This window comes from Dreissena polymorpha, chromosome 4, assembly GCF_020536995.1.
Source record: "Dreissena polymorpha isolate Duluth1 chromosome 4, UMN_Dpol_1.0, whole genome shotgun sequence".
Lineage (NCBI taxonomy): Eukaryota > Metazoa > Mollusca > Bivalvia > Myida > Dreissenidae > Dreissena > Dreissena polymorpha.
The window spans coordinates 86549078-86693256 of record NC_068358.1 but is presented as its reverse complement, the minus strand read 5'-3'; the positions used below and the strand labels follow the sequence as shown (position 1 = coordinate 86693256).

The 144179-nt window shown below is 34.7% G+C and overlaps 3 protein-coding genes across 6 annotated transcripts in view; 2 read left to right on the top strand and 1 right to left on the bottom strand.

Annotated features, from left to right (window-relative positions):
• The window catches only part of LOC127876680 (death-associated protein kinase 1-like), a 137377-nt gene extending 107517 nt beyond the window's left edge, over positions 1 to 29860 (bottom strand). For both annotated transcript variants that reach the window (XM_052422062.1, XM_052422063.1), the window contains exon 1: positions 29653 to 29860. In XM_052422062.1, coding sequence (XP_052278022.1) covers positions 29653 to 29714 — 62 coding nt within the window. In that variant the 5' untranslated portion in view covers positions 29715 to 29860. The remainder of the gene's footprint in view (positions 1 to 29652) is intronic.
• LOC127876681 (uncharacterized) lies at positions 11693 to 12904 on the top strand. Of its 2 annotated transcripts, none has more exons than XM_052422064.1 (2): positions 11693 to 11858; positions 12463 to 12904. In XM_052422064.1, the coding sequence occupies exons 1-2, from the start codon at positions 11831 to 11833 to the stop codon at positions 12762 to 12764; spliced, it is 330 nt and encodes a 109-aa protein (XP_052278024.1). In that variant the 5' UTR covers positions 11693 to 11830; the 3' UTR covers positions 12765 to 12904. The 2 variants fall into 2 exon arrangements, with proteins under 2 accessions (XP_052278024.1, XP_052278025.1); XM_052422065.1 differs by having other exon boundaries at positions 11696 to 11842.
• A 17184-nt stretch (positions 29861 to 47044) lies between the features above and the next one.
• LOC127879451 (furin-like protease kpc-1) lies at positions 47045 to 143139 on the top strand. Of its 2 annotated transcripts, none has more exons than XM_052426289.1 (22): positions 47045 to 47422; positions 52152 to 52256; positions 78775 to 78966; positions 83188 to 83322; positions 85479 to 85555; positions 89590 to 89678; positions 99703 to 99875; positions 105445 to 105657; positions 116879 to 116979; positions 117829 to 117926; positions 119200 to 119332; positions 120051 to 120251; positions 121201 to 121328; positions 123685 to 123809; positions 128515 to 128600; positions 129193 to 129380; positions 132325 to 132459; positions 133722 to 133815; positions 134171 to 134280; positions 134871 to 134968; positions 138122 to 138296; positions 138810 to 143139. In XM_052426289.1, the coding sequence occupies exons 1-22, from the start codon at positions 47255 to 47257 to the stop codon at positions 139025 to 139027; spliced, it is 3042 nt and encodes a 1013-aa protein (XP_052282249.1). In that variant the 5' UTR covers positions 47045 to 47254; the 3' UTR covers positions 139028 to 143139. The 2 variants fall into 2 exon arrangements, with proteins under 2 accessions (XP_052282249.1, XP_052282248.1); XM_052426288.1 differs by lacking the exon at positions 105445 to 105657 and adding an exon at positions 104579 to 104791.
• Positions 143140 to 144179: the final 1040 nt, after the last annotated feature.

Below are 144179 nucleotides of genomic sequence, written 5' to 3'. Positions count from 1 at the left end.
TCGTTTAGAACAGACTTCCTTAAATGGACAAAAACCTTTAAAGTGGAAAGTATCGTTACTAATTATTCTGAGCAGACTGCAATGGGTGCTTACATGTATCTGGGACATCCATGAATTAACCGTTGTTTCAAAGAGCTTGGCAGGAATGTTTGATTTTGACACTGCGGCTTCCTCTAAGTCATCAAAAGATTATTATACATGTTAAAACATCCATTTTTTTTTTGTGAGACATCTCTCAACTTGTGTATGCATAACTGAAACTTCAAATACTGTTTTTGTCTCTGATATGCCATGGTGTGATAACTTTTACTGGTTGCGGGAAGAGTCGTGTTAAATTCCAGGGGTTCTGATTAGAACTTGATTTCAACTCTGGATGAATTATGATAGCTAATCAGAATCACATCATATTCCGATGTTTATTTCTCATATCATATATGCTATAAATTCAGTGTCTGTTTCAAACGGATTTAAGCATGATTTACCTTTCATACACAAGTGTTTATTATTTATTTCTTTAAAAGCGCAAACGTAAACAATCAGTTGAGAATTAGAACAGAGTTATGGCCCTTGCTCAGTGACCATACATGTATGAAATGAACCTGAAGACATTATTTAGAGATTAATGCACTTCACTAGTTCAACAGCTGTCCATAAGGGCCTACCTAATGTGATGTGCCATATTTACAACTTGCAAATGTACCTCGCATATACAAAAAAGATTTTTTTCTTTAATATTTTTTTTTAGTGAATAGGGTACATCAGATCTTTTAAGATGGATTAATTGCTAAAGTGGAAATACTCTTTACCGACTATGTGTTTTCCTTTAATACCTAAATGTTTGTTTTTTCAAGAAAGATATATTAATATTATGGAAAATGAGATTAAAGAAATAATCACAGAATATTTAATACAATCTAGATTTTACTACACTTACAAATCCTCATTAAAATGAAACACAATTCAGCAACCCAAAGAGAGTCAGTGACCTTCTGGTGAAAGGAAACATCAAATTTCATCACATTGACATAAACACAGATAAGTACCAGGGTTTTGTCTGATAATTATGTTTATGAGAAGCCTTGAAGAAACAAATGGAGTGAATTGGATTCTTTGTTTTTTGCCCCATCTACATCAGTTGGAATTGATTCAGCTGGCAGGTGGGAAAGAGTCATGTCAGACAGTCTGGTTAGAAGATATGTAGGGTTAGCTGTATGCTAGGTCAGAATGGCAGCTTCTGTTTGTGAAATGATATGTAGGGTTAGCTGTATTCCAGGTCAGAATGGCAGCGTCTGTTTGTAAAATGACACAGAAATACCCTCAGAGCTACAGATAAGCTGCGTATTTGCGTAAATACGCAATCAAAAATAGGTAGATACGCAATTATTTCAAAATCTGTGCGTACCGGTACGCAAAATAAATCGCCGATACTCAATTCAAGCCGCCTTCTATGCGTAAAGAAAAATCTAGTTTTGTTTTGGCCGTTTTGACTCGAGTCTTAATTGAAAAGCGCTTGTTTTATCTGGTAACAAATTTACCAATCGTTCAGATGATAACACATGCGAGTCAAATAAAATGGCGTCTCGAGGCAGACGAAAAGTTCCGAAAAAAACAACAAAAAAACATATATATTCATTTGCCGTGGTAAATAAATCTAATAAAAATCTAAAACAATTGCAAAGGGCCTAGTTAATGACATTATTAACTCCATGTTTTGTTCCATGGACATCTGCGGTAGTATTTTAGATGAACTTGTTGATGGGATGCACATGGGGCTGGAACGGTGTTGGGATAGTATAATAAAGTGTATGTAGACCGAAAATGCCAAAATATAATTTTATATAATAATAGTAACAAGGGTTTTAACTAAAAAAAAAAAAAAAATTCTGACAGCCATCAATCAGATATGTTTAAGTTCTCCAAAATTAGATTTTCAGTGCCTTGTGCTCAAAGTTGTTATTGTTTATTGATAGAGCTATGTCTTAGCTACGTCTACCGTAAATCCACGAATATAATACGCACCTTTGTACCTGCCGATTTTTTCTTCAAGTAGGGGGTGCGTATAATATTCGAGTTTAGAGCAGAACAAAATTTTTCCTGTGCAAATTTTCAACTTAATCGTTGTTATTCGCTTTGCGGCAGCCATTTTGAACTACACCATTACATCAAAGGGGTGCATCAGGGCTTGCGCTATCGTTCGCCATTTGAGCCATTTGCGAAAATATTGAGAATATGGCTCAATAAAAATCTTATTTGGGAAAATGCGAAAATCTAGTAAAATTTTATTGAAAACATCCGCCATTTATATCGGACTGGTTTTCTATATTTGTCTCTTTGTTTTAATGAAAGTGTTCGCAATTCGAACAGTAAACGAAACCCGGTCTGTACCCGATTATGAGACATCGCTTGACCTTATTGTTATTGAAATGCGCATGGTAGCTGGTCAATGAACATTAAGCTCGCTTACACATGAAATGACGTTGTCGAATGAAACGTGGGAACGGGAGGAGCTATCGGATAATATTGGGTCATTCATGCGCAGACACTGTATACTTTGAATACAGAGTTAATATCGTCGTCTGCCTTCAAAATAGCGACTGGACGCTAAGTCGTATGAAGAGATTAGCAAATGAAAAAAAAACCTGACAATACCCGTAAATAAATATTTCTTAGCTGACCACTATTTATCTTTCTACCGCATATTTACCATATCTGAAGTAAAGAGTGGTAATTAAATAATTAGTTTTATGATGCTAATAGAGTCTATTACACCTTTCTGCCTATTGCCGAATTAAATTGAAAGGTGATAATTAATTTGTTTTTTACTCCTTACTTCTTATTACTTTATTATTATTATAATTATTATCGTCCTGAATATTGTCAAATCGAATTAAATGTGAAAACAAAAGACAGCGTCTCTGCTTCTTTCTTTTGCAATTATGACTGCTTGACCCTGATGTCAGCAAGCGGCCCGTGTGTTATTGGTAACAATCACTGGTAATATAAACAATTGACAGAGATATTTATTATGCAACTGTCATGACAACAGCACTATAACACATCCAAATCAATATACTGGGGTATTACTGTGAAACAGATAGTTGACAACACCAAATTGATTTGCTATTTTTACAACACAAAAATATATTGACAATTTTTTTCGGAAATGGCCGATTTCGGACACTGATTTTTTAGTGCGTATTTTACTCGGATTTTCAATTTTTACCAATAAATTTTTACCAAACGCGGGGGTGCGTATTATACACGAAGGCGTATTATATTCGTGGATTTACGGTAAATGCCAAAGTGGTTTATTTGTATTATTTTTTTGGCAATGCAACCGTACTCGGATTGATGGCTGTCAGAAAATAAAAAAAAATGAGTTGAAACCCATGTTACTATTATTATATTTAATTTTGGTTTTGGGCATTTTCGGTCAAAATACACTATAATATACTATCCAAACACCGTTCCAGCCCCCTATGATGGGTTGTGTTGTGTTTCCAAAACGAAAGTACTGGCCCATATTGGAACAAAAACAAGTAGAAACACATTCGATGAGTGGGTTGAGAAATTCCATTGTTGAATCTGGTAGCAGAAAGATGGCACAACCTATACTGCAATTGAATACATAACAGTGACTTTATGTAGGTACGGTTTTGAGAAGCTAAATTCATGTTTTATTGCAATTACGCAATTCACTTGTTTGTTTTGGTACAAATACCCAATTATTTTTTTATATGAGCGGGTATCATATTTTTGGATACCCAATCACGTTTTACATTACCCAATTCATTCTTATTTTGAAGGGTATTACCCAATTACCCCAAAAGCTAATCTGTAGCTCTGAATACCCTGTATGTCTTTACGTATTTTGATGCATTAGTAGTCCTTCAAAAAGTTAATCCATTAATGCCTAGCGTCTAGAAAAAAAGCCTTGGCAAACAGCTTAGACCCAGATGAGACGCCACATGATGCTGCGTCTCATCAGGGTCTGTGCTGTTTGCTTTAAGGAATTTCTGTAAGAAATATTCTAAATATAGAAATAAATATACTAGACATCCCCAATTTTGGAAATAATTTATCCAATTTAGAAGGATGGGAGAGTCCACTAGGCATAAATGGGTTAAATATAACTTAAGACCTTTCATACTTGATTCAAGTTTTAAAGGCTTCAATTCTAACAATTAGATACTGATGAGCAGCAAACAGCATAAAACCTGAACAGACTGCGAGTTACTCACAAGCTGTTCTGGTATTATGCTGTTTGCATTTTGCCATTTTAAATTTGCTTCTGAATGGGAAAGGGATAACTGCATTATCTGAGAATCAGTAAGTATGGTTGATCTTTCTTATTAAGATTGTTGACTTTTATTATTCATATCATACTGATTAAATGTGAGTAATTATAATTATGTAAAGCAGTTGGCAAACAGTATGAATTATTATTAAATTAAACAGTTTGGCATTTGGGCTTCATAATATATATGATATTGAAATTGGCCTTTGAATAAAGCTGATATGTTCATGAATATAGTGAATTTTATATACGCCAGTGATGCATTTAATCCTATGTACATGCACCATATTCTGCTCCATCTCAGAGAAAAAAGTAAAAAATCTTGATTTTGATGCATTTAAAAGTGATTTTATCCTCAGCTGTCAGTCTTAAAGTGTTCGCTTATTCCATATTAACAAAAAACATATGCTTTTTCACTGATATACCTGAAGAAGAATTGTACACCTTGGTTGATTGTTATGCCTAATGAAATGGGAACAATAATATGATATTTACCACATGATGTGAATATGTATCAAGTGTTATTTACGTTAGGATTTGAATTTGTATGATATGATGTTACTTTAAATACGTTCTTGCCCCCAGTACAGAAAAATTAACAAAGTCCATTTTTAATAGATAGGTCATTTACGGCTATTTTACAGTTTTGACACGCACATGTTATCATGACAGAGGTTTTAAACTCAGAGAAAATATATGGCGTACATGTCTTACATGTCTCACAAGAGTACTGTTTGTTATTCAAGGTATGTTTCAAGCCAAATTACAACACAGATACACATTTTTCAATGTTTTGCATAAGCCATACAAGGTATTGACTGTGGTTAGATTTTCCTCTGTTTAAAGATAAAGTTAACCAGTTCTGGTTAGATTACCAGAATTTATGTTGTTGCTTTCTTTTTTTTTTTAATTCTAGACAATAACAAGAGATGTGTTCGTCAGAAACACAATACCCCCTATTGCACCTCTTTGAAAAAAAAAAAATGACCTTTGACCTTGAAGGATGACCTTGACACTGAACTTCCACCACTCAAAATGTGCAGCTTCATGAGAACACCGCTTTGAAATTTATTTATTTTTTTACCTTGAAGGATGACCTTGATCTTGAACTTCCACCACTCAAAATGTGCAGCTTCATGAGATGCACATGCATGCCAAATATCAAGTTGCTATCTTGAATATTGAAAAAGTTATGGCCAATGTTAGTTTTTTTCAGACGGACGGACAGACTGACTGACGGACAGTTCAACTGCTATATGCCACATAAAAACACAATTTTATCGCATTGTTTAAATACATTTTTATAAGATGCAACTGTTCTACTATAATAGTGTTTTTAATGCAGGCCTAATCAGCGTGGCGCCCCGCCATGCCCCTTTTTTCTGAGCGCCACGCTGCCCCTTTCAAAGCCAATTAGGGCCACGTGCCCTTTTATCTATATCCATATGTATCAAGTCTTATCTGCTGTTGCAAACGGGTTTCATCTTGGTGTCCCCAAGACCCGCATATTAATGCATGACTGCGTATGATGCAATAAGAGGGTCTATTACCCGAAAAGTGCTGTAAAAATCAATTATCATCCCGTAGCAGTTAATTGGGCGAGTTGGTATAGGCTCCAAATACGACATGCTAACTCCTCCTACGGCATTTTTGTGATGACTATTTCATTTTTATTGGCTACGCGGCATTTTCAATGGAAACCAATCAGAAAAAGGAGAATGTTCTTAAGAAAACGGCATGGGTTTTGTGTCCCTGAATTAATTAAAGTCAGGTTACTAAAAGACTAAATGCCATTTGGCGTGCATCATCCTCTTATCCATATATATACTCATACCAAGTTTCAATGAAATCCGCCAAAGCACTTCCAAGATATGGCTCCAGACACAAAAGTGCCGGCCGGACTGACGGAAAGACGGACAACGCCAAAACAATATCCCTCCGCCTATGGCTTGGGATAATAATTAACCTAAATCAACGACGTTATATATTGTTATTCAAACTAAATTGATCCGAAATCTTTTGTTAATATCAGAATATTCATAAGACACAAGGGCCGTTACGGCATAGATTGTTATTACTTAGGGATTAGCCTAGTTTCGGATACTGTCTATTACAAGTTAAATCCTTGCCAATTTGAAAGAACTTAACATGTATTAGCATTTTTTTGTATTTAATGACTACCTGGTCCATGAGTGGCAAACCTGCATATACAATTACCACCATTAATTTGACTCTCATTGTCACGAGGAACACGCAGATATTTAACGCTGTTTGAAACTTTCTTTGTTCAAATTACAATGTATCATTAGTTAATGAATACAGACAAGATTAACAGTTAAACAGTGGCATTTATTAAAGGCATTACGCAACACGTGTTATTTAGTTCATTCAGGGACGAATACAAACACGTGTGTTTGAATGCTTCCCTGGTTCATTTAACCTTTTCATTTGAAAACTATGAGAGCATAATTGGATATGAATGTGACGTCATTGCGCAAATCCGATGCACGCTTGTCATAAACAGAGCTGCCATTATCAGTTACATTTTTGTGTTTTGCATTCGATTTGAATTTTTTCCAAAAAATAGAATAATTAATGCACATGTCAACACAATAGCTGTGTATTTTAAGAACACAGATTGCTTGAATTTTTCAGGAAAATGACATTTAACATGTATAAATCCAAGTTTTAAGCTGTGATTACAAGTTTCAAAACAAGAGCACCGCCTAGCGGGTGCAGACCGCTCATCTATTTTCTTTTTAAAGGTGTAAGGACTCTCATTTTCAATCACAAAGGAGGGAGGGGTGGAGTGAAGAGGGGTTTATAGTGTGGGGGTGTGGACATTTATTACATTATTTTCCAAAAATGCGAAAAAAATGCGAAAAAAAAATTCGGGGGGGGGGGGGGGGGGGGGGGGGGGGGGAGTGGGTTGGGGAGGATTATTGGGTTGCGAAGGTTGGACGGTATTTAAAACTTTAAATAATAAAAATAATTTTTTGTGTTTTTTTAACCGTTTCACAAAAAAAAAAAATTGGGGGGAGGGGGGGGTGGGGTGGGGGTGGGTATAGTGTGAGGGTGTGGTGGTAATTTGTGAGATGATCTTAAAAAAAAAAAATTTAGGGAGGGGGAGGGGGGGGGGGATTCGGGTGGGGGGAGGGGGGGGGGATTCGGGAGGGGGAGGGGGGGTGGGGGGGGATTCATGGGTGCGATGGTTGGACGGTATTTCAAACATAAAATAATAAACATAAATTTTTGTGTTTTTTAACCGGTTCAAAAAAAATAAAAATTGGGGGGGGGTGGGGTGGGGGGGGTGGGGTATAGTGTGAGAGTGTGGTGGTCATTTGTGAGATGAGCTAAAATAAAAAAAATAGGGGGGGGGGGGAGGGGGGAGGGGGGGGGCACGGGGGATGGTTTGGGTGGAGTCTATTGTGGTATGTCAGGTAAGAGTAGTTTTGTCAAAGTATCAATCAAATCTAATCATAAGTAAAGAAGTTATGGCAATTTTAGCAAAATTTAATAATTTGTCCTTGAGAGTCAAGGTCATTCAAAGGTCAAGGTAAAATTCAACTTGCCAGGTACAGTAACCTCATGATAGCATGAAAGTATTTGAAGTTTGAAAGCAATAGCCTTGATACTTAAAAAGTAAAGTGGATCGAAACACAAAATTTAACCATATATTCAAAGTTACTAAGTCAAAAAAGGGCCATAATTCCGTAAAAATGACAACCAGAGTTATGCAACTTGTCCTTTTACTGTACCCTTATGATAGTTTGCGAGTGTTCCAAGTATGAAAGCAATATCTATGATACTTTAGGGGTAAAGTGGACCAAAACACAAAACTTAACCAAATTTTCAATTTTCTAAGTATAAAGGGCCCATAATTCCATCCAAATGCCATTCAGAGTTACATAACTTTGCCTGCACAGTCCCCTTATGATAGTTAGTAAGTGTTGCAAGTATGAAAGCAATAGCTTTGATACTTAAGGAATAAAATGGACCTAAACACAAAACTTAACCAAAATGTTCAATTTTCTAAGTATAAAAAGGGCACATAATTCTGTCAAAATGCATGCCAGAGTTATCTAACTTTGCCTGCCCAGTCCCCTCATGATAGAAAGTAAGTGTACCAAGTTTGAATGCAATAGCATTGATACTTTCTGAGAAAAGTGGGCCTAAACGCAAAACTTAACCAAAATTTTCAATTTTCTAAGTATAAAAAGGGCACATAATTCTGTCAAAATGCACGCCAGAGTTATCTAACTTTGCCTGCCCAGTCCCCTCATGATAGTAAGTGTACCAAGTTTGAATGCAATAGCATTGATACTTTCTGAGAAAAGTGGACCTAAACGCAAAACTTAACCGGACGCCGACGCCAACGCCGACGCCAAGGTGATGACAATAGCTCATAATTTTTTTTCAAAAAATAGATGAGCTAAAAATGAAAACACTCAATGTGCCCTTTGTAAGAAAATCGCAGTGCGAAATGCCTTTTTTGACGATGCTGGAACAGCAGCGTCCAAGGTTTGATAACCAGTAAAAAAAATCTTCACAATTGCGACCTATGTAAAAGACCGAGCCAGTCCGATTGAGATAACTCGATTTTTCAGTTACTTCCCTTGGCATTCGCCACTGCGTAGGAGATTGCTCGTTGATTTTCATTGATAACATTCTCCTAGCAGAGTTGTCGTTCGTGTTATTAAAGGTAAATATTAATAGAACAGCACATCCTGGGGAAACAAATTCAATAAGTGTATCAGAACGTTAATTTCAAATTAGTAATTTTACATCCTTTTTGTTTTTAACGACCAATGAAACAACTATATATTTTCTCTATTTTGTTTGATATTCGTTCTCATTTAGTAAATAAATTGCGAATAAAAACATGTAAAATTAACTTTTTACGTGATCACAAAACTAAAGAATGCGAACGATTTCGAACCTGCAAATTGTAAACGCTGCACTGCTATGATATATATAGATAAAACAACATTTCTTTGCGTAATAATTATTGTCCGTCCCACTAGCGCAGTGGTAAGGACGTTCGCTTTATCACCTTTACGACACCGGTTCGATTCCCGCTCCCGGCGCAATTTTATATTTTGTATGTTTTGTGGTCACCATTCCTGACAGTTGTTTTTTTCCGGAAAATCTCATCCCCCCCCCCCCCCCGCAGCATTTGACCATATAAAAAATTAAAAAGTATTTCAGTACAAAACAAATAGCTGAAAATTGCAGCTATCATTCAAAATTCGTCCCAACTGTCGTCAATCTAATCTTATTAGGTAGGAGTGCTGGACACACACCGGGTCCCAACATTATGCAGCCTCAGCGCGGAGGTAACTCATTACCTTGGAAAAACACAAATACACACACTGGGTGCAGCCTAGGCGCGTATAGACTCAAACAAGGCAACAAACTCAAGTGCGGGTACAATCATTTAAAATTTACATATTTAATACAATATTCTAACAGAAATTACACAACCACCTAAGTGTACATACTATGTTTGATATTTCGTTCGATTGTTAGATTTCAGCATATACATGTATAAGGTCATTTCGCTATTAGTTAACTTATCCATATGTTCGTGGGCGAACTCGGATAGTCAAGTGCTCATACGATTGAGCTCACATGGTCCGGCTATGTGCTCATACCTACTTTCGAGATTCATCATGAATGTATTGCCATAATACTTAATGAACAAGAATGTGACCCGCCTCCCAGTTTCGCTCAATGGGTCAAGTTACCAACGGGTACTACTTCCCCGTACCCCTAAATTTTTGTTCGTACCAAAAATGTTTTGTACGCAAATTTTTTTCGTACCAAATTTTTTTTCGTACCCAAAATTTTCGTGCCCAAATTTTTTATCGTACCCAAATGTTCGTATCAACATACACAATTGTGGTGATATAGATAAACTTAAATTGATGTTTTATATCCATCCTCTTCAAAAGCATCGTCACACCAGTACTGCCAGTACTTTGATTTAAGTCATGCGCCATGCCACTTTGCCCTTCTAGATTAAACACTATATCATTGTACATTATAAACAATCTTAATTTAACAATTTGTATAATAGGTTTGCCACGAACTTTTACCTCTTTTTCTAGCAGCTGCAACTCATAATTTTGAGACATTTGTACCTCAATCTTGCACAACTTGAGCGGCCAACAACAGATTTGCAAAAATAAGACAAATGCCCTAATATAAATAAACAAATCAATTTCAAGACTCTAAATATTTACACTAACAATATAAGTTTACAGCATAGATATATTGCTATGAAAATTTACTTTCGCAAGTGGCTTCTACTATGGAAAATCACTTCCCCCCCCCCCCAAAAAAAAATGTGTTAATGTGTAAGGAAGTTCATAGATCATCAACATGTAAATGAGGGCGGGGGGGGGGGGAGCAAAAAAGAGGGCTCAAGTCTCTACGTTTCTCACCAGAGGGTTGGAGGAACTGAAAGGTTTTAATCAGCGTTTGTTATGTTTAGAGAATGATTTTAGAACTTGGCCAAAATATAATTAGAAAAATATTCTAAGAAAGTTTTATGATGATCTGGCACAAATGCCTAGATTGTTTGCATATGTACTCAGGTGAGCTAAAAAAAAAATTCTGAAAAGAAACTGAAAACACTTTTCATTTATACACCACCTGCCAGGATCCGAATTTAGAACAATAAATAATGCAAGAATCTTTCAATCATCTTTATAACTGAGCAATAAATATGATTTTAGAGTATCATGTACAGACTTTCAGGAATCTTGTTTTATCAGTAAATGGGAATAAAAAAAATATTAGGTTATTTTCCGCAGAATTCTTATTTCAGCTAGAAAACTAGATTATATTAAACAGTAGCTGCAAAACAAGGATGATTTAACTTAAAACATACAGTGGAAATGTTTAACCAGTGAAGCAAGAGGTTTTATCTTTGAGCAGCTCTTTCTACCTGCAACCTCTTTTATTGAATTGGGGCTTATCAGCCAGTTGGTTTACAGTTTTACTTTTTCTCCAAGAAGCAGATGCTTGGATTGATAACTTTTACATCAACAGTCTGCCCTACTACAACCATTACAATCTCCATTCACTTCTGTGAGTAGGTGAGCTGTCTTCAGGAAATATCAGAGAGAGATAAGCATGTCAATGTTGGATATGGCGCACCAAAGGGGTCGAAACTTTAACTTCTGCTCGAGCAGAAAAAAATGCTGCTCTAGCAGCATTTAAATGCTGCTCGAGCAGCATATTGCTGCTCGAGCAGCAATTTACTGGTCGAGCAGCATTTAAATGCTGCTCGAGCAGCAAAATTCCTGCTCGAGCAGCAATATGCTGCTCGAGCAGCATTTATTTTTAGAATAAGCCATTGAACCCGTCAGCCAATCAAATTTGAGCTTACAAACGGACGACATTAGCTATCTCTACGGAAACGAAATAGACCGGTGTAGCGTCAATATTGTCAGATCGTGAGATCTGACGTTTTCACAGTACCTCCGTGATATTGCTCCGATCAGTCGCCGTGAAAAATGTCGGGTTATGGAGGTTTTGGTAAATGACAAGTTCGGTAAATTGATTTATATAGTAAAAGCCGTGGAGGTTTCGGTAAATTTATTTTATATAGGAGGTATACCTATAACGAGGTGTTAATGACACATATTATCGGCTTACAATAACATTAGGGGCATTTATTTGCAAACTGTGGATTAATTGTGATGTACATTAATTGAGTTGTTTGGCACTAATTAAATTATCTGTTTAAATGTACGGACTTGATTTTATCAAATTAGAGATGTTTGCAAAGTGTTATTATTAATTATCCAGGCTTGCAACCTATTAATATTCTAATCGATGGAGGTAAATTATATATTAAAAGTTTATCTTTAGGTCATGATCGTTTTGTATTTTATATATGTTTTTAAACAATTAGTTGATAAAAACGCACGAACAACGACTTGGAAGGTAACTATAATACAATTAGCATTATTAATTTATAAGTAAGAAACAATTCACAGTTTCACATTGGATATTATTCGTATATTAATATTATACTTTCATAGTATACAAAATCGGTAGTAAGCATTTGTTTCATACGACTGTTATTAAAAACTGATAAAAAATGACATAATCATGTTATTAAGTACAAACATATGTTTTTATTATAATTACAGGATGGCATAGACGCATCAACGCACGAGCGTGTTCAGCCAACCTTGGTCTTTACAAGTTGGCCAACCTTCTCAGAGAGGAATCTGAGACAGTTGATCTACATATATGGCTGGTGAGCCAGCACCTTCTCACGAAGATCAGACGGAAGAAGTATGTTACGATACACGGCAGACTACATCAAGCATGGGATGACTACGAAGAGGAGAAGCTGACAACCACTGAACTTCTGAGGATCATCAGCCACATCAATGCCCTGGGACCATCCACAGCGGTCCACCACATGCTCGACGACGACGAGTCTTGAACGATGAACGACTGATATGGTTGAAATGTAACATTAAATTGAACAGTGTCGTACATGTATCTCATTTGTATTAGAAATGTAATTAAATTAAATCAGCATGCGGAAAATCTGAATGATAATAATGTGTCGTATTAATATTGTAGTGTGTCAAAAATGTATGTTATTAATATGTGATTACTCCCTCATTTTTTAAATGACATGAAATATTTAAATATATATATTGTATCCATGTTTTACTTGTTGCTTATTTATAATATATGGCAAATAAAACGGATTACAAAGTAAATCAGTTATTATTTTTTTATTGAACCGATTTGTTTAGGCAAAAAATGATATCAGTTATTTTGGCCGTAAAACCCATTGTTCCAGTACAGTAGCCAGGTGCCTGTGTATTAAGTTGATAAGATAATGATCATCACAGCAGCTTGCTATTACACAGTGTATTCATTCTGCTGGCGTTGTGTTAGATGTCATTTTTATCAGTTTTCAATTATGTGTATCTCTTCGCTTAACTCATTTATTACTTTTTATTAATTACGTACACGTATTAAATTTTATATATTGTTTTTTCTTGTGTTTTTCTCAACCAGAAAGAAATAATAAAACATATAAATAAATATAAAATTCAACATGAAATCATTTTTATTCAATCATATTTTACAAGAAACTTTTAAAAATAGCATTAAACTTAATTGAAGAGCTTACATTGATTCCGCCATAAATCATTACTTCTTATTACTATTATGTTATTTAAATAAAAGCGCCAATTAAAAAAAACAGTATTGCGTTATTTAAATCGTAAAATTAACCAAAACAGAATTCGTTTTTCAGAGGTAGCTCATTCATTTCCCTTAATTCTTTACCTTAGGCATAGCATTAATTACTCAACTCAAAATTAATCCACAGATTGCAAATAAATGCCCCTAATGTTATTGTAAGCCGCTAATAGGTGTCATTAACACCTCGTTGTAGGTATACCTCTTCTATAAAATCAATTTACCGAAACCTCCACGGCTTTTACTATATAAATCAATTTACCGAACTTGTCATTTACCGAAACCTCCAGCACCCAAAAATGTCAGATTGATGAAAAATAATATTTAACGCATTGTTGTTTCAATTCAACTTAATTTCGCGTTTTTACAGCTTGCAGTTATTTTCGGACATCTTTTTTTCGGACGTTGAACCTAAACACATTGTTCACAACAAAGATATCAAAACAGTAGTTCTAAAACCATGCAAACATTTGAATTTTAAAACGATTTTCGTTTCAAATGTTATATATATCGATGATGTACATGCATTACGTTGTAAAGAAATATGGTAATGCCTACTTTACAGTCATGAGTGTTGCACTTTTTTAATACAAATATAATTATAACATTGATTTAAGAAAATATTTTCAGATTATATATATATATATATATTATTTCAGCTTAAAAAAGTTAAAAACTGATTATGAACCAAATTCAGTTCCAGAAATATATAATCCCAATCGGTGTTTTTATCATTATTTTAGCTAATTCACATGTACACTCAATTCAGGAAAACTATTTTATTATATTTCACACAATCATAGTTACCACTATCATCATTTATTTAATATGTCAATAAGCTTGATTGGCAATTGTCGCTTTGGCTTGGGTAATGCTTTAAAGTACCCCGTGTACTCTTAAGTATACTTTAATGTACCCCGGGTACGCTAAATATACTTAAACGTACCGTTGGTCTGTCTGTCAGTGCAGTCACTCACAAACTTGTCAGTGCTCTATCTCAGAAACTCAATATAAGTATTCAACATGAAACTTTATGGGTGTATAAATATAGCTGAGGAGAGGTGCCATGTACAAGAACCATAACCCGTCGCTTTCTGAAATAAGAGTTATTGCGCTTTGTTGTTTTTCTATGATGTAACTAGGGCTATATCTCAGATACTATACAAGATTTTAACATGAAACTTCATGGGTGTATAATTATCAATGCACGAGAACCATAACCGTATACTTTCTTACATAACGGTTATTGCCCTTTCTTGTTATTGTTATTTTATGATGTAACTTTTCAGGGCTATATCTCATTTATAGAACCATGCATAAGAACCACAACCCTTCACTTTCTTAAATAAGAGTTATTGCCCTTTGTTGTTTTTGTATGATGTAACTTTTCAGGGCTTTATCTCAGAAACTATAAATACAAGATTTCAACATAAAATTTAATGGGTGTATAATTGTCAATGAGAATAAGTGCCATGCACAAGAAACATAACCCTAGTACATATGTACATGTCTGATGTTACTTTACAGGACTATATCACAGATACTATACACGATTTAAAGATGAAATTTAATGGATGTTAAGATATCAATGAGGAGAGGTGTCATGCACAAAATCTATAACCCTACACTTTCTTAAATAAGAGTTATTGCCAATTGTTTTTTTATGTTGTTACTATTAAATAAGTGAGATAAGGGTACAACCCTTCAAATAAACTTTTCTGTTAGTTCTGCACCCATCAATACTCAAAATTTATTTGGCTGGGATATCAATTTAAAGAAATTGCTTATTATTAGTCTAAACGTTGAAATAGACCTAATATTTTAAGTAGCAATGAGAATATAAGACACAACAGACTCATCAGTCATCAGTATTATGTTAGCATATCTTTAGTCGGTTACTGAACTAGGGCAAATAAAGTTGAAGTTTATCAGGTGGTCTAAAAGTCCTCACCGCCTAGCAGATAAGTCTACAAAGTATTTTAAAGCCGGTTCATGAACATGAAATGATAAGTCATTTACGCCATCGGGATTATTTATTTTAAGTCAATATGTTTTTGGAATCTTAAGGCACTCATTGAAAAATACACCACTACATAAATAAATATCTAGGTCAAATGTGATTCTGTCAAGCAATGATTATCATATCAATTATTATCTCCAGAGTTATTATTTTTTTCTTGCACTTATCATAATCTAACCATCTGCATTATTTTTGCCAAACAGGTGGTTTTGCAATCTGAGCACCACAATCATCAATATTTTTGTGTGGATATTACAATGTTATACAAATTTAGGATTATAAAATCTTAAGTTTTATCGTGCTGTACTTGTTTAGGAGATGTGTAATACCAACTGGCTACTTCTGTTTTCAGAACTAAAAGGCACAGAAGGATTTTATTAATATTTTGTCGAGTTCTCAGATTAATCGAGCCCAAAGCACTTCCTGCTACACAAACATATTTTCGAGCAACAACACATATTGATAATATCCATTTTAATGCAGTGCGGGTCTTTACAGTGGAGTGATCGAGTCGCACAGATATGTTTGCCGCACTCCAGGAATCAGAAGTCTGCTTCTCACAACTAGTCTCGATAAACTGAATCATGGGCCTGTCACAACATTGTGGGATGCTTTTTCATGACCAAACATTTGGCAGTCTGGAAATAAAGTAAAAGTCATTCATACTTAACTTAAAGTAGTGACCTGAAAATCAATAGGGGTCATCTGCGGGTCACGATCAATGTACCTATGAAGTGTCATGATCCTAGGCAAAAGCATTCTTGAGTTATCATCCGAAAATCATTTTACTATTTCGGGTCACTGTGACTTTGACCTTTGACCTTGTGACCTCAAAATCAATAAGGGTCATCTGCAAGTCATGATCAATCTACCTATGAAGTTTCATGATCCTAGGTGTATGCGTTCTTGTGTTATCATCCCAAAACCATTTTACTATTTCGGGTCACTGTGACCTTGACCTTTGACCTAGTGACCTCAAAATCAATAGGGGTCATCTGCGAGTCATGATCAATCTACCCATGAAGTTTCATGATCCTAGGCGTATGCGTTCTTGAGTTATCATCCGGAAACCATTTTACTATTTCGGGTCACCGTGACCTTGACCTTTGACCTAGTGACCTCAAAATCAATTGGGGTCATCTGCAAGTCATGATCAATCTACCCATGAAGTTTCATGATCTTAGGCGTATGCGTTCTTGAGTTATCATTCAAAAACCATTTTACTATTTCTGGTCACTGTGACCTTGACCTTTGACCTAGTGACCTCAAAATCAATAAGGGTCATCTGCGAGTCATGATCAATGTACCTATGAAGTTTCATGATCCTAGAACCAAGCGTTCTTGAGTTATCGTCTGACAACCACCTGGTGGACGGACCGACAGACCGACATGAGCAAAGCAATATACCCCCTCTTCTTCGAAGGGGGGCATAAAAACAACAACAGTTGTTTGCAATAAGAAAAGCATATATATTCACTAGATTAAGTGTTCACAAAAAATACTATTTCTGAAAATAAAATTGCAAGAACGATAGTTTGACAGTGAAAAGTATTCATGTTTTATGCATCATAAATATACAATCACATTAAGACACTGAAAAACAACTTTTCATACAAAACAATATAATGGAGCAAAGAGAATGCTTTTTTTCATTATATGACACATTAATAAATTAAAATATGAGTAATCTTCTTGTTTAACCTTTTTTTCAGGGTTATTTGACAAAAGACTCTATAACACAGTTTGATCCTCAGGGTATGATATTACATATGAAATATCATGTCCTTTATAAATTAAAAGAATGCTCTAAAGGCTCTAAAAACCAATGCACCAACAGAAAGGTACGATGATTATATTCTACATTCTCCCATTATTTTGTTGAATAAAAGTTAATGCAGATCTTTACTAAGCAAACTAGAGCTTTGTCACAGACGTGACAAATACCCCCACGTGCCGAATTGACACAGACTATTTTGCATGCTGTCTTCACAAAACAAGAGAATCAAATTTATGGCTATTTTTAAGAATGATAATGCCATTATCATTTATGGCCATTTCGACCTTTGAACTCTTGAATTCTTTAGCATGACATGCAGTCCAAATGTATGGCCATTTTTTTTACTTTTGAACTCCAAGTGTGACGAAGACCTTGGAGTTATCAACATAATTCTTTCGCATGACACATCGTCCAATGACTGTGAACAAATGTTACATGTATTTTTAAAATCTCACAATAAATGACATAGTTATGGCCCAGACAAGATCATTTATGGCCAATTTTGACCTTTGAACTCACAGTGTGACCTTGAAAATGCAGATATAGACGTAATTCTTTTGCACGACACACCGTCCAATGATGGTGAACAAATGTGCCAAATGATTTTAAAATCTCACAATGAATGACATAGTTATTGCCCAGACAAGCTCATTTATGGCCATTTTTAATCTTTGAACTCAAAGTGTGACCTTGACCTTCGAGATATTGAAGTAATTCTTTCACGCAACACACCGCCCCATGATGGTGAACAAATTTGCTAAATGATTTTAAAATCTCACAATAAATGATAAAGTTATGGCCCGGACAAGCATTTGACCCTTGAACTCCAAGTGTGACCTTGATCTTGGAGATATCGATGTACTTTTTTCACGCAACACACCGTTCCATGATGGGGAACAAATGTACCAATTTTTTTTTAAATCTAACGATAAATGACATAGTTATGGTCCGGACAAACTTTCGGTTTAAAACACACTAAGTGACCCCGTGACCTAGTTTTTGACCCAGCATGACCCATATTCAAACTTGGCCTAAACATCATCAAGATACAACTTGTGACCAAGTTTGGTGAAGATCGGATGAAATTTCGAGACAGACCGACCGACAGTACGACAAAGTGACTCCTATATAGAAATATAATGCTTATTTATTACCATCAATGCAAACACTCCACAGCTGTTTCCGTGGCGCTGTTTGTTGCAAGGTGGCGCTTTGAACTCTGAACTGATTTTTTCCAAGCCATCTTTCACAATTTGCGCTCGTTGACACATGAACTGGCTGCAACAAATATTTTGTTGGTAAAAATCAACAAAAATCATGTGCCTATATACTTAAGCGGTACTTTATCTATACCAAATTGTTTTGGTAATCAGTTTTCAAACATATATATATATATATATGTGAATCTATTAACACATTATTTGAAACACATAAGTGTGAGAGATAGGACACAATAATAAATAAGAATGAACTAAGAAAGCAAGCTTAAATTTATATATAGCCTATCATTTTTAAAGTTTTAAAGGTTTTCAATGGGTACAAATAGGGTATTTATCTGGACATTGGAAACATTGAAATACATGAAAATATCATCAAACAACTTAAATGTATTTCATTGTTAAAATATGTTTTTCTTGATTTTTCTCCAAACTTTACACAAAAATGGGTGATTTAAAAAATATTAAACTAGAAATGGCGCGTCAGAGGCCGACGTGTATCCCCACGCCGCATGTTTGACCCAGGGGTGCCCCAGGGTTGGTAATGGGGCTATGCATAGTTGAAATTGAACGCATTGTCATAAGAGAAGTTCGGTATCAATTAGATGTGAATCGTTGAAGAAATGAAGAAATTATAGTAAAAGGCAATTTTGGGTGGGTGTGGCCTATGTGGGCGGGGTGCCCCAGGGTTGGTAATGGGGCCATGCATAGTTGAGATTAACCATAATGTCATAAGAGAGGTTCAGTATCAATTTGAAGTGAATCGGTGTAGAAATGAAGAAATTATAGTAAAAGGCAATTTTGGGTGGGCGTGGTCTATTTTGGCGTGGCCAATGTGGGCGGGGCACCCCAAGGTTGGTAATGGGGCCATGCATAGTTGAGATTATCCGTATTGCCATAAGAGAGATTCAGTATCAATTTGAAGACATTCGGTGTAGTACAACATGTATGGTGCACTCAAAATGTGCAGCTCCATGAGATACACATGCATGCCAAATATCAAGTTGCTATCTTGAATATTGCAAAAGTTATGACCAAGGTTAATGTTTTGGGACACACACACACACAAACACACACACACACACACATACAATGACAGACAAGCCAAAAACAATATACCCCCTTTGTTTCGATCCGGGGGCATAAAAATGAGTAAAAATCTCTGACCCGGCCCCACCTCAACCCACATAACTTTTGACACAGGGGTCAGATCAAAATTCCAAATAGTGCAGGGTCGCACAGATGCTCATAGCTACCATGTGTGTAAGTTTCAAGGTTCTAGTGCTTAAAGTGTAGGAGGAGAAAGTGGCCAGGACGGACGGACGACGAAGATAACCACAATATCCCCACTTTTTCTCCGAAAAGCGTGTGGATAATGAAGCCTAAATGAAAAGTTTTCTCAAATTTTAGATGTTAAGTTATGGCAACAGTTTTGTTTGTATTGCATAGGGAAAGGGTTCAAGTTTTATAAATGAGTAGGGCCGTTCTGTCAGATGTGATCACTTTTTCACAACAAAAGATGTTAACCAAATGTTTTGATTTTTTTTTTATAAATGTACATGTCTTTTGCACTTAATAAAATCCCATTAAAACATGTTATCAATATTTTGTGTGTTTTGCCAACATGCAGTATGTTCTTAAGAAAAATTTAAATACAAAATAAGAAGTGTTCTAAAAAAAATTATGGAAAAAATTGAAATTTTCATGTTTTTAACACATATTTTTCAAAACTATACTCTTAAAAGTTTTTTTCCTGGCCTCAAAGCAGTGTATCTTTAAGTAAAAACTCAGATTTATCAAAATATAGGATGGCCTTCAAATATATGTGAAGTTTCTTTTTTATGATACATGTTTATATTTTTTTATAATTTTTGACCTCGTTTTCTATAATATGTGTCTTGTTCTGATAAAACTGCACCGGCTTATCAGGGACGACACTTTCCGCTATAACTTGAATTTCGGTAAGAAGGGACTTCCTTCAAATTTAAAATACTGTAAAAGCGGAAAGTCTCGTCCCTGATTAGCCTGTGCAGTCTGCACAGGCTAATCAGGGACTAGACTTTCCGCACATGAATTAAGCCCAGTTTTCTCATAACAACACACATATAATTCACTGTTCTTAACTTCTATATTTAGACCTTGCTCTCTATATATTAAACATTATATTCTCTATATATTGGACCTTGTTCTTTATAAATTAGACCTTGTTCTTTTTATACTTTATACATTAAACACGATGTCCTCTTACTTGACCTTCCTCTGTAATACAATATATCCTCTATATATTTTAATAATGTGTCATTAAAAATGAATGAAATAATAATAAGTGCTGTACCTTTGTTTATCGAAGGTTTTAACATGGTTTTTAGTTTAGATGTGTAGGAATTGTACCACAAGGGTGACAGTCTGCGTGGTTTAATTATAAGTGTCTGAAAGACTTTGTCATCAATCATATTTCACATTTGACCATGTTCAACTTTTATTTTGGCTTTTTTTTCAGTTGCTTTTGAATGCTTTATTAAATCGAAATTTAATCATTAATTCTGCTATAATGTAAGTTTGTTTTCACTTTCTGGAGGTTTATAAGAAAAACATTTATTTTGTGTCCCAAGTGTACATGTACAACATTTGTTAACCAACTTCAGGCTAACATTGAAGATTATTGGAGAAACATTTTGATTAAAATTGACATTAATTTGAGAAGAGGAAATGCATTTTTGTAATAATGTTATGGTAAAGTCAAATATACTTCCCAAGTTCCCACACATTATCATTTATATGCTTATATTTTTCTTCTGAAGACAAAATATGGAGACATACCCATATAATAAGAGTAGTTCACCCCCAGAGTGAAGAAACCACCTTTTTCTCTTGGAGATTACACCCTTCTGTGTACTTCTTTCCAGAAAATTGGTGCCTTTGTTTATTTTTTAAAAGCTATCACCTGTCCATCAAACATGATAAAAATTTAGTACACTTGGGACAATGCGATATTTGTCTTGCAAAAAAAGTTGAAGAAAATGATGTAAAACATTGAAAATTCTATCTTATGAAAAATTTAAAATAACTTTCTTGCAAAATGTACACTTGGGACAGGGACAAATTCTGACCACATTTAGTATTCAGCTGTTCAAAATTTACATGAACAAATAATTGTATAAATACCTGTACAAATGTGTAGAAAAAACATGTGACAGGTTAAAAGGACACTTTTTGCCTATAAATATTGAAGCACTTAGATAGATTTATTTCAACATAAAATGCATAGATTTACATGGCAGCATGTTATATACACACAATAAGTAATAAAAAACAACCTGCATGTATAAACAAAGCCATGTCAATCAACATTATACGTTAAGGATTGCACAATAAAGGGTTTGCAATTAAACCCTTATTTCCATTGTGGTCCTTAAGTTATAATATTGTATGACATAGGAGACAACGTTTTATATCACAGTATATAGTAATATCACAGTGAATAATAATGAAAGACATGTGACATATTTAAGTTACACTAACCTAAATGCATAGAATATATTCTGATAAGTTCTAGACTAGACAATTATTAAGAAGTTATCACAATTTAAGTGTTTAAAAATTAACATAAAATTATTTGCCAAGCTAAAGAATAATCATACAGCAACTAGATAAGACACAATAATTCTATCTATATTGACATTCAAGTTAAATCAACAGTAAGACATCTTAAAGAGATGCACATTAAAAATCTATCTGGCTTAAAAAATGCTCCCTAACACTGTGTTTAAAAGATGGAATACTTTTGGCATCTCTGATATGCTGAGGAAGAGAGTTCCAGAGAGTACACCCATTGAAAGCAAATGACTTTTTGCCAGAACCCTTGACCCTTGGAATGGCAAACCTATTGCAATCATGCATGTTTAGATCAGTATTAGGAGAGTCTGACTGTGTTCTAACTCTGAACCTAGTTTTCTTATTGTGAATATTACTGACTGGAGTAAAATTATCTTCCATATATAGCGGAGCCAACTTAGAGCTTATTTTAAAAACATGACAAAGTGTGATCTGGTTTACTCGACTTTCAATAGGCAACCAGTTAAGTCTAGTAAAATGTTCTTTACCAATGTGAGACCTAGGATGTAAATTTAATATCTAGGGCTGAACGGAAGACTGTTGTAACTCATATTAAATAAAGAAGGAGATACTGCAGTTTTCCGTTCAGCCCTCGAATTATGAACCTGATAAGTTTATTTTGGGTGACCTGTAACTTGTTTTTTAACATTTTATGATGCCACCTCTTAATATACGTGAAGAGAGTTGAAAATTGTGGCACAAAATTGACAAGAACATCATTGCTTTGAACACTTGCTACAAGAGATATCAACCTAAGTTAGAAGCATTGTTTTATTTTTCTTAAAGCATATGCATTTTTATATTCATTTAATGATGGCAATACCTAATATTTCTGAAAGTTTTATTGAAGTATAGAATTGAAAATTGCCTTTTACATAAAATGTCACGCAAAACCAGTACACTTGGGGCAATTTTAAGGATATTTTTCAATATATTTTGTTAAAGAAGCAAGTTATTGAGAAGAATTTTCCCATTTAAGTTAATCACATGGAAACACTTCTGTAAGATAGAAAAAGAGCTCAAACATGCTTAATGGTAAGAAAATAAATGCATGTTTTATTTAGGCTTCATTATTTTTTAAATCACCCATAGGATATGATGTGGCACATGTCTTTAAGGAATATAAAAAAAATCAATCATTTTACCCGGAAGTTGGCGCTGTAATAAATTTGCTATTCTGTGTGTTCTTTTACCAAGCTTGATAAGGAATTTTTGAAAAAGCGCCATGGAGATTTTCTTTCACCATAAAAAATAATAGTTCACGGATTCAAACCATAATTCTTGATTAATATGTTGCTACAGTGGATTCCTGTTCTTAGCATACCATGTCAGCAAAAATTATGCTAATAACAGGAATATGCTATTAACAGGAACACACACTTTAGCATAAATATAGCAACTGGGGGCATACAATAAGTCAAATCTGTTAATAATTGATTGCCAAAGTGGAATTTAAATTCAACATTGTATATGATTGATGTTTAAGATAACTATTTATCAAATGGAATTGTATTCTAAGGTATTTGCATTTGCATTTGAGCATATTTTTGCAGATTTAAAGCATATTTTCTTGGCATTCTGAGAATGTTCTATGCTATAAAGACTTTAAGTGAATTCTGAATATTGGGGTTAAAAATTATGCTATTAATAGAAGAAAAATACATTAAAATTTAAGAATTAATCTGTGCTTTGACATTCTATATCAGAGCTCCAGATAAAAATTTGGTCAAATTCTTATTTACTCCCTATTATAAAAATTAATTCTTATTTTACCCCCTATTTATAAAATTAATTCTTAACACTATATTACCAAATAATTTTTATGCATTGTTTTTGACACATCAGCAATCCAACATTTTGGTTTATAGTCTTGGAAAAGCCTGGCTTTCTTTTCCGTTTCTTGCTTTCCCATAATCGGACAGCTCAAAAGACCCCACATCTATCTTGCTCATCTTGCTTTTTTTGCCTTCCACGCTTCGATACACCGCTTCGGTCGGCCATTTTGATTTTTTATTTAAAACAGTAACTGTCACTTCGGCTTAGGTCATAATGGCATTTTGGTCGCCGTTAAAGTCATATCAAAAATATATATTTAACATTTAATTTTAATGACATTTTGAATATGTATATTGTTTATTACTTGTGAATAAAAATTACGATAAGTGTAATTAAAAAAGTACAATAAACAGTAATGACTCGCCTGTAATACCAGGAGAACAGAATCGAGACTGTTTGGCCTTTCGACCGTTCTTAAGTGTGGCCCTTCCTTACAGCAAAGTGACGTTGACTTAAAGCTGTAGTTTTAATTGAGCGCCTCGACGAGTCAGACCTGGGATGAAATGTTTACCATATATAATTTGCTACTGGAAGTTTTACGCACGTTCGAAAATGTCGAATTCGTGTTTTATTTTTTCAATGCATAACTTTATGCAAAGATTTTAAAGCTAAATCGTTATTTAAGAAGTTTTATTCGTTTTTACGCCTTTACGCATGTTATCTGGAGCACTGCTATATATATTTTTTTCCCTGCAAATTGCGTTTAGTTCCTCACTTCTGGTTAAAAACAAACCTGTTACCCTCCGATTGACTGTAAATTTTAACAGCAAACTCCAATACATATTCCTGTTTGTATTCTTGTATGAAAATGTCCACAACATATGGGCGTAGTTACATGGGGACTGAATATTCAAATACATGTAGGTTAAGAAGTACAGTAAATGACATGACAAAATGCTGTTAGGACATATCATCATCCTTAATTCTAAACCAGCTATACATGACATTATTCTTAAGAGGGGCATTTCAGAATAAAGATAAAAAGATACAAACGATTCGCAATGGAAAAATTATTTCCTGCAAATATTTTTTATCGAAATTATTTCCGTCAAGACATGTTGTACAATAGCATGCCATGGTTAAAATGAGTGTGTAATACAATGCCTAATCTCTTTCTGCAAAGTTTGGGAAGTCTGCTTTAGGGACATTATAATGGAAGGACAGATGAAAGGTAACTCATTATAGTGCCACCAATGTAATTATTATGCATTTTTTTCGCAGTTCAGAGCTGAAAATAACATCCCAGAACTTAATTATGCACTGCCAAGTTATTCAATAAATAGTAAATTGTAAACATTTCAATTATGAAAAATTAAACAACTTGTAATTCAGACACAACTCACATTTTACCTGTTATTAGCTTTGAACAAGCTAATAGGCCTCGGTGAAAAATAATTTACATTGAAATTGAGAAAAGTCCTCGAGAACTCAGTGCCCCAGATAATTATTTGGGAAATAGGGTTTTCAACCATTGATTTAGAAAAATAGGGTGATTCCATTCTTCATATAGAGTGAAATGAGTAATAAAAATGCATACCTTTAAATAATTGCTGATTTACTTCCGTTGACGCTGCACACTTGTATTGATTCAATAGAACTGTAAACTTACTATCATCATAAATTTTAATAAACTGATGTTTCGTAATATCTTTAATCCTTGAAACTGTCCATGATATAAACTTTAAAAAATGTCGACAATTTCTAACCAATGACATGCCTTTTTATACTTTTGACAGATTTGTTAAGTCACAGACTTTCCATCATGTTTTTTGGATGTCAACTCAACTGCTGTATGCACAGTTTCTAACAAAATCGATAACACGAATGATTCGGCACTTATTGGATCTTGCTTTCTTGATTCGAAAAAGTTTGCGATCAGCTGATATTTTGGCGCAACAATCTCGGATGTCTTTCGACCTCTCTTAGCTGGTTGCGTTTTCAATACTCATGATATTGTATTTCTTTGCATTTTTAAATATTTTAATAGGGTGAAAGACGCAGATACGCAGCTGATCTGGGGCACTGAGAACTGGTTAACAGACATGATATTTTGGATAATTGTAAAAGTTAGGACAGCAGATATACATGTATGGGGAGAACAAGAAACGTAAACAATGTTAACCAGAAAGGCACAATCACAGGCAATCGGCACCTGTGTCGGAAGCAATTATTAAGAATCATTAAGAAAGTAAATCGATAGAAACAGAGAACCTACCCTTGCGCACCCATTGAGCAATTCTTATCAGTCATCGTCGTGATTTTCGCAAAAGTTTTAACAGCCGTTAGACATTTATGATCGATTTTCTTATTAAGCGAATGGCAACAATTTTTTGATCGACTAGTTTGCAGCCAAAATATAAAGCACTTACCGCGTGTCAATGTTAAACTTTAAACAGGTCGTCACATGAACTTGCAGAAGATGTGAAAAAGGCACCATCATGGCGGCAGCCATTTTTTTTCCAAACAAACCAGTTTTGCACCAAATGGCAAATATAACAAGAGTTCTGATTGGCTAATGCCATAATCTAAAAATAAATGCTGGTCGAGCAGGATTTTTCTGCTCGAGCAGAAAAAATGCTGGTCGAGCAGTAAATTTGCTGCTCGAGCAGTATTTTGCTGGTCGAGCAGCATTTAAATGCTGCTGGAGCAGCATTTTTTTCTGCTCGAGCAGAAGTTAAAGTTTCGACCCCTTTGGTATCCCATAGTTGGAGACAACTGGAACTCTGTTCAAAGTTGGAATTCTTTGTGAACCCTTTCCATGCTGGGAAATTTGTTGTCTGCTAAAATGTTTTCTGCTGAATTTTTAAAATTAGCATTTTTTTCAAAGAATACTAAAAGAATAGCAAACAGTTTGGATCCATCTGGCTCTGAAAGAGTTAAGCCTATTTTGAACTGCATACAATTTATTTAAAATACTTTTTTTTAAGTGTGTGTGTGTGTGAGTGTTTGTGTGTGCGTGTTTTTTTCCAAATTATTTGTATAAATAATATGAGAATCTGTCAGTGTGTAAATTAAAATACTACTGATCAAAATATGCTATAAAATTTATAATCCTGTCCTATTCCATTAAAGCGGGTATATACGATCTTGTCAAATATTTATTAATTAATATAAAATGTGTAAAAAACTTATTATACATATATTTCAATATAAACTAAAATAAAAGTTAAGAAGAACATGTGTCGAAAAATGCTAAATAAGCCAGATATTTAATTCTGAAATCGAAAAAGGCTGTACAGCCGAATTCGCCAGCATGTATATCATGCATATACGATGTGAATCTAAATTTAGTTTAACGGTTCATTTGAAATTCCTGCAGCGATATCGATTCATACGACACACGAACACTTACTAAAAAGACGAATGCATCGGTTATTGTAGGAAAATAATTACGAATTATCTTCGTCACAATCGGCTCGGGGCGCTAATTTGTATTTGCTGCATTTTAGGAAATTCGTCTTAAATGTATCATTTTTCTTGCATATTGTGTGTTATTATAACATATTTGTATCAATATTTTACAATTCAGCACATATAAAAATCGTATATACCCGCTTTAAAAGTTTTTACATAATATCAGTATATTTGGACTTGAACAAACACATTCTCATTACAAAACAAGGATACTAAGCTAAAAAAATTATGACCAAATGTGTTAAAACTTCTTTAATGATTTAATCAATAAACATATATTTTTATATTTTAATTAATATCAGATTGTATTGATTTAAAAACAAATGACATTAATTAGCATTAATGTTATTTTCAGAGCAACTACATACATTTCAATTTGAGCATAGTTATTGTTTTCTTTATAAATCATATGTTTCATTTTAACATCAAATTAATAAACTGAATTCATGAACTTAAAAGAACTGAACTTTTTTAAGGTATGGTGCACAGTCATAAACTATATCCTCATAAAGATACATGAAGATACATATTCTTATTTATTTGTTCAAGTGTGATAGCAAGACTGTTGGAAAGGCTTTATACATGTGGACCTTCACAGGTTTCTTAATTATTCTGGTATTTGTTAACATACGGAATGGAAAATAATTAAAACAAACAATTTAATGGCCTTCATTCAACTTTCTAATTGAAATACCATTTAAAGACTCCAGCAATTAATTGATCAAAATATTAAATGTACATGCAGTGCTCCAGCTAGGCCTTAATTTGAGGGTGCCCCGTCCTGCCCTCCCGAACCTCAGCTTGCCCTTCCTAGGCCCCCCCCTGCCCTTAAAATTTTTTTTTTTTTTTTTTTTTTTGTACATATGATAATTAATTAATCTCTTATTACATTACAAGAAATTAATTTATTTCTCATTGTAGACATTATATTTAAATAGTTTAATAATAATGGGAATAATATATTCTAACAATTATTAATAACATTTAAATTAACATATGCAACAGTAGGCATTCCAGAAAAGCCCGAGCGCTCAAAAGTGCCCTTTTGACAAAATACTGCGCATTGAAAGTGCCTTTTGACAAAAAAGCCCCCCTGCCCTTTTTAAATCCTAGCTGGAGCACTGTACATGTATATACAACCATTTAATTGTAAAAGCCAACACCCCTTCTTATAATTTGTCTTTCATAATGTCAATTTCTTATCATCGAGATAAATGATATTATCCTCAGCGTAATTTTAATTTTGAAGGTCTTATTCCTCATCCTGGAATTGTTAGTAAATGTTCACACCCTCAGAGATGATTTTTTTATCAAAGGGCGCATCAGACCTTATATAACCTGGGTTTAAACCAAATCAAAATAAATAAGCTATGAACTCAGAACTATTTGGCTGTCTGTTCAGTTAGCAATATGTTTGCTGCACCTGTTTTTCACCTAAACAACCCCGGTTCAACCCCTGTTCCCTGTAGCATGTGACTTTGTTTGGTTGTCACCATATCAAATAGGTGGGGTTTTCTCAAGGTACTCCAGCTATCCCCCACAATGCAAGACCACACCATAATTGACAATCATTAACAAATAACAAATAAATTACTGGAAACTGAAGCTCTAATTTAAAATTGTTCAAATTATTTGTAAGCCTTGTTTGTTAATATGATAGGGGTGCTGGGGTACACTCCAGGTCTTCATATACGTCATGTAATGCAGCCTCAGGACCTCATAAACTAACAAACATGCACAAAAACAGCAGGCTTTTTCCTGTTTCTGAATTTCCTAACAAATTACATTCATGTTCACTTTTGGATAAATAACTTCCAAAATTCTGCATCACTTTCATACCAAGAAAAGGACTGGATCCTATATAAACTATTAAGAGGACAAAAATAACAATGACAACCAACACTTAACCTTACGTTATAACTTATTATTTTCTTGGAAATTATGTTCAATTCTTTTTTAAGGGGGGGGGGGTACATATGCCACTTGTGCTCAAAGACAAATATAGTTAAGTAATTAAATGAATTACTAGACTTGAGTAGGCGATTCAAATAAATAGAAACATTATTAAATAATGGGTGATTGCTATTTGGCTGCAAAATATTAAACTGCCAGAAAGTGTAATCTAACCTTCAACATTAAGCACAACACAACCATATTAAATCGCATCGAAATAGAGGTCCTTTCATTCAAATATCACATATATTTTTATTTTATAAAAATGAAAATAGCTTACTTCCCGATTTCGTCACCGATTTCATACTTGATGTCGACACTTTCCTTTTTAAATTCCATCATCGATTGACCATTTTATTGTTCGTTAAAAGTGTATCAATGTCATTTCTAGAAATGCAATAAGTAGTATCATGGTAATAACTGTTTTTGGTCGCTACACATTTTCCTGTTTCACTTCCTACATCAATATATTCAGTTGTGGCTAGATTCGCAAAGGTATCCAAATGAGCGTCTGTAAACAGTAACAGTGAGTCAAAACGGGTCGTAGCAAACGGAACGGTGTCCAGTCATTACACCCCCTGGACGTTACACCCCTGGTCATTACACCCACCAAGCCTGGTCATTACACCCACCAAGCCTGGACATTACACCCACTCTTGAGATTAGTGAGTAGGTTGTACGGTGCGGCTGAATATAAAGTATAGAAATTGTCTAGAATCGTGAAATCTCACTAGTAGGAAGTGTATATACTGTTTAAAGTGAAATGGGATTTCTTGGCAATATTATTTTAGTTTTGTTATTTCTGTCTGTATATTCCTGAAAAAAAGTATTAATGATTTAGATGCATATTATTACATTTTGGTGAAATAAAAAGAAATGTATAAATTTAAGATTGTGTTTTGTTTATTCTTAATATTTTTTTTATTTATCATTTTTTGAAATTTATTTTCAAAGTTTTTTCTGTCTGATTATTCTTGAAAAAATTATTTATGATTTAGATGCATATTATAACATTATGGTAACATAAAAATAAATGTATATGAATTAAGATTGTGTTTTGTTTATTCTAAATAATTATTGTATTTATCATTATTTTATTGTGTTTTCAAAGTTTTTTCTGTCTGTATATTCTTGAAAAAATTATTTATGATGTAGATGCATATTATTACATTATGGTGAAATAAAAATAAATGTATATGAATTAAGATTGTGTTTTGTTTATTCTAAATATTTATTTAATTTATCTTTATTTTTATTTCTTCAAGTTTTTTTGTCTGTATATTCTTGAAAAAAGTATTTATTATTTAGATGCATATTGTTACAATCATTAAATAATTTGAGCAACCATTAATCTCATCAGTGTCATCTTACATGACAAATCCAATTAGTGGTTCATAAGTTGATAACACCTTTCTAATCTAATCAATATCTTGGTGGGTGTAATGTCCAGGCTTAGTGGGTGTAATGACCAGGCTTGGTGGGTGTAATGACCAGGGGTGTAACGTCCAGGGGGTGTAACGACTGGAACCCAACGGAACATGGTTTAAAAAAATTGACCGTAAGTTAATTCATGTCGGGATATAACTAATAATGATAACAATAATAATAATAATTATAATAGTAATAATAATAGTAATAATAATAATAATAATGATGGAAAAGAAGAAGAAGAAGATGATGATGATAATGATGATGATGGCGGTGACGACGGTCTATATAATTCGCCTTATATCACTTGTTGTTATACTGATATTGTTGGATAATCCCAATCGACAAGCCGTGATCTTGAATACGTGAAATTTATACGATTACAGACATGACTTCACCATCTTCAGCGACGGTGAAAATATATCGTTTCTTTTAACACCAACATTCCCAATTACATGTGAACTCATATTAAGCTAATTATCAATTCACGGCCTCGTCCATGATTTTGTTTTAATGCCGTTTACGCTTTGAAAGAAAGTAACCATGAATAATGCATCCTAAAATCATTCTTATAGGAGTCTTTATGTTGTTACAGGGAGAAAACACTAAATTACAGATGCAGACGCATTGTTGATAAGTCAAAAGTTACCTCCCTTAAGCTCTACATAAATAATGCATCTCAGGAGTAAGAAGAAATACGGTGAGAAAAATATTACGTTACTTTATCAAGGTGCCTGTACCACGTGACTTTTTCAGCTATGTGTGGGACAATCGGATGTCAACAAACCATCGCTTCAGGTACGTTTCTGATAATTTCTTCATTAATTCAAAACCATTTTCAAAAAAACAAAGACGAGAGCCCGGTCATTGTCAAAATACACAACTGTGTTAAGTTTGCGCAAAATTAATTTAGTATTTTTTTCCAAAAAGTGCAACCGCGTGTTTGAAAACACACAAAGTGAAATGCTATGTGTGGTGTATTTGTTATTCAATCAACAAAACCGTTCATTATAATATTGTTGAAGGTTTAAAAAATAGGGCGGACATTGTAATTCTTCATAGAGAAGCTACATATATTGTATGTTTGCGCATATACATCTGATACGGAGTCGGTGTATAAAAAGTCAATAATGCTATGTGTGGGACACATTTTTGAAATGCTATGTGTGGTATGCAAGAATTTTCCCGTCAGTTCTGCATTTAATCTGAACACAGTTTTGTAAGAATCTAAAACATATACTTCAGTCTGTACTGAAAATATATCGAATTAACCAAATGTTACATGATGGAAAACTGAAGTAATTGTGAAATGTTTAAACAATTTATGTTTAATTGAACATAAATTTTAAATAAAATACACTGCGTAATTGTTATCCAACCAATGGTCTTTTTTAACAAACACTATATGTTGATAACAAATTATCATCGCTAAAAAGTCTTGGCTTTGGGGTTTATTTTACCAACAAACATATTTAATTGTATTAATACTTCATGAACTCAATTTCAAATGAAATCTGAATAACTGAAAATAGTGTAAGATGTTTAATGAAAATACTCATTCGACCCGGTCATGAAAGGGGCTGCAAGATCTTGTTACCACCGCACCAAGTAATAAACAATACATGTTGTTCAATTTGTTGAATTATCAAATGTGTATTTAATGTTTACTTTGATTGTTTTCTTTCACTGCAATACTTGCACCATCTGGTAACAAAACAAACAGTCTTTTAAACTTTTGAACATTAACTATATATGACAACTTTTCATTGATCAAGATATCAGTACGTCTGTTGAAGGTGCTTCCAAAAATACTTTAATCTTCCTGAAAAGAACAAAATACACATGAAATAAACTGTAAAACTTAAAAAAAAAAAAATAATTGTCATGCGTGATATATAAGATAGCTCAATAGGATGTAGATACGAATACATGATTTTACAGAAAAATAAGTTATTGATCCTTTTGTCTATTAGTTTAAATAATGCTGTATTATTTCTTTATGCTTATTTAATAACTCTCGTTACGGTCTAATATGTTTACACATTCCTGATAAAAAGCACACAACCATTAGTTCAATAACACTTTTTGTAATTTTGTTACAATTATATTCACATGACGCCTTGCACAAACAATCCTTACGATTTTGTGTAATAAACAAGTGCCTTAGTTGGAAGTAACAATTCACAGAAAATTTAACATTTTGTAACAATCAATTTTATAGAAACTCACAAGAAAAGGTTTGCCGCAACAGAAATATTTTCCTTCCCTTGCGTGGGTGGCTTTGTGTTTGGAGATTCCCGACTGTGTTTTGACCTCTCTACCACACTGTTCCCAAACACACGACATTCTACAAGTAAAAAATATGAATATAAATTATCGACAATCATGATAATTTTGAGTAACATCAACGTCGTGATTATCATATTTTAAACACGCAAAACAGTACCAACAATGTTATATTGACCAACTTTTGTTATTTAGACAGACTTAAAATATTATTGATGTTTATGTCAATCTTTCGATTCTCTAGTTTAGTTTGTATACCACACATAGCATTTCAAAAAACGTGTCCCACACATAGCATTATTGCATTTTAAAGCACACACTCTGAATCAGAAGTATTTGTGCAAACATACAATGTATGTAGCTTCTCTATAAAGAATTACGATGTCCGCCCTATTTTTTAAACCTTTGACAATATTATAATGAACGTTTTTGTTGATTGAATAAAAAATATACCGCACATAGCATTTCAATTCGTGTCTTTTCAAACGCGCGGTTGCACTTTTTGAAAAAAATACTAAATTAATTTTGCGCAAACTTAACACAGTTGTGTATTTTGACAATGACCGGGCTCTCGTCTTTGTTTTTTTGAAAATTGTTTTGAATTAATGAAGACATTATAAAAAGTCACGTGGTACAGGCACCTTGTTTATTTAGAAGTATATGTGATCAAGTTGCCTGTACCACGCGACTTTTTCGACAATATTATAATGAACGTTTTTGTTGATTGAATAAAAAATAAACCACACATAGCATTTCAATTCGTGTCTTTTCAAACGCGCGTTTGCACTTTTTGGAAAAAATACTAAATTAATTTTGCGCAAACTTAAACAGTTGTGTTTTTTGACAATGACCGGGCTCTCGTCTTTGTTTTTTTTTTGAAAATGGTTTTGAATTAATGAAGAAATTATAAAAAAAAGTCACGTGGTACAGGCACCTTGTTTATTTAGAAGTAAATGTGATCAAGGTGCCTGTACCACGTGACTTTTTCGGCTATGTGTGGGACAATCGGATGTCAACAAACCATCGCTTCATGTAACGTTATTGATAATTTCTTCATTAATTCAAAACCATTTTCAAAAAAACAAAGACGAGAGCCCGGTCATTCTCAAAATACACAACTGTGTTAAGTTTGCGCAAAATTAATTTAGTGTTTTTTCCAAAAAGTGCAACCGCGCGTTTGAAAAGACACGAATTGAAATGCTATGTGTGGTATATTTTTTATTCAATCAACAAAAACGTTCATTATAATATTGTCGAAGGTTTAAAAAATAGGGCGGACATTGTAATTCTTCATAGAGAAGCTACATACATTGTATGTTTGCACAAATACTTCTGATTCGCAGTGTGTGCTTAAAAATGCAATAATGCTATGTGTGGGACACGTTTTTGAAATGCTATGTGGTATACAAACTAAACTAGAGAATCGAAAGATTGACATAAACATCAATAATATTTCAAGTCTGTCTAAATAACAAAAGTTGGTCAATAAAACATTGTTGGTACTGTTTTGCGTGCTTAAAATATGATTATCACGACGTTGATGTTACTCAAAATTATCATGATTGTCGATAATTTATATTCATATTTTTTACTTGTAGAATGTCGTTTGTTTGGGAACAGTGTGGTAGAGAGGTCAAAACACAGTCGGGAATCTCCAAACACAAAGCCACCCACGCACGGGAAGGAAAATATTTCTGTTGCGGCAAACCTTTTCTTGTGAGTTTCTATAAAATTGATTGTTACAAAATGTTAAATTTTCTGTGAATTGTTACTTCCAACTAAGGCACTTGTTTAATACACAAAATCGTAAGGATTGTTTGTACAAGGTGTCATGTGAATATAATTGTAATAAAATTACAAAAAGTGTTATTGAACTTATGGTTGTGTGCTTTTTATCAGGAATGTGTAAACATATTAGACCGTAACGAGAGTTATTAAATAAGCAGAAAGAGATAATTCAGCATTATTTAAACAAATAGACAAAAGGATCAATTACTTATTTTTCTGTAAAATCATGTATTCGTATATAAATCCTATTGAGCTATCTTATATATCACGCATGACAATTATTAATTATTTTTTTAGGTTTTACAGTTTATTTCATGTGTATTTTGTTCTTTTCAGGGAGATTAAAGTATTTTTTGAATCACCTTCAAGAGACGTTCTGATATCTTGATCAATGAAAATTTGTCATATATAGTTAATGTTCAAAAGTTTAAAAGACTGTGTGTTTTGTTACCAGATGGTGCAAGTATTGCAGTGAAAGAAACAATCAAAGTAAACATTAAATACACATTTGACAACTCAACAAATTGAACAACATGTATTGTTTATTACTTGGTGCGGTGGTAACAAGATCTTGCAGCCCCTTTCATGACCGGGTCGAATGAGTATTTTCATTAAACATCTTACACTATTTTCAGTTATTCAGATTTCATTTGAAATTGAGTTCATGAAGTATTAATACAATTAAATATGTTTGTTGGTATAATAAACCCCCAAAGCCAAGACTTTTTGCGATGATCATGTGTTACGTGTTAATTAGATCATTTATATGTTTGTATAGCAAGATTTGTTACTTTGCGAATACTGATGTACTTCTTTATGTACTTGGTGCTTTAATTGACGATGCTGCGAAGCATCGTCTAAGTTATCATATCATGAAAAAATTCTTCACAATGGCAACCTATGTAAAAGACCGAGCCAGTCCGATTGAGATAGCTCGATTTTTCTAATCGGCATACCTCGCTGATTATCATTGATAAAGCTATAGGAAGCTCAGCAATAAATAGGACAGCATATTCTGGGAACAGATTTAACAATAGATTGAAAACGTTAATTTTAAATCAGTTATATTCAATCCAGTATATGTTTATAGATCAATGAAACAACTATGCATTTTCTGTATTGTATTTGACATTTGTCGTGATTCAGTAAATAAATTGCGAATCAAAACGTGTATAATTAACTTTCAACGCGATCATGAGTGTAAAGAAAACGAATTATTTCGAACCTGCCATTTGTAAACGTAGCGACTATGGTATATAAACAGCATAATAGCCGTATCATGTCAGTGATACTCGCTCTTCTGCATGCTTTCTCATTTTGCATATTTAACAAACTTTTCAAACATAAATTACAGAGCCACATCAGTGCACATACTATGTTTGACAATTCATTCGTTTGTTGGATATTGTTTGCTGTTTTAAACACATATTAGATCATATCGAGGAGATTTAGTTAACCTTACCATGTGTTCATGGGCGAACTCACGTATTCAAGTGCTCTTACGACTATGTGCTCATACCCACTTTCGATCGGGAATCATCATGATATTATTGCCGTACTTAACGAACAAACATGCATAAGCTTATTGAATTAGAGAAAAAGAACAATAATCAAAAGAGAAAAAGTATATGTTCATGCACATGGGATTGTGAAATCACGTCCGTACACATAGCATCATTAACTTAGGAAAGGAAACAACGAAATATAAAGTTTGGTATGATATACATGTGAAATAAAAGAGCATGGTGTAATTAAAGAGCATGTCAAGTTTTGAATGTATATGCTGAAACGTAATGTAATAACCCACAAACGTTTTACTGTAACAGACAGTTTTTTAAGATAAGTGGTACAGAAAAAACACGTCGAATACCTTTTTAAAGATATTTCTTGTTATATTTGATCGAAAATGTAACCCGCCTCCCAGTTTCGCTGAAAGGATCAAGTTCCCCACGGGTTCTACTACCCCGTACCCCCAATTTTTTTTTCGTACCCTACATTTTTCGTACCCAATTTTTTTCGTACCCAATTTTTTTTCCTACCCAAATTTGTGCTCGTAATCAAAAACATTTTCGAACCCAATTTGTTTCTTACCCAAATTTTTTTCGTAACCAAATCTTTTTACGTACTTTGTTTTTTTGAATAATTTTTGTACCCAAAATTTTCGTACCAATTTTTTTTCTACCCAAAATTTTCGTACCCACATACACAATTGAGGTGATGTAGATAAACTTAAATAGATGCTTTTATATCAATCCTCTTCAAAAGCATCGTCACACCAGTACTGTCAGTACTTTGATTTCGAATGTAACATGTGCATGCTGGTTATAAAGCAATGTTATTATAAATGAAGTGTTTATTTTGATATACTTAAGATATTCCTATGAGGATGATATTGAAAACTAAATGAACTTAATAGACCTCAAACAATCATTATTGGATTTATATTGTTATTTGTTATGAAACAATTGTTTTATTAACATATATGCTCATATTTTATATTTATCTTATCAATTTCATTAATAACATAGATACAAAACACATAAATATACACAAATATCAATGCATACACTTTGTTTTGATTATGCCAAAATACATATTAAATGGTATGTTTGCAAAGTTAGTTGAAATAGCTTTCCGTAAAACTCACAGAATGAAGCTGGGTCCGTTTTTGTCACTGTGGTTTTGATAATTAACTTGCCGCATAACACCTTCCGTGTGGTTTGATGGTGTTCATCTAATTCTAACACAGCTTCGCGCCTTAAAGCGTTACAAATCCTTCGACTAATCCTTGTCAAGTCTGAAAAACAACATAAGTAAAACCCATACTAAAGCAAGTGCTTTTACTTTCTTTGTCATTCATTTATAAAAAAGGACCGAATTTAATAATCAGGCAGAAATATTAATCATGATATTTATTTAATGACAATAAGAAAAAAAAAGTTCAACATAACGTGTTTGTTAAAAAAGACCATTGGTTGGATAACAATTACGCAGTGTATTTTATTTAAAATTTATGTTCAATTAAACATCAATTGTTTAAACATTACACAATTACTTCAGTATTTCATCATGTAACATTTGGTTAATTTGATATATTTTCAGTACAGACTGAAGTATATGTTTTAGATTCTTACAAGACTGTGTTCAGATAAAATGCAGAACTGACGGGAAAATTCTTGCATACCACACATAGCATTTCAAAAATATGTCCTACACATAGCATTAATGCATTTTTATACACAGACTCCGAATAAGATGTTTATGCGCAAACATACAATATATGTAGCTTCTCTATGAAGAATTACAATGTCCGCCTTCTTTTTTAAACCTTCAACAATATTATAATGAACGTTTTTGTTGATTGAATAACAAATATACTACACATAGCATTTTACTTTGTGTGTTTTCAAACGCGCGGTTGCACTTTTTGGAAAAAATACTAAATTTATTTTGCGCAAACTTAACACAGTTGTGTATTTTGACAATGACCGGGCTCTCGTCTTTTTTTTTTGAAAATGGTTTTGAATTAATGAAGAAATTATCAGAAACATACCTGAAACGATGGTTTGTTGACATCCGATTGTCCCACACATAGCCGAAAAAGTCACGTGGTACAGGCACCTTGTGTGATGTTAATAGTACATATGACCATCATCGAACAGAGAACTTTTTTAAATCTCATCAAGTCCTCGCAAAGCAACGAACATGCGAACACACTCTCTGAAAATACATAATAAATTGTGCTGATATGTTCATGGATTACAATGAAACAAAGTTTGTGTCAAATCAAAGAAAGACAAAGCTTGTGAACAATTAAGAAGTCTTATTTTCCGCTCATTCATCATGAAACCTGCTCAGAATATTAGTAATAATGATAAATCGGCGAAGTTAGAAAATGGTTCCTTTAAGTTCAAATTCATGACACTGAACATTTCAGCGAAACTGGAATTTGCATCAGGACGTTCTCTGTAACATGATAAGAAATAATTTCCAAACTTTAATGCCATATTTATAATGGCTTAAATCTCTCCGGTCGGCTCTTGTTAGTGTGATCGTAGCTTAAGTTATTTACTCATACGAAAATGAAAGGCCACAATTGTAACGCGCACCGAAAAAAAAACGGACGGATACCTGGTTTCGCTTTGATATATGTACATAAAACGGTTGATTAGGTCGCGATTCCCAAATACGTTCGTTATCATTATAACGTTCTTACTTTATTTCAAGTAAACTCCGATGGGAACATCACTGTGTTTTTTACAGATACGTCCTTCACACAGGGGTATTTTGTGCTTTCAGACAATGCGCAACCTTAACACATTATCTGCGTTTCCACTTCGTTTTACAAGTGCTCGCCATATACCTATAAGATAACAGCAAGAGACCAAACGCGTCTATCTGCGTTCCAACAACGACCCCACAGAAATGCACGATACTGTTGTCGTATTCGAGTCACTTTAAGAACGCATCATGGACCTTTGTCCAGTACAAAGGGGTATACTAAGTGATAAATTAATACCACCGTATCCATACATGGTGAAATAAACAACACAGTTTAAATGTATACTACTTTGTTTAAATATATCCGGAATTCAGCTTTCTCTATCGGATCGGATTCGTGTTATTTGGTGTTAAAACGTTATTCAAATAGCGTACAAAACGTACCAATATTGCTCTAGGTAAACAATTAATTTACATGGGGCATGTCCCCGGACCCTACTTACCTTTCTTGGCATAAATATATAACTGGCTTAGCGAATGGATTTTATTTTAAAACCAAACTAGTGTATTATTTTTTAAAGTAATACACTTTTTGCGTAGTTCATGACTAAAAAATTCCTACGAAAAAGATTTGGTTTGTTGAAATTATTTGCTCATAAACAGACCCTGGCACAGCGCACTAACTTGATTATATATTATTTAAAATATTAAAATTCAAAAATGAAAATAAACAACAGCGAAATAAAAGTCACGTTTGTCGTAAAGATTATGATTTCATCTCTTTGTATTATTAATTATCGCTAAGTGTGAATCTAGAAATGGAAATCTGTACTTGGAAAATTACATGTATTTGTGGTAAGGTCTTTGTAAGAAATCGTTTTAATATATAGCTCAAAATGCGGATGATCTATATTCAGCATATCTTCAATTTATATCTACTGGTTTTGCTTAAGCTTGGATTTAGATTCAATCGCCATATGTTGATCCCATCTACAGCAGAATACAAATAAATCGTTAATAAGTGGTTACTTTCAATCGGGAACTTTGTAATTTCTTTTAGTATTTTACCATTGCATTCAGTAAATAAATTACCCTCAAGTCAAGAAAACAGATCATTTGGGTATTGAAACAACCCATGGTTGATGGTGATTACATTTCGAGGATTTAAAAGTGATCACGGAAACGTATACATTTAAATATTAATATCCGTAGCAAAAACCGGTACGTCCAAACAAAAACTATTATTAACCCATTTATGTTACTTACATGTATATAGTTATATACTACGATATTTTACACTCTGCGACTAAAACATTGAGCAAACGTTAGATATTATAGCAGCGAATAAAGATATATTTAAACGAGTTAACACAAGTGGGATAAATGCAGCAAAAGCATTACTGATAATTTCATTTTAAACTTCACTACGAATTAATCATTAAATGAACGTTGGTTATTAAAGCAGTAAATAAAGACATATTCCGGATATAAGTATATGCTATTAGAACGGTAGAAGTACTAAATCGAAAAAAATTAATTGGAGAAACCAAAATGATTTCTGTTTAGTCTCGTTAACGAGCATGACAAAATAGGAAGAAGAAAAGCAAAACGTGTAACATGTGACTATAACAGTAATTTCAATAATATTGTATTGAATACGACTACACATGACTGAATTTCATTTTGAACATAATTATTCAAGTTTTATTGCTGACGCTTTGGACGAAATAATCAAGGAAATAGATTTGCGAACAAACCCCTCCACATTCAACCCGAATGAAGGAAGTTTTACTAAGATCCTAGCCAGTGATGCCGGCAGTACATCCAAACGATTTGCTTTTCAAACTGTTTATTCAAATGTGGTGCGCGGTTTAATGCTGAGGCTTCTGACCATGACCTACAACTCGTTTTAATGGATTTACCGCGTGAGACCATAGAGAAACGGTGCCTTATGCTCCACCCGAGTTCGTACAGTTAAGATCCAAAGCAAATTTCAGAGTACGCAAACATAATGAAGGTTCCGGAACGCACTAAGCGATTCTGTATGGAATCTTGAAACGTTCATTTGAAGTGATAGTCTGATTGATTCGGCTAAATCTCGAACATTTTTCCGACCACTTTTGCGTCTTTTCTTTGAAAATGAGTTATACGGGATCTGTTGTATGAGACATTGTCAGACAGGAATTAAAGAGTTGAGTTTCAGCAAGAATGGACCAGCCTATACAGAAGACATGCTCGATCGGTGCTTTGGACTATGGTTCCGCGCTTACCTTTCCACAATGGCCCCTGTAGCTGATGAATGAAATGCACAAACACGGATTTGATAAGAAAATAATAGAAGGCGTTGTGAAAAAAAACTTTAAAAGGGACAAATGCCATCAGACTTAGTTATTTTTTAATTTCTCTTTTCGAAAAAACTAAGTGTATTCGTTGCATCTGAATCAGAAAAGATGCTTATGTCGATGAGGTATATCTTTAAAAGCAAACTAAACAAGCATCTGCGTGAATTAAAAATATACCAGTGCAAAACTATTTGTTCGCCTGAATGAGAAAATAAACTGACTTTAAATGGACCAAAGGTTATCCGAAGGAGCGTCTTGTCCTCCTGTAAAATAAATAAATAGGATAATTATCTGGTAACCCACGTGCTTATATTTCTGAATATCATCTTTTAGAAAACAAAACTGAAAATCTACTTAATTGTATGTCGAGGACATAGTTGATTTTATTTTCCGGTTATCGGACCAGTTCAGATTCCAATTGGTTTATTTTTAACTATAGCCTTGTAAAGCATTTAGGTCTTTGCTAACTTAAACAGATGTATCATTGTAGACGTAGCGAGGTATAACTCTTACTTTTTTCATCAAGTCATATTAAAAAGGCGACAACATAACCGTTACTGCTGACATGTACGGAATACCGTTAGGGCCATCGTGGTTACACATTAAAATCCAGAGTGCGAAAATGCGATAGTGCAATAGTACGATGGCGACAATGCAATAGTACGATGACGACAGTGCGACAATACGATGGCGACAGTGTAATAGTACGATGGCGACACTGCGATAATAAGATGACGACAGTACGACAGTACGATAACGCGATAGTACGATGGCGACAATGCGATAATACGATGATGACAGTGCGACAATACGATGGCGACAATGCGATAGTACGATGGCGACAATGCGATAGTACGATGGCGACAATACGACATTGCGATAGTGCGATGGAGAAATGCGATATTACGATGACGACAGTGCGACAATACGATGGCGACAGTGCGATGATTGTACGATGGCGACAATGCGATAATACGATGACGAGAGTACGAAAACGCGATAGTACGATGGCGACAATGCGATGATATGATGGCAACAGTACGATATGACTATCAAATTTACGCCATCGTACTATCGCACTGTCGCCATCGTATTGTCGCACTGTCGCATTGTCGTCATAGTTTTGTCCTAAGATACTCTAGGGTAAACAATGGACTGTCGAGCTAAAATAATATGACGGTAATTCTGACGTTCAATAGACTTCGTGACTAATATAGGAAAAAGTTTCTAAAAGTGCATCTACTATTGTACCCATAATTGCAAAGCACAAATCAAAGCCACAGTGAGACAAAGTGTGACGTGCAAGAACGTTGACCAATATTTGATTCTGCAAGACCCTTTACTTGTTAACATTTGTTTGCCGAATTGTCTTTATCATTTATATAAACATGTAGTGCATTTATTGTTTAACGCACATGGAGGTTCATTCAAAAATGTAATTATAATGTCGTGTAATAAAAAATAAAGACTTGATTATATTTCAATCGACCAACATCACGTGGTAATTGCGGTAGTTATCTTTATCTCCTTATCTTTGTATTCATCCATGTCCCTATGAATCAATGCCTCCATTAAGGCGTCCATCAATTCATCCGTCCGTCAATCCATAAATTCATTCATACATCCGTCCATCCATTTATCCATCCATCCATTCATCTATCCACCCATTATCCATTCAGGCATCCAAAAGGTCAATACCTTCATTGAACAGAATATCAGACAGACAGATTTTTTATTCAAGACTTATACAAAGTACATCGTCTATATATATATACAATCGCACATATATTTTGTCACGTGATTTTATACAAAAAATAAATAAGCAGAAAAAAATATGTTAGATACAAAAAAAACAACACAGAAAGCAAAACTCGTGGTTTTTAAAAAAAGATTGTTACAAATGCAGTTGGTTATATATTACATACATTATAAGTATACAGGAGATGAATATATTATGACATATCATTTATCAGTCTTGATCGTATCGCGCGTTTTTGACAAACAGTGATAGATTAATAAGTTCCATTTTATCCTCCGTTTTTAACAAATTCAAATATTTATAAACAGATGGTTTGATAAAATAATTGTTTAATTGTTTTGATGTATTTTTTCTAAAATCATTATACATAGGGCATACACAAACAAAATGATATTCATCCTCAATGTCATTTAAAACACAGAACATGCAGTATCTTACAGATCTTTCCTCTACATTTCTAGCGTATCTACCCGTTTGAATTTTCAAAGGGTCTACAGATAAACGTAATCTACTAACATATGCTCTTAATGATTAAGGTAAAATATTTATATATGGTTCATATACTAGAGATGTTTCAAACTGCTTATACATATCCATCATAGAGCTTTCGTTCACATCATTATACCATTTAAGTTTAAAAGAGCCAACAATTCTACACTTAAATACAAACAAAAATGATTTCATATCAAAAGCATGCACCTTTTCGAATACATCTGAAAAACCATAATCATTTAACATCTTTTTAACATTATATATACCCAATTTGTGCAACCCTTTTCACAATATCTAACGGCTTTGTTGTATACATATTTTAAAATGATGTTGTCGCTTGACTGCAGCTTAAACCAATATTTCAGTATACGTACATATCTATGTATATAAAGCGGATATCTCCCAAGTTCGCCATACACCATATTATTACATGTATTAAGTCTAACTTTTAATAGACGTTTTAAGAATTTAAGATGCAGCCTTTCTAATTCTTTTGACTAAGTATATCCCCAAACTTCTGCTCCATAATTGATAATAGAGCCAACAAAGGCATCAAACAATTGACAAAGAGTACTAGGCTTCAAATCACAGTCCTGACATTTACAAAGTAAAACATTGATGGCCTTAAGCCCTTTACCAACTAAAAATTCTTGATTTAGATTAAAACTACCAGTATAATTTAGAACAACTCCTAAAAAGTTAAAATCACTTACAACTTCTATTGGCTGACTATTTAAGGTCCACTATATCTTTACTAAAGAAGTGTCCTTACTTATATCATATGCATCGCTTACCCATAATGCATTCCTTCTCTTACATCTTACTATATTGGCAAAAGAGTTAAACAGTTGTTATGACAAACGAGATAATTTAAATTCGATATTGTAAAGTTTATTTTCATAGATAAAAAAGTAAATGTCATTATTTAATTGATATTTCACATGTAATTTGATACACATAGGTTTGTTGATGAGTCAACATTTCAATGACCTTAATCTTAAATGACCTTAAAGAAATGGCTAAATTCAATACTGTATTATTATGGCACATTGGTTTTAAATATGTATTTAAACACACTTACAAAGATGTGTGCCCAAATGTAAATATGTCCAAGTGAAAACTAAACAAATAATAAACAAATACTTTTTATTGTGTTAAGGTATAACTTATGTAAGTGATGTATTGCGTTGACATTAAAAACCCATTCTTCTTGGTTTTGACATCGCATTAAATTTCATGTTTTCATTGCAAGTTTGTAAAATTTAAATTGTGAACAACTACCTTTACATAAAGTGCATCCGCTTAGCGACCGGGAGGTCACCTGTTCGATCACCACTGTGATAGCGTTCTTTAGATCTCCCCGATATACACCAAGTACTGGTTATAGTCCCCGGAAACGGACTAGACAGCGTGTCAAATAAGCCTTATGGTTACCATTTCATTTCTGTAACTTATATCAACAAAATCATTTTTAAAAAAAAATTGATGACAAGTGTTATAAAATTTGCCAATTCTGTTTACATAATCGAAAACAGCAAATTTTAAAATAAATACGATCTTCCATCCAAATTATTAAGTAAAGCTTTAAATTGCATCTCTTGTTAAAATAATAACGCCATAGGGTGACAAGCGAAGCATGATCGTATTTTGTCACCACAGAATACATATTTTACTCTTACTGGCGTATGAAGGTCATCTGGTTTAGCATATTTAAAGTTTAAATAATGTTCATGATATAAATATCGTATTAAATCATATTATAATATTTAAATTGTTATTGGCTTTATGATTTATGTTAGTGCGAAAAAATATCATGTTGCGCGGCTGAAGATTTTGTAGTTTTGCTTGTTGCAACCTTATTGCTGCTTCTTCCTGCATTGGCGACAATGATCTGAATGTTACAAATGTTCAACAGTGGAACTTTAATTTTATTATGCTATATCTCCTAAACCTATTTTATATCAAAGACAATATACAGTTGATAGTCATTTTGGTTTTAGTTCGTCGTTCCTCAGAAAGTTGAAACTCGGGTGCTCTGATTTGTATTCGACCATTGAGTACATTACTGGCGGTTAAATACATTCTCTTTTAGTGCTATTTCATTCGAATTGTAATGCTATAAGGATAATTTTTCATTGAAATTTTATATAAATAGTTTTTGGCCAAGTGTGAGGGTTGGAGATCCTGAACACCTGCTTAAACCCCAGGTGCTTTTGTATTGACCGTTCTATGACGGTGACCCCCGTTTTATGTATGTTTGATTGTATTGAGTGTACGTTTACACGTGTCTTGTTTGTTTAAGATTTATTATTTAACATAAATTGAGTTCCGCACTGTGTCATAAGGTTTCTCTCCTGCTGGTGCAGCTGAAGATTTACGTTATGTGTATATGTTCTTAACTTAGTTCGATAACCAGCCAGATCTGCTGAAGCGAAGGCCTTAAATAAAACAAACTATTATTGTTCTCTTTTTCTAACTGAAAGCATTTAAATTTCAGTCGGCATATAATCACCAACACGTTGAAGATTCAGCCAGATCGTCTGATAACATTTAAATGATGTCCCATAAATAATAAAAGGGGGAAAATAAACTTTATTCGCTATATAACGCAAATACTAGTAGTTTACCTCGTATCAGTAAGAACAATCTGAAAAAAATTATTTGGACATAATATTTCGACCGAATACAATACCAAGTCCTATCGTATGAGGACCTTCTGAATAATGCCATTTTATTTATAATATAATGGCATTCCTTCCTTTAGTTTTATCGTATTGTTATGAAACTTGGTCACAGTGCTGTGTGGCCTAAAATATCTGCATGGTACGATAATCATCCAGATCTCTTTATGCACTTGTCAATAATGACCTTTGAAAAATTATTTTCTGTGTTATTATTTTAATCGCAAACCAATACATCATTCTTATATCACTGTTTTCTAGACGTTTATTTGGATGTTTATGGTGTGCAAAGTTTGTAATCTTGTTTAACTATGGTAACAGCAAAACAATATTATTTTAAACGACCGCGTCACTTATAAGTCCATTTTTAAGATCTCCAATTAGTAGTATTATGTGGGATTTAAAAAAATATTTGGCAGGTGATTAGTAACGAGCATCATTATTAGAAACGAACATAATTATTTTCAAAATATTTCAAGAAATTATCCACAAAAAAGCAAAGTAATGTTAAAACTATTGTGATTAACATTTTAATGTCTACATAGTTGCCAATTTGAAATCCATGCCCTTGGCATGATAGGATTGTATACGGTGACCGGGTACCACGCTAAAGAACACACACAACTAAAACCGTTGTAAAATGTGACCGTTTTGGATCCAGTTAAGAGTTATCGAACGTGTTTCAGCTCTTGAGATTGGTGGTACGTCAAACTAATTTAGAAAGCGGACGTGTTGATAGTTTTACCAGATAAACACGGATAAACACACGATTTAATATCAACAACGCCTGGTTTGGATAGTGTTTTTGTAGCTTTAATTTTATAACAATGGAGTAAAAGACAACCTTACGCTTTATACCATTCATTTATAAAAAATATTTTAATAATGATGGCACCTTCTTCCTGGATTTTGTTGTTTACCTTGTTTTGTGTCGGGTCCGTAGGTTTAAGTCTCGGAAATACTTATACCAATAAATTTGCTGTCCATATACCTGGTGGTGAGCGTCATGCCAGAGAAGTTGCTGAAACACATGGATATGTTAATATAGGACATGTAAGTTCTCATGTGATTTTAATTGGTTTATGGACGTTTCGTGCCACTACCAGTTCGTGCCACTGATATTTGTGTTGAAAAGGGGTAGACGTTTCGTCCCACTGATAATATGTAGGCGGATAGGTGTGAATAATGCCGTATAGGTGTGAATGATATTGAGGTGTATATACATGTAGAAAATTACAACAATGTTGACAATTATGATTATAAATAACAAACAACAGGGATTTCAATAGACGCAGAATCCTGCGTTTTGACCCGAGCAAATTTAAAATGACTCGTTTTTGACGCAACCCTTTTTTCTGCTGTGCGTCATTTTGACGCATCGAAAATTAGACCTGTGCGTCAGTCAGTTAACATATCGAGTTCCATGGTAATAAATCCTGATGTGCTTCTCATTGAAATTAATGTATCAGAATTTGAAACACATTCTATAATCGAGAGAATACCCCGGGCGTTGTTTATCTTATCTCATCTCTTCCAATACACATGTCACCGTCTAAATAGTGCGTGCGCACTAACTGGGTAATTAGCAGCCGTGATTGACCATCCGATAATTGCAGAGTTTTTTGCAGACTTTGCAGACGGCAAGGTTAAAGAAAGTCGGCAAAAATAAAGAAAAAAGAAAATTGATCAAAGGTCTATTAATTACGTAGATCTACTATTCAGTCCAGCGAGTTTTGTCAGTTTGTTAATCTACCGATAATTACGAGTAACACCCATAGGCTTATATAAACTGGAATACCAGTTAATTTTTTTTATACTAACAAGTCATAATACTACACATAAACATTGAGAAAACACATTACTTTGATTATATATAAATTATCTGAGTAGAATTAAATTTCTCCGTCATGACTTTCGACATTGTAAATCGCTGACGTATTGTAAATTAAATTATAACCCGCATTTAATTCAAAGCTGGCAATCCAAATTACAAGTAATGGTGATTCAATAATAGAGAAAGCATTAACTGGATTTAACAAACATTTGATAAGGTTTGTTAAACCAGAAAACAAGAATGAAAATTTGGATTATTAAATTTAAACTACTACATGTAAGGCATTCTTAATTGTACATATTTCGGACATGTATAGTATTCGGATAAACAGTAATAGATATACTAGATGTTCCATGCATTTAGATTGTGTTTTGTTACAAAAGCTATCATAGGGATAATGATAATATAATGACAATAAATATGTGATGAAAAGGTGCTACCATATATCATAAATAACTTAAATGTATTAAAAACTTAAATGTGTTATGATGAAGTAGATTTTAATGATCATCTATTGTTTTTACAAATAATCATAGTATGGTGATAGAAATAATAAAAGTTGTGAAATGAAAAACTTAATGTGGATATTGTTCGCACAAATTATTTATGTTTTGTCATTATCTTTGTGTACCATTAAAAAATGTTGTGTTATGTATCATGGTATTGTTATTTAATAAAGCAGTATAACTGTTTAAGATATTGCGTTACTCTTAACACATATGTTAATAAAAAAAACATGAATAATACAAACAAAAACACAATAAACGCGCTTCGAAATTGACCCCAGCATTTTTCAATTTGACTCCTCAAAATTTCAGTCCAGGGGTCATTGACTCCTGGTTTTTAAAATCTATTGAAATCCCTGAAACAAATAAAATGATTTATCGTTAGTATACTAATATTTGTAAATAGTGTATTATATGCGATAAGCATAAAGCATAAAGTGTTGTTATTTTTTATGAATCATGTGTATGCGCTTGTAATAATAAAATAAAATGATTTATTGTTAGTTTAAAAACATGTGTGCATAGTTCATTATGTTTAATAAATATAAAACATGAAATGCTGTTATTTTCTATGCTTCAATGTATGTATTATATACATAAATAATAATATATAACATGAATGAACAATAATGCAATTTAAAATAAAGTTGGTCTTTTTCTTTTAAGAAAAGCTTATGCTTTACTATCGACTCACAAACTTTCAATTAGCCGTATGTGTATTTACGTAATTAGCAAACAATTAATTACCGACTCGGGCCTTTAATTTACCGACACGGGCCTTTAATGGTCAATTAGTAACCAATTAGTAAACAACTCACCGCTTTAATTATGATACAAACTGTGTAATTCATTGAAGGAGTAAATAAAGTCAGTTGAACACACAGTATATAATACCGCCAGACGGTACGAACGAACAACGACTTTAAAGGTATTTTTTTACATATATAGATTAATAAAGCAATATATTATTTTCAATTGATAGTTATAATTTAAATATTATCTTATAAAAACTAATATATCATATTTTCATTGGATAGTTATAATTTAAATATTATTAAATACAAACTAATATACATCATAGTTCACAACATATTTCTTTTTTCCAGGTTGGCATGTCAGAATCAACGGTCGAGCAGGGCGTCCCGACCTAGGGTTTTACGTGCTTGTCCCCCTGTTGCGCCGTGAGGCAGAAACAGTGGATCTGACAATCCGCCTTGTGTCGGAGCACGCCCTGACTCGGGTACACCGGAAAATTTTCAAAGAAGTGCACGGGCGGCTCTTCGAGATCTGGGAGAAGTACGAAGACGATGACATGACAACTACTCAACTGCTGAGAGCGTGCAGCCATATCATCGGGCTGGGACCGAGCACAACCCAGGATGACATCCACGATAAGGACTTCTGAAATGCAATACATTGTATATATGATTTGTGTATGTGTATGATAGGATAGTATGCTGTTGTATTTGTGTTTCTATATTTGTGCACTTTTGTATATGTGTATTAAAACAATGTTTGAATATATTTATGTTATCAATCTAGATATTGTTAAAATGTATGCATGCATTCACTTCTGATGTTGTTAATGTCAATTTATTGCAAATGTTTGTATACATTTATGTAATCTCTGCCAACACAAGATAATCCTACCAGATTTGGTAGGATGCAATTTTTTTGTTTAAAATGTATGTTTGCATTCACTTCTGATGTTTTAATATATTTATGTTATGTATTGTTTATGTATTATATGAAGCAATTAAATTGACTCTTAAACAATCTTGAAAAAAAAAACATAGTTGTTTTCCCATTGAACAGATGTTACAATCAAAGGTGCGAAAGTTTCCTGTTATGATTTCACACCTATACGGTATTATTCACACCTATCCGCCTGTATATTATCAGTGGGACGAAACGTCCAATGCCCTCCTACACAAATATCAGTGGCACGAACTGGTAGTGGCACGAAATGTCCAGCACCCATTTTAATTTTATGTGCAAACATAAGAATCGGATAAGAGTTTAAAGTAGTAAGTAAGCAATATGCATAATAGCATTAGATATGAAAGATAACATAGCAGTCATGCTTCCTGAAGTGCTTCTTTTCAACTTCGCCACTCTAAAGGCATGGTCGGTTTTCATGGTAGTGCAGTGTGCACAGTCAATTTTTGAGCTCCTACCACCCTAGTCCACTTTTTTTTAGCCAATCTTGAATTCTTGATGATACTTGGTCAGAAACTTTATGTTGACAATGAAGTAGTATATTTTTATTTTTGAAGTTGCTATTTTTTTCTTAAGAGCAATAAGACCTCTTTAAATCTGGTCAAGTGGGGTCAAAAATAATGTCCCCAGGTTTCAATTGGTAACTCAGGTGAGTGCTTCAGGGCCCAGGGCTCTTGGAAAGGCTTAATCAAGCGTATTTGTAACTGGGTTTTTCAAAAACAATGCTTGTAAAGCTACCTCGTATTTCAATTCAAGCCAACACAATTTAGTTCCTCACACCTGTTTCAGGGACTACCCTAGGCCTTCACAAAAAGGGAGAAGTGACTTCTCCTTTTTTCCGAAACAGGGAGAAGTTTGGAAAATCAGGGAGACGTTTGTGCGAACAATATCAAAACATGTTCATTTCACAACTTTTATTATTTCTATCATTATACTATGTTTATTTGTAACAAACAATAAATTCTCATTGAAATCTACTTCATCATTAACACATTTAAGTAATTTAAGGTATGCACCTTTTCATCACATTTATCATCATTTTATAACCATCATCCCTATGACTGCTTTTGTAACAAAACACAATCGTAATGCATAGAACATCTAGTATATCTATTACTGCTTATCCGAATACTATACATGTCCGAAACATGTACACTTAAGAATGCCTTACCTGTTTAACTTTAATAATCCAAATTTTCCTTGCTGTTATCTGGTTTAACAAACCTTATCAAATGTTGTTAAATCCAGTTAATCCTTTCTCCATTATTTTATCACCATAACTTGTAATTTATATCGCCAGCTTTGAGCTGAACGCGGCTTGAATGTTACAATACATCCGCCATTTGCAATGACGAAGGTCATGACGTAGCAATTTAATTGTACTCTGATAATTTATATCTAATCACGGAAATGTGTTTTCTCAATGTTTATGTGTAGAATTATGACTAGTTAGTATAAAAAATGAACTGTGATTCCAGTTTAAATAAAACGGATGTTTAATACTTAAATTATCGGTGGATTAACAAACTGACAAAAATCGCTGGACTTAAGAGTGGATCTACGTAATTAATAGACCTTTGATCAATTTTGTTTTTCTTTAACTATTTTTGCTGACTTTCTTTAACCGTGCCGTCTTCGAAAAAACTTGCAATTATCGGATGGTCAATTATCACGTTATCAAAATCTGGAAAATAAAACCTACAGTTTTGTCTCCTTATTTCAGATTGGTTCACTGAAGGACCACTATCTATTTGAACATCCCCATGTGCATAGACGCTCAGCCTTACACAGTACAGAACACCATGAAAAGCTGTCCTCACATCCACATGTAAGTACAGGTTGACAATAACAACCACACCCATTCCTATGTATTGCTACTGTGCAATAGCAAATTCCTTTGAAAATGCTTGATAGTATGTACCGGTAGATTCAAGTGTATGTGAGTTGTACACAATGTGTTAGTGGCTTTAGTTTGGAATGGCCACAATTGTTTCTTTCGTTCAAATTTGGATACTGTAGGAGGAACCATTCAGCATTCCCAATCGAAAAACAGGTTTTTTATCACTGTCTGCGCCTCCGGAAAACGTAGGCACTCCCAAAGCAAACGGACCCGATCCCAAACCGAAACTATAAAAAAAATCCCAATTTCCAAAAAAAAGATTTTATTTTTATTTTTTTTAAGAATGAAGTGTCTTATAACTTGTGAGACTAGCTAGTGTTTGTTTAGGTCAAAAATATCTGCTAAAAGGTTTTAACTGTTCAGTTCTTATCTCAGAGTGTAACTGTAACTGAAAAACAAAACTGCAGTACTTGAATAAACGTTGAACATGCCCAATATTGCATCTGTTTATATAAAGAAGACAAAATAAAAACAAATTTATTTGTTAAACCACTGAATTATTTAAGCATGATAAATTCACAATTTTTTCCCAAGTGAGCTGTTTCATCGAAGCAAAAATTCCCAAAATGGCCAATTTTGTCGATAAAAAATTACCAATTGGTCAGACTCCTTTTCCCAAAATAGGCAGAAAACCCACTGCCAAATTCAATTTTTTTTAAATTAAGTCTTGACATGTAATTCATATGAAATCCAGCTCTATCAGTTGAACCTCAGTAAATAAATAAGAAAAATTAATTTCCCAATTTTAGTAAAAACAGCACAATTTTTCCGAGTGTAAAGGTACCCAGCCCCATTTCCAAAATGATTATAAAAAACACGCTGGTAACATTGATTATGTTTTATTATTATTTTTAGCGAGGCTGTTTTCGGAGAAAACCCGAGCTATTGTCATAGCCAGCTCGTCGTCCGCTGTAGGCGTCGTGCTAAAACCTGAACATTGGCGATAACTTTTTAAATATTGAAGATAGCACCTTGATATTTGGCATGCATGTGTATCTCATGGAGCTGCACATTTTGAGTGGTAAAATTTCAAGGTGAACATCATCCTTCAAGGTCTAGGGTCGAAAAAACAAAGTCAAGGGAAGTAATAAGCTTTAAATGGACATAGTTATCTGACCTGCCCACGTATATATTTTTGTTAAATAAATCAAAGCGGCGCAGTAGGCGGCATTGTGTTTCTGACAAACACATTGTGGTAAAAGGTCAAGGTCATCCTTTACGGTCTATGGTAAAAAATACAGATTTAAGGGAAGTAATAATCTTTAAAAAGGGAGAAAATTATTCAATATTGAACATAGCCACTTTATATATTTGGCATGCATGTGTATCTCATGGAGCTGCACATTTTGAGTGGTGAATCTACAGTCACAGTATAGTGGCTTTTTATTATTTGCTACTAAAAATAGAGATTTGTTATAGACAATTATTTTCAAGGGAAGTAATTTATATAATTATAAATCTCATATTATATATTTCCTTACCAAGAATTGATGTTCTTTTCACAGTTACTAAACAGATTTATTATTTTGATTATTTATAACCCAAATGATTGATTTTTCAAAGTTTTTTTTAAATGATATAATTATAATTTCTTTGATGTTCATGACATACCTGTGGGCTTATGTCCATAGATATATAAAAAAGAAAAAAAAAGAAAAAAAAACTCTGGTTATGATCTCTTTTAAACAGTGAACCACAGGCCTTGGTTGTCAGTGATGTCTGACATGGTCATAATTGACTGTGAGACCCTCCCCCCCCCCCCCCCCCCCAGTTGGATTGGACAAAATTCAAGGGAAGTAATTACCTTTAAAGGGAGATGATTTCTATACCTGCCAAATGATAAATAGAAATTTTATGTCAATGCAGCACAGTAGGGGGCATTGTGTTTCTGACAAACACATCTCTTGTTGGGTCACTTGGGCAAAGGTCAAGGTCACTGTTACCTCTAAAAAAAAATATATTCTGACAAGCTTTCGCAGCCGAGCGTGGCACCCTTTATGCGGTGCTCTTGTTATTAAATATTTTTGTAGAAAGTTCTAATTTTTTGTACGCATCATGTGCAGGCCATTTGAAGTAAAATATACTGCTATTCAGAAAAAAGACTCCTGCTTTAGTACTTTTGACATTTTGACCTAGTTGAATTTAAGTAGGCCAAGATTTTTCTTACATGTATATAAAGACCCTATGCTAGCACCAGGTAATATTGCAAGGGTAGTGTGTGTTGTTAAAAGTTAATTTCAGGAAATGTATTTGGCCTTCAACTGGGAAGTATTATGGTATTGGTCCTTGAATAAGAAGCAATTGTATGATTTGCTAAACAATTCTGTATATTATTTCCTTGAAATGTCAGGAATTACCATGTTGTTGAAATAGATTGACAATGAGGATTTTTTACTGGAATTCCTCATTTCTATTTTGAGATGCAAGAGATATATCATAGTTCTAAGAATTTGTAGGTACATGTATGGCAGGCTTCCTGAAAAGTCCCAAAAAGTGCCTGTCAACCGGACAGGCTGATGGAAAAGTTAGCCTGTCCAGACAAAAATTCACCTGACGGAACAGCGTGAGTTTATAACTGAAGAATTAATATATATATCATCATATTTATTGCAATGTGAAGCCTGTGTATAAGTACACTCGATAAAGTAAAACAAAACACTTGCGTGTTAAAGTGATTACAGTGTATGATTGATAACAGCTTTAAATTCTAGTTAGACTCAAAACAAAATAACATAACAAGATTTGGTGTTGTCATTAGAGAACTTAATTGTAATTGGATAGATGGTAATATGTCGGACCATTGAAATTGAAGTTTTCGAAATAACAACATTTCAAAGGGAGAGCACTCTTAAGAATTAGTGACACGTTAGTGTTCTTTATGACAAAAAGGCTTGAAATTCATGAAAAGAGTGATTCTAATGGGGTGTTTTCTTTCTTTTGGCAAGTATTAGACTTTCAGTATTTAGTCATAATTTTTTTGGCCTGTCACAAGGACCGGCGATATTAGAAACTTCACCGGACCGTGAAGAATTTTGCCGGACAAGACCGGCGGTCCGGCCTTTTCAGGAAGCCTGGTATGGTAAACTTACTTTTGCATTCAAAATATCGTTTAATTCACAAAGCAAAATTCTGTTTGGTCACTAAAAATATGTTACTATGAAAAGTTGTTTGGGTACCGTACTTATGCAATAAAAACTTGTTTTTTATTCTACATGTTGTAGTTTTCAAAAAGCTTTTACATAGTGTTGACTAGAAGTGCTACATAGTAGTAGTAGTAATAGTAGTAGTAGCAGTAGCAGCAGCAGAATTAGAGAAAATAATAAAAGAGAAAACATTCATGATACATGTATACCAGTATTATGAAAACATCATACTAGTAACGACAGTACTGATACATGAAGTGTTGAGCAATTGGATACATAGCTACAGGGGATTGTTTACTTTCCATTTGATTGCTTAAGCAGTCTTTATCTTGTCTTTCAGGTTTGAACAAAACAGTACAACTTCTCTTTGCATTCTTTGCTTGCAAATTGTGACCCTTATTGAAGATGAAAAGAGTTGGTACATGTACTCATGTTATCAGTAGCTGGCTCAAACTGGGTTGCAATGAAAATGTTGCATTTCTTAAGTTATTGTAATTACAACTTATTGGAGTTGTAATTCATAATTTTGTTATTAAAATCAAAGTTTAAAACTACATAATGAAACATATGTAATTAAAATATAATAATAATATATATGTATTTCAAAGTAAGTTGTTTTGTAATACTCTCCTTGCTAAAACAAAAAATACATAAATAATATGATATTATTGCAATTATTTTATGATAATTAGATTATTGTTAATTTATAAGTACAAAAACTATTTGTTTATTGAATTGGGAACAAAACAAAACAAACAGCCATCAACACCATTAAACATTTTTAAAAAAGTATGAAATTAAAATGTTATAATTACATTTAGTTGCTAATTTTAAAACAGTTTTCTCTGATAATTGAAATGCATGCCAACTGATACATATATGATGTTTGTGAAATGGATTCTTTAAAAAAAAAGACGAGTGTCCAAAAACCTGTTAAATTCATTTTGTTCTGTTTTCTTCAAAATCAACCCCAAGACAATAAACTGAGTGGACAGATTTAGCAACAGTGATGAAGTTTATAGTTTCAGCATCATTAAAATGTGACATCTGTCACGTGGAGTTACTTGACATGTGCCCAGACATATAATAGGCAATTAATATTTAATTACTGCACTTCACAGTTAATTGTTTCAGTTACTCTATGTGACAGATATATGTAAAAAAACGAATAACAGTTCTTATTGTTTACATGGTTAATTTTTTTGTAAGAAACCTGCTTTGACAGTCTGTGAACTTCCACCCTTGATGTTAATAGGCAGCAGAAGGTTTATTAATAATAAATGAAATGTTTATGCACCTGTATGTATTTTACTCTGTCATAAGCAGTGTGTGGTAAAGAAGACATAATACAATGTACAGAATCCTGCTGTTTGCTGAGACAGACGGTCACATTTTTTCATGTTTGACTCAAGCATATAGTCTGCCTTGCTTGATTTTCATTCACTTGTAGTTATTACAGTTACTGCAAATCAGAAAGACGTCTCACAGTCAGTTGCGTGTTTAGCAAGGAATAAAAATGCCCATACAGTACAGTCCATGCGTTTTCCCCAATTTTCCTCGCTACTTTGCGGCCACGGTTATGGAGGGAGATTAAGAACGTCATGCGCTACGCAGAGTTTGCATGATTGGGGTCTCTGAGGTTAACAAACGGCAAATTGATAATCTGATGCGGCCTACCTTGGCGTTGGGCAACGCGGAGGAAACTCTGTGTTGAACAAGATAACGATCAATTTAACTTTGTTGGACTTCCTGATTTTCAAATAAAATTACATTTATTACAAGTACATATATAAATACAATTTTTCTGAAATATGCCTTCCGCAAACTACATAGTAAATAACCAAAATAATAAATATTCTGCCCTTTGGGAATTAGCAAAAAATGACTTCACAAACTGGAAATCTGAAATTTGAAATTCGGCAATCCGGTACAAAGATGGCTACAATCACAGATTGATTGCTTTATCCATCCATATAACCGATTTTAATTGCTTAAAAGTTAAATGACCTTCGACAGCTAATTGGTGTTAATCTGTTGTGTAATGTCAATAAAGGTGTGAAAAACTTGCGAGTCATTGTTAATTACATGGATTCCCTATTAGAGCAGTACATGTAAGAAAAATAAAGGAAATAATCCAGACGATTTATTTACATGCTAACGCAGTGTAACTGTTAACTTTCACTTTCATTTTCACCCGTTATCAGAAAGTCCCGTAATTAAAAATTGTTTCAATACTGTGGCTAATAAACTGAATCGTATCAATAACTGTAAACATACCCCTTTACTAATGTTTTCGTTTATCCAATAATCCAATAAAATTACATCACTTACGAAAAAATAATCTTCAACATTTATAACGATAAATAATCGTTTAAGAATTTAATAAACACAACCATATGCCTGCGCCATTTTTCAGAAGTGTAAAGAGTACAGTGAATTTTGGGACACAGCTTCCATTTGACAAGCGAATTTAAATTTAGATTGAATGCAATACAATCATCTACAAAAAATGTTTTATTGCGTCATACCCAGTATGTAAAAAATGAGCTTCCCGGGACTTTCTGATAATGGGTAAAATGAAAGTAAATATCTGTTGCTTCATTAATGTGTAGTTATTCTAAAAAAACTTATTTTTGATAGCCTTTTAGATTTTCATTCAGTCAATGCTCCTTTAACATTTACTTCAGCAGAAACTCATTACCTGCATCTTGCCAATGGACTTTCCACGCCATTGACGTTCTTGTTAGCTTTCCTGAGCACAAAGTGGTCATGGTGAGGTTTTGTGGTAACATTATGTCCCGCATTGTGTGTTTTTGTCTAACTTTGAGCTCATTTCCAATGGCGACATTTTAAACCAATCTTGATGAAACATCAGAATGTTTATCTTGGAAACATCTTGGCTGAGTTAGAATCTGGGTCGCATGCTTCAAAAAGCTAGGTCAAATCTTAGAAAAACCTTGTTGCCACTATAGAATCCACATTTATGACTCAATATTAAAATTGGACAGAAAAATTTTCTTGGCAATATCTAGGCCAAGTTTGATTCCAGGTTATGTTCTTATAATAACTAGGTTACGAGGTCAAATCTAAACAAATAAATTCAGACTTCTCAAGGGAAACAATTATGACTCAAGCTTGATGAAACTTGGTCAACATGCTTATCTTGACAATATCTAGGTTTGATTCTGGTCCAGATACATCCAAAAACTAGGTCAAATCTTATAAAACTTGTTACCAAGGTAGAAGTCTTATTTGTGACTATGATCTTAATTGAACTTTATCAGAATGTTTATCTTGACAATATCAATGCCATTATTGGTGAGGTGATGAAAGAAACTATATCTCCAGGTCAAGTCGTCAGCAATTTGTGTCAGTAAATATATGAGAGCACTCAAAAGCTGTGATGGCCCTTTTATTTAAATAAACTACTTAAGCACTATGTTAAATTATAATTATACACTAATTATTTAAAATCCATTTAAAAAACATCTAACATGCATATGTCAATAGTTTTACCAGATTACTTTATTAATCATTTGGACCCTCACACTTTCCACCTACATGTAGGTACATTATGAGACTTGTGCTTTTAAAAATCAACTAAAATTCCTGATGTATCACCAGATATCCATGTAGGATTTTAGGTTGGATAGAATTTAATGTCTTAAAACAAATCTATGAAGACATTAAATGGGGAAACTTGATGCTAAAAATGGCTTCTGCTGCATCTGACAGTTTACATAATGTCATTAGCATAGGTGCGTTTACGCACCTATGCTTATGGTATATACCACATTTCAAAAATCCACATCGATTGGTTACCCTTTATGAAGCCTTACCTGATCAAAAATCAGACGAAATATCTACCGTAATCGGTTGTGTATAACGCGCATTTGTGTATAACGCGCATCAACTTTTTGAAGCAAAAAATCGGGAAAAAAAGTTTTTGATGCAAAAAAACTGGGAAAAATTCGGTTCCATACTCCATGGGCTAACAGAAAATCGTTTTATTTACATTGCCGGTCTCGCGCGTTATTTCGAGCGTCTATGCGATATAGATGGTAAGGTTACATTACACAAATATATTTGTGTTTGACAATTTGCAAAATATTCTTTCCAGAATATGCGCGGTCCTGAAAAGGACCTTTGTTGTTGTCTTTGATCGTCTTTATAAGGGTCGTCCGTCTATGTCCGAAACGTCAATATTGTGACTGACAATTAAAAAATTCTGACAATTCAAAGACAATTTCAAGATTCTTTCTCTGTCGATCGCAGTGCTATTCAAGATACGGTAAGTCTAATGACAATTTTTATAATGATTAAAAATGGCAAATGTGCAGTTTTTATTCATGTTGAAGAGTGTTGTTTATTGCTCATTCAGTTGCTCAGTATAATTGACAGGTGACTTTAACGACTCAAACTTCTCAACACCATTACTGACATTACACGCGATAATTAAACAGTGGAGGTGTGATGCCGTCTGCCGGTTCGCATGTTTTGATAATAGCCCAGCTACACAAAACTTGACAGGTGACTCAAATCTTGACAAGACGTATGAAAACGTGTGAACAAACACAACATCAATTTTATTAACACATTTGAAAAGCAATAAAAATAATCATCAATATCGGGAAAGGCCTTGCCGACATACTATTGTAAATCGACAAGTGCCCCAATTAAATTGTGTAACCCTAGTACAGTAGGGTATAATATTGTGGGAATAAACAATAAAATTTAAATAAAAATGGCTTCCTTGTTTTTCATTATCTCCTTCAAATTTATTTGATTTCGATGCTCTGTACGTACCTGAAAAAGATAGAAAATATTAATTTTAACTTTATAACGTTTGTTAATCTATATTCAGATCGTAAATATAATACAATTATTAACATAGTGACAGTTGAATCGACTGGGAACAGAATGGTCCGAGTTACCGTAACTGGGTAACTGACAGGGAAAAAATGTTTTGGCATGCCTGTTGTTGTGCATAACGCGCATCAAGTTTTTTATATCAAATTTGGGGGTAAAAAAGTGCGCCTTATACACAACCGATTACGGTATTTAATTTAGTATATGGTCATTCTTACAATTTTTTTTTGGAAACGTTTTTCTAACGTTTTCTTCCAAGAATATTGCTGACACCGTTTTTAGTGAATTTTTCTAAGACCGATTTATGTCAAAAAATCTTCTTATAACCTAAAACAAATTTCGTTCGTAAAACAATTCTATCTGCACTATAAATCTCAATCTCCTACGCAGTGGCCTCCCTTATACTAGAAGTTACTGACCGGGCGAAGCAAGGGAAGTAACTGCTGTGAGGAGTTTCTATAAAAATCTGCATTCAGAAATCTGTATTCAGAACTCAATCTGTTGTGCACGTCTGCATCTAACGCTTACCACAAGTTTTACGACAAATTCTTGACGCAGACGAATAGGGTAGCGTCTATTTTCATTTGTGAAAACAATAGTTCTATACAGATCTGTCCGTGCTTAAATTTTGAAAGGCTTGGGTAATTATTTTTCATAAGCGTTGCAAACACTGATGTAAATGGAAAGATTATCTATTTAAATAGTCGGTAATTGTTTGAAATTATTGATTTGAGAAATTCGCGGATGGCGATATCGAACTACATTATACCACGTGACGCCATTCTTCCCTGTATCTTGCACCTATGCTTTTAACGCCATCGGCGCTCTCGTGTTTCTCTTTGGTTCCATTAGTTGACTTTTCATGGTTGTCAAGACAGTATGTCTATAGAAGGAAACATTTATTGTAATTATTATCACTGGGGCCTTATTTGTGCAAATGTAACTGTATTCTCAGATCTATTGACATTAACTATGTTACAAAAAACACTGGTTGGATGCAGTCTGAAAGAAAATTTGTTTTAACATAATAAGTTATTTTGACATCCTCCTGTTTTCTTGTTATTATCATAGTTGCGCCTCTATTAAATACACGATTAATCTTTCCAATGACGCACAATAGTAAAATTGATGGCCATTTTCGGTCATATTTGCAATTTTTCTTGGCTTGAAATATTTTTATCTCCATTTTTTTTTTGCATTAAAAAAACAACAGGGTACCTGTTTTTCATGGGGACACGCTGTACATGGAAAAATTCGGTTAGATAGGTTTAGAAAAGTCGCAATAAAATTGTTTGATTTTCAGATTTGTTGGGTAAACTAATGGCATAAGCGAATTTTTTTGCAGGTTTAATAAGAAGCTGGTTTATTGCAGTCACTTACTGAAGTGAATTAAGCTTAGTGAATTGGTTTATATGATTATCAAACCTGACTAATAAGCTTAGCGTTTGAGATCACAGTGGTCAGTTTTCTACTTGGTCATGCTCAATTCAAAACTAAGTTTACAATATTGATTTTTAATCTTAAGAGTAATTATTATTTTGTTTTGATTTGATTGCAACTGGTCAGGTTTCAATTCACAAATAATTTTCGGTGTAAATTCTGTGTATAAGAAGCATTTCATTAGATCCCATGAAAAGGCTTGTTTACATAGGAATCAATAGAATGTTATTTTTTACTTCTTATATGTCAATTTTAGATAAGAATTATCGTAAGGGTACTCCTGAGCCGGTTTGTAGTGGTGGTGAATTCCTTCTTGGCAAGGGTCCAGCAAGCATCAGTCTACATGATACGATGAGTCTCTGCAGCTGGTTGCTCAAATAATTTGAAAATGTATGATATTAAGATTCCTTTTAAAAGTAATTGAGCGGCACTCTGTGAAAAAAGGAGTTTCTGCACAGGCTTATCAGGGATGACTTTTTGGCCTAAACTGGGTGTTTGCTAAGAAGAGACTATCTTTAAAGGCAAAAAATACCATAAAAGCATAAAGTGTTGTCCCTGATTAGCCTGTGCGGATTGGGAAGACACTTTACACACATGCATTAAACCCCTTTTTCACAAAGCACAGCCCAATATTATTTGGTTCTGAGGTTGACAGACTGTTACCTAAACTGGCTGTTTCATTTTTGTGCTGCTGGGCCCTGTGTGTTTTCTTTGGAAATAAAAAGGTTTTGAGCTTTTTTACTCAATATTTTGATTTGAAGTTCAAATTAAACAAGGCAGGTTTCTGTGCTGCCATCAAATTGTCAAGTTCACACTTGCAGGAATGCATTCAAAATGGGGTTTAAGAGTCCCAACAAGGATAAAACTGATCATTTTACCGCAGAACTCAACAAGACTCAGGCATTTGTGAATTTAACAAGTAATATGTCGGTTGGTAAAGAAGTCACTGTGTTGAAGAATACATAAAAACCTATGTGCACTTACCTTCAAAGCCACTGACATGATTCTGTCGTTATTACTGCCCTGCCCCAAGTCAGTCAAGTGCAGTAGGTTTGACCACTGGTCACTTCATCTAGATGTGTATATCAGCAAGCAAATGGCCAACGCTATTTTCAGGTCCTTTCCTACAATGCAATTAAAGCAAAAAACAACAGAAAACTGCTTTGCGATGAAAAAATTATTTCTTGGCCCCTTTAGCGAACCATCAGGAAAACAGCATGGATTTTATATATTTTCAAGTGAATGAATTATTTTAGAAAAATTAAATAATATCTAAGTGACTGAATATAAAGGATCTGTAAACTGCATTTCAAAGAAAGTGGTGTATTTCAAAATAGGCAGATACACAACACTGAGGCAGATACACAACACTGAGACGGTCATAATGGTCAATACAATGGACCAGCATGAACTTAATTTATCACAATTATTAAATGTTATGCGTTCAAAAAGTTATTTAATAGTGATGCTAATATAATGTAGTATTATATATAAATATACTACATATATATATAGTAACCTGTACAGATAGATACCAATTGATGTAGCGTTGGTATTGAAAATCAACGTTTTGTGCTTAAAAGGTCTTGGATCATGTGTCCAGTAGCTGATTGTGCATTCATTTTCCCATGTCTAACTTTCTTAAGAACATTTTGTGCAACCTTATAAAACAATAAATTATGTAGACAATAATTTACAATACATTAATGTATTCTTTGTATTGAATTAAAGTTTAATTAAAATGTACACCAATATAAATGATGTGATTGACATAAAATTGCAACAAATTATTAAAAGAGGTAAAATTTAGTTGTTTCAACCATTTTTTTTATTCACCTGTAAAAAAAAACTGGACATCTATACATGCATCCCGAGGTCCATGTTGAGCTTTGTCTGTAATTGACATATCATTAAACCGATTCTAAACATAAAACAAATTTGAATTTTATTATGTATCAAAAAGTCAAGCCTATGTGCATTTCCCAGGCGAAATGAAGGCCACTTTTTGTTAAATGGCACCACAGTCTTTGGCCATGGTCATCATGACCATGGTTAAATACCATGGTTGACCATGGCAAAATATCATGGTCAACCATGGTAAAATACCATGGTTGACCATGGCCAAATACCATGGTCATGATGACCATGGCTAAAGACAGTGGTGCCATTTAACAAAACGTGGTTGGCCATGGTCTACCATGGTAGACCATATTCATATGGCCTTCCGTTTTATAAAACGACACCACGGTCTTAAGTGGTCATGGTTATGACAGTAAAAGGCTGATGATAACTGCTGGAATTTCTGCAGGAGTTTCTTGGAGAATTCCAGGAAAAAGGTCAGGCTTGATAGTTCTTTTTTTTTTACAAAAAAATAGAAATAAAAGGCAGTTTGACTTTAATAATTAAAATGTTGGCATTGAACACTTGAGTGAAAAGGCTCTTACTTTAAGGGATGTGTCCAGGGCCATTGAATTACTGAAAGAACTTAAAGATAAAATTCAACATTGTAATAAAATCATTAGAATTGACACTTCATTGGCATGTTGGCGAACATTTAATGAGTATGAAATGATTGGTTATGCTTCTGATTCTGTTGATGACAAAAACATTCATAAAGCATAGGAAAAAGTGATACAATGTAGCAAAAATTGGGAAACATACCGTAAGTGAACACAGTGCCAAAGAAGTTGAAATGGAAACAATTGCTGATCAGTTTAGCCAGTAATTTATTAAAGACTTACATTTCCAAATATAACATAAACCATGTGGCTTCATTCAGCTTGTTTCCGTTTCAACTTCCTGTGCACACAATATTCTTCCTTTGTAAAAACAGCAATGCAATGTACATGTTTGTGTTCTTGATATCATCTAAAAACAGTTCTTGAACGAAGATGTCCTTAAAACTTTTTAAAACTGTTCTTTTAATTCTCCCAAAAACAATTTACATTATTGTATATTTTATGTAAATGAACATTAAACACCATGGGAACACTAAAATGAAAATAAAAGTAAGTTTGCCGATCATGGTTCATGTTTTAATTTACCTTGGCCAACTATAGTCTGTCTTTTGTCACCATTGACGACCATGGTCCGTGTTTTTTGTGACCATGTCCAACCATGCTCTGTCTTTTTTTTGTCACCATTGCTGACCATGGTTTACTATAGTCACCATTGCCAACCATGGTCCATGTTTTTTGTGACCATGGCCAACCATGTTCCTGATCATATTCCACTACGGTTTTTGATGGCTGACAATCAAATGCCAATGTCAACCATCAAAAACCATGGTGACCATGGTCTACCATGGTCATCGTTTCGCCTGGGTTAATATTGCTGTTTTTTTTTATGGAAACGCACTTTTGAATTTTAAATCCAGTACATATGATGTAATATTAGTAAGATTTTTTCAAAGCATAAATAAATGTTGATGGATAAAAAAAAATTAGGGATGTCAACGAATCTCCGAATATCCGAATATTCGGTCCCGGGCCGAATATTCGGATACTGTTTTCCGAATCGAATATTCGGAAGAAAAAAATAAAAAATCGAGTAATTTCAAAGACTTTGTATTCGTAAAATTTGCTTCAAACATTGTCAAAAAAAGTTGTTCCCCGTGTCATAATGTTTATTCCGGTTGGCGCGATAATGCGTCGCTATGGTGATGACAGTATACCGGTCATAAATCCCGCTAACAAAGCCTGACACTTTGTGTCAAAATTATGATAGGTGCAAATCGCGTCTGCAATCAAAACACCGACCTGCACTTGATCCAATGACTCGAATTACATTTAAAATTATCAAAGATTAAATGAGTAAAGGAAAAGCTAACTTTGTGTAAAAAACAAATAAGACCGTATGGCAATTAAAACACCGACCCGTCTTGATCTAATAACTCGAATTACATTTAAAATGATCAAAGATTAAATGAGTAAAGAAAGAGCCGACTTGGTGTGAAAAACAAAACAGATCGTATGGTTATTATCACGTTGTCCAATCAAAAAAGCTTTTAGAAAATAATTTACTCAACCTCTAATGAGTATTTGCGTATCGTATGGTTCAAACATTAATTAATTACTCAATATTCAATCAGGTATTATACTTAAAGAAATGTTTTTGGTATTGCACCCTCATTTATTTGAAATATTATAATTGTTACACGCATAAAGTAAATATCTGTCCAAGCAAAATGCCACATACGCCTTCCGCTGCTTGGAAGTATTTCACGACATCATCCGATAAGAAGTCGCCGATCCAAGTGTCTTTTAAACGTGGCAACTTTAAAAGACTGACTGTTTAGTCTGTTTAACAGGTTTAAAGTGTGTTGTTGCTATGTACATAATTCGTTTAAGTTCAGCTTTAATTATATGTAGATATAACTGTTTTGTCATGTAATTATTTTGTCGTCATGTAATATTATGTTTCTCGTTCTATTGTTGATGTACGATATTAATAGTTTAAAAACAGTTTATTGTCATTCAATTTTAACAATAAAAACTTAAAAAGTAATCAACAAAATCAGCTTCGAATTAGCGACGGCAACGCTGTGTCAATATTTAGTCACTTCCGGTGAACTTCCGGTAAAAACGAAAGTAGAATTCATGGAGTAATGGTATGGTAAACAAAGTTGACTTTTTTCCAACAGATGTTGACCGAATATCCGAATATTCGTTCGGAAGGGTGACCGAATATTCGAATACCGAAATCGGTATTCGTTGCCATCCCTAAAAAAAATAGATGAAAGTTTTGAAGAAGAGGAACTAGAAAACCAATCAAATAGGTGTTTGATTCAATCGCACATAATTTCCTACTGTACAGTCACAAACTCACTTGATTACACAATATATAATGTACTGTTGGGAAATTCCCAATATTCTGTGCAGAACATACAAAACATGTACACAACTGTTGGTTCTGATGGAAATTCCAAAAAACATGTGGGTATATGAGTAAACATGGTCTTGTCAAATTTTTTGAAGTCAACAACATTTGACTTATGGTATCATATAAGATAGGTTATATTTTTTATTTAACATTCCTCAATTATATTCATGTTTTGTTGAAAGATTGTTGAAATGCGTACATTAAAATCATATTTACTTGCTTAAAATTATTCAGTTTCCATACAAATTGATCGCATATCAGCAAGCCAACTTTGACTGTATAGCTTGTTTACCATACAATCCTTGTTTATATTCATATGATTAGTTATTCACTTAAAATGTTTCACAATAAACAGGATGTTTGCATAATTGACATAAAAACTGATGAGTACATGTACATTAATGATGTAATAAACATGGCCGGTTTGCCTTATTTAATTTTACAATAAACGTAAATAAAAATAAAAGAAAGTTCAGTAGGGAAATTAATTTGGTGGATCACTTTGTAAAAATAAACATTAAACCATGTTAAAATAATTTAAAGTGATTATTTGTTTTCATTATTGAGGCATTTTTTAGCCAGATGTTTAATGTTTGAAGTGTAATGATAGTAACTTAGTTTATCAAAAATAATTATTGCAGGGTCGATTTTACAGATACATGTAGGTCATGGTAGGAGAATCAAACAATATAATTTTTACTTATAACCCTTTTATGATCAATAACCTTTTTAGAATAACCTATGTGTAAATTCTATTAATATAATCTTCATCAGACCATATTTTTTAAATTTGCTACTTACCAAATGGGCCATATCTAGACATGTAAATGAACTTGTTAATAATGTAGTGTCATAGTGGCAATTATTATTCCCTTTCACAAGTGGTTCAGTGGCCTATTTTGGCATGTGTGCAGTACTTCATGTAATTTTTACAACCTCATTGATTATTTATTTAACCTATTCATGAAGCCACATGAAATCTGTTTACTTTCAAGGTTTCATTAATATTCTTAGAGTTTTAAAGCCTTTGTTTTTTCGCCTGTGTGACTGATAACTTTGAAAGTTTTAAAGCCTTTGTTTTTTCGCCTGTGTGACTGATAACTTTGAAACTGTCACCACTGCATGGTTACCTGTATCAGAGGGGGTAATCACGTGACAAACAAGATGGCAACGTCCTTGCTGAGGCAGGTATTTTTTGTCGTTTTATACCCTTAATTACTTGTATTATTATTTTTTACTCCGCTCACTTTCCAGCCATATTAGGAAGACAGTTACTGGCTTTTATTTTATATAAATATTTGCTCTATATCTCGACTTTATTCGGTACAAAATTTCTTAGCGGGATGACCTAATTAGAGCTCCACTAAGAAAATTTGCGGGGAATAAAGTCTAGATATAAAGCGAATTTAAATACGAAATAAATGCTAATCACCTTTTTACTGATGTGACTGGAAAGTGAGCGTCATTTAAAAAATACACAGAAGTAATAAAGGGTATAAAACGGCAAAAATAAACTGTCTCGGTATGGACGTAGCCATCTTGACTATCACGTGATTACCCCCTCTGCTGTATGAACTTATAATCATTGCTGTAGCTTGCAGACTATAAGCTATTGATGTGAATGGAACCATTGTATGGAGGTACTATTTGTTAAAAAAAGATGAAATAAACAATTAAGAACCCTATTTCATATCAGTAACAGGTTAGTAAGCATACATTTGGGTTTGATATAATGTACAATGCTTCTTTGTTGAACTAGTTCACATACTTTATTAAGTACTAAAATATGTACTGGTGGAAAGAAACAAAGCTGAATTATGAAAACATGCTTTCATTAATTAACCAAATATTTTTTTATAATTTCAACTTTATTACAATAAATATTTAGTCTTATCTGGCGTTTCATAAGATTTAGTTTTGAATGTAACACTTGTCTTCCGACCTCAAAAGTCAAGGTCACTCTTAGAGGTCAAATGTCAAGTTTGGCAATAAAACAGCTTGTTCAGACTGTCATTTTTTCACTCACCAAATAACTTACCAATGTGACCAGCATCATGATATGGCATGTGATGTGAGTCAACAGGCCTTTTTCTGCCTATCTCACGGGTCCGATAGTCGGACCCATTCCCAATGCCAAATATGGATGTTTTTTCCCCAATTAAAAATCAAAGCGCTGAAGGCACTGAAGATGTTCGCTATTGCATAATTTAACACGCAATTCATTTTTGAAAATCAACGCAAGTTTGAAATGAACACACGCCATTCAACTTTATAAAGTGTGTGTCATAGCGCACGGGTCGAGTTTTGTGTGCATTTTTTATCATCCTTATTATTTCATGGAAATAACTAAGACAAAATAAAAACAACATGCTTTTTGGAAGTTCTGAAAGCATAGAAAGTATGATGAAAATGGTAATGATAACTTAATATAAAGAAAATTTGCAGTCACCATCATATTAAAGGAATATTTTTTTCTAATATCAAATGACTATCTCACCAAGAATATAAATTCATAATGAAAGTTCCGTGTACAAAACTTTTGATTTTTGACACCATATACAAATTCAAAATATACAACAATCTTCGTATCTTGTATATGGAGGAATAAAAGTATATAAACATTGCTGTTTATGCTTTACTTATTACCCGAGCAGTTCACACGGTGTCAACAACGCTAACATAAACATAGGTATAGAGCACTCATGCGCTTTTAGGCGTAGCTGTTTCAGTTTTCATCTTAGTGACTTTTACATAATGCCAACAGACACGCATGAATATTTTCGAATATTTAATAAGCTGATTCGAGATACAACCTCTGAATTTTTGCTACATCACTGCGTATGTGCTCAATTCAAAGGATGTAGCACTGTTCAGTGTAAGGAATTCCGGACTACTCTCTGTATGCTCAAACGACACAAATTGTGGCCCTGTTACAATTACGCGTTACAATCCATCTCGCAGAATTTCACTTTCCCCTCCAAGATCAGAAAACAATCATTAGCGAAATAGTATAGTGTCACGATAAGAGAAAATCGTTTAATTATCATACCACAATGTTTGCCGTACTTGGTCAGCACGTCTGGAAATCATTCCTTAATGTGTGGATAGGCTGCCATTATTAACAAGTTTGCTATTTTCAATTCAATTTTGTATCAAAAAGCATTGTTCTTAAATGTGGCATTTTCAATTCGCAATGAGATTTGTAATGACCCTCGTCATGTGAAAATGGGTCTTATTCCATATGCGCCCATCATATAAATAGCCCACTCAGCTATCACTCCTTCTGGTAAGGAGAAACATAACATATTGAGTGATTTTATAGCGAACAGCGTCGCCTATGGCCTGACTGCGCAAAAGCACATGTTGGGTTTAACAAACGCTTGCCGAAACGCATAAGACCCATTTTCGCATGACGGCGCTATTGACGTGTGATTTAAATGTGTCGAAAGAAAACTGTGTTTAAATCAAATATAAACATACGATATATTTCGATAGTGAAGAAAGATACTCATAACAAGGCATATGCGAACACATATGAAGTGCTCTCCCGTAGTATATTTTTTATTTTACTCACACTAATGTGTGGTTTGACAATGCTAACACACATTTCATGCAGTGAATATGCAGCTTACAAGTGAAAAACACAACACAATAGTTAAACTTTTGTTTAATTGTATTTAATTATTTAGAAAAGTTAATTGCTAACTTTATTTCAAAGTCAGCGTATACGCCGACTACATTTTTAAAAGACATTTATTGTTATAAATATATTTAATATAATATATTAGGTTGTTTTCAGTTTTAGCGATTAAAAAGCATTTTCGAGGTTGCCTATAGTATGCCTGTAGTAATTCATGAACTCATATCCAACTGTCTATGTATTGAGAACTGTGAATATAAACAAGCTTAACCTTCTACTAACCTTCTGCTATTGCATTCGTATTATTATTATAAATTGTTATATTCGGGTTTAGCAATTATGAAACTTTTTTTTGTCTATCGTATCGCTGAAGTTATTGTTGAACTTATGTTCAACGTTTTATACATTGAGAATATAAACAAAGACCTATAGATAATATGGGTCTTTGATATAAATAAGCGTCAACTTTTTCCCGAATCTCTCATTTTACGACCTGTACTACGTCATTGAGTTGTATGCGAGAGCGTAACCTATTGCGTTGTTATAACCCGTAAACTTTCCTTTGTTTATTGACAGACGCATCTATTAATAGCCTCATATATCATGAATGCCAAAACTACCGGGAAAAAGAACCACGTGACCAAATAGGACGCAAAACGCAAATACCATGCGACTACGACTTTTATTATGTAAGAAAGCTCCGCAATTCCTTTGAAGTCGGAGCCTTGTGATTGCTATTAAATAATTGACCTCTAACTGAAGTAAGCAAAGGAAACGCAGCACCTAATTGACCCATTCCTTATATGTGCGAAGGCAGATTGAATTTTACTAATGTATGGTTTGCCTATTATAACACACATTATAATGCGGTAAATATGCGACTAACAAGTCAAAAACACTATAATTAAACTTTTGTTTTGAATTAAGTTATTTAGAAAACAAAATTCCAAACCTTATTTCAAAACAGCAAGACTACATTTTTTAGGGAATATTATTGTAATATTTAAATGTTTTTTTAACAGTTTCAGCGATAATGAAACATTTTTTTATGTTGCCTATCGTATCCCTGTAATAATTGTTGAACTCGTGGTCAACGTATTATTAATTGAGACCTGTGAATATAAACAAGCGTTACCTTATACTACTGCGTTATTCTCACACGGACTCCCCTTTGTTTATCGCCAGCCTCAGATTTATGAATGAGCTGAGCGAAAATACTATGTCACGCACACGCAGCAGAAAGTGGACTATTTTTATCATTCATAAACAATCTCCTCCGCGACATGTACAATACGATCATTGTTTATTGATTCTTTTCTATAAAACACCGTTCGAAAATATTGAATGTAACACGATATTAATATAATGTTGCCATTTGTGAATACACATAATTGGAGAACTCAAACCTCTTGCATAAATTATACAACTCTTTCTTGCGCGGATACGCAAGCGGGTATTGGGTTAATCATACCTAGTCGTATCGACCTGAATTTCACACTTAGCACTTTAGACGGGCGCTAAAGCGCCCATCTAAAAAATCCCAATTTCCGACCGAAATAATCAAAGCTGAAAAATGCGTTTCCGGGTTGGTACTGTGTTTTAAATAATAGGGCTCCGTGTTTTAGCATGCCAATTGGAATTCCGCGTAGAACGTCATCGTATCGAGTGTTCCATAATGCATTTTTGCGATCATGACACTTCAGACAAAATGGTGGCCGCTTGTGTCTATGCATTTCTTAAGACACATTTACGGTCATTTTCGGTCAGAATTGAGCTTTTAAATATTGAAGTGCTTGATTATTCAGAATTATCAGGTATGTATGACAACAAGTGATAACCATGTGTACGCATTAATTATTGTAAATTGTTTGAGAATCGATATTGATGGTCTGAAGTAAATAAATGTGTACTAGTTTCACTTTCAACATGACTGTGGTTGGAAAGAATAAATATGGGTAACAAAATACGGAAATCGGACCCAGTGTAAAAAATGTCGCATAATTCAAAGTACTATCGAAGTAAAATACGATAAATTGACTCGAAAGGCACTCAAAAACTGAATGTTTTATGGGGAAATACTACCTCCAGGCAGTCTTATATGCCTACAGTTAACCCAGAATCTAGTTCTACTTGAATGCTCTGTGCAAAAACTACCACTTATAGCTTCTTAACATTTCAATACTGTACATTTATGATGTTCAGCTTTACTTGTGTGTTTCAAAAAATGGTTTCCTTCAGACATATGGCAACTTGAATTGTGATTAAAAATATGTTGAATGCAGGTCCTTTGACTGTGAATTTTCTTAAAAATCCTTTATGACATATCGAGCATGTATTTCATGTGAACTTCAAGCATAACAAAGTCTTTTTTTTTTTCATACACATACTTACGTTAGCAGTGGACAATGACTGTTGCATGGTAAAAAACAGTTAAATACTTTCTTAGCATTTTTGGGCAATACCTATGTATGTAAACATTAGATTTAATAAGAAAAAATCAGAAAAATACTTTTCCAAATAAGTCTTTTGTCAATTAAAATTCTTCCCAATTTGGAAGATTTTGCGACTCGAAAAATCCCAATTTTACTTGGTACTTTTTCCCCAAATAGACAGAGAAAGGCCTGGTCAATTTGAGGTAAAAAAGATTTTTGACAAATGTGGAGTATGATGGAATTCTTGACCTATGGCCACATGTCTTGTTTCTTAGTGGTTTTGTATGCCCCTCGATCATTCGATCGGGTATATTGTTTTTGGCTGGTCTGTCATTCTGTCATTCTGTCCCAAAACTTTAACCTTACATTAAAGTTTTGCAATAACTTTTGAAATATTGAACATAGCAACTTGATATTTGGCATGTATGTGTATCTCATCGAGCTGCACATTTTGAGTGGTAAAAGGTCAAGGTCATCCTTCAAGGTCAAAGGTAAAAAACAGGAGCAAAAAAGCGGCACATTAGGGGGCATTGTGTTTCTGACATACACATCTCTTGTTTTTTTTTATTAGCTCACCTGTCACGAAGTGACATGGTAAGGTTATGTGACCGTGTGATGTCCGGCGTCCGATGTGTGTGCGTGCGTCAACAATTTATTTGTGTAGACAGTCTAAGGCACAGTTTTCATCCAATCTTTATGAAATTTGGTTAGAATATTTATCTTTATGAAATCTGGGTTGGGACTGTATTTGGGTCATCTGGGGTCATAAACTAGGTCAGTAGGTCAAAAACTAGGTCCCATAATAGGTCAAATAATATAAAAACCTTGTGTAGACAATAGATGTCACAGTTTTCTTCCAATCTTTATGAAATTTGGTCAGAATGTTTATCTTGATGAAATCTGGGTTGGGATTTTATTTGGATCATCTGGGGTCAAACACTAGGCCAGTAGGTCAAAAACTAGGTCGCTAGGTCAAAAATTAGGTCACTAGGTCAAATAATTAAAAAACCTTGTATAGACAATAGAGGTCACAGTTTTCATCCAATCTTTATGAAATTTGGTCAGAATGTTTATCTTGATGAAATCTGGGTTGGGATTGTATTTGGGTCATCTGGGGTCAAAAACTAGGTCACTAGGTCAAATAATAGAAAAACCTTGTGTAGACAATAGAGGTCACAGTTTTCATCCAATCTTTATAAAATTTGATCAGAATGTTTATCTTGATGAAATCTGGGTTGGGATTGTATTTGGGTCAACTGGGGTCAAAAACTAGGTCACTAGGTCAAATAATAGAAAAACCTTGTGTAGACAATAGAGGTCACAGTTTTCATCTAATCTTTATGAAATTTGGTAAGAATGTTTATCTTGATGAAATCTGCGTTGAGATTGTATTTGGTTAGTCAGTCGAGCAATTCAGGGCCATCATGGCCCTCTTGTTTTCATTTTGTCAGTATAAAACTGAAGATTTAAAACTTCTAGAGTCAAAGGGCCAAAATTAATGTGAAAGGAAAGCAACATCCAAAAGACCACTTGTAGAAACCTGTTTTACGTTACGAATTTGTTGCAAATAATTGTTACTTATTCTTTTTTTTTTAAGTTTTTATGCCCCCCTTCGAAGAAGAGGGGGTATATTGTTTTGCACATGTTGGTTGGTCCGTCAGTCGGTCCGTCCACCAGATGGTTTCCAGATGATAACTCAAGAACGCTTATGCCTAGGATCATGAAACTTCATAGGTACACTGATCATGACTGGCAGATGACCCCTATTAATTTTCAGGTCACTAGGTCTAAGATCAAGGTCACAGTGACTCAAAATAGTAAAATGGTTTCCGGATGATAACTCAAGAATGCTTAGGCCTAGAATCATGGAACTTCATAGGTACATTGATAATGATTGGCAGATGACACCTCTTGATTTTCAGGTCACTAGGTCAAAGGTCAAGGTCACAGTGACTCGAAATAGTAAAATGGTTTCTGGATGATAACTCAGGAATGCTTACACCTAGGATCATGAAACTTCATAGGTACATTGATCATGACTAGCAGATGACCCCTATTGATTTTCAGGTCACTAGGTTAAAGGTCAAGGTCACATTGTCAAAAAACGTATTCACACAATGGCTGCCACTACAACAGACAGCCCATATGGGGGGCATTCATGTTTTACAAACAGCCCTTGTTATATTTTTATTTTAGTTGAAACTACTATTTCCCTTTTTAATTAAAAATCAGTGTTCAGTTCTTTGTTAAAATATCTATCAAACAATCATTCATTATTTAAGTATGCATTATGTCATTTGCAGGTGACATGTTAAACTCATAATCTGTATTGTTAAGTCACGCAATTTTTGCAACAGGAAGCAGTTAAACGATTTACAGCGCAGCAAGACGTTGCTGACTGCCAACATTGCTGTCACAAAATCTTATTAATTGCCTGGAAAACCATACTGGAGATATTATGAAGTTATTGGATTAGGCGTCTACACATGTACATGTAGAGTTATTAGATTAGGCGTCTACATTATGTACATGTACATGTTGTGAATGCATCTAACAAATTCTTTTTGATGGGCATACAACTAAAATCGATTATGCATTTATTACTTTTTCTTTGTTTTTGGTTGCATAAAGGAAATCTCATATCGCACTAGGCTTTAAAATTACAGTATATACGATTTACATATGTGTTTGCTCTTGAGCTTTGTTGTCCTATTTCTTACAACAATTTGCAACAGATTAACATTAAGTGAATTTAGACAAAGTGTGCTTTCAGACTAAATGTCATGTTTGATCTTATTAGTACAGAAATGTGAAAAAAACATTATTTTGTTTAAGGATGATGTAGTTATGAAAAGAGATGATTGGAAATGTCTTAAATTGACCGACAGTGTTCCAAAGTTTAAGGGTAATAAAGTATGTCCATGAGTGATGTCAATGGTTTCATTTCCCTAGAACGTTTGGATGAACTATTTTAATGTTATTGATTTTTGCAATACTCAACTGTTTGTCATCAGTTTGTTGCTATGGTCCCAAGTTTGCATGCAACATCTCCATACAGTACAGCCAACGTAGAACCAACATAATCCTCGGTCACGATTTAAGCTGGATTTTTCCCATCTTGTGCCCCAATCAATTTAACCCTTTCCCTCTCAAAAGCAAAGACAAAATGGCTATGTGCAAACAGCATATTAAACCAGAACAGCCTGAGAGTAACTCGAAGTCTGTTCAGGTTTTATGCTGTTTGTGGCTCACCAGTATCCAAGGGTTAGACATGAAGCCTTTAAAACTTGAATCTAGTAAGAAAGGTCTTTAAGTTATATTTAACTTTTTAAAGGACTACAAATTTAATGCTTAAAAATACGTATCTAAGTGGTAAAGGTATAAAGCATAACTCTTTCCGCCTGTCAGTTTGTACAAGGCATGCCTGTGTCAATCTGATATTGTCTGCACTGTTACTTCATCATAAATGACCATGAATTTAGAGACCACATGTTTGTACCTGGTACATTCTACAATTCCCAAGTTAGTTGATACATGTTCATGTATTAAAAGTGTTAATTGTAATTGGACCATGTAACTTTTAGCCTTGTATGTGAAACTAAATAGTTCTATTACAATAAACATATACAGCTTGAAAAATAATTATTTCAAGTGCCACTCTAATGTCTAGAGAAGTCCATAACCCAAACACATCCCAATAGTATTCTTAACCTGGCAGTTATTTGGTCTCAAGTGCCATTCTTCTGCCATAGAAAAGTCTTTGACAAAAAAAACAACAATATTATTATAAACCTGGGAGTTATTTGGTTTCATAATGAGAAAACATGCTTTGTTACTTTAAAGAAAGGTACATTTTCAGTTTTTTCTGAAAACTGTCAAGTAAAATATATTATGTTGACATCTAGACAGTTAGATATTCATTTGTATGCTCCCCCAAAATTTATTTTGGGGGGAGCATATAGTCACCGCTTCGTCTGTCCGTCCGTGCACAATTTTTGTCCGGGCTATTTCTCAGCAACTAATGACCGGAATTCAATGAAACTTTATGGGAAGCTTCACTACCAAAAGGAGATGTGCATATTATCAGCGGGTTCTGGTCGGATGATTTTTCACAGAGTTATGGCCCTTTGACATTTTCCATTAACTGTACATATAGTGCAAGTCTTGTCCAGGCTATTTCTCAGCAACTAACGACCGGAATTCAATGAAACTTTATGGAAAGCTTCACTATTAAGAGGAGATGTGCATAATATCAGCTGGTTCTGGTCGGATTAATTTTCACAGAGTAATGACCCTTCGAAACTTTCAATTAACTGTACATATAGTGCAATTTTTGTCCAGGCTATTTCTCAGCAACTAATGACCGAAATTCAATGAAACTTTATGGGAAGCTTCACTACCAAGAGGAGATGTGCATATTATCAGCGGGTTCTGGTCGGATGATTTTCACAGAGTTATGGCCCTTTGAAATTTTCTATAAAAAAATTATTGTCCCCCCAACTACTGTGCCCTCAAGACATTTCCTTTTATCTGAATATATTGTGCAATATTGTGACAAAAAAAAACTTTGGGGAGCATCACCGGTCTCCGCCGGTTTCTTGTTTGCAAAGATGTCATACAAATACAGCGGTGATGAAACAACATTGCTTGGTCAATGGTGACCAAACTGAATATTTCATTTCTAAATTTTGCAATTGAGTACAGAGTTTTGAAGATGTCTCTCAGAGTTTTGATGATGGGATGAAAATTATAAATTGTTCAAGATAATCCCTGGTCTGTGCACATTTGGTGTGGTATATTAGCATTTTCCATCTGGTCAGATTAGTTAACCACATGCTTGGCTTGTGGATGTACCTGTGGCATGTTGAAGAGTCTTAGTGCTATAGCATAATAAACATAACCAGTTGGTAACATTTACTTGCTTCAGTTTAACACCTGATCAAAAGTACCATGGCTCTGCAAATTTATTTAATTAAGTTGTTTTATGGGTCTTTAGTTTGGACAGCTTTAGTCATGTAGCTTTAGTTAGGACGACCTTTAAACTTTTTAAAGGTCCACGTTAATAGTATGTTAACAGAGAAATTACTTTGGAAAATACTGAGCTTAACCCTTTGCATGCTGGGAAATTTGTCGTCTGCTGAAATGTCGTCTGCTGAATTTCTAAAATTAGCATTTTCTTCGATTTTTTTCAAAGAATATTATCAGAATAGCAAACAGTTTAGATCCTGATGAGACGCCACGTTCTGTGGCCTCTCATCTGGATCCAAACTGTTTGCAAAGGCCTTCAAAATTCGGTTCCCGCACTGAAAGAGTTAATGCATGTGCACAACTTGTTATCGCAGTATAGCCTGGTTGCTTATCAGGGTGGACACTTTCCACTCTTTAGTGATTTATCATTAAGAGAAAGTAACATTTTAAAGAAAATATAGTCTAGGCAGAAAGTGTCACGCTAGATTAGCCTGTGCACACTGCAGAGGCTAATCTGAGATTATACTTTACTACGCACACGCATTTACCCTGGTTTTAACACAGGTTGCCTTGTGTTATCCTACGAAATGTTATGGCCATATTATAAAGTTTGTTGTTTATATATCTTTTTCAAAAGCTGACAAAAAGCTTGACAAAATAAATCTCTAAATAAGTTTTTAACCACAGCTAGTATGTCTGATATCATTGTTATGGTGTTTCAACTTTGTTTTGTTTTGTAAATAAAATCACCTAATTCAATCATCTATTAAAACTTCTTTATCGTTAATGTAAAGATGAATATAACCCTGTTTTTGTTATTATTTCTATAAAATATACCTTCATTTAAAAAAAATTAAACAGTGTTGGGACGATTTAAGACCATAGATTATGATGACAATTCGGAGGTGTATATTACATGTATAAGCCTAACACACATACAAATTGCGTTCACCAACAGCAAAACAGTTTCATTATTTGGAGACGGTATTGTACAAAAAGGATGCACACGAATTTGTTTATTTTAATCTTTTTAAAATTTCTGATTAACAAAGTAGATGTATTTATCATTTCAGGTCCAGTGGTTTGAACAACAAACCCATCTGTCTCGGAAAAAGCGTGACTATCTAGAGAAACCAGACCATGCACAGAGAAGCAGCGAACACAGATTACGATCCAAACGCTCGTCATATTCGTATCCAAGACGTGATGTCAGCCAAGATGACCTCAAGTTCAATGATGAATTGTACCAAAACATGTGGTATTTTGTACGTATTTCTGTTATAAGTTGTTATATATCTTAAATCATTTTTTATGCCCCCCTTCGAAGAAGAGGGGGTATAATGTTTTGCACATGTCGGTCGGTCTGTCGGTCCGTCGGTCCGTCCACCAGATGGTTTCTGGATGATAACTCAAGAACGCTTAGGCCTAGGATCATGACACATCATAGGTACATTGATAATGACTGGCAGATGACCCCTATTGATTTCCAGGTCATTAAGTCAAAGGTCAAGGTCACTGACTCAAAATAGAAAAATGGTTTCCGGATGATAACTCAAGAATGCTTACTCCCAGGATCATGAAACTTCATAGGAACATTAATCATGACTGGCAGATGACCCCTATTGATTTTCAGGTCAATAGGTCAAAGGTCAAGGTCACAGTGACTCAAAACAGTAAAATGGTTTCCGGATGATGACTCAATAATACTTACGCCTAGGATTATGAAACTTCATAGGTACATTGATCATGACTGGCAGATGACCCCTATTGATTTTCAGGTCACTAGGTCAAAGGTCAAGGTCACAGTGACTCGAAATAGTAAAATGGTATCCGGATGATAACTCATGAATGCTTACGCCTAGGATCATGAAACTTCATAGGTACATTGATCATGACTGGCAGATGACCCCTATTAATTTTCAGGTCACTAGGTCAAGGTCACAGTGACTCCAAACAGTTAAATGGTTTCCTGATGATAACTTAAGAATAATTAGGCCTAGGATCATGAAACTTCATAGGTACATTGATCATGACTGGCAGATGACCCCTATTGATTTTCAGGTCACTAGGTCAAATTTCAAGGTCACAGTGACAAAAACGTATTCACACAATGGCTGCCAGTACAACTGACAGTCCATATGGGGGGGGGGGGGGTATGCATGTTTTACAAATAGCCCTTGTTATTTTTCATATTTGGGCAAATGATGGATATGATTGAATATAGCTTATTATTTATTGGCCTTGGTACTTCATACACAGTTATCATTGTCATGTTTGCCCAATTAAAGACACAGTCCATAAACAATAACTTAATGTATTTAAAATGACATACACATGAAACATTCTTATGAAATTAAATGATCATTATTGCTAAAATAATTATTTAGTTTGCAAGGAATGCATTAAATTACATATACATTTCTTCTTTTTATTGGTTGGCAAGATATTTGAAGGAACAATGTTCAATACATACAAGAAAAATAAAAGTTCTATCTTTTGAAAATAATAAAGGACTGTGACCTTAAATATATATTTTTTTTAAGCCTATTAATAAAATAGTATGAAACACATGGAAAGCCCTGATTCAAACTTGTGTTTGATTATCTAGATTACAAATAATTTGTACCGACTGATACAGGTACTTGGCACAATGGTTTGGTTTGTAAAATCATTTGAAAACCAATTAAGACTTATTTTTAGCTCGACTATTATAAATGAAATATATATAGTGGAGCTATCCTACTCACCCCGGCGTCTGCGTGAGCGTCTGCGTTAGTGTTAGCGTCTGCGTTAGCGTGCAAATGTTAAAGTTTTTGTACTACCCCAAATATTTTCTTTGTCCCTTGACATATTGCTTTCATATTTTGCATACTTGTTTACCAACATGACCCCAACCTATAAACAAGAGCAGACAACTCTATCAAGCATTTTGTCATAATTATGGCCCCTTTTCCACTTAGAATATGCAGCAAATGTTAAAGTTTGCATACTGCCCCAAATATTTTCAATGTCCCTTTACATATTGCTTTCATATTTTGCATACTTGTTAACCATCATGACCCCAACCTATAAACAAGAGCAGACAACTCTATCAAGCATTTTGTCATAATTATGGCCCCTTTTACACTTAGAATATGCATATTATTGATAAATCTATGTTAAAATTTGCGTACTACCCCAAATATTTCCTATATCCTTTGACATTTTGCTTTTATATGTTGCATACTTGTTTACCAACATGCCCCCAACATATAAACAAGTGCAGACCACTGTATCAAGCATTTTGACATAATTATGACCCCTTTTACAATTAGATAATTGAACATTTTGCTTTAATTGCCATAACTTCTTTATTTATGATCACATTTTATTATTTCTTTGACAAGACAACACTTACCTGAGAGATGGATTCCACCCAAACAATACCCCAGAATCCCTCCCCCCCCCAACCTCCTCCCCCCCCCCTTTTTTTTTTAAACATCATCTAATACATTACCCCCCCCCCCCCACATTATACCCCCCTCTCACCCCCCCCCCCCTAACCCCCCCTCCAAAAAAAATATTATTTTGTTCCTTTTTTGTGTGAAAGATTGTCTAATAAATTATTGAATACGAACAATTTCCCCATGATGGCTTACGTTATACTGTCAAGCACTCGAATAGTTGAGCGCGCTGTCCTCTGACAGCTCTTGTTAAATTTTAAGATTATCTGATTATCCATTTTACAAATATAAAAAAAATCATGCTACAATCATGCAATATTGGACTCAATCAAACTGGAAAGAAAATTTGTTCACACATGATGATTTAATTTTTAGTAAGTTTAAGTCAGATTTGTTGTGGATGTTTTTTTGTGTTTTTATTTTTTATTTTATCGCATTCAATAAAAAACAGTGTTAAAAGGATGTTGTTGATATTTTTGGCATTATACTTGCCTGTTTAAGATTGTTTGATAGTTTACCAATTCTTGATCAGAACAATAAAGAAAGCTGCCCTCTAAAACAAAACTGGTTTAATGCATGTGCCTTAAGTGTCTTCTTAGATTAGCTTCATATCAGTGCTCCAGCTAGGCCTACATTGAAGGGCGCCCCGCCCTGCCCTCCCGAACCTCCGCCCTGCCCTTCCTAGGGCCCTCCTTGGCCTTAAAAAAAATGAAAAATTACATATTATGATTATTAATAAATCTTTTATTTCATGGTATTTCATTTATTCCTCAGACATTATATTTTAATGGTTAATTAATAATGGGAATAATATATTCTAACAATTATTAATAACATATAAATTAACATGCAACAGGAAGCATTCCAGAAACGCCCACGCGCTAGAAAGTGCCCTTTTGACAAAATACTGCGCGTCGAAAGTGCCCTTTTGACAAAAAAGCCCCCCCCCCCCCCCTGCCCTTTTCAAATCCTAGCTGGAGCACTGTTCATATGCAGTCGCCACATTCTACTAAGGGACAACACTATGTGCCGCGTCTAAATTTTTGTTTAGAAGATTATTCCTTTAAATATCATAAAAGTGTTGTCCTTGATTTGCCTATGCATACTCATGTGCTGACTTCTCTGGGAGGACATACACGCATCAGTTATCCCAGAATGCAGTTCAAATACGGGATTTGTTCTCTTTTGACATTTTATATTTTAACCACAAGACCACCTTTTACTTTTTGGTCATTTTAATGTTTGTAACCAATAAAACTTGTATAAAAAGGTCGTACATCATCTGTATGAGTTTATATCTAATTTAATGCCCCTTTTGTAATAAATCCACTCAAATAATCATTTTAAGTTTGAATATTAATATCCTCACCTGGTTCAAAATAATTAAAGTCTGAAAGAGTGACTGAAATTTATTACGCTCATTAATTTTATTTTCTACTAAATGAGATGTGGACAGGTTTATTGCAACACATCATTAAAACAAAACTTATTTTATATAAATAAAAAGGTATATTTTCATGAATAAATAAGACCCCAGCAAAGCAACACATTGTCAAAGAAATTTATATGAAATGCTGAACAGGAGGCTTTTGTAGTATCTATAAAAACGATGTCATTTTATGGGGCATTTCAGTCTTAGATGGGTTTGACCTACATTTCTTTAGATTATTTCAGCAGCAGGAATTGCTGATAGAATTGTGCAACTATTAATGTTTTCGAGAATGCAACTTTACAAAAATGGTATATGAGTATTATGCTGTCTCTGTATCTCAAAAGGTCAAGGTAACACTTTGAGGTTAAAAGTAAAAATGTTCAAACTTGTTTTGACATAAGTGGAGTTTTTAGACAGGAGTTGGGTTGAGTTTTGCGACAAAAGTGGGAAGTTGTGTCTTGTTTTAAAAAACTTAAATAATAAAAAATAAAATATTATGTTATTCAATTATTATTTTTCATAGCTAGTGGTTCTTTGAGATGCTTGTATAGTAACTCTAAGAAAGATGGTGACAAAACATGTAAGAGCATATTATTCTGTTCTATTTATAGAATGGGGGTGGTAGGGACCACACTGACATGAATGTCAAGGGTGCATGGCGTAAAGGTGTCACAGGGAAGAACGTCGTCATCACAATTCTGGACGACGGAATAGAGAGGAACCATGAAGACCTGGTAGACAACTATGTAAGTGAAGACACTTTCATGTACACCATATGGGGCCTGGTAGACAACTATGTAAGTGAAGACACTTTCATGTATACCATATGGGGCCTGGTAGACAACTATGTAAGTGAAGCCACTTTTATGTACACCATATGGGGCTTACTTTGGCTTGACCTCCTGTTACAATCATGAGAGTAGCTATAATGTTTTGCAAGCACTTTGAATAGTCCACATTTGATAGGGCTGAACATTGGACTTTTTTCTGTCATATACTATTTGAAAAGGACTGCTACACACTCTGCGAATTCACGCAGGTCTTGTTAGACTCTTTGCCTTTTTTATTTTTTTGAACTGGTCAGATGTTCATCAATTTGCCGGACACAAAACCTTGTTATCTGAAAAATGTCAACTTGTCTGACACTTTGTCTGACAGAGCCAAATCAAAGACTTTTTTGACTGACAGGTTTTTGAAGTGATTGTTTTCCTTAAAACTCTAAATTGCTTATTCAAGGATACCAGCAATGGTGCCCAAATACCTGTTGCACATATGGATCATATAAAAAATGACATTTGTGATTTTAATCATCTTTGTTCTTTACATCTTACTTTCGTCACAAATTTGGACGAAAACATATTAGTTCTTCAGTCATTATATCTGGAAATTGTGAGCAATGAGTTATCAGGTGAAGTTTTGAGAGTTTAATGTTTAATAGTCTTTAAGACAGAGAGATTTATTGCTTTCTACTCGATATTACTGTGACGCATGAAACAGCGTGATATTATGAATTAAATGGTGTCATTTTACAATGCTTTTATTGCAACTGAATGATCATCATAAAACTTTAATGATAGTAAATTAATTATGTAACTTTTATGTAATTCATTAAAAGGGTCTATAAACCTACATTTCACTTGGGCGTATGACATCTAGCATTGAAGACCTAGGTGCTTGAAAATGGCAGATGCATAGCTCTTTTTATGTCATGACAGGTGTTAGATGCATGTTTTGTAATGACATACATGCACATTTCATAATGTCTTTGATTCCAGGTAATAAGTCTTGTGGCATTTGTGATTTACTGCCGTGATATAGTTATACCCCCTGATGCGTTTAAGTTAAAGGGGTGGGGGCTATACTGGAATCGCCATGGATATTCATCTGTCTGTCATTACATCTGTCTGTCTGTGCATCTGTGGAAAGACAACACCAGTAAATAGAAGTTCTTCAATTCAAAATGTACACAATGCAAACTTTCAGGCATTTTTTTAATGATATTAAGTTTTGTTTTTGCGCTTGTTTCATCCTGTATCAAAAATTACTAAAGTTATTCCCTTAATTCAACTGAGATGTTCTCTTGCAAACTTCCCTAATTTAGTTAAATTTTAATATCTTTAATGCTTGAAGAGGTATCAACTCTAATAGATTGGTAACTCACAATTGCAGAAAGTGAAGTGCACAAGAGCTATTACTCTTGCTGTGTTATGTTTAGAGTTATTGCATTTGATCACTTTTGTAGTTAAATGTTATCTTGAGCTTAAAAACTCTAAGGGATCAACTTGAAACTTAAGTAAGTATGTATATCTCTTGAGGGTATGTTAAATTCAAAAGAGCAATAACTCTTGCTCCCATATTTAAGGAGTTATTGCTCTTTTTAAGTTGTTAAACTTATTTTTTTTTTTCAGAACATATCTTGAAAATTGAAAGAGTTTTCAATTTGGCACTTAACATGTATCTAGGTCTCAATTAGAAGAAGGGCAATGCAAGGAACCATATGAAGTCCTTCTTTGATGATATCACATTTGTTGCCCAAGTGGCATGTTGATGTTGAAATTTTGTCTACGGCATAATTAACTTGACTTTAATATGAGGTATTAAGATGATACTTCGTAGGCAGATTATATCACTGATACTCCTTGCAAGGTAATCCATCAAGTATTTCATAAAATGTGTAGTCATAATGGTAATGATCCCATTTCCCATGTTACATTCCAGAATCCCTATGCCATCTGTGGTGATTATTTCTTGATCTTATTTCACTTAACAATAAAGTATCCTTAGGTCAGCTGTGGTGATTTCTATTTCTATATCTTTTTATTTTACTTAACAACTATGGATCCCTATGCCAGCTATAATGGTTATTCACATCAAGACCCTATTTTCACGTATTGCTTTTCAGGATCCGTATGCTAGTTATGATGTCAATGGACATGATCCAGATCCAATGCCTAGATATGACTACTCCAACGAAAACAGGTACAGTACTTATGGTGATGACTCTGTCTGTTGTTACAAGGTGCCTAGCCCTTTCCTACTCGGAAGCAAAGTAAACATGTCTTATGTGCAAAAAGTATAAAATCAGAACAGCCAGTGAGTAACTCGCAGTCTGTTCAGGTTTTATGCTGTTTGCTTCTGATCAATATCTTAGGGTTGATAATGAAGCCTTTAAACTTGAATTTAGTAAGAAAGGTCTTTAATTAGATTTAACTTTCTAAGGGACTACAAAATGCATCAAAATACGTTTCTTAGTAGTAAAGGGCTAGTGCATGTACTGCTATGTACTGATTGCTACATCTCCACCATACTTGCACACTTGTGGATTATTACTTTCTTCCCTCATAATCCAGCCATATCACCAAACCCCTTTTTACCTTGACCTATTTTGACTTGAAATGGGGGTATTTCATGCTTCACTGGATTAAACCATTTCATCAAACAACAGCTGAGCTTGATACAAGTTTTGGATGCTGATGTAGTTGTTGCTTATGACAGGAATTTTAATTGAAGCAGAATCCTTCATTTTGAAATGTTCACGCTTTTTACTCTAGCAAGTTATTTGCCATGAGTTATTTGATGCAAATGTTAACAAGAAGCTTAGAAATTCAAGCACATATTTTACATCATACAGATGTTTTTTTCACGGTATTTAACTTAAAAGTATACTAAAAATTATTTGCAGATCATTTTTAGATATGCAAAAAAAAAACTCTTAAAAAAATGCTTTCAAACACAAATGATTTAAAGCAAAGGGCCTTCTAACTACTGCTTTTGTAAATCTAGTAACATCCCTACCTTTTAACTATTGCTTTTGTAAATCTAGTAAAATCCCTGCCATGACCATACCCAATCCATCCATATCATCCATTAAGATTGCCTTTTCCTTTACCTCATCTTTTTGAATAATTCAAACTTTTTTTCTGACAGGTTTAGTAGAATTTAAAAGTTACACGCCACTGGACTATGGTTTTACCTTGAATATACACGCCACTGGACTATGGTTTTACCTTGAATATACACGCCACTGGACTATGGTTTTACCTTGAATATACACGCCACTGGACTATGGTTTTACCTTGAATATACACGCCACTGGACTATGGTTTTACCTTGAATATACACGCCACTGGACTATGGTTTTACCTTGAATATACACGCCACTGGACTATGGTTTTCGATAAATTGTCTTTAATTCTCAGCCATACAGTAGAGCAGTGCAAGTGCCATTGGTCTAGTGGTCTTACATAATTGTTACTTGCCCTTTGTACTTAGTGTAATTAAGTCAACGCCTTGCCAACACTTACAAAGTCAAGGGCCACATTTACACAGTTGATGACATGAAAATATATGTCTCTCTGTCACGACTATCATGACATGTGAAACCTGTAGTACATTCATGAATAAGGCTTGGAAATTAGGTTTATGTTGGAGTAATATGATAATACAGAAAATCTGTTAGTCTAACCATTAGTCTAGTCATTAAGCTAAAAGAAGGATGCAAAATTAATGCTTTATATCATATTTATTTTGTAGCATATTGAAATAAAGTTTTAATTTATAGAAAACTCTATGAAAAAAGATTTAATTTAAGTTACATTGAAATACATGCATTCATTTGGTATTTCTGTTTACAATATGATAGTTAATTGTTAGAATTTTAATATCTTGACAGTTTTTGCTGCTGTGCTTCAATCGGGGTCAAGTGGGGTAAAAAAGACCGTCATGTTAACCTTAGACAGTTTGCCTACCTTGAACTCAAGTGAGGGCTTTGGGGCCATTATGGCCCTTTTGTGTCATTTTTTTAAAAACAAACTATTTAAGATTTATTTGTTAGTCAGTATCAGAAAGGGAAATTGCAAGGAATTTGTAAGATCCGATAATATTTTGATCATTGGAGACATGGCAATGCTGGCTTGTAATTTTGTCCTGATATTAGCTAATATTTGCAGTACTAATGACAAACGTTACATACTTATAAATTGCTTTTGAAACTGGAAATTAATATTGCATTTTGAATCAAGTAATAATGTTCTTTAAGTTGTTTTAAGAAAAAGGCAAAATTCGTGGAGGGTAATATTTGCTTTAATCATAAATATGCACGAGGTAACTTAAATACCAGAGGTTTACACAGTTTGCACTGTTTTCAGTTTGTATTATAAGCATGCCCAAGAGCTTGTCGTAGTAGTTAGAAATTCTTATTTTAGTGTACTTGATTTTTTAGTAATACCTAATTGGGAACTTGATGAGACTGTTAAAATAACCCATTTTATTTGTTGCATGTGTTGCCATGATTAACATTTTGGGTAATCATCACTTATAAAGGCACTGTGTAAGAATCTAATATGGCTAAACAAGGCTTCAAGAAGACACTGATAATTACATTAAGCCTGAAGTATTAGAATATTATAGATAAGATAATATATATGCTTTAAAGCATGTTATTAATTATAGAAAACAGTAATATGTCAAAGAAAAATGAATGTTTGGAGAAGGCCTCTTCAATGTAATGCTTATCTATTGAAAATATATAAGCTCTTTACACCTGTTTTGTGTAGACATGGTATAAAAGATACAAGTAGATTTATTATAAAAGTTCAAAATAACTACATCAGCTTTTTATCCCTTACATAAGTTTCTAACTTGACAGCAATTATGGTATTATCATAAAAACAGAAGTTGAAGAATGAATTAAGCAATCCCTCAAAATAGATCTTGAAATACGTGTTCTGTCATTTTGTCAACTACATTTACTTGAAACACAATCAGAACAGGCTTCCTATCTTGTAAACTGTCAGTTACACAAGCACAATGATAACTGTTACATCCTGTTTTTGTCACAAAAAAGATGTTACTTTTTGTGTTCATGATAATCTACAAAATGTTTTTAGGTAAGGAATGATTGTCTTGAGCATTTCAAGGTGAAATGGACATTTCATTCTATCACATAACTGAAGCAAAAAATCGCAAATCTAGGTGTGTGCCTATGTGTTTGTATGACACAGAAACTGCTGTATCTCCTTGACATTCCTCTGGCAGTGTTAATGATTTTGGACTTTACACATGTAATTTATTCACAAGTAATTTCAAGCATTGCTAATTTCACTTTTTTTGCATAAAGGCCTGCAGGAACCAATATTAAATCAAAGCGCTAAAGACCCTGAAGTTGTTCGCTGTTGAATAATCTTTGACACAACTCAGTTTTCAAAATTATGTTATAGCTTTTTATATCGCAAGTTTGAAATGAACACACCCCATTCAAATTCATAAAGAGTGTGTCTTAAAGTACAGGTTGAGATGTGTTGTTTTTTTTCAAATCATTAATAAAAAGATAATTTAATCTTCATTGTGGGAAAACAGGGCTTAATGCATATGCGTTAATTGTCATCCCAGTACCAGTGACTGTCTTTAAACGAAAAACACCATAACATCAGAAAGTGTCGTCCTTGATTAGCTTGTGCGCATTGCACTGGCTAATCAGTGTGCACAGGCTAATCTTATTTGACAGGCAATAAGCCCCGTCTTTCCCTGAAAGCAGCCAATATGTACAGATCTCAATGATATACACTAGACTGGCCAATGTCGTCTTACAAGCTGTTAAACACTATTGATTAAATACACACACTGCAGTAGTAGAGCAGACGCTCCTAGCATTCGTCATCTGCATAATTTTACTGTAGATAATGCAGACAGGCAGTGGTTATCGTTCCTAGCGTACCTTACAGCCGACTGACTTGCAGTTATCGTTCCTAGTGTAGCTAAAGCAGACTGACTTGCAAAACTGCCTCAGTCTCTAAATTAGTTGTGAGCTAATGCTCACAACTTAAAATTATAAAAAGTACATACTTGTAATGCAGTGCAAGTCCAGACTGGAAACAAGCCATACATCGAAAATTGAGTACAATATTATTGCCATATTTTTAAAGCTCTTTACTATTCTCAAAATTGCTTGTTTTAGTATGACATTTATTGTTCAATCTGCATACACACACCTGTATGTTCATTACGGATTTCAGACATGGCACGCGCTGTGCAGGGGAGGTGTCTGCGAAGGCCAACAACACCAAGTGCATTGTGGGAGTGGCCTATGATTCTAAGATTGGAGGTAAGTAGCTTTCATCGCTAACAATAACATGCACACTTGTAATTATGACCTTGCAAACTAAAGTTTTTTGGGGAAGACTGGTATCACCCATTCGGTAGGCTGGTCTGTCATCCTGCACATGTTGGTCTGCCGTGCAGCATAGTTTATAATGAGGACTTATTTGCTCATTGTCTTTCAGCATGGAAATTAATATGAGCCACATTCTGTGAAAAGGGAGTTTAATGCATGTGCGTAAATATTGGTCCTGAATAAGCCTGTGCAGTTTGCACAGGCTAATCAGGGACAACACTTTCCGCCTAAACTGGATTTTTGCTAAGAAGAGACTTCCTTTAAACGAAAAATATCATTAAAGCGGAAAGTGTCGTCCCTGATTAGCCTGTGCAAACTACACAGGCTAATCAGGGACAACACTTTACGCACATGTATTAAACCTCCTTTTTTACAGAGCATGGCACATAAGTATGTATTTATTTTTGTCATCATTGATATCTTGTTGTATCAGAAGTGCTTTAATACTGCTCTAAGGCAGTATCTGTTGAGTGTTTTTTTTAATAAATATTATCAATAAATGGTGTCTGAAATATCAGGATGTTATTCAGCAGTATTAATACTCCATTGATGTAAACGTTCTGATAAATGTTCAAGTATGATGAACATTAATGGCATTGTTATAAACACTCAGTATTATTGTATAATTATATTTAAGATCTTTTCACATGAGGAATATTTTCAAAGTAAATGTGCAGTGCTTACTAGTACATGCCCATTTTACTTTGAGAAATATGGATCAGAATTTCTAATGCTTAAAAATGGTGCTCTAATACATTATTTTTTAAACTTACATGCACATTTGTGGATATGTGCAACAATTTATCATTATTAAACGCAATATGCACTCACTTTAAGTTTCTTTATATTCAAAGTAATTTGAGATATTCTTTTGAATTGGCATAATTGTCTGTCGACAAAATTAGTTGTCTCTAAAAATAATGAAACACTATTTTTCAGACAATGTACTTCCTGGTGCCAGTTTCGGGTGTTTAGAATTCAGTATTTTGCCAATACGGACAATTTTAATCCTTGCTTGTTAGAAGTAACAAAATACAAAATTTATTGAGAAGGCCAAAATGATTTATTTTCCCACACTGCTTTATGTAAAACTGGTGTAGTGCAAAACCCAATCAAAGTAAAGAATCATACAAACATACTTTCCCAATCTCATGAAAACATAACAGGTTGAAGCTTAAAAGGGTTATTTTAGTGATTGTGACTAAAAAATGTAAAATTTTTGAGAAACAAAATAGTTTGAAAAACATTTGAACATGCAGATCATTTGAAGCTTTCAAAAACAGTTGTAATAAGTCTTTCACCATAATAATTTTTTAATTGTTTTAATTAATACTGATATGGACTTATTTAAAGATATTAGACTGATCAAACTGATCATCTGTAAAACAAAAATCTTGTGAATTATTCATTATAATATCAATTAGTTAAATCCTTTTATTGTTTCCTTATTTTATACATGTGTTTGTGTATAAAAATGGACTCATATATGGGCAACCTTTTTTCTCTGGGGACAAGTAGATGTTGAAAGCGAGAGGAAATCCAAATCTTGAATAAACCCATTTAGTTTTGATACTAAAATGACACATAATATTTTCAGAAATTGTACTTCCTCATGCCAGTTTCTTTTGTATAGAAATCAATATTTTGCCAATTAATACAGTCAATTTAGTTCCTGGTTTTTAGAAATATCAAAGATCTTCAATATCAACATTTTGAACACTATCAACGCGCCCACATCATCTACATGTAACCTCATTTTATAGTTAAGTTACAATGTTAATACCTTTTATGACATGCTTTTTCTCTGATATAAAAATATAATCCTATTAAAGTAACTTTCAACGACTTTGTTTAAATTTCTTTTGCATCTCATTGTGCTTTGCCTTGGGGAGTTACCGGTAGAATGATTTATTTTTACAATTCTAATAAAACGCTTGAAGGTAAAGTAAAACAATATACCAATTCTGACATATTTTTATATTGCGAATGAATAAAGTCCATACAAGTTTAAAAAAAGATACACTAAGCATTAGAATTGAAAGCAGCTTTAGTTCTTACAATTGACTGGCTATATTTATCCAAACTTGAATATGAAACATTATAGATCATTTGACAGTATTTGCATTGTTCACACTGTATTACAATGAACCTGGTGCTTAATACCATTAAGTGGTTAGCTGTTTCTTACAGAGAGTGAACACACATTATATCTCATGCGTATTGTGTTGATGAACTGTGTGAGTGAAAGACTGTCCTTTTTCACATGCCCTGTTTTTTCAATTATGTTCATAATACATTATTAATCTTTGAAAGAAAGGTGAATATACAATAATATTGTATAAGAAACACCCATTTATTGACTGCGTTTCCTTTTGATGTCGAGTGGCCATGTTTGCCAGTTTTCACAGGGTGCAGAAATTCCTGCCAGTAAATAATTCCATGAGCTGTTAATTTTATCATCGAGCAGCCCTCTGGGAAAACCAGGCTTAATGCAGGACCGTAAAGGGTTGTTTCTAATTAGCCTGTGAAGTCCACTTATAGTGAACACTGTCTGCTTATAAGGAATTTTTTCGTTGACTCATACAGTACAGCCAATGTGGAACAAACATATTTCGCGATCCGTGGCGGCAAGGCGCAACAAGTCGATGCCGAGTAGGGCGTTATAGCCGCGTCAGTATGTGGCGGCAAGTCGCATTTCGCCGCGAAGCTTAGCATCTGTCCACTGAGACATGCTGAGACATGCCGAGTCAAGCCGGATCCACGACATGACGCCGAGTTGATGCGCATCTTCAAATCAAAATCTTTGAAAAATGATTAGTTAGTAAAAAAAAGTTGAAAGAACAATTATAATAATATTAAAATCACTAATAATTTAATGTGCGCGGATTCAAAATAGATAAAATAGTTAATAAAAAAGCATGCTGTTGTTTTGTGATCGCCTTTTGTCCTTCCTGCGTTGTCCGTTGTCCGTCGTGCATTGTCCGCTGTGCAACGTCAAGATTTGCCTTGTTCACTCTCTAGAGGCCACATTTATTGTCCAATCTTCATGAAATTTGGTCAGAAGATTGGTTCCAATGATATCTTGGATGAGTTCGAAAATGGTTACGTTTGCTTGAAAAACATGGCAGCCAAGGTGCGGGGCATTTTTCCTTATATGGCTATATATGGCTATAGTTAAATCTTATTATATATAGTAAAAATACTATAGTAAAAATTCGGAGGGGATATAGTAATTGGTCCTGTCCTTCTTTCTGTCCGTCCGTCTGTCCGTCCGGCTGAAACTTTGTCGGGAGCATAACTCCAAATCTATTCAATGGATTTACTTTAAACTTACCATGTTAACAGATGGCAACTAGGAGAAGTGCAGTGACCAAGAACCATAATTCTATCTACCTTAGTTTTTTTAATTATCTCCCCTTTTATATAACTTTAGAGTAAATTTTTGTCCAGAGCATAACTATAAAAATACAGTCTTGGCATTAATTTTTTTAAGGCACTAGCCCGGTTGGGCTACCAGCTTTGAAATTTCACTAGCCCGAATCAATTTTAACTAGCCCGAATATAAAAGTTACAATTCTGTTACATTTATAACTACATGTATGTTTGTATTGAAGAAACAATAGAACAATAAAGATTAAACAAATACACACTTGATTCTGTTTTTATTCACCGTTAATGTCTGACAAAAAAATTAAAACAATATCAACAGACATCTCCATTCAATCATGGTCATTGTCTGAATCTCCGACATCCAGGTCTGACATATTATGTATGCTCCTTAAGGCGGCCTGAAAAAACAAACAATGTTATAACATGATATAAATTTTCCAAACAAATATCTGAATAAAGTAATTAAAATGTCAAACTAGCAATAATATCTGTGCATAAGAAGTAGCACAAGAAGGCAACTTTTCTTCCCAATATTCTAAATCTAAAACGACATTTGTAGCAGTAGTTCTATCAACTAAGCCACATATGGTTTATCGCCGATTTGCCGATTTTACCAGCATCTAAAATGCAATATAATACACCAATGAAATTACTTTCAGGATTTGTACCTTGACATATAAACTTTATCTGAACAAAAAAACTATACTTGCAAAGTGCATGATATTTAATTGCTTTTTTTAACATTATGTATGACATGCACATACCAGCAAGTCAGCAATGCAGGCGCATAATCAAATTCCTTGGAGACATCAAAACGAAGCAAAGACCAATTATTTTTCCATAATGTTTGGAATTATTTTCGTTTCGTTGTTCATTTTTTGTGTTGCTTCCTTCATTCTCATTTTGCGGTTGAAGTTTGTGCGATGCACGCTCAAAATAACACAGAAAATACATTAAAATAAATGAATGCCGCAAGTGTACTCCCAGTAGTAATAATTGTTTTAGCGTTTCGCGAGATCGTCTTACAACACTGTTCGATAAGCGTCTAATCAATAAGTGCGCAAGGGAAACAACCAATGCAGTTTTGAATAAGCGTCTTTATGAAGCTATTTCGGACTTGTTGCTAAGTTCGGACATGAAAAAAAGAACTCGACCCATCGGGCTACCGGCTTGGAATTTTCACTCGACCGACGCAAAAATCACTCGACCTGGTCGACGGTCAAGCGGGTTACGGCCAAGACTGAATATACTAAAGGGATTTACTTGAAACTTGAAATATAAACAGATGGCAACTAGGAGAAGTGCAGTGACCAAGTACCAAAACTCTATCTACCTTAGTTTTTGAATTATCTCCCATTTTATATAATTTTTAAGTAAATTTTTGTCCGGAGCATAACTCTAAATCTACTGAAGGGATTTACTTGAAACTTGAAATATAAACAGATGGCAAGTACGAAAAGTGCAGTGACTAAGAACCATAACTCTAGTTTAGTTTTTGAATTATCTCCCCTTTTATATAACTTTTAAGTAATTTTTGTCAGGAGCATAACTCTAAATCTACTAAAGGGATTTACTTGAAACTTGAAATATAAACAGATGGCAACTAGGAGAAGTGCAGTGACCAAGAACCATAACTCTATCTACCTTAGTTTTTAAATTATCTCCCCTTTTATATAATTTTAAAGTAAATTTTTGTCCGGAGCATAACTCTAAATCTACTGAAGGGATTTACTTGAAACTTCATATATAAACAGATGGCAAGTAGGAGAAGTGCAGTGACCAAGAACCATGACTCTATCTACCTTAGTGTTGGAATTATCTCCCTTTATTTAATTTCAAAGTAAATTTTTGTCCGGAGCATAATGAATTATCTCCCTTTATTTGTTTTTACAAATATTATTCTACTCTCTAAAACAAATGTTGTCATACAAGCAAACACATATCGGCAGGGATTTGGCACTTCTGTGACAAGCTCTTGTTATAACTATTGTTTGACTATGCGTATATAAAGTCGTTTCATTTTGTTTATATTATACAGTTGATATCGCTAATCATTACCCAATAATCCCGTAAATTCCAGTTTTAAAGCAAATTCCGGTAAATATTTGCGATTAAAGTGCTCAAGACACACAAACATTCGCAATTATTCTTAAGTATCAAATACATTTTGGCATTTGTTACTATTTAAAGATGAAATAACGTCCAATCGTGGCGGTTTATTTTCCACTGAACAAGTGTCAATCGCCAGACGTGATGTTCATGTTTTTATACAACACAAAATACACCCACACTTTCCTTGCGACGTTATACATGTTGCGCGCTTTTTATTGAGACATAGGATAATTTAGCACTGTTTATTTGATGCTAGAACTTATTAATGTCGCATTAGCATTAAAATTCTGAAGCGTGTTTCGGATTACAAATTGAATAAAGGTCATTTGAGAATCGAACGAAACATAAACATTGTGCGTAATTAATTCTACGAAAATTTGTTAAAGCACATTACGTGCCATATCGCTTATTAAAACATGAAAATAATAACTATGAAAGTAGCGTAAATCTAGGTTTTTACACTACACAAATGTACATGTACATGTAGATTATATAATTTAACACAGCCCGCGGCGAACGTACGAGGCGGATTTTCTCGGCGAAAGTACGCGAGGTTAATAAAGACTCGGCGTCCTTGCGAGTGTCGATGCTGTGTGCCTCGGCGATACTCGCATGAACACACGACGCGGCAGCCGTGTACTAACGATTCTTGGTGTGACCGAGGATTATGTATGTTCCGCGTTGGCTGTACTGTATATGGGCAAGCTTTCTTCTCTGGGAACAAATTAAGAAGATGTTGAAAAACATGCCATCTGAGCCAGAGGAAATCAAGATCTTTAATAAACCCATGCCAATATCACTTGGTAATAAGTTTTGATACATAATACTTTCAGAAATTGTACTTCCTCGTGCTAGTTTCAGTTGTATAGAAATCAATATTTTGCCAATACAGCCAATTTTAGTTCCTGGTTTTTAGAAATATCAAAGATCTTTAATATCAACATTCTGAACACTATCAACACTCACATTATCTAACCTCATTTTGAATTTGACATTGACCTATTTTTGTACTTTTGTCTAACATCAATACCACTGAATGCAAAGCTTTCAAACTTGCATGTACTTTATCTATGAACACTCAACACACCCACAACACCTGACCTTACTTTGACCTTGACATTGACCTTGTTTTGAGTTAATACTAATATAATATCTCAGATGGTCAAAAGTATTGGTTAATCCAATGTGATTGTTCAGTTAATACGTAAATGCTACTTACTAAAGGGCTTTAATACTTAACACTTGGCACATGCACATTATCTGACCTCATTTTGACCTTGACATGACCTACTTGGACGTCTCTGGGCACGTGTGTCTATTGAATGAATCATCTTGTAAAAAAAAATTAAGTGAAATTTAACTGTGTTTGTTCCTTGTTTATAGTTAAGTTCTACATTGTTACCTTTTATGACTTGCGAACAACTCTGATATAAAAATATGTACCTATTAAACAACTGTAATGGACTTTGTTTACATTTCCTTTGCATTTCAGTGTACTTTGGGAGTAAGAATAATTCATTTTTACAATTCTGATAAAACACTTTAAGGTTAAGTTAAAGAATAGACCAATGCTGACATATTTTAATATTGCAAGTAAATGAAGTCCATACAAGTTTTGAACAGGATACATTAAGCATTACAATTGAAAGCTGTTTTAGTTCTTACAATTGACTTGCTATATTACCCAAACTTGAATATTGAACATAATATTTTGTTCGACAGTATTTGCATGATTCACACTGTAGTAAATGGTACCAGTGCTTAATAATGTAAAATGGTTAGCTGTTTCCTATAGAGAGTGAACGCACATTATATCTCATGTTTATTGTGTTGATGGACTGTGTGAGTGAAAATCTGTCCATTTCACATGCCCTGTATTTTCAATTATGTGCATAATCAGGGCTCGACACTAACGGTGGTCCGTTGACCCGGGGTCAGTTAAAAGTAGGGAGGACCAGTGAAACTATAAATTTGGTTGATCCGTCGGATCAGTTAAAAATCCTGGCCAGCTTATTGTGAAATACTGGTGGAAAGCCATTTTCATCAATAAAACAACTTTACATGTTCATAATAAACCGATAATTTCATCATTATTTTATGGGACGACTCGAAACCGTGATAAAAATAGCAACATATTGAAAATTTCAATTTTTCTAGATGCCCAGATCGATGACAAAAACCTGTTGTCGCATCAAAAAATCGATTTGCGATCCGCAAATGTCTCCAGAAAATGTCTCTGGACTTCGCTGTGATTGATACACAAATTAACATACAATTCTATTTGTTCGGATAGGGAAATGAACAAAATGGTATTTAATATTTTGAAAAAGCAGCAATAATCAGCATTTTATCGATCTTAAAACCATCAGAATATACTTTGTTTACCGTAAGAATTTATTCTGGAGGGCGCCGAATAATGTTTTGATATTGCGGGAGAGTAAACATGCGTATTTTCAAAATTACAAGTTTTCGCGATGTGGAATTTCATTCCGGGGGTGGTTGAACCTTCCCCCTAAAAACCTAAAACTAATGAAGAGAATCTTTGAAAGAAAGGTGAATAAACAATAATATTGTGTAAGAAACACCCATTTATTGACTGCATTTCCTTTTGATGAGGAGTGACCATGTTTGCCAGTTGTAACAGAGAGCAGAAGTTCATGTCAAAAAAATAATTCCTTGAGCTGTTAATTTTGTATTTGAGCAGGGCCCTGGGAAAACCAGGCTCAATGCAAGAACATAAAGGGTTGTTTCAGATTAGCCTGTGCAGTCCACATAGGCTAATTAGTGAAGACACAGTCTGCTTTAAAAGAATTTTTAAAGGAGGTCTCTTCTAACCTACAATTATGTCCAGGGGGTAAGTGTTGTCCCTGATAATCTTGTGCAGACTGCAAAGGCTAATATATATTATATTATGTATTAAACCCCATTTTCCCATTTTTAAAGCCCAAGTCTCACTATTGCCGGTTGAGCCCCGGTCTATCCCGGTTTGCTAAAGCTGGTCAACCAGCGAGAACCGGGATGATGCATACAAATTTTTAACGCAAACACTATTTCTCGATGCTGCCCCGGATGAAACCGTACAACAACCTGGCAGAGTCCCGGTCAACCCCGGACTAGCTAGGATATATCCCGGTTTTCGCCGGTAATGCCCAAAGGGAATAATTGTGAGACCCCCCCCCCCCCCCCTGGTTGGATTGGACAAAAATTCAAGGGAAGTAATAAGCTTTAAAGGGAGATGAATTTTATACCCGCCAAATGATAAATGGCAATTTTATTTCAAAGCGGCGCAATAGGGGGCATTGTGTTTCTGACGAACACATCTCTTGATATAATTACCATTTGTTACCTGTTCTAATTTGTGAATGCTAGTTTTCATTAAATACCAGTGGACTTATGTCCTTACATACAGTACAGCCAAAGCGGCACAAACATAATCCGCGGCTACGCCACGGCCAGATTATTAGTCTGCGGCGGCCAAATCGTGTGTTCACGCGCTTTAAAGCTTTATTACTTCCCTTGGATTTTGTCCAATCAAACCCGGGGGAGAGTTATGGCCCTTTGTATCTTGGAAAAATGCTTTTTTGTTTCCGAAGCCATATCTTGGAAGTTCTTTGGCGGATTTCATTGAAACTTGGTTTGAGTATATATACGGATAAGAGGATGATGCACGCCAAATGGCATTGTACATAATTATATAATAAAGGAGTTATGGCCCTTTGTATCTTGAAAAAATGCTTTTTTGAGTGTCAAATATAACACTTTTGTGTCCAGAATCATATTGGCCGGGGATATCAATTCAACGAATTTGATTGTTACTTTAACCTTTACCTTTTTTATACCAACTCAAATCAGAATACCAATAAATTCAAATGGGCTAGTTTTCTTTTTGTAGGCTTTGCCATCATGCAGTTCGTAATACCAATGCAGTTGAATATATTTTGCTGATTATCACCAAGATTCATGCAGAATCACTACCAGCAGCACTATTTTAAGGATTTCCTTATGTTTTGAAACAAGATATTAGATATTGAACAATATTTACACACCTAACCATTTTTAATGAAACTATAGATGTGGTCATTTAAAGATATAAACTAGCCTTCACAAAGTTAAAGAAGCATACTTCTGTTACTTTGTATTCAGCATTTAAAAAAATACCTGACTGTTTAGGTGTTGTAAAATCACCGTAATTTAATTCTGGATGTATGAGTTTGTTCTATCACAGCCGAATTTTTTTTATTTGAATGATGATGTAGCGCTGATATTTACTGAAAATGACAGTAAGCTTTCATTCTTGAATTCACAAATATTATCGAATAGAACACCTTTGAAGTTAACTATTAAGAAAATCAGTAGAATTGTTCCAGAGCTACAGTTCTGGAACGTTATTTTACTAACAGTTTATACAATAGAAAGCAAACAATGGCCTGTTCACCTCTCATATATGCCCCAGGTGTGAGAATGCTGGATGGGGACGTGTATGACGCCGTGGAGGCCCAGTCACTGAGCCACAATCGCAGCCACATTGACATCTACTCGGCCAGCTGGGGACCGGACGATGATGGGCGGGTGGTGGACGGGCCTGGCGTCCTCGCCAAGAAGGCCTTCATAGAGGGCGTGACCTTGGTGAGTTGGCCCATCAAAATAAATGAGCCTTGCTCTGTGAAAACAGGATTAAGGGCGCTAAGAGTCTTCCTAGATTAGCCTGTGCTGTCTGCTCAGGCTAATCAAGGACAAAACTTTCCACATTGACTAGATTTTTGCTTAGAATAGACTTCCTTTAGATGAAAAAAACATTAAAGCGGAAAGTGGTGTCCCTGATTAGCCTGCCCAGACTGCACATGTTTATCTAGAACGACACTTTACATACATGCATTAAACTTGTTTTTTTCAGAGAAAGGTTCATATGGTTGATAATAGAATTTGTTTTCAGTTTTAGTGATTTGGCCAATCATAATTAGTCACTGAATATCAAGTTCAGTATTAACTACACTACGCGGCCCGCAATTTTTGCCTAAATCACCGACACGCGGTGGTCATTATTTATTTTGGGTGAAAAATCACTGCAATCTCGCGCGTTTCATCATGCTAGGTAGAGCATGATCACCGCAAATGCGATAAATATAATCTTCGCGGTGATTCACTGCGATTCACCGCGTTCCCGGTCAACGTGGTGAAGAACTATTTTCCTACGTTACATGTACATATATAATCTTCACAGAGATTATAGCAATATGGGATTATTAGCATTGTTGGCAGATATAATTGAGTATCCTTTTTAAAATGTCAACATGTATTTCACACCCATGTCCCTGAAAGGTTTTTTTTGTCTTTAAATGCTGCGCATAAAACAAAACAGTGTTCGCACCTAGCTATATGATACCGCACCTTGAGGAGTGATAGTTGTGTTTTTGATTATGCAATTAACAGTTTGAAGCTATGGAGAACTCATAACTGATTGTAATGTAATCGTCGTATTTTTCTGAGTCTCTCGATTCCCCGATACATACGTTTCAACTGTCTTAGTCATAAATATGCAACTTCTTCCGTCTTTATCCATTACTAGATAATCCCGCATATGCCTGATTTCCATTTTAAAAGCGAATTCTGGTTAATATTGACAATAAGAGTCCCATAGAATGTCATACACAAATGTTTGAAATTATCAAATGAATTTCGGCATATGTTTCTATTTAAAGATTTGATGAAATAAGCGCCCAATCAGATCAGTTGTATCAGCTGTTGTATACATTACATTGATGTTTGAGAATTTTATAATCCTTGTATTTTATTGATGTGTAAATGAATTGAGGGAATATAACAAGTTTATATGTTCTTTATTATATTATATAATGAAATGTGTGTATATATATATATATATATCCTAAATAAAAAAATTAAGTTAATTTGTGACAACCACAGTCAATCTATTAATTTTGATTGTACTGTTTTAGATGTTCACAGATCCTTGTATTATACTGGATGTTGCACATTTTATACATAGTAAGGACATTAGTATAATCCTGAGAAATTGTAATGGATGTTTAACCATACTGAACTTATTTTTAGCTTGACTATTCACTCAGTCTGTCTCCTGGTTAACCCTTTGCATGCTGGGAAATTTGTGGCCTGATAAAATGTTGTCTGCTGAATTTTTTAAATTAGCATTTTCTTTGATTTTTTTTCAAAGAATACTATCAGAATAGCAAACAGTTTGGATCTGTGGCGTCTTATCTGGATCCAAAGTGTTTGCAATGGCCTTCAAAATTCGGTTCCAGCACTGAAAGAGTTAAAATCAGTACATGTATTTGGTTTCTTTGAGCAGATACTGACAATGGCCTTATGGCAAAGGGTTCATTTTGTGTTAAATAGTAATTTTATTGCTTGAGCAACTTTGAGAGTTGTGCAGAAACCTTGTATAATTCTGTTCATATATCCTTGACCTGAGCTAAAAAAAACAAACCAAAATTGTGTCGGAGGGCATATAGCGGTTGCACCTTCCCTCTGTATGTGGGGGGTGGTCTTAGTGTGTTTGTGTTAATCTGTTTGTTTAACAATTATTCTCTTGGAATGATTGAAGTATAGGTTTGAATTGTTATTCCCCATGACCAGACAATTTGTCCTCCCATGAATTCGGGTGAAAGGTCAAGGTATCATTTTATGGCCAAAGGTCATGAATTTTAGTTTCTGCTTTGTATCTTTAATAGGCCTGGAAATATTTTATATTATATAACTATAGATTCTTAGTCCCCATGAAAAAACAATATGTTGCATACAACTTCCATGCTCTGCGGTGAAAGGTCATTGTGACAGCTTAAGGTCAGGTTTAGTAAATGTTCAGTTCCTCTCAATTCTTTTACATACCTTGGAAGATATTAATCCTCTCCCCCATTTAAGAAGCAAAGTGAAAATGGCTTTTGCAACCAGCATAAAACCAGAACAGCCTGCAAGTAACTCACAGTCTGTTCAGGTTTTATGCTGTTTGCTGTTTATCAGTAACTAAGGGTTGCAAATGAAGCCTTCAAAACTTGAATTTAGTAAGAAAGGTATTGAATTAGAGTTGACTTTCTACAGGTGTGCAAATGCATCAAAATATGTCAAAATATGTATCTATGTGGTAAAGGGTTAATATAACTTTAAAGTCATGGAGTATACCGTTCACTAAACAATCTGTAGAGAACAGCTACCATAATCCTATTTGAAAGGTTAAGGTCACAATGAAAGATCAAATTTCCTGTAATTTTGTTTCCGTTGTGTGACTTTTAATGTTTAAAAGGATTTCTTTAATATATTATTCTAATTTTGTGTCCTGTACAATGCTTATGCTTCCAGGTTAAATGTCAAAGTCGCAATTCAAGGTGAAAGGTCATGAATTTTCTTTTCTGTATTTAACATTTAAAGATCAACTTTTTAACTGCACATTGTTAAGCAATGTAGTCCCCCCACTCCACTAGACAAATATTTGCTTCAGGATCATATGTGACACACTGTGACATGCCTTTTTAGCTCACCTGAGCACAACGTGCTCATGGTGAGCTTTTGTGATCGCTTTTTGTCTGTCATCTGTTGTGCGTTGTGCGGCGTCAACATTTGCCTTGTTAACTCTCTAGAGGCCACATTTATTTCCAATCTTCATAAAATTTGGTCAGAAGATTGGTTTCAATGATATCTTGGATGAGTTCGAAAATGGTAACGTTTGCTTGAAAAACATGGCTCCCAAGGGGCGGGGCATTTTTCCTTATATGGCTATATATGGCTATAGTAAAATCTTGTTAACACTCTAGAGGCCACATTTATTGTCTGAACTTCATAAAACTTGGTCAGAAGATTCATCCCAATAATATCTCGGACGAGTTCGAAAATGATGCCAGTTGGTTGAAAAACATGGCCGCCAGGGGGCGGGGCATTTTTCCTTATATGGCTATAGTAAAACCTTGTTAACACTCTAGAGGCCACATTTATTTTCCGATCTTCATGAAACTTGCTCAGAAGATTTGTCCCACTGATATCTTGGATGAGTTCAAAAATGGTAACCTTTGCTTGAAAAACATGGCTGCCAAGGGGCGGGGCATTTTTCATTATATGGCTATAGTAAAATCTTTTTAACACTCTAGAGGCCACATTTATTGTCCAATCTTAATGAAACTTGATCAGAAGATTCATCCCAATAATATCTTGGATTAGTTCGAAAATGATGCCGGTTGGTTGAAAAACATGGCCGCCAGGGGGCTGGGCATTTTTCCTTATATGGCTATACTAAAACCTTGTTAACTCTCTAGAGGCCACATTTATTGCCCATTTTAATGAAATATGGTCAGAAGATTTGTCTTAATGATATCTTGGATGAGTTGGAAAATGGTTACGTTTGCATGAAAAACATGGCCGCCAAGGGGCGGGGCATTTTTCCTTATATGGTTTTATTAGGCTATAGTAAAATCTTGTTAACACTCTAGAGGCCACATTTATAGCCCGATCTTCATGAAACTTGTTCAGAAGATTCATCCTAATAATATCTTGGAGGAGTTCAAAAATGATGCCGGTTGGTTGAAAAACATGGCCACACCGGGAGTGGGGCTATTTTCCTTATATGGCTATAGTAAAACCTTGTTAACACTCTAGAGGTCACATTTATTTTCCGATCATCATGAAACTTGGTCAGAAGATTTGTCCCAATGATATCTTTGATGAGTTCAAAAATGGTTTTGGTTGCTTTAAAAACATGGCCACAAGGGGCGGGGCATTTTTCCTTATATGGCTATGTATGGCTATAGTAAAATCTTGTTAACACTCTAGAGGCCACATTTAGTGTCTAATCTTCATGAAAATTGGTAAGAAGATTGGTCTCAATGATATCTTGGATAAGTTCGAAAATAATTATGTTTGCTTGAAAAAAAAGGCTTCCAAGGGGCGGGGCATTTTTCCTTATATGGCTATAGTAAAATCTTGTTAACACTCTAGAGGCCACATTTACTGTCCGATCTTCATGAAACTTGGTCAGAAGATTCATCCCAATAATATCTTGGACGAGTTCAAAAATGATGCCGGTTGGTTGAAAAACATGGCTGCCAGGGGGCGGGGCATTTTTCCTTATATGGCTATAGTAAAACTTTGTTAACACTCTAGAGGCCACATTTATTTTCCGATCTTTGTGAAACTTGATCAGAAGATTTGTCCCAATAATATCTTGTTATCTCAGGTGAGCGACTTTGGGCCTTTCAGGCCCTCTTGTATACTTTAGCTTTGAAACAGTTGCACTGCAGCATAGTTTTTCAAATGATCTGGTCATCCAAAACATCGTCCTCTGTGTTTACCAATGAACTACGTTTTAGGGTCGAAATGGCAAGGGTTCGATCTTTGTCTGGGCCTCGGGTAATGGGGGTAACCAGCATGACAGTTGTAATTGCGACGGCTATACGAACAGCATTTACACGCTGTCCATCAGTAGCATCTCGCAGGAGGGGAGGAAGCCCTGGTACCTGGAGGAATGCTCGTCCACCCTGGCCACCACCTACAGCAGCGGCACGTACGCTGAGAAACAGATAGTAAGTGACACAAGGGAGGCTACTCTAACTGGTTTGACCCCAGTGAGGTCAACTGTGCTCATGTGTATATTAATGTAGGCACGCATCATGCATACCTTTGTTTTTTCTTGAAATGAAAGGGCATGGGAGCATTTTGGTGTATTGATTTGTTGCAAAAAATATATCTTAAAGAAAGTGATATTGAAAAACATAAAAGTAAGGGATAGGTTAAACTATTTTATAATGATAAAGGCAATTGAAAGCAGACGTTTTGAAGTGGGTAATATAAATTTGTATCAGTTACTATATATAAGAAAGGCTCAATCTTTCAAGTTTAAAAAGAACAATGGTATGCATTCATACACACTCTGCACTGTGTAGCATTGTGTCATGATTGTGTGTGTGTGTGTCTGTTTGTACTTGGCCGCACACTTTTCTTGATATGCAAGACTATTGTCGGTCCTTCTTTCATCATGTTGTTTGTTACATTTCAAAGGAAAATTACCTGTGTGTCATAAACTTTAACTGATAAAGATGAAAGTATGCAAAGAGGATATTTCTCTAGGACCAAAACATCATCTTGCAATTTGAAGAAAAGTATGCAACTCAAATACAAATTGTATTGTTTTGCTTTCTGTTTTTTCAATATTCTTTGGGGTATTTCATGCCAACAGGGCCGTAATGGCAAAGGTGCAATATTTGTTTGGGCCAGCGGCAACGGAGGTAGGCAGCAGGACAGTTGTTCGTGCGATGGCTATACAAATAGCATCTTCACAATGAGCATAAGTGGCGTCTCAGAGCATATCGAGAAGCCGTTCTATTTGGAAGAATGCGCCTCAACTCTCGCTACTACGTTTAGTAGCGGAGGGGGCGGTGAGAAAAAAGTTGTAAGTCTGATTGTGCACAAGTGGGCAAAGGGTCACCTCTGAAGTTTGCTCCGCCTAATTCCTTTGCTTCATTTTATCACTTTCCTCACTTATTTAACTCATTTTGGCCTTATTAACACTGAGTGTATTTCTCTTCACAGAATCTTACCATCAAATCATGGACATGCTAGAAAACTTAATAAAGGCTAAATTTCACTTTGTTTTGGTAGTGAGTTTGAGACAGGCTGAATTTTAAAACTATCTCTGTCTTAAGGAATGGTTTTTGGAAATACAAACTGTAAAAGACAAAACTGTGTGGTTGTTCCAAAGGCTGCTTATGGTGTGTTTTATTAGACCCGTGAAGCGTTCTTAAATGGGTACTGTTTTCGGTGTTGTTTGTTTTCAGTTCCCAGCTTTGGTGTGTAAAGAGGGCGTCTGTTTGTTTGATGGATTGATTATGCTTTGTTAACTTTTCTCACACCTTTTTTCACTATATTAACTATTCCAACACTTGTATAAAGATTTATTTGTAAACATTAATTAGAAGGCGTTGATACGCCTATTATTGCATACACGTAACATCAATAGCTGTGCCTGTAACCTTGGTATCCTATGACTAAATTAACATGTCAATCAATGTAAGCATAGTATATTTTCCACAGGTACCAGCATTTGTTGAGTAAATAATCAGTATGCTTTGTTTGGAAAATTGACTTATAATCGGTCTTTCTGCCTTCAATTATTGTATATGAGCCAAGTCACGTGAAGAATTGGGTCCTATGCTTTATGGTGGCCACGCAGTCTGGTAAGGAGCTTCCCGGTCCTATTATGAGACATTGAAAGCTTGCGTGACTTAATTGCGGACACTAGACTAGTCTTTTGCTACCCTTGCCCACTATGGCATAAGACCAGTTTTCACATGACATGGTTCATATTACACATATATCTACTTCATTTCTGAACGTTTATTAAATGTTTGTAATAAATCTCATGTGTACATTACCATGTAAGCATAATTTTGTAAGACATAAGGTGTAACTATTTATTACTGAGCGTGATGTGATAAATATTATTTGTACAATTCTTAAGTCGGTTTGTTTGCTGGCTGTGATTTTTGGGTTATGGTTTTGATTTGCTTAATAAATAAAAATGAGGTAATTTAACATTTAAATGTAACTTTGCAGTTGTACTTGTGTTCAACATGCTTCAACCTCTATATATATTATATTATTTTATTTGAACACATATTGAATGCCTAAAATATTGCTACAACATTATCTCCATATTACAATATAAGTTAGAATACTCTTATATTCCCACATATATATGATCAGCTGCTTTAAAGCCTTATCAACAGAAAGTGTTTGTTTCCCTTCCAGAAACCAACGCATCAATAAATACATTACCCAGCAATTTATAGACAAAGGGAAAAAAACATAAATATTTTTAAATTTGTTTAACATTTGAAAATTAAATAAAAATGCACCAAATATTGTGTAATTTGGGGTATTTGATGCATACTGTTAGGAAAAGGACATAATTAAATCCCAAATCACCGTTAACAAACAAGTTTTTAATTGATTACCAAAAAATACCATTTCATTGCTATCATGAAAAATGTATGTTTTTTTTAAATCAAATGATTGTCCAATTAGGCTACAAACCTAATCTAAATTGTCATGGGTAACGATTGTTTAATTTCTGTCTTATATGCTGAACTCTTTCTATACCACAAAAATATTTGTATTAAAACAATTTGTTATATATATAAGTTTATGTCTGTATGTAAATGCTGATAATACTCCATAAAACCGACATATTTTGCACAAACACTAATTCCATCTTGGTAATTAATTTAAACACAGCTAATATTCTTCAAATTATAATTTGGTAACCTTTTTAGCAATATTTAATGAAACACATTGTGATACTATTATAGAACGTTAATGAATGAATAATAATTAAACGCCAGATTGCCCAAACACAGACAAAATACTGCCTTATTAATATATATTAGTCTTTAAAATAAAAAAATCCCAAACTATTTTAGATATGTTGTAAAACATTTAACACTAGTTTTGCTGTCCCTTCAAAATATTGTTTCACATTTTAATGATTAGAATTATTAAAACATATAGATAAATGTATTTTGCCAAACACTGAATCATTCCACCTGTGCTTGGAATTTTTAAATGACTTCTTTGAAGTATTTATATTTTCTTCTGATTTATGAATTTTAGTTTAAATGTAGAGCCAGTATGTAGGAATCTGAATTCATCATTAAAAAATATGTTCAACTTATAATTGTAGATTATTTTGAACTATCATATCTCACATGACCACTCCGTGTATTTTTTTTCATAGAAAAAAAGTAAAGTCTCAGGGCAACAATTAGTTAAAAGCTATTTATTAACCCTTTGAGCGCTGGAACCGGATTTTGAAGGCCTTTGCAAACAGTTTGGATCCAGATGAGACGCCACAAAACTTGGCGTCTCATCAGGATCCAAACTGTTTGCTATTCTGATAGTTTTCTTTGAAAAAAAATAAAAGAAAATGCTCATTTTAGAAATTTAGCAGACAACATTTTAGCAGACGACAAATTTCCCAGCATGCAAAGGGTTAAGTTCAATTGCATAGAAAACTTAAGGCTAATTGAAACGCTTGTGTCCATTTCGTTGGTAGAACAAATGCTTTGTGTATTTTAGTTATTAACCATTTGCTTATTATACCTCAAAATTATCACCTTGAAGAAAAATCTGATAGTTTAAAGTAATTAACCTTTTTAATTTTCATGAACATTCTTGTTATTAAGTCAGTCTTTCTTATATAATTGAGCAACTTTTATAGAGTGGTTACATTTGGCAATGATTGTACATGAGGTTTTTAAAATCCCATGAAAGTGTGGGACTTGGTAAGTGGTAACATCTTGTGATAGACCCTGACACAAACTGCTCAGTAATGAGCAATAATAAAGACAAGCAGGCACGCAGTTGACAGTGAACTGTTGTTTAAACTTTGTTATTTTAGCTCAAGTGTGTTGAGAATCATTAATAGAGATTCTTTCAAATATTTTTATTTAAAATAGTTCTTATGTTATTTAACTAAAATAATATGTAAAACAGTTGTATGTTAAAATTAAGAACAAAACTGACGTAATTTTAATTTTAATCACTTTTTCAGTAAGACTTTTCTATGTAACAAAGTATTGACAGGATTTTACAGTTAACTTAGATTTTCCCTTTATCATCCATTTATTAACATAATTATATGACTGTAATACTGGTACTGGTATTGACATTTTTTTATACACTACATTCAGGGGTGTGAGCTTTCCTTGGATCACATTTACCCAGGTGTCATTCACGGAAATTTATGTCAAAAATGGGTGTTTACGGTAGGAAAAAGAAATTTACAGCATATTTTATCAGCAGCTCGATAAATTGGATTCAAAGCCTCTCTGCATATTACATGATTGAAGTTCATTTAAAGACGAGTGTTGACCATGTTGAGTGTTGAGCAAAAAAGGGAAACGAAGAGAATTACAGAAATTACTACTTTTATTGTTAAATTTGCATCCTTACATATCTACTTTTTGATATTGAACAAAAGTTTTGAGAAATGAATCTTTTTATGATGTTCATTGTATGAAGTGTTAATTTCTATGTATTTTGTAGAAGCTAGGTTTGTCACCCAGTTATGGCAGCATCTCAGTTTTCTATGTGTGTTGTACAAGCTAGGTTTGTCACCCAGTTATGGCAGCATCTCAGTTTTCTATGTGTGTTGTACAGGCTAGGTTTGTCACCCAGTTATGGCAGCATCTCAGTTTTCTATGTCTGTTGTACAAGCTAGGTTTGTCACCCAGTTATGGCAGCATCTCAGTTTTCTATGTGTGTTGTACAGGCTAGGTTTGTCACCCAGTTATGGCAGCATCTCAGTTTTCTATGTCTGTTGTACAAGCTAGGTTTGTCACCCAGTTATGGCAGCATCTCAGTTTTCTATGTCTGTTGTTCAAGCTAGGTTTGTCACCCAGTTATGGCAGCATCTCAGTTTTCTATGTGTGTTGTACAAGCTAGGTTTGTCACCCAGTTATGGCAGCATCTCAGTTTTCTATGTCTGTTGTACAAGCTAGGTTTGTCACCCAGTTATGGCAGCATCTCAGTTTTCTATGTGTGTTGTACAAGCTTGGTTTGTCACCCAGTTATGGCAGCAGCATCTCAGTTTTCTATGTCTGTTGTACAAGCTAGGTTTGTCACCCAGTTATGGCAGCATCTCAGTTTTCTATGTGTGTTGTTCAAGCTAGGTTTGTCACCCAGTTATGGCAGCATCTCAGTTTTCTATGTCTGTTGTACAGGCTAGGTTTGTCACCCAGTTATGGCAGCATCTCAGTTTTCTATGTGTGTTGTACAAGCTAGGTTTGTCACCCAGTTATGGCAGCAGCATCTCAGTTTTCTATGTGTGTTGTACAAGCTAGGTTTGTCACCCAGTTATGGCAGCATCTCAGTTTTCTATGTGTGTTGTACAAGCTAGGTTTGTCACCCAGTTATGGCAGCATCTCAGTTTTCTATGTCTGTTGTTCAAGCTAGGTTTGTCACCCAGTTATGGCAGCATCTCAGTTTTCTATGTGTGTTGTACAAGCTAGGTTTGTCACCCAGTTATGGCAGCATCTCAGTTTTCTATGTCTGTTGTACAAGCTAGGTTTGTCACCCAGTTATGGCAGCATCTCAGTTTTCTATGTGTGTTGTACAAGCTAGGTTTGTCACCCAGTTATGGCAGCAGCATCTCAGTTTTCTATGTCTGTTGTACAAGCTAGGTTTGTCACCCAGTTATGGCAGCATCTCAGTTTTTGATGTGTGTTGTTCAAGCTAGGTTTGTCACCCAGTTATGGCAGCATCTCAGTTTTCTATGTCTGTTGTACAGGCTAGGTTTGTCACCCAGTTATGGCAGCATCTCAGTTTTCTATGTGTGTTGTACAAGCTAGGTTTGTCACCCAGTTATGGCAGCATCTCAGTTTTCTATGTGTGTTGTACAGGCTAGGTTTGTCACCCAGTTATGGCAGCATCTCAGTTTTCTATGTGTGTTGTACAAGCTAGGTTTGTCACCCAGTTATGGCAGCAGCATCTCAGTTTTCTATGTGTGTTGTACAAGCTAGGTTTGTCACCCAGTTATGGCAGCATCTCAGTTTTCTATGTGTGTTGTACAAGCTAGGTTTGTCACCCAGTTATGGCAGCATCTCAGTTTTCTATGTGTGTTGTACAAGCTAGGTTTGTCACCCAGTTATGGCAGCATCTCAGTTTTCTATGTCTGTTGTACAAGCTAGGTTTGTCACCCTGTTATGGCAGCATCTCAGTTTTCTATGTGTGTTGTACAAGCTAGGTTTGTCACCCAGTTATGGCAGCATCTCAGTTTTCTATGTCTGTTGTACAGGCTAGGTTTGTCACCTAGTTATGGCAGCATCTCAGTTTTCTATGTGTGTTGTACAAGCTAGGTTTGTCACCCAGTTATGGCAGCATCTCAGTTTTCTATGTGTGTTGTACAAGCTAGGTTTGTCACCCAGTTATGGCAGCAGCATCTCAGTTTTCTATGTGTGTTGTACAAGCTAGGTTTGTCACCCAGTTATGGCAGCATCTCAGTTTTCCATGTCTGTTGTACAAGCTAGGTTTGTCACCCAGTTATGACAGCATCTCAGTTTTCTATGTGTGTGGTACAAGCTAGGTTTGTCACCCAGTTATGGCAGCATCTCAGTTTTCTATGTCTGTTGTACAGGCTAGGTTTGTCACCCAGTTATGGCAGCATCTCAGTTTTCTATGTGTGTTGTACAAGCTAGGTTTGTCACCCAGTTATGGCAGCATCTCAGTTTTCTATGTCTGTTGTACAAGCTAGGTTTGTCACCCAGTTATGGCAGCATCTCAGTTTTCTATGTCTGTTGTACAAGCTAGGTTTATCACCCAGTTATGGCAGCATCTCAGTTTTCTATGTGTGTTGTACAGGCTAGGTTTGTCACCCAGTTATGGCAGCATCTCAGTTTTCTATGTCTGTTGTACAAGCTAGGTTTGTCACCCAGTTATGGCAGCATCTCAGTTTTCTATGTCTGTTGTACAAGCTAGGTTTGTCACCCAGTTATGGCAGCATCTCAGTTTTCTATGTGTGTTGTACAAGCTAGGTTTGTCACCCAGTTATGGCAGCAGCATCTCAGTTTTCCTAAATCATTCAATAGAATCTTCCTCCCCTCACACTTCACCTCAATCAAGTCCCTGACATTGGACTAAACTTACATATAGCTGTCTAGACATATTGTGGTTTAGATTTGTTTAATTTAAGGCACTCACTGTCCCTAGATACACATTCTTTAGAAACTCTGTATTGAACTCTTTCTGGTATTTTTGTGGGTGACCTGGATCAAATGCAGTAGAATTGCAGTGTCATAGAATAAAAAACAACAACATAGTTATCCAAAATAGAAGATAATACAAGTATATACATAAAAGATATTTTTAATTCATGTTATAAATTGAAAATTTTATTTATCCAGTTAGAAAATGTTACTTATTATGCTCCCCTTCGAAGAAGAGGGGGGGTATATTGTTTTGCATATGTTGGTCTGTTTGTTGGTCCGTCTGTCAGTCCGTCCATCAAATGGTTTCCAGGTGATAACTCAAGAACGCTGAGGCCTAGGATAATGAAACTTCAAAGGTTCATTGATCATGACTAGCAGATGACCTCTATTTATTTTCAGGTCACTAGGTCAAAGTTCAAGGTCACTGACCTGAAGCATTAAAATGGTTTCTAATGTATTCACACAATGGCTGCCACTACAACTGAACGCCCTTTTGGGGGGCATGCGTGTTTTACAAACAGCCCTTGTTAAAATAGTATTCCTTGACATAAATTTGCAATATACTTTCAAAGTTCAGGAAAACAGAATACATTTAAAGAAGAACAACTTAATCAGCTTAGTGATGCTTTGATAATATCTTTATTCACTTTTAATACTTTTTTTCATCTGCAGCAGATGTTCTGTGCATTAATATGTTGGGAAGCCAACATATTTCAATGTCTATTTTTCTCACGGACTATTATTGTACACTTGTGCTTTTTGTGTCATATTGCAGCAGATTTACTTGACCTTTCTGATCATATAATTATAAAATTTTATTTAATGCTTTCCGGTGGTTTATAGAGAAATATCAGTGAATTAAAACTGATAATTACACTGTTTCAAACAGTGAAAATTATCAGTGAGAATTATCAATAATTTTCATTGTTTCTGTGAAATGACGTCATTTTTTTTACGAAATGACGTCATTATCCCAGCAAAATTCTTTAGTTAAACTCTTGAACAATGTATATAAACTGTGAAAAATACATTAAATAAAAAGAAAATTTGTTGGATTCGGTGGATTATCGATTTTAATTCACTCGTGATCATAGAAAATACATATTTTCACACGTGGCTGCGCCACTCGTGAAAATATTATTTTCTATGATCACTCGTGAATTAAAAGCGATAATCCACCGGATCCAACAAATATCCTCTATATTATATCTAATATTATTATGAAGCTAATGGCAGACAAGGACATTGTCACAACTAGTTTTCAGATGTACCTATTACATTCCCTGCCCTGGTTTGTTAACAAACATGAAAAAAAAAATTTGGCCAAAAGTTTGCACATTAAATATTAATACATTGGAAAAAGGATAACATCAAAAAAGATATTATTAGAAGGTAATATATATTTTTTTTCATGATCATCAAAAATACATGTAGATATGGTAAGATATTATCATTGAGTCCATTTTCCCCTGGAGTTGGACATTTTGTTATTTATAGTTTGCAAAGATTGGTGTACTTTGACATTAAATGAGACTTTGTAATGAAATTTTCAACCTTGGTACTCAAAATTAATGTACATTTAAGTATTTATAGAATATGATCAAATGTTGTCACACTAAAGAAGTTATTTGTAGCAGTATTAATAACTTCTGGCGACAGTTTTTATGCTCCCCCAAAATGTTTCGGAGGGGGGGGAGCTTATAGTTGCTGCTTCGTCTGTCTGTGCGTGTGTCCGTCAGTCAGTGCACAATTTTTGTCCGGGATATTTCTCAGCAATTAATGACCGGAATTCAATTAAACCTTATGGGAAGCTTCACTACTAAGAGGAGATGTGCATATTATCAGCTGGTTCTGATCGGATGATTTTTCACAGAGTTATTGCCCTTTGAAATTTTCCATTAACTGTACATATAGTGCAATTCTTGTCCCCCCAACTACTAGACGTTTTCTTTTATCTGAATATATAGTGCAATATTGTGACAAAAAAAAACTTTGGGGAGCATCACCCGTCTCCGACGGTTTCTTGTTTACTTTTAATTATCAATCTAATTGATACCATCTGCATTTTGGCAATATGCATTTTAAAGCATTGACTAGTGAATTTATTTGAAAATTTTACCTTATTGTCCCCTAGTGGTTTCACCGGAGGGTACTTATGGTTTGCGGTCTGTGTGTCCATCAGTCTGTGAGTCTGTCACACTTTTCTGGATCATGCAATAACTTTAAAAGTTCTTAATATTTTTTCATGAAACTTGAAACATGGACAGATTGCAATAAAGACATTATGCATTTCATTTCATTTTGTTCCATGTCAAAAATTCTGGTTGCTATGGCAACATTTTTTTTTTCTGACAATGGTAGAGCCGGTAGGGGACGTATATTGCTTGGCAATAGTCTTATTTTATCAATATAATGGCTATTTTCAAGATGCATTCTGAATTAACTACATATTAATGTTAATTAACATGACTTAATCTATACCACTAATAATCACAGAGCACACAACAAAAAGTAAACTCAAATCTGATTTTTATGCCCCCGGTAGGGTGGCATATAGCAGTTGAACTGTCTGTCAGTCAGTATGTCAGTATGTGTGTATGTCAGTATGTGTGTATGTCAGTATATGTGTGTATGTCAGTCTGTCCGTCTGTCCGAAAAAAACTTTAACGTTGGCTATAACTTTTGCATTATTGAAGATAGAAACTTGATATTTAGCATGCATGTGCATCTCACGGAGCTGCACATTTTAAGTGGTGAAAGGTGATGGTCAAGGTAATCCTTCAAGGTCAAATGTCTAATATATGGCGTCTGTCGTTCCGTCCCAAAACTTTAACATTGGCCATACATTTTTCACTATTGAAGATAGCAACTTGAAATTTGGCATGCATGTGTATCTCATGGAGGTGAACATTTTGAGTGGTGAAAGGTGAAGGTCAAGGTCATCCTTCAAGGTCAAAAGTCATATATATGGTGTCTGTCCGTCCGAAAAACTTTAACATTGGCCATGACTTTTTCAATATTGAAGATAGCAACTTGATATTTGGCATGCATTTTCATCTCACGGAGCTGCACATTTTGAGTGGTGAAAGGTGAAGGTCAAGGTCATCCTTCAAGGTCAAATGTCTAATATATGGCGTCTGTCTGTCCGTCCAAAAACTTTAACATTGGCCATAACATTTTCACTATTGATGATAGCAACTTGATTATTGGCATGCATGTGTATCTCATGGAGCTGAACATTTTGAGTGGTGAAAGGTGAAGGTCAAGGTCATCCTTCAAGGTCAAATGTCAAATATATGGCGTCTGTCCGTCCAAAAACTTTAACATTGGCCATAACTTTTTCAATATTGAAGATAGCAACTTGATATTTGGCATGAATATTTGGCATGAATGTGTATCTCATGAAGCTGCACATTTTAAGTGGTGGAAGTTTAAGGTCAAGGTCATCCTTCAAGGACAAGGGTGAAAAAATAATAATTTCAAAGCGGCGTTCTCATGAAGCTGCAGACTTTAAGTGGTGGAAGTTCAAGGTCAAGGTCATTCTTCAAGGTCAAAGGTCATTTTTTTTAAATATTTGTTTTCAAAGCGGCACAATAGGGGGCATTGTGTTTCTGACGAACACATCTCTTGTTTGCTATCTTTGAGGCTTTGTATTTGCACAATTTTCTGTGCATCCCCAGTGCTAAATGGTACTGTTATTGTTATGTTAAAAAATACTTAAGAATGGATTCTGTCATTAGATGTAATTGAAACAAAAATTATTTCAATATGTTAACAAAGTATTTTTTTTAATTCAACATAAGACTGCAAATGTGATTGTTTGAAATTTAATTTATCTAGGAAATGCAAAACCCAACCAGCTTTAAGGACGAATTTATGTTCTTCTTAAGAATGCATATGTTTTACCAATTATCAAATTTATATATAGTGGGTATTGATGCCGTAATTACTCTAAGTTTTCAGACACTTAAAAATATTTTTTTTTTTGTGTGTCCGAAAATTTAGAAACGAAAAACATTTAAAAATTACGAGTGTCCGAAAAATTAGAGACATTCATGTTATGGATGTTTGTCAATTATTAAAATAAAATAAAACCAATAAATAAATGTGCAATAATTTTATTGTGTTCTCTCCTTTTCCTGCTTTATATAAAGTACAGCTTCACTTATTTGCAATCTCTTGCCTGAAATGGTATATAAAAACGTCATAAAAAACAACCATACTGCTTCCTGAATACAATATCATTTCAAATGATGTTGGATGAAACCATTGTTTTACAGGATTACATGGTAATCTTCCCAATAACGCAATTGTAATGGTCCATTGCCCTCAAGTCATTATATGCCAGGTTTTATTACGTTAATCCGGTTGTAAAACTTCATGATCGAAGGGTCCCAGATAAGCCAAAACAGGGCAGAAATCTAGTAAATTAACGCTAAAATTATACTGTCCGAAAAATTGGAGTCATTAATTATGGACGACAATCCTTATGTTAAAAAATATAGAGTCACGAATAATAATAATTTTGGCTAAAAAAGAGGGTGTCCGAAAACTTAGAGTGTCCGAAACGAAAACTAAGAGTAATTACGGTAATCACCTAATTTTCTATAAACATAAGTCTTTAAACCAATCAGTTATTTGGAAAATGGATTCATTAGATATTATATAAAAATCTTGTATCAGCAGAGTTCTGTCTTTGAATCATAAGCTTATTAATGTGTGTCGTTCACCTGTTGGACTTTAGGGCAAGTTACTTTCGTGTTCAAAGACTCATTAAATAAATATGAAAGTACCCCACATCTACCATTATACACTTTTGCATATGAGGCAGAATGTTCAGGTTGCCCCCACCCTTGGATATAGTTACTGATGGCAATGTCTTATCATGGTTCTGTGTGTCCATGCCAGGTATCCGTAGACCTGCACAACAAGTGTACGGAGACTCACACCGGGACCTCTGCCTCGGCCCCCCTTGCAGCAGGCATAGTGGCCCTCATACTAGAGGTCAAGTAAGTGATTAACGCAACTGCAGTTGATGTTCAGAGCCTTGTTCTGGGAAAACTGGGCTTAATGCATGTGCATAAAGTGTCATCCAGAATAAGCTTGTACAGTAAACACAGACTTATCATGGAAAACACTTTCCACTTTTATTGGATGTTTTTGTTTAAAGGAAGTTTATTTTAAACAGAAATTCAGTTTGGCCAAAAAGTGTCATCCCTGATTAGCCTGTGCCTACTGCACAGGCTTATCTGGGATGAAACTTTACGCACATACATTTAGCACAGTTTTCCGAGAATGAGGCTTTTTGTTGATATTTTGATAAAATACTGGTATACCTCACAGGAAATATATTCATATATTAGATATATGTGACTTAAACTAAAGTTTTTATTAAAATAATAATCATTGAAAGCTGTCAGATGTTTTGATACTGCTGCTGATGATGATAACAATGATGATATGGAGGAGAATATAATAATGATTATAATGATGAAGATGAGGAAAAAGTTAAGGGATATAAGAAGGATGACAATTATAATGAGGATGATGATAAGTTGGATAGTGGTAATGAGGATGATAACATTAACCCTTTGCATGCTGGGAAATTTGTCGTCTGCTAAAATGTTGTCTGCTGAAGTTTTAAAATTAGCATTTTCTTCATTTTTTTTCACAGAATTCTATCAGAATAGCAAACAGTTTGGATCCTGATGAGATGCCATGTTCTGTGGCGTCTCATCTGGATCCAAACTGTTTGCAAAGGCCTTCAAATTTGGTTCCAGCACTGAAAGAGTTAATGATGTTGATCACTGTTTCTGTTATGACAGTGATGCTCTATACCACCTTTGTTACTCCTGCAGCCCTGGTTTGACTTGGAGAGATGTTCAGTACATCACACTGATGACGGCCCGACCCCTTCCGGACGGGGACTGGATCACAAACGGAGTGGGACGCAAAGGTTCATGTTTCTTAGTGACAATATGGATGAGCCTTGCTCTGGGGAAATGGGGTTTAATTTATATATACTGTACATTTGTATGCCCCTGGATCGAATGATCGGGGGTTTATTGTTTTTGGTTGGTCTGTCTGTCTGTCTGTCCGTCAGTCTGTCTGTCTGTCTGTCTGTCTGTCCGGTCCGGTCGATCCCGTCCTGTCTGTCTGTCATTGTATGTGCGTGTCCCAAAACTTTAACCTTGGTCATAACTTTTGCAATATTGAAGATAGCAACTTGATATTTGGCATGCATGTGTATCTAATGGAGCTGCACATTTTGAGTGGTGAAAAGTCAAGTTCAAGGTCATCCTTCAAGGTCAAAGGTCAAATATATGGCTTCCAAGCAGCGAAATAGGGGGCATTGTGTTTCTGACAAACACATCTCTTGTTTTTAGCTCATCTATTTTTTGAAAAAATATTATGAGCTATTGTCATCACCTTGGCGTCGGCGTTTTTTTTTTTTTAAGATCAACTCACAAATGACCACCACACCCTCACACTATACTAAACCCCCCACCCCACCCCCCCCAATTTTTTTTTTTTGAAACGGTTAAAAAACACAAAAATTTATTTTTATTATTTTATGTTTGAAATACTGTCCAACCATCGCACCCAAGAATACCCCCCCCCCCCCCCAAATTTTTTTTTGTTTGTAAGATCATCTCACAAAGTACCACCACACCCTCACACTATACTATAACCCCCCCCCCCCCCCCGCAACCCCCCCCCCAATTTTTTTTTTTAACGGTTAAAAAACACAAATATTTATTTTTATTATGTTATGTTTGAAATACCGTCCAACCATCACACCCAAGAATACCCCTAAATTATTTATTTTTTTTAAGATCATCTCACAAATGACCACCACACCCTCACACTAACCCCCCCCCCCACCCCACCCCCCCAAATTATTTTTTTTTAAACAGTTAAAAAACAAATATTTATTTTTATTATTTTATGTTTGAAATACCGTCCAACCATTGCACCCAAGAATCCCCCAAGAATCATAAATGTCCACGCCCCCACACTATACACCCCTCTTCACTCCACCCCTCCCTCCTTTGTGATTGAAAATGAGAGTCCCTTCACCTTTAAAAAGAAAATAGATGAGCTGTCTGCACCCGCAAGGCGGTGCTCTTATTTTTTCTTGATATTAATGTACAGCATTTATCAATTGTATTCACACATGTTTCATTACCAGAACCTGTTCTAAAGTGTCCTCTATGTTGCATGCACAGTGAGCCTGCGCTATGGCTATGGCCTGATGGACGCTACAGAAATGGTGAACCTGGCGGAGAAGTGGACCAACATTCCTGCCCAGCATATCTGCACCATCCAGTCTGAGAATGCAAGAGCAGACAAGGCAAAAGTGTGAGTTGAGTGGAGTAGTAAAAAGTCTCAATATACAATATTCTTGCTGAGGCAAAAGGGGTTTGTGTGCATGTGCTTAAAGTAATGTTACAGGATATAGCCTGTGTGGTCCGCACAAGCTTAGTAGGGACGACACTTTCCGCCTTTATGCTATTTTTCGTTTTAAGGAAGTCTCTTCTTAGCAAAAGGCGAGTTTATGCAGAAAGTGTCGTCCCTGATTAGCCTGTGCAGTATGCATCATGCATTGAGCCCTGTTTACCAAGGGTGAGGCTCATACATTTGCCAAAGGTTATAGCTTAATCCTTTTATCATATTCTGCTGGCTGTGATTAACCCATTCTCCCATAAGAAGCAAATTGAAAATGGCTTTTGCGAACAGCATAAAAAACAAAACAGCCTGTGAGTCACTCGCAGACTGTTCAGATTTTATGCTGTTTTTGATGCTCATCAGTATCTAAGGGTCGGAAATGATGCCTTTAAAACTTGTTTTTAGTAAGAGAGGTATTTAATTAAATTTAACTTTCTATGGGACTACAAACACGTCAAAATACAATCTTAGTGGTAAAGGGTTAACATAGATCCTCTAACCATCTGTGATGATAAAGCAAAATCTACTTTTATTTGCGCGTATGATGAATTCCAACTCAGAAAAGAGTGTCTTAACACACTCTTAAAACTGGCATATTTTGAAATAGGTGAATGTGACTTTCTGTCTGCAGACTCATACCGGATACAGGATATGAGGAAGTGTTGAACACTAACGCGTGCGCTGGCACTTCCGATGCTGTAAACTTCCTGGAACATGTCCAGGCAAAGATCACCCTAAAGAGCAAGCGCCGTGGTGATATTGTCATCCACCTCACCTCTCCGTCTGGGACGAAATCTACCATCCTTCCACAGCGACCTAACGACAGTGACAGGTGGGCTTGGACATAATACCCTAGACCACGGTTCTTAACCTTTCTGAAATGTCAACCAGCTTAAGTCTATTATTGCATGAGTCAAAATTATCACTTGATATTAATGTTTGATGCAATTTATCAGTTAAGTGATTATCTGACACACAATAAGGTCAAAATATTATATGTAATCTGTAAATTCACTTATTTTGCGGAGGTCACATTTTTAGCGCTCATGCCTTAATTTGTGTGAATTTATGAACACCTCCAATGGCAATTGTTCATCCATATGTGCTAGATTTATTGGTTTCTGCAATGTCCATCATTTTGGTACATTTTCGAAAAAATGTGTTTAAATTGATTATGCACAAATATATGATGTGGGTTTGTCTCTGATTAATATTGCAGGAAATTTGTATTGCGATTTTGAGAATTTGAGTGATTGCTCATTTAGTAATTTGGTTTGAAAATTTATAAAAGCAAATTTGGCTTAAGATGATCTTGGAAAAAGGGACTTGAAAACTGTTTAGAAATGGGAGCCTGATGTTCATTTAAAGTTTTACTTATGCTTTGACAGATGTGATAAGTAGCAATACAAGTTGTATTTTGCTTATAGGGTAAGACAATGAAGATAACAATCACAAACAAACCAAAAACTCTTATTTCAAAAGCAAGTACTTAAAATCTCTCTTATATTTGTAATAATATTTCTTTCCAGAAGTATTTGAAATCATATATGTAAATAAAAGAACTTGGATGAGGACAAAAAACTAATCATTTGTAACCTGGACAATTTTGTTTTAAGTACTAATTAACAATTAAATCTTTTGGTTTAAGTCTTTAGTACTAATGAACATTGCAATGTTTAGCTTAAGAACTAACAATTGTTATTAAATGTATTCACAAAATTATATTATTTTCTGAAAAGGATACAGCATTTATTATTTCTATATGTTTCTTCATGGTTCAGGTCAAAGGGTTTCAGTGACTGGGCGTTTCTGTCGGTTCATTTCTGGGGAGAGAACCCGTCTGGTCAGTGGAAACTGCAGATAGAGGTGGTATCCAACCCCAACGCCTACATCGGCTCATCCTATGGAAGTATGTAGCGTATAGCAGTAATAAACTTTACGTCAGCATTGCAGAAAATGTTTTAGGATAAACCTTTCTACCATCCACAACAATTTATATTAGGTCGTCTTACAGAAATATATACAGCAGTCATAAAACTGAATGTAAGTAAATATTGAACAAATCAAAACTGACAATTCTAGGTCTTCCTGCACCCACATCCAATACACATTCGAGGTCATCCTACACCCACACCCAATACACATTCAAGGTCATCCTTCACCCACCCCCAATACACATTCGAGGTCATCCTACACCCACACCCAATACACATTCAAGGTCATCCTGCACCCACACCCAATACACATCCAAGGTCATCTTACACCCACACCCAATACACATTCAAGGTCATCCTACACCCACACCCAATACACATTCGAGGTTATCCTACACCCACACCCAATACACATTCAAGGTCATCCTGCACCCACACCCAATACACATCCAAGGTCATCTTACACCCACACCCAATACACATTCAAGGTCATCCTACACACACACCCAATACACATTCAAGGTCTTCCTGCACCCACCCCCAATACACATTCAAGGTCATCCTACACCCATCCCCAATACACATTCCTGGTCATCCTACACCCACACCCAATACACATTCGAGGTCATCCTACACCCACACCCAATACACATTAAAGGTCATCCTGCACCCACCCCCAATACACATCCAAGGTCATCTTACACCCACACCCAATACACATTCAAGGTCATCCTACACCCACACCCAATACACATTCAAGGTCTTCCTGCACCCACCCCCAATACACATTCAAGGTCATCTTACACCCACACCCAATACACATTCAAGGTCTTCCTGCACCCACCCCCAATACACATCCAAGGTCATCTTACACCCACACCCAATACACATTCAAGGTCTTCCTGCACCCACCCCCAATACACATTCAAGGTCATCCTACACCCACACCCAATACTCATTCAAGGTCTTCCTGCACCCACACCCAATACACATTCAAGGTCTTCCTGCACCCACACCCAATACACATTCAAGGTCATCCTACACCCACACCCAATACACATTCCTGGTCATCCTACACTCACACCCAATACACATTCGAGGTCATCCTACACCCACACCCAATACACATTCAAGGTCATCCTGCACCCACACCCAATACACATCCAAGGTCATCTTACACCCACACCCAATACACATTCAAGGTCATCCTACACCCACACCCAATACACATTCAAGGTCTTCCTGCACCCATCCCCAATACACATTCAAGGTCTTCCTGCACCCACAACCAATACACATTCGAGGTCATCCTACACCCATCCCCAATACACATTCAAGGTCATCCTACACCCACACCCAATACACATTCAAGGTCATCCTACACCCACACCCAATACACATCCAAGGTCATCTTACACCCACACCCAATACACATCCAAGGTCATCCTTCACCCACACCCAATACACATTCAAGGTCATCCTACACCCACACCCAATTCACATTCAAGGTCATCCTGCACCTATCCCTAATTCACACTCAAGGTCATATTACACCCACACCCAAATACACATTCAAGGTCATCCTACACCCATCCCCAATTCACATTCAAGGTCATCCTACACCCACACCCAATACACATTCAAGGTCCTACACCCACCCCCAATTCACATCAAAGGTCATCCTTCATCCACCCCAAATACACATTCAAGGTCATCTTACACCCATCCCCAATGCACATTCAAGGTCATCCTACATCCACTCCCAATACGCATTATGACATGTTATGGAAGATATTCAAACCCTTTATTGGCTGCCAGAAAGAGAGGTCAACATTGCAAATTATAAATCATGTTTTCTCTGCAAACTGACCTGCTATTGTATGCACTCATTGAAGCTGGTGGTATATTCTTGTATGGCAATGTCTGGGGTGACCACTTTGTTTGCAACTTTACAATTCAACCCCTCACATACATTTGGTTGTCTTATGGAAGTATGCAGAGCAGCCATATTCTTCTTGTTTGTTTTCAAGAAACTATAAGAGAGAACAGAATTATTTTTTGCCATATATTTAGATTTTGGCATGTGTTTAGTGTCTTAAAATTGAGAATCAACTTTCAGATTATGGAAAGGAAGGCTTTCTTTAGACGATTCGGCACATAAAAGATTTTGAATGATAATCAAATTAGATTTCATTTGTTTTAATATTTGATATATTTTCTGCTTATGTTCTGACGTGTTATATTTCAAATAAATTCTTATTTTAACATATTTGCGCATACAAAACTGATAAAATTGAGAAAAAAGAATACCCGGTATCTCTCACTTTTTAGGTTCCCAGACCACAAATGACCTGATAGACTGGTCACTCATTTTGCATGGAACAGAGGAGAACCCTGTCAATTTGGTGGCACCCAGTCAAACAGAGAAACCTAAGCTGACACCAACCATTGCAGGGGTATGTATTAGTATGCACAATAAGTAATAACTTTTTTTCCCAAAGATTGAATAGTCTTGTTTGGCATTACATCTGGTCTTGAACAAAATATTGGTCAAGTATTGCTAAGTTATTTTCTAAATGAATATACTCTTGAAAAGTTCTCTTTAGTTTAATTTAAACATATTTATTTGAGCTTGATTGCATCAAAAGCCTGAGGCTAACTTACCTAGTCTTGAGTCAATATCCTTGGTAGAACCAGTACTTGGTGTTTGTGAGAGATCTTAATAGCACTCATATGGTACAGATTTAACCCATTACCTTGTGGTTGCAAGGTGGACACCATATCCACTCAGCAATGGATACAAATATTGTTTTTAGATACATGAAACCTTGCATTTAAGATATGACTTTTGAAACCATTTTTTATATTTTTTTTTTACATTTTATTTATTTTGCAGATCCCCCCAAAAAAGAAAATAAGAACTTAAGTGAAAGACTAAAAAAAATGCAACTAACACTTGTATATACTATTTGAAAGTAATTTTGGCAAATATTATTAATTGCCATTCATGGGCTCCTTGCCAACCACGGAGCGTATATTGAGTCAGTGTGCCAACCCAATATTTATTATATACATGTTTAAAACTTTTAACAAAATACAGGTTGTATCAATCGTTGAAATAAAAAATCCCGTATTACGCTACTCGCTGTTTCCAATTCCGTATTACCATACTAGCCGGACTACTTCGACCCATTTAATGACGTCACATTACATGCACCGAAAATAGAAATATCGGTGGTCACATGACGAGACCTACATACCCTATTACGAAATATATTACGTAGTACATCGTGTGACGTCATTCCTGTGACAAAACACAATAGGTTTATCTAAACTCTGTAAAGGTCACACCGCCAGAACTTTGCTGGAGCGTTCCTTGAACGGTATGAAGAGGGGCCGAATTTCGGCAACGCTCGTCACCGCGCACAAAAATGTGGAAAAAATCGACAACACGGGTGTTGCCAAAGCGGTGCACCGCTGAAGCCAGCGTTGGTTTAGCGTTGGTTTATCGGTATCGAGCGGTAGCAAGCGTTGGTTTAGCGGTGACGCGAGCGTTGATAGAGCGGCGTTCTTCGCATGTGCGCGTCGGCTCGGCGGGAGTTTAAAGTTGGTATAGCGGCAAACCGCTTCTGACTACGGAACTAAACGGATCGCTTTGATAGATGTTCTGATAATTTTTGATAGAAGTCAATAGTTGAAGTTCATTATGCCACGTAGACAAAAGAAGTGGAAGGCTGGAGATGGAGAGGAAGCATTCTGTAGAATTCTGAGCCAGAGTAAGGAGGAGCTTTACATGCCACGTGCTTGCCATCAATGGCACCAACTGTGTGGGGAAAGTTCCATCTCTGGTACCATTTGTCAGCCAGGTCTCTCCATCCTTGTTCAGTTGTTGGGCAAAACAACAATTCAGCTGTGTTTTCCTCAATGATGACATTTACCACTTCTCTAACTACCACACTGATGGTGCTGTGGGGAACCTTCCAGGCGTATTGCATGTTTTTGTAGGTGTTACCAGAGGCCAGGTGCCGTAGGGTGATTGCCACTTTGAGACCAGGTTCCAGGCTTGGTCGGTAATTGGTGTCTTGTTTGGTCAATCGGGGGGGGGGGGGGGGGGGGGGGGTGGCATCCTCATAAAGTGATGAAAGGCTCACTTCTCATCAGGTTGTGATACAGTCCATGTTCAGGCCTTCTCAGTATCCACTTTCTGACCCACACAACTCTGTCTCTTCTTCTTCTCTCTCTTCTTCTGTCAACAGCTTGTTGCAATCTGAGGAGGTTCTGATTCTGCTGCTGGACTAGTGCACCAATCGCAACAAGTCCCACAGCATCCATGGTAGAACACTTTTACTGTAACTGAGCAAATTAAAATGAGGTCTGCACTCAACGGTAGCTCGATTAAAAATGGACTCCTGACTCATTTCTCCCCGTATTTATAGCCAAATTCTGGTCCCGCTCCAACACCTCAATACCAACGCCAAACCAAAGTTCATCGCTGCAATGGATCGCTACTTCAACGCCCGACGATGTTCCAGCAATTCCGTGTCCTTTTGAAAAACGCTTACAACCGCTCCACCAAAGTTTGTGCAACGTTTAATCACCGCCCTGGCAAAGCTGGCGAAGCAGCGGTTGTCCAGCATTCAAGATTTCTGCGTTGGCCTTGCGGACCCTAACGTCCACGAACTTGCGTCTAGCGGTGCCAAACTTTGACTGAGCGTTGGTGGAACGGTGGTGAACTTTGTCGGAGCGGAAAATTGCCCGCTCCTCACCGCTCGTAATATTTTGTGCAGCTCAAAACTTTCTGAGCGGTAGGAGGAACCATCAGCGGTGACCGAGCGTATACGGCGTTGCTTTAACGGTGGCCAACTTCTGTTTAACGGTCGTGAACGGTAGCGAGCGGTGATGATTGTTTTTCACCGCTACAGGAACGCTCAAGCAAAGTTCTGGCGGTGTGACCGGGCCTTAAGGACATGTCGGACCTGGTGTTTTTAAGCAGTAAACTATGTGTTAAAAAGTTATTTTGGCCTCTAGTGTGATACGTCATCACACAAGCCACTCGAGTGATACAAACTCTTGGAACAATTGACTAGCGTAATATTCCGTATGTAATGACAGGATTTAAGGTATAATAAATGTAATTGCCCTTAATATGTGGCATTGATCACAATAAGGTTAAGAAATTTCTTGCGAAAATATACATTCGCAATACCCTTTCCTTTGATTTTACTGTACCTTTTATTGTTTTCCTCTTTCAGCCAAAAGAACTGAATGCAATTGAATTTCTTGAAATCTTTCTACAAAAGTTAAAATCAGGAAGCAGCAACCATCAGTTCAATGGAAATGAACAAAAGCCGTTTATGTAGCTTTCTGGAAATGTTACATTGAAATCTAAAGGGACATTTGAACAAACATATTAAGACACAAATGTGAACTGTTTAAGTTTTTAGAAATATCGGTTTTCTGTATTGCTATGTCTACTGTAAGATATTGATTAGGAAATAAAACATTTTTATTTTAAAGTATAACATCCGTTAATGAAATTTAAGCAGTGACTTTTATTTTATTATTTGGGAATTTTTTCTTACATTTTCTGACTTTTCATCCAGTACCAATTTCCACTTTATGTATCCATTCAGAAATGCGTAGTTCAAACAGTTAAAGTATCAAAACCATTACACACTGCAGATTTTTTCTTTATTTAAATTAATCTTCAGAATAATTAAAACCAGCTTTAGTTGAAAGTAAAAGTAAACCACCTTTCTTGCTCTTGTGTTCAACTCCCTACCGCACTTTAAAACAATCTCTTGTTGCCACACCAGGATCAGGTAAATATATCCTTAATTTCATCAAAGCCACCCATAAGGCTAGTGGGTTTTGTGTGGCAGGGTGAATGGAGCTCCCTTGTTTTAAAATGTGCCATCTTTTGAATGAACAACCAAGTAATGAATGAGGACCCAACTTAAGAAATGTAACTGACTTCTTTTAACAGTTTTAGTAACCGGATGTCTTGGTTCCACTGGCATGCATTTAATTACAAATGTGCTTTTTCTTTTTTTTCTTTGTGTTAATATTTTGGTAATTTGATTCAGGTCTGAGAGTCCCCCCAGGTGTTTGGCCTTTAAGGAGAAACAACTGATCTATCTAATAAGCATGAATATTATTTGCAGTGTTACTGATTTTTTTTTAAGAATTCAGGTGCAAAAATACGTAGAATTACTCACATTAGAAATCGTTTACTCAAGAACTGTTTGAACTTATGGATTGCTGTCGAAACACACAGGAAAAAATGGACTAATAACTTACAATATTGTGTTTTCGCATGTTGGGTTGATGGTTATTGTCGAATCCCTTACTCGGAGTTATTTCTGGGAATTATTATAAGTTTTTTATCAACCTGTAGACTAGTCTTCAGTGCTTCATTTGTCTGTCTTCGGAGGACAATCAATGTTTGTAAAATGCTTGTAATGCAGCTACAGGCTTATACTACAATTAGTAATTCATTTATCAATCCTGGGTAATTTGTCGAATGCATGACTGATGGTGAAATTTTTATCAGAAGTGTTGATTTCTTTTGCAATTTTTTTATTATTTTGAAATTGGACATTAAGCATTAACTGATGATCTGTAACTTGAGTTATTCATTCGTTGCATTGATTCTTTTAAATAGTGATTTTGGAAATATTTAACAGACTCTACAGTAATAATTATAATGGTATCTTCATATTTTAGTGTGTTTTTTTTATTGCAAAAAACTGTTGTCGAGTCATTTTACTGCAAGGCAGTTTGTTTTTGTTTTTTTGTGTAACTATTTCATATGTCTTTATCTCTCTTGTCTTTAACATAGGTTGAATTGTCAACAGTTTCTCATAGTAACTGTTATAGCTGTGGGAAAACATGGTTTAATGCATGCGCCTTAAAGATCATCCCTGATTGACCTGTGCAGTTTGCACAGGCTTATCAGGCACAACACTTTTTGCCTTAACTGGATTTTCACTAAGAGTAGAGTTTATTTTAATAAAAAATACATGAAAAGAGTAAAAAAAATTCATCCCTGATTAGCCTGTTCTGACTGCACAGGGTAATCTAGGACAATACTTTGCGCACATGCACATGCATTAAGCCTCGTTTTCCCAGAGTGAGGCTGATTGTATTTCCCCCTTTCAGTGTGATGGTCAGTGTAACGAGGGATGTTCCGGTCCAGGGCCGTCCCAGTGTAACAGATGCAAGAACTTTGTTGTCAAGGAGACTGGGTAAGACCTCGATAGACTTATCGAAGTTATATACATATAAACATCTATACACATTTAAGTTATTTGCTGGAGTAAGCATATTGAATTTGAATAATTAATTATTAAAAGTATTATTTAAGATAATTAAATCTATTTTAGAATTTGAACCACCTAAAGTACCTAGATAACTACACTTTTAGTTCATTTCAAAAGTATCCAGAGAATGACAGCTGGTTTGATGATATAACCCTTTTCCACTCAGAAGCAAAGTGAAAGTGGCTATGTGCAAACAGCATAAAACCAGAACAGCCTGCGAGTAACTTGCAGTCTGAAAAGGTTTTATACTGTTTGCTGCTCAGCAGTACCGGTATATAAGGGCTGGAAATGAAGCATTTAAAACTTAAATATAGTAAGAAAGGTCTCTTATTACAATTAACTTTCTAAGGGACTACAGATTCGTCAAAATAAGTATGTAAGTGGTAAAGGGATAATATTGATTGTATGCCTCATCTCACCCTTCTGTGAACGCAAAAAAGCCAACCATTTCTCAACAAATGGTTTGACACTAGAACCAATGATTCATGATATTGATTGGATATCGTCCCCACTGCAGTGTGTGCGTGGGTACTTGCCCCAACAACTACTACCTAGACGGTGTGGAGTGCAAGCTGTGCAATGACACGTGCCTCACATGCACCCTTGTTGCCTCCAAGGTCATGTGTCTGCTGTGTAAGCCAGGATATCTGTTTGTGGAGGGCAAGGGAACATGTGAAAAGTTCTGCGAGAAAGGATACTTCAAAAGTATGTATAAGTGTTGGATTTTCCCGATGGGTTTGAAGTCCATGGCATTGTTTCAAATATGTATGAATGTGAATAAAAATGGGATAACTAAAATGGGTATACACGAGCACTGTAAAACAATAAAATGTGCATTTTGTTTTTGTTGAAGTAAAATAAGTAAGTTTTTGTATAATCTGTTCAGTGAATTTTTTCTGCTAAAAATTACCACCGATTTTGGGCTGCTTCCCAATCGCACAAATCAAAGTTTTTTCCCAAAAAGCTGACCAAAATTTCCCCCAAAAGCCCAACATCCAAATGTTGTTTTTTTTTAAAGAAAGAAGTCTCTTATGACTTATGATTTCTAAACTCTGGATCTCAACTTTTTATTTAAACATCCTGCAAAATATATAACTTTCATTTAGTTCTTTTTGTTGATAAATAATATCCAAATTTGCCACTTTTATCAATTAAAACAATCCCAATTTGACCAGACTCCTTTTCCCAAAATGGCTAGAAAAACCCCTAAAGATGCACTTAAGAACAATTTTAATTCTGTTACTTATAATCATATTTATAATGCTTAATTTTTCCCAATTTCATGGTTTATCATGCTATTTTTCCCAATGTCATGGTTTATCACGCTAATTTTCCCAATTCAAATGGCACAGGCTGTAACACATAAAAGCAAAAAAATCACTGCTGTTGGATCTCCCTCAATTCACACATAAAAGCAGATGTAGAAGCACTATTCTGCTTCAATATTTGTTGATGACTTCACAGGTAATCATATAGCTGTTCTGCTCTTATCTTTTATGTTGATGCTAGATCTTTACATAATTGTGTTCAGGTTACATGCATCACATTGTAGTTAACTAGCATTTAAACCAAGTCCACCGCGCTATTTTCTTCAATCTGAATTTGAAACAACTTTTACATGATCCAGGTAGGCCTTATCAAGTTATAACCCATATTTATACAAGCAAAACTCAATGTATGCATATTTGAAGTATACAAATACCATTTTGAAACAGCCATTGTCTCCTTAAGTAACCTATACACCTAATGAAAATACACTGCCAAAACGATGTAAAGATGTATTTTCCGCCTTTCATATTTACATCGAGTTTTGACTCTACCTCACTATGTTTACCATATGCATGATGACCTGGTTATGTTTCTTATAAAGAAGCATGTTGTCACCGCTTCTTTATTTTCTCACCCTTTTCATTATGTTCCCACCATTTGTATTTAATTATCAAAGCAAAAAAAAATTCTTAAGATCCCATGTTTTCACCATTCCTTCGCAGTTAAAAACCTGGTTATTAGATTGGGGAATTTCGGTGGGCGGGCGGAAAAAGCTTGTCCGGACCATAACTATGTCGTTCATTGTAAGAATTTAAAATCATTTGGCACATTTGTTCACCATCATTGGGCGGTGTGTCACCCGAAAGAATTACATCAATATCTCCAAGGTCAAGGTCACACTTTGAGTTCAAAGGTAAAAAATGGCCATAAATGATCTTGTCCGGGCCATAACTATGTCGTTCATTGTGAGATTTTAAAATCATTTAGCACATTTGTTCACCATTATTGGACAGTGTGTCGCGCGATAGAATTACTTTGATATCTCCAAGGTCAAGGTCACTCTTTGAGTTGAAAGGTCAAAAATGGCCATAAATGATCTTGTTCAAGCCATAATTATGTCATTCATTGTGAGATTTTAAAATGGCTCTGTACAATAATTTTGTTCACAGTCATTGGGCGGTGTGTCATGCGTAAGAATTCATGAGTTCAAAAATCAAAATTGCCATAAATGATAATAGCATAATAATTCTTAAATATTGCCGTAAATTAGCTTCTCTTGTTTTGTGAAGACGGCATGCAAAATATTCTGTGTCAATGCAGCATGTAGGAGTATACAGTCGAAACTGACCTAACGGTCACCTGAATTTACCGGTCACCTGCAGACAACGGTCGGTCTGGAATCCCCCCAACAAAAAACACTCTATATTACAATTGAATTTAACGGTCACGAGTCAGTAACGGCCAACGGTCACTATATTCCACTCCGAAAATCATGTTTGACCTGAAATCAACGGTCACACGTAAGTCGTCTCGAGTCACGAAAATAAAAAACACAGCACATCATTTGTCCGTCTATTTTGTGTTTAAAGCGTATGATAGTGGTAATTGTCTGCGAGTAAGCCAATAATAAGGTGTTGAGATGCTTTGTTTTCCGGGGATAGTTGTGGGGGTATCTTCAAAAGAAAATATGTCAGAGTTTGTGACACGTTTAAAGTAATTATCGCTAATTAAATGACAGCTAATTAGTACATTGTACTTACAACATTGAGTATCGATTTGAAAATAACATTTTCGGATCTTTCTTTAAAAGAGCTTTTTAAACGTGAACGGGCATGACGTCAACGGCACGTGACAAGCTTTATTTACTTAATGAACGAAATGCATGAGTAAACAATTATACCAGCGTTGATTAAGTCATTGCTTTAGTTTAACAATATGAAGTTAAATCAATCTATAAGATATTATTCTGTATTATTCAATGTGCACACGTAAGATATTTCTGTTATTATGCTTAGTTTATGAGCCTTTGTTTTACACTGTATGCAAACGACTGGGTGGGGTAATGACGTAGCAATACTACCAACTGACAAACCATCTTAAAATTGTGATCAGAATTCAACGGTCACCTGTGGACAACGGTCACTTTGGTCATTTCCCTTGACTGACCGCTGTTCTCAGGTTTGACTGTACGTCACGTCTGTGAGAAAGCTCTAGTTATAAATATATTTTTTTGAAAACCTGGTTTTGTGACAATTTTGTCTCTTGTTATTTTTCAAACTGCAAATACTGTCTCACATTCACCATGTTCTCCAAACTGATAACATCCATGACCATCACCACTTTTTCCTCCCAATTGCTCATCTTTACCACTACCTCACAGATAATGACAATCACCATTGCCGTGTATGCAGTGGTAAGTGTGCGGAGTGCGTGGAGCACAGCAAGTGTACTTCCTGCAGAGAGGGGGAGAGCCTGGTCAAGGACACCTGTGAGACCGTCAAGGAATGCCCTGCAGGTACCGTATAGACATCGTACAGTCCACTATACATTTAAGCCTCGTTCTGGTAATACTGGGCTTAATGCATGTGTTTTAAGTGTCGTCCCAGATTAGCCTGTCAAGTATACACAGTCTAATCATGGACAACACTTTCCACTTGTATGTATTTGTTATTCGTTTAATGTCTCTTTATAAATGAAAATCCATTATTTATAAAGTGTTGTCCCCATTTTGCCATTGTGGACAGGCAGACTACACTTTAGTATTGTCCCCAAATTGCCATTGTGGACAGGCAGACTACGCTTTACGCACATTTATTAAGATCAGTTTTCCAAGGCCATTGTGGACAGGCAGACTACACTTTACGCACAGTTATTAAGCCCAGTTTTCCCAGGCCATTGTGGACAGGCAGACTACACTTTACGCACATTTATTAAGCCCAGTGTTCCCAGAACATGGTTTGATACCATTAAGCCTGGTGTCAGTGAACAGTTTAAACCTCAGGCCCAATCCAATATTGAAATGTTATGTCTGTGCACCCAGGAATGCCACATTCTTAACATCTACTAGGCACCATATAGTTGGCAATGCATCCAATGTTATTATGCCCTCTGACAATAAAAATTCTCAGTCTTTGGCTCAGTCCGATATTTAAATAGTTGCAGTAGATAGTGACTATCATGACTTGATTATGATTGGTTTAATGTTGCATGTTAGCATTACTGGTGCAAGGCCTAAGAATGGTTGTATTCGTTTTATCAGGCAGTTATTCAGACTTTGAAATGGGCATCTCAGCCAATTAATAATACATAACATGCCAGTAGTGAGTATTAGTAACACTCATATTAATGTAAGGATTATGAACAACTTTATAATTGTCGTGTACTACATATAATTCAACTGGAAATTATTTTATAAATAAGTTGTGGACTGCTTAATTAAAACAGCTTCATGAAATAAGCTTAGAAACTATACATAATGTGTATGAGCGTTGCTTTGGGAAAATATGGCTTAATCCATGTGTCTTAAGTTTCTGCTAGGTTAGCCTGCACAGTCTGCACAGGCTAATCAGAGATGACACTTTTATACTGCATTATGCTATGAAGATACTTCCTGTAAATAAAATATACCATACAAGCTTAAAGTGTTGTCTCTGAGATGCCTGTGCCGACTGCACAGGCTAATCTTGAACAACACTACACAGTTGGCTTATATCTAGCATAGTAATGTCCCTTACATTAACTGTGCACCCTTACTGAGGAATACTGTGGTGTTTGCAGGTGAATACCTCACTGATACTGGCTGCCTGGCCTGCCCTGCTGGATGCTTCAGCTGCTCAAGTGCCACCAACTGTACTTGCTGTGATAAAGGGAGGTAAGTATAGAGAATACAGAGTTGTGGCCCTTTAAGGCATTGTTAGTGATGGGTAGGAAGGAAGGCTAGAGATACAGACTTACCTGCTGTGATAAGGGAGGTAAGTTGTAAGAATATTGAGAAAACCTAGTTGATTTCCCTTTTGTGGGATTGAAAAGGATGTAGAGTAAAACTTTGTTTGCTGCATGTCTCACTTTATTGAATCTTATAATTGATTGTCATTGTTTTGCTGGTCCAAACCCTAGACATTTCAAAATTCTCTATAAAAAGTGTCACATACATTAAAACATATCATTGCCTATATGACTGCAAATGTAATATAACTTTTTCAGCCATATAGTTTGCCCCTTTTCAGTTATTTACAGAATGGAAGCTGTGTCAACAGTTGTGCCAGTGGTTTTCTTCCATTCCATGTCAACTACAGCTCAAAGTTTATTTTTCAACAATGTCAACACTGTGGTGATAGTGAGTATTATGTTTGTTAAGACTTCAAAAGAAAACAGGGCAATTGCACTTAACCGGTACGCAACTCATAACACCAAACACTTAACACCTAACACCTTACGCAACACCTAATAATCCTTATTATCCTATATATTTCCTTAGTATTGGGGGGCTACTGACCCCAAACCCCCTGGTGTGGGTAATGGATATGTCTCAGTGTATTGTATATAGCACAATTCTTTTTTTCCCCTCAACTTTAAAGATTGCACAAGCAGACTTGTGAGTTGAATATTATTAACCCTTTACCACTTAGATACAGTATGTATTTTGAAGCATTTGTTGTCCCTTAGAAAGTTACATTTTATTAAAGACCTTTCTTACTAGATTCACATGTTAAAGGCTTCATTTCCAACCCTTAGATACTGATGAGCAGCAAACAGCATGAAACCTGAACAGCTGCCAGTTACTCGCAGGCTGTTCTGGTTTTATGCTGTTTGCACATAGCACATAGCCATTTTCACTTTGCTTCTAAGTGGAAAAGGGTTTGTTTATTGGGAATAACTGCCCCACTACTAATACTTCATACTTAGTTCTTGACATCCACTTTTCAGAGTGTAATGTGTGCCCAGAGGGTTTCAACTACGTGAATGGGGTATGTGTACAGCAGAACAATTGTCCAGACGGTACCTACTTCCAATGGAATGCTATGGTAGGTGGATATATTTGACTAGAAAATTGGTTTGATTGAATTTTGTTTGCAAGGGTTCATCAATAAAATTAAATAAATAGTACAAACACGTCACTTTTGTTTATTAAAAATTAACAAGTACCAAACATGTTTCAGCCATAGCCTTCATCAGTAGTACATCAATATAAACAAATGCCAAGGAAGTGACGTCAAACGTCATACAATAATGTAACGTCGTTTGACGGAAAAATATATATAGTACATATTATAACATGGCATACGCTTCAAGAGTGAAATAACGTAATGCTCAATTTTGTTAATTACACAAGTGTTATTACACTATTTCATCATTATTCCAGCAAATTTCTTCAGTTAAACTCTTTTACAATGTGAATAAACGGTGAAAAGAGCATAAATAACAAGAAAATTTGTTGGTCATGTTATAAATAGAATCTTAGATTCGTGGTCATTTTGCATTGAATTTATTAAATTTATCATCTAAATAAAGATAAAAATTCGGCAAGCCTCGTATTTATCTTTATTTAGATGACTTGTTTATTAAATTCAATACCAAATGACCACTCATGCAAGATCCTATATATATTACATAATACATAATACAAAGATGGATCAGTGATGATACAACAGCCTATTAGTAATAATATTATTTATTTTATGCTTTCCGGTGGTTTATAGAGAAATATCAGTGAATTAAAACTGGTATTTCACTGTTTTGAACAGTGACAAATAACAGTGAAAAATACTGTATACGATATTTTTCACTGTTTTACTGTGAAATGACGTCATTTTTTCAACGAAATTACGTCATGAATCCAGCGACATTATCCAGTTAAACTCTTTTACAATGTAAATAAACGGTGAAAAAGCATAAAATAAAATTTGTTGGATTCGATGGAATATTGATTTTAATTCACTCGTGATCATAAAAAATATATATTTTATATGATCACCCGTGAAATAAAATCGATATTCCATCGAATCCAACAAATATCCTCTATTTATAAAATAACATAGTAATAGATAAACATATGTAAATTATGTTTATGTTCTATATGTCAAAGCAGTTTATTATTTAGACCGTTTGGAATCATAGTTTTTAATTTATGTATCCAATATGTTTCTTTGCATAAATGGGCTAGATTGTTTAGAACAACATCAATAGGTACAAAAGAGAAATCTGATAGAGTGCAATCATTGTCGGTGGATCCAAAACGTGTAGCAAGATGTGAAATAGGATTTATTGAACAATTTCTGATATCAAATCTATGGCTATTCATTCTGCGGGAAACATTCTCATTTAAAAATATTGTTTCTGTGTAACTTTTTGGATAAACAATAGTTTATTTCACAACCTATGATTTATTAGCTCGGCTGTTTTCGGAGAAAACCCCGAGGTATTGTCATAGCCAGCTCGTCATCAGCCGTCCACCGTAGGCGTCGTGCTAAAACCTTAACATTGGCTCTAAAATCAAAGTGCTTCCACTTACAACTTTGAAACTTCATATGTAGATGCACCTTGATGAGTTCTACACGCCACACCCATTTTTAGGTCACTAGGTCAAAGGTCACTGTGACCTCTAATATAAAACTTTAACTTAGGCTCTAAAGTCAAAGTGCTTCCACCTACAACTTTGAAACTAAATATGTAGATGCATCTTGATGAGTTCTACACGCCACACCCATTTTTGAGTCACTAGGTCAAAGGTCAAGGTCACTGTGACCTCTAATATAAAACTTTAACATAGGCTCTAAAATCAAAGTGCTTCTACCTACAACTTTGAAACTTCATATGTAGATGCACCTTGATGAGTTCTACACGCCACACCCATTTTTGGGTCACTAGGTAAAAGGTCAAGGTCACTGTGACCTCTAAAAAAAATAAAAAATTCTGACAAGCTTTCGCAGCCAAGCGTGGCACCCGTTATGCGGTGCTCTTGTTTAACTTTATTGCATATGGTTGTTTTTACTAGGGATACAACAGGTTGAAGATTCAACCTACCAAACAATAGGTTAATCGGTTACATTTTCTAGCAGGTTTGACAGACACTGTTTTCTTAAAAATGCATTTTTCCTGTGGATAATACACAAATTATTTCTAGTGATCCACATTCTGACAACTAACCCCATGGCCTTTTTTTACAACATGCCCAAACAATAATGGAAATTAATAATTGGTAAATAAGGGAAGCAAGTAACTAGCTCTTTTTTATTCCCCGCCATAGGCGGAGGGATATTGTTTTGGCGTTTTCCGTCCGTCTTTCCGCCCCTCCGTCTATCCGTCCGTCTGGAGCCATATCTTAGAAGTGCTTTGGCGGATTTCATTGAAACTTGGTATGATTATATATATATGAATAAGAGGATGATGCACGCCAAATGGCATTGTACACCATCTGTTAATAATGGAGTTATGGCCCTTTGTATCTTGAAAAAATGCTTTTTGTGTGTGTCGGGAGCCGTTTCTTGAATGTGCTTTGGCAGATTTCATTAAAACTTGGTATGAGTATATATATATGAATAAGAGTATGATGCATGCCAAATGGCATTGTACACCATCTGTTAATAACGGAGTTATGGCCCTTTGTATCTTGAAAAAATGCTTTTTTGAGTGTCAAATATAACACTTTTGTGTCCAGAAGCATATTGGCGGGGGATATCAATTCAACGAATTTGCTTGTTTGTTCTAAACGTTGATATTTTTATCACAGTCATTTTGTTTTACATGTGAAAATTATCTTGGAACTAGGGGCATTATTTTTGTAGACATTATTGACAGGTAAATTTGTATAACTTGCAAAAAAAACAATTGAGTAAGGCACAGGTTTTTGAAGTCTTGTTTTCAATTTACAATATTAAGCTCGGAAAAAATTAAGAATTTGTTATATCAGACTAATTAAAAATTTCTTTTTGTAATGAAATCTTGACCATTATATTAACATAGAAGTTGCCATATTAGAATGTATCATCCATAAATTAAAGATGACCACAATCTTAATCATGGGTTAATGAAGAAAGCATTATTTAAATATGACTCGATCCAAGTACTGGTTCTACCATTGTAACTGACTCCAGGGAGTCTCCATCACCTCAAGAATGGTTATACAAACTAGTCAAATTCGGTTTGAACTTAGCGAAAAGTTTATCCTCTCTCTGCAGTCCTGTAAATCGTGCAGCCCAAATTGTCGCGCATGTATTGGCCCCAGCCGCACAGATTGCATCGCATGTGAGTCCCCGTACGGCTACAACAGTCTGCAGAGGAAGTGCGTCATCTGCTGCTCCGATATAGAGTGGCAGGCAGGCAAAACAGACTGCTGCAAATGTATTGAGGAGGGTGAGTGTAGTCATTTTCAGTGAACGCTATCTTTAATTCTTTCTTTCATACAAGTTTGTTTTACAATCTTGATTTTAATATCAACATGATTTCAAAGCTACTTTTGATGTTTCTGCTCAACCCCCAGTAATGTGTTAAAATGTAGCTGGTATCTCTTTTAAATTTATTTCCAGTGAAATGTGGTTTGACTGCCTTAACATGTTAATGATGTGTTGTAATTTCATGTAAATTGCAATTGAGCCTTGCTCTGTGAAAATGGGGCATAAAGCCTGTGTAATGTTTTGTCCCAGATAAGCATGTGCAATCCTCACAGGCTAATCAGCGACAATACTTTCCGCCTACACTGAATTTTCCCTAAGAAGAGACTTCACCCAAACCAAAAAACCATAAAAGCTGAAAGTGTCATCCCTGATTAGCCTGTGCAGAGAGGACAGGCTAATTTAGATTGACACTTAACGCACATGCATTAAGCCCTGTTTTCCCTTGTACGAGGCTTATTTACTGTGATTGCAGGTAAATGTGATGTAGCCACTCCGCCGCCTGTCTCAAACCAGGCCAGTGAGTTGTTCAGCGTTGCCACTCTCATCATTGTCCTGCTCGTGATTGTCATTTCGTGCCTCTCCATCATCGTTTTTATTGCCGTTTGGGTGGGCTGTCGAAGGAACAAAACCAGCCACAGCAACATCAGATACGATAAACTTCCCAATGGCGAAGAAAATGTAGAATTTTAATAACTATGCTTTTAAAATCAGTTTATTTCTCATGGTCTGTTCTGATCTTCATGGATTTTATGGTTTGAATGTTCTTTTTTGCATTAATCATTAAGATATGAAGAATTCTTTTAACGCCACACAAATCTGGTGATTTGCATGAAGATAATTTTGACCTTGTGAAATAAATTGATTTAACCATATATTATGGTTAGTGATAGAACTTTTCTTTCCTCTTGGGAAGCAGAGAAAGCATATCGATTTGCCCTTGTCTGTCAGTCCGTCTAATTTTTCTGTCAAACATAAGTAAAAAAGAATTTCAGCTGACGTGATGAATTTTTTACGATCATTTTCAGCAACATAATAATGAGCTTGGTCACCTGGGTCTATTGGTTTAGTTGTTTTTTTCACATGACCATTTTCTGTTAAAACTGACATTTTTGTTCTTTTTGCTTTAAAAAATGTCTGCTTGGGTGATGAAACTTTACAAAACATATTAATCAACATGCACACTTGCATACCTGGTTATTTTTGTGGATCTCTTTTTTCTCCATAACATGAAAATTTTGGCTTGTTTGCCGTGTTATACTGAAGAGTTTTTTCTAGAGTGATGACACTTTATATTCATATTAACTCTTTCAGTGCTGGAACCGAATTTTGAAGGCCTTTGCAAACAGTTTGAATCCAGATAAGACACCTCAGAACGTGGCGTCTCATCAGGATCCAAACTGTTTGCTTTTCTGATAGTATTCTTGGAAAGAAAATGCTAATTTTAGAAATTCAGCAGACAACATTTTAGCAGATGACAAATTTCCCAGCATGCAAAGGGTTAATCAACATGTGAATTTATACACTTGGTTGTTTTTGTGTATTTGTCAATATTAGCAGAGTTTTTAGACAAAAGTGGAATGTGGGGGCATATGTGTGTTACAGACACATGTCTAGTTACAAAACCATGCCTTTCAAAATGTATCAAAATATGTTTGTCTTGTGCCACAGTGCCAATGAAACAAGGGGGCATACCTTCAAACTCTCTTGCTACATGTTGCTCTAATGCCAGGTTCTAATTATGTTTTGGTTTTTCACTGATAAAAGTCTGGAATGTCATACAGTGTTGGGAATAATACATGATGTTGTTACATTATATGTTATAATGTGTATGCGTTTGGAAGGAAAAACATTTAATAAAAATATGTTTCATATTAAATAGCTCAAATTAAAATTAGTCTACAGAGTTGTTTTAATCATTACAGCAGAATTCTTAAGAATATTCTGTGCTTTGTTTTTGGAATCTTACATTTCTGGCCAATGATCTATTAGTTCAATAGAGTGTTTAAACATATACATATGCTGATCCATAACACCTTGAAGAATTAGACAATTTCTTAATAAAAGCTGTAAGTAGGGATTTATACATATTTTTGTGATTTTAAGTTTCTGAATTCAATGAAATTAGAGTTTTAAAACTTACTTGCCTTTTCCAAAACGTGATCCTATGTGTTGAATGCTTGGTTGTGCTTGATAATTGTTAAGGATTTTATTTGTTTAAATATATAAACAGTTAAAACCATAGTTATTTAATTATTTTTATGTTGATTGTGTGTAATTGGTTTATATGCAATGCAGGTGGATGTTTGCATGAAATGTGTGCATAACTTAAATTTTACTTGTTTTATAGATTGTTCAAATTACTGATTTGTACATCCAAATGTCATTATTTCCTGTGTGATTGGTGTGTGTGTTTGATAGCTATTCTGCATTAGGATTAAATGGTTGACAGTGTGGGGTTTCTTAGGTGAAAAGTGCTATGATGTGGCCTTTTTTCTATCAAATCGATAATATATGTTGCCGAAATTGTTTCCTGTAATATATTCTTGCTGAAATTTATGATATTGCATGATTCGATATAAGCTAAAGCAACAAATGCTCAATAATTTGAAATGTTTAATCCAAGCAATTAGCATATATGTTGCATCATATAGCAGTTCACTTTTCTTTGTCGATAATATCACACACATGTTTTTATATTAATGTTTTTGTGCTTGATTTGCTATTCTAAAGCCTATACAAATGTAGTGTAAATGTGAAAACATACCAGTGCACTTAGAATTGTTTTTAAAGATTGACAATAAACAAGTTCATTTGTTTATAGGATTATGAAACCCTGATGTTATGTTCACCGTATAATGTATAATTATACGAGTCATAGTAGGATTTATTACATTGAACATTAAATCAAATAAAGTTAACCTCATCTTACCATCATATGTGTGAATGGTAAAATTTGCATGAAAGTGTACATGTAGTTGGTTTATACTCAACACTTAGCTGTATGGCTTTTCTCATTTCAATGATATTCATCAACAAAATAACTGATCAATGCGACATGCTCAAGGGCTTTGGGACTGCCTGAAAGAACAATTATCTGAATCTGTGATGGAAATTTAACAGTATTGGTAGAACTTTACTGTACAACTACAGATATAATATAATATATTGCCTGTCTGCATATGATCAAAAATAAGAATTATGTGAACAAATGATGTGTTTTTTTAGTATACATGTACAGTGGAAAAATTATGTGATTTTATTTTAATGAATGTTTGGGCCTGTGACAGTTTCTAATTAGAACATGTAACATGGTTAAATATAAATTAATTTATTGATTTGAAAATAGATTTAATGTGATGAACTTGAAGTATGATGTATCCTTTTGTATGGTGATTTCTATTGTTTTGCTACTGTGGAATTTTTCAAATGTTTGTTCCTATTCATGTGTTACAGGTGCTGGTAACCTTATTTTGTTGCAAGGCTTTATCACACATTGCATATATTTCCTGACAACAGTTGCTACAATTAGTTTTAAGAATACTTTGTTAATCCATTGGAATGAATGTGGTTCTAGAAGTGTATGTTTGAATCGTATTGTGCACAATGAATGTATTTCAAGTATTTGATTTCTTTGCGAGTCTCACTGTATTAATATTATGTGCATAGATCTTGTTCCATGTTGACTGCATGATTGATCACACTCAGCTTAATGTCAGTGATATCATCTCTTAAAACTGTTAATATGGCTCCACCATTAGGTTCTTATGATCTTTAAAAAATGGCCTTCTCCTCCATACATTGTACTTGTATATTGTTTTAACCTATTAACTTCATGTGTACATCAATTTTATATTTGGTAGTAATTAAACTTTAATAGATATTCTTTTGAGATGATACCATTCACAGAATTCTTTGTAGGGTTAGCTTTTTAGGTTTTCTATCAGTTAAAGCGTAAATTCCACACCACTTTTTGCTGACTACATGTAATGACAATTCATGATACAAATCAAGGGTAAAGTTTATATGCATAATCTGCACAACAAACATGATACAATACTTGCTGGCGCATACCAAATAGGTGACAATGTTCTTGGACCATATGATCTACATCAAGAAAAGATGGGTGTTATGCCATATATTCAGTCATACTAGCTCTTGACCACCCTGCATATTCTCGCATTCTGGTCAAAAGCTACCATGTTTGCTATAAAGTCATGCAAGGTTTCAAGGTCTCATTATTGGTCTTTATGACAACTCATCAGAGTGTATAAGGCTTATTTTGTTACTCTGTAAGATATGTCCTAAGACCCATTTTAACACAACATGGATCTTTCATGCCTGGCTACATTCCAGCATTGAGGCCACCTTATAATATCTGATTGTTCTCTTATACACTATTCCTTTTTAATCATGCTTTAAGATTTAGCGTGAAATCCAAATTCTATTCGTTTGTTTTGAAATGTAAGTAGGAATTTTAAGGTCTAAAATGATTTTTTAATTGTATTTCATGCAACTGGGGTTTTAAAGACAATTCTTTTTATATGTGAAAAGTGTTGAAGTGAAATCTCAATTTTTGGAAAACATATAACAGTCAACAAGTTTCTGTTTGTTTTATGATGTTCAGACACAAATAGAATTTTTTGTTTTAGAATAAAGATGTCCAATTATGTGTTTACATTTGTCACCAATTTTGTACATGACCTGTATATTTCTTTTGCACACTGGTTTATCGTTGTTATATGTGTTTTGTTGATTTACTAACCAACAAATGCAACTGAATAAAGAATGTATATTTTTTAGAAGTGTTATTATTTTCATGCCATGTTACTTTATTGTGTGTTCTCCTTTTTATTTTGGGTCGTTATTTATACTAATGCAATAAACATTTAAATTCTACTCAACAAGTAAAATTAAGTTCATTTTAAAAATGTTTATATCTTGATATTAAGAAAGGCAATGAATTTCATTCCTTATAAAGTTTTCAATGTATGTTGCAGTTTCAAGGGAACAAATGCCATACGATCTAAAAAATATATACACAATACCAATAAATACATTGTGATGTTAATTGATGTGAATAGATTATCAGAAACAAACCATCATAACCATTACATAGCGCTTTGCATTTCTTAAAAATGGACACCCTAAAAGAACCCTTTTGAGTACCTATATAATACAGGACAACCTTACAAAAGGTTAAAAGGTTACAGAATTCTACAAGAACCTTAATTTAGGACAACCTTATGTATCACAGTAAGTGGCTTAAGGCAGGACAACTTACAGAACACTACAAGAACCTTAATAAAGGACATCCTTACATAACACAGTAAGTGCCTTAAGACAGGACAATCTTGCAGAACACAACAAGAACCTTAATAAAGGACATCCTTACATAACACAGTATGTGGCTTAAGACAGAACAATCTTACAGAACACTACAAGAACCTTAATAAAGGACATCCTTACATAACACAGTAAGTGCCTTGAGACAGGACAATCTTACAGAACACTACAAGAACCTTAATAAAGGGCCTCCTTACATAACACAGTAAGTGCCTTAAGACGGGACAATCTTACAGAACACTACAAGAACCTTACTAAAGGACATCCTTACGTAATACAGTGTGTGGCTTAAGACAGGACAATCCCACAGAACATAACAATAACCTTAATAAAGGACATCCTTACATAACACAGTATGTTGCTTAAGACAGTCGATCTTACATAACACAACAAGAACCTTAATAAAGGACATCCCTTACATAACACAGTATGTGGCTTAAGGCAGGACAATCGTAAAGAACACATCAAGAACCTTAATAAAGGACATCCTTACATAACA

Coding starts and splice junctions, on each gene's coding strand:
- LOC127876681 (XM_052422064.1), top strand. CDS start 11,831: ATGGAGGTTTTGGTAAATGACAAGTTCG. Junction 11,859..12,462: donor TTTGGTAAATGACAAGTTCG/GTAAATTGATTT, acceptor TTATAATTACAG/GATGGCATAGACGCATCAAC.
- LOC127879451 (XM_052426289.1), top strand. CDS start 47,255: ATGATGGCACCTTCTTCCTGGATTTTGTTGTTTACCTTGTTTTGTGTC. Junction 83,323..85,478: donor AAGACCTGGTAGACAACTAT/GTAAGTGAAGAC, acceptor ATTGCTTTTCAG/GATCCGTATGCTAGTTATGA. Junction 123,810..128,514: donor TGACACCAACCATTGCAGGG/GTATGTATTAGT, acceptor TCCCCCTTTCAG/TGTGATGGTCAGTGTAACGA.